Source organism: Schistocerca cancellata, chromosome 9 (assembly GCF_023864275.1).
Source record: "Schistocerca cancellata isolate TAMUIC-IGC-003103 chromosome 9, iqSchCanc2.1, whole genome shotgun sequence".
NCBI classification, from domain to species: domain Eukaryota; kingdom Metazoa; phylum Arthropoda; class Insecta; order Orthoptera; family Acrididae; genus Schistocerca; species Schistocerca cancellata.
In genome coordinates, this window is record NC_064634.1 from 398,230,246 (window position 1) to 398,374,424 (window position 144,179).

Below are 144,179 nucleotides of genomic sequence, written 5' to 3' on the forward strand. Positions count from 1 at the left end.
CTGTCAGAAAAAACTTGAAATTTCATTAAATTCTTATTTATCAAGTCCATCAAGGGAAGAATTTTGAAACGTTTATACCTTTCGTCAGCTGAGAGTCTCTTCAGATGTGCGTTTTCATTGAAGTGAAGGTGGCACATGATTTCCAGATATCTGTTGTGGCTCGTGCACTGTCGTATGCACTTTATATCAAATTCATTCTTCATTCCAACATAATTGGTCCTGTGGAAGAACATGGTACCCATTGAAGAGCAGAACACCTTAGAATTTTTTGTGATGCGTTGGATCAGAAATGATTATTGGTCTGTGTAGGATAGTGGACACTTTCACTGGCAGTCAAGTTCAGGGTTCTTTCATTGAAAAATACCCCAAAGAAATCAGCTGCAGACTTTCCTTTTACTACTGCTACCAATGGCATTGGCTATATTCAGTTTTTGCTAGGTAGGCGTAAGTTTTACTTTAAGTGGCATTTTTAGTTCTTCAATTAGAAGCGATTATATTATATTTTTCTTGCTATGGCCTCCATTATCTTTGCCCTCTCTGTTTTCATTAGTATGAAGTTCTAAGGTACCTGGAACATCAGCTGTAAGAGTATATTCCAGTATATTTTTGTGGATACCATAAGTCAGATACCTCATCAACGCAATCTGGAAGAAGCTCCACTAAGTCAATGGTCTCACTCACTTCACTGTCCTCACCAGAAGAAGCCAAGAAATTGGGGTTATTTACGATGTCTTCAATTTACCTTACAGAAGTGCTTTACAGCGACTCAGTATTCGTTGGGAGGAAAGAAAAACAAAATCTTGTTTTACGCAGAAATTGCCATGAGCCCCAAATGCGGATCGAAATTCAGAGAGCCATCATGCGAAAATAAAATAAGCCTTCGAAACAAACAATCGATAAACATCGTCTAAAACCATGAAAGAATACACCAGAACATATTTACTGGAAGTTATTTACATAGTAATATAACTTTTGTTGTTTTGAAGGTGTTCAAGTCTTTTAACTCTGAGAAACGTTACTTCTTCACGCAAATAATTCTCTATAGTTCACTCTTTTACAACAACTAACAATCAATTCACAAGCTTGACAAAGGTCTATACAAAATGCGAAATAGTGACAATTGCTGTCGACGTAATTACAAATATAAAATTTTCGTTACAAGGTCAAAACCCCAAATGTGGATCGTGGCAGTTGGTGGGTTAATCCTTGTCTTCCAATGATGCTGCGGAAAACAGTCCTAAAGATTTTGTCGTGCGGTGTTTGACGTGCTTAAGATGTAGTGAGTGAAGTGACCGGTTAGTTAGTTATAGCTATTTTCGCTGTATTTTAGAGATACTTTCTAATGCACTTGCAAATCTTCTCTTATGGATATCATTTGAGTTGATGTCTTAGCCAGCCGAAGTGGCCGTGCGGTTAAAGGCGCTGCAGTCTGGAACCGCAAGGCCGCTACGGTCGCAGGTTCGAATCCTGCCTCTGGCATGGATGTTTGTGATGTCCTTAGGTTAGTTAGGCTTAACTAGTTCTAAGTTCTAGGGGACTAATGACCTCAGCAGTTGAGTCCCATAGTGCTCAGAGCCATTTGAACCATTTTTTTTTTTTTTTTTTGATGTCTTAATTGCCGTCGCCAATTTGTTCTGAGGCCAGTTTCACATCCGAAACGATTCTTTATTAAGAACAGATGAGCAATGGAAATTTCACTTTGCAGTGTGAGCCCTGTGCTAGTTGTAATTTGTGTGGCAATTTTTCCAAGGTCACTGCCGTGTCTATCACCGCACCATACCAAGACGGTCTGACAGAAAATGAGTTTGTGGGTTTTTCCACAGGTGGCTGACCCACTTTTCTACGAGAATTTAAAGTGTTAGTTCAGAGTCACATAAACAGTCGAAGACAGTGTTTCTTCGAATACATCTTTCGCTAATGAAGGATGTTTGACATTTGAATAAATTTTTTCTGATCGTGTGAGCGCGTCGTGTTACGATAAAACTACCGACTTTTCATATAATATTGGAGACAGACTTTGTCAGATTGTTGTTTGAAAATATCGTGGTCACACACCTGGAAGAATTTTATGCAAGTGAACTCGGCCACGGCAGTCAATGCTCATAAACGTTTGAGTGTTTAATTAAAGTCATTATGCTACTTTGTGAAACGCCCATCAGTGGTAAATGGTTCCTGTAGTGGATCAGCCATATTACATCAAGCAAACTTCGAAAAAACACCATAGAAGTCGTTCATTTAAGCTGTTTAACATCGTACCCTGTGTTCATCACCATTTTTAGTCTTTTCATGGGAGGCATTGGTCGCCTTTGATGCTCTTTTCGAAACACGATACATGTTCCGAGACAATGCTGCAATATTAAGCGCCGATCAACTAAACTGAATTAAAAAAAAATCTTCAATGGTTTGTCACCATTTTATATGGTTTATATGGGCGTTCTGTATTTTACTTAACAGGCTTAGACACAAGACAGGAAACAGGGAATCGTGATAGCTCGAAATCCCATTCAAAAGTGCAACATCATGAACTAGTATCTGAATGTCGGTTCTATGGGGATTCTAGTACATGTTATTACTGTGAGAAGTAATACTTGTGTCAGATCAGGGGGATGCTATAAATTGGTTATCAGCTAAATGAAACACATCATTAAACAATGACGGCTATAGTGCAGGCCTCTTATGCAGAGTATCATTTGATTGCGAAAGTTGGCAGCGAGAAGAAACAACGTGGTAGCAGCTACAATTCCAACGATCTCTACATATTCTTTACTAGGGACACGAGAAGTCAAGGAAATGTGGGCGCACTGTACTGGAATTGAGGATTCAAGCTGCTTTCATATAAACAGAAAATGTGTTATACATAAGCAGAAAGAACAATTTCATTCCGTTTGTAAGATCTCTATAATTTAAAAGACAAATTAATTTTCTAACAAAAACACAGCCTAATTTTTCAAATTCGTCTGTAATCTTTACATAGTCCTACAAAAATTTACAATTTCTTGTGATACGCTCACGGAAAATTTTTATATCAAGGCTTTACGTTGACAGGTTCCGAAAAATTTCGATGCGAGTGAATACAGAGATCATTTGGCACGGAAATGTAGAATTTTTAGTATTTCGATTTTCCTGTAATGACAAGCTTATAAAATTCATGCTTTTTCAAAACAAAGTGCCTCAAACGAACCTTAATAAACATTCTGGGTGAATGGCCCGCGCCGTCAAATTATCTTGAATGTAAAAGGACTGTCGAAAATCTCTATGTTCATTAAATAAACACGCTTGTAAGAATTTCATATGCGTCTGCAGAAAGGTGCAGTCGATTTGACACCTGTGTTTTGAGTACCAGCGACCGTAGCGGTCACGCGGTTCCAGACTGAAGCGCCTAAAACCGCTCGGCCACTCTGGACGGCTAAGGGAATTATTCAGCTGGGCGTAACTCGACTGGGATGACCGGGGCACTGCTCCTGAAAAGAAAAATAGGGAAAAAATAGCGAAAAATCAAAGTAGTCGGGCAAAGTAGAAAAATTAGTAAAATCGATCAGTCAAGAGAGGTCTTTCGATATGTTAAAATACTCAGATATTGTTCTGGAAATTATTTTGACGTACGCATCATTTAGCTCTTTTATACAGGTCAAGAATCAGTTTTCATTAGGATATGGACATCAGTGGACAGAAGATACGGAACGAAAGAGACTAGGTGCGAACAAGTGATTCAGGCAAGGCTATGACGAAATATCCGCCGTGAGCCGCGGACACAATAATGCCCAGAAAAGAATCAAGTGACAATTTAAATTTAGTTCTTAAAGGTGCTGTAGAAGCTAAGAGTGTAATCAAGAAACAGCCCTGCATTTTGAAAGTTGAGAACATCTACAAATTTTTTGGTCACAATAACCTTCAAAAATGGTTCAAATGGCTCTGAGCACTATGGGATTTAACATCTATGGTCATCAGTCCCCTAGAACTTAGAACTACTTAAACCTAACTAACCTAAGGACATCACACAACACCCAGTCATCACGAGGCAGAGAAAATCTCTGACCCCGCCGGGAATCGAACCCGGGAACCCCGGCTCGGGAAGCGAGAACGCTGCCGCACGACCACGAGCTGCGGACAATAAGCTTCAGTGGTAGGATTTTAAACTCGGTGCACGAGTACTGCAAAGGTAACGCTAAAGAAACCACATTCAACACGTTGAGCTGACAGACAAGAAACCATCTATACACTAAGACAGTCACTGACGTCCCTCAGACTCTGACAAACCATAATCGTAAGAGTAAGAAATGCACTGAGCGAAGTGAATCAGCAGCTCTTAAAAATATAATCTCACAACATTCAGTTTCAGAAGAAACCTCTAAAAACGATTGATACACGACGTAACGCCTTGAAGTCTCAGAGTGTGGACGTTGCAGCTGCAACGGCGCTGTCAGAAATAAAATAAAGACGTCCCGTCGACGAGGAGATCATAAGAGATGAAGCGCAAACTCAGGTAGGGAAACGATGAGTGTGGAAACTGGTCTTAGCGAATGAACAACTCCGGCATATGTCTCAAGGGGTTAGGCGGGAAACCATGGAAAACCTCAGTTTTGACGTCTGGGTGGGGATTTGAAACGCCTACGTCGCATATGCAAGAGTTCAGTGTCTTACCACTGCGCCACAACGCTCGGCTGCTGTGAGAAATAGGTAGCATCAAAGGATCATGCAACAACTACTTGACTAAAATTTCAGCATCTGTGAAAGATGAAATAGGCGTTACAAATTACCTAACAAACGATTTCAAGCAGCAAAGATGCACTTCGATTATCTTTTCGGGGACAAGAGACTGATAGAGGCCGTAACTAAACTTAACTTGTTCCGCTAAAAGACTAAAAGTAACATTTTTTTATCCAGTGATAGCCTACATTTATTCGCAACTGAATACCAGGTTTTAAAGATTATTGTGTGTTTTAGACGTATTCGTAGCAGTGCAGCCTTTCTTCATATCCACTTACTTTCGTCGGAAGAACGAGATCTCATGTCAAAGTTGGTACATCACGACGTAACCACAAGTAAAGACAGTCGCTGCCTGATGAAGGTCCATACTGCGCCGCTGCCGGAAGAGTGCGTAGGTTAGAGCGCAGCGCCGGTCAGCCCACTCCCTGATCATCACCTACGAGCACAGAATCGTCATCCAGCGGCATGAGTTGTGCTAGAAGTCAGGACTTTATAGCGAACTATGTAGTCAAATGTACACCGAGAAGAGATCTCATACTGTAGTATATCAAGTGATAAAAGATATAGTGTACAGCGACTGTAACCCACACAGTGACATTCCTGTGCACATGAATTGTTTCCAAGCTAAGTTTTTCAGATTGTTCGAGTTTTAAGAAAGTAATCTAATATTTTATGTGTTGTTGCATCTGCTCGACCTCCTCCAGAAGTGAATCTAGCTTGCTAGGACTCATTATGGTTCCGACGCGAATGTCTCAAGCGTTTTTCGCCCGGCGCTACAATGGCAATATGGATAGTTGCTAGTGTACTCCAGTATGTTGTTTAGTCCTTCATAATACTTACAAGGGAAACGACAATGTGAGTACCTTATTCCAAAGCATATGCTACCGCCCTGATCTGCCTTGTGGTTATTTTCAGTCTTCTCCTAGTCACGGCAGTCAAAACAGTATTACCATATTCTTGTGTCTATTATGAAGTATTTCATCATGCTTGAGACCCAACGAGAAATATCTCTGGTCGAAGTTGTTCAGTTTCAGGACACAGCAGATTGAACGAGTTCTGCTCAATGTATGGAGTATGATAGTTTTACTGTCGGAGCAAGCAGTTCCACCACCGGTTGCTGTTACCAAGTTTCGCTAGTTTAACAGTAAAGAAGAGAATTGGTCGAAATGCTGTGCCCAGCTCGAAACATACGTGGTAAAGTATACAACACTAAGGGTGTGATGTACCTTGCATTTTTGTTATCGGCTGTCGGTGGCGACATGAACTGCCTATGGTTTCCCTGACTCTCGTCCGGAAGATATTGCTTATGAGAAACTCGTTCATAAACTAGACGAACGTCACGAATCACAGATCCATGTCACGGCGACAAGAATTAAGTTTTTTTCGTCTTAAGAATCACCCTCCACAGTCATTAAAACAGTGGATTGCTGAAGTTAAAGGGCTAGCAAAACATTGAGATTCAAATTTATTGTTGGCTAAGCTGTAGTTATGTTTTGCTACGTGATGAAATCACACAAAATGTGATTCTAAAATTGCCAGATCCGGATCTGAATACAGTTTTGTCAGTTGTAGAGTCTCAAAGTATAATGGACACAACCAAGTTGATATTGAGATTCCGTCTGTTTCTCTTGCTCATAGAGCATAAGGCACTCGTTCTAAAGTTAATGTTAAAAACCAACAAAAACATGGCTCAGATTAACAATGGACATAAATATAAAACCTTTCAGTCACGTCATGCAACAGGTGTAATTCAGAATAAGGTGAGGAAGTTTTGTCCTCAGTGATTTTCAAATTTTAACAGAAAAGCTTGTCCTCCTGATGATGCACAGTGTTTCCAGTGTGGTAAACAAGCTCCTATCCAGACAATCTGTTTACAAGGCAGCTAGCGCAAGCGCAATCTAGCGTGCAGCTACAGTGCAGCTTTCAGGAAGCGAATGTTGTGTCATTACCACCAGCGTGAACGAAGGCTCGCATTTGTGCATCGCGGAAACCTTCTGCTGTAGTCCACAGACAGAAGACCAAAGTTTAAGTCATTAAGAGTGGCTCCAAAAACAAATTTCAGTTAGACACAGATGCCAGTGTTTCCGCCATCAGTAAAGACACCTATGAAACAATCGGCATCCCAAGGCTAGAGAAGCGTACTTCTGTTTTGTGTGCTTATAACGGACGTGTTGACGCTTGAAGTTTGCCATCAGTTTTTCGTGGCATTCTAAAGAGTGTTTCATTTCATGTTATATGTTCTAAAAATAGTGCAAATCTTTTTGCTTTAGACTTGTTTGATTCGTTCAACCCGTGCTTAAAAGACTGTGTCTTACAAATTAGTGTCCCAGTCCCTCATACTAATGTTTCTGACTTGAGCAATAAGTATAGTGAACTTTTTGAACCAGGATTAGGAAGGACTGAAGATTTCGAGGCGCACATTATAGATGAAGACAATGTGCAACTACAATTCTATCATGCTCGAACTGTCCCCCTTACTATACGTGAGCAGGTTGCTCAGGAAATGCAACGATGGAAACACAAAGGAATAATACAACCCGTTTATGAAAGTCAGTGGGCATCATATGGAGGTTTATGTCTCTGTGCTGATATCAAAGCAACAGTAAACACGCATATTCCATGTAGTCATTTCCTCTCCCACAACCAGAGAAGTTGGTAAACAAATTAGGATAGGACAGATTCTTTTCCAACACTGCATTGTGGGAGGCATACTTACAGTTGCCACTGGGTGAGTAGTTAAAGCAGTATTTTGTAATTAACACCCATCTGGCTTTGTTCCATTTTCAAAGACTACCGTTCGGAAATACAGGGTGATTCAAAAAGAATACCACAACTTTAAAAATGTGTATTTAATGAAAGAAACATAATATAACCTTCTGTTATACATCATTACAAAGAGTATTTAAAAAGGTTTTTTTCACTCAAAAACGAGTTCAGAGATGTTTAATATGGCTCCCTACAGACACTCGAGCAATATCAACCCGATACTCCAACTCGTTCCACACTCTCTGTAGCATATCAGGCGTAACAGTTTGGATAGCTGCTGTTATTTCTCGTTTCAAATCATCAATGGTGGCTGGGAGAGGTGGCCGAAACACCATATCCTTAACATACCCCCATAAGAAAAAATCGCTGGGGGTAAGATCAGGGCTTCTTGGAGGCCAGTGATGAAGTGCTCTGTCACGGGCTGCCTGGCGGCCGATCCATCGCCTCGGGTAGTTGACGTTCAGGTTTCATAACTAACCTTTTTCGTAGGACTCTCCATACAGTTGATTGTGGAATTTGCAGCTCTCTGCTAGCTCTGCGAGTCGATTTTCCTGGGCTGCAAACAAATGCTTGCGGGATGCGTGCTACATTTTCATCACTCGTTCTCGGCCGTCCAGAACTTTTCCCTTTGCACAAACACCCATTCTCTGTAAACTGTTCATACCAACGTTTAATACACCACCTATCAGGAGGTTTAACACCATACTTCGTTCGAAATGCACGCTGAACAACTGTCGTCGATTCACTTCTGCCGTACTCAATAACACAAAAAGCTTTCTGTTGAGCGGTCGCCACTTAGCATCAACTGACGCTGACGCCTAGTCAACAGCGCCTCAAGCGAACAAATGTACAACTACTCCCTTTATTCGCTGACAGATAGTGCTTAGCTCTGCCTTTTGTCGTTGCAGAGTTTTAAATTCCTAAAGTTGTGGTATTCTTTTTGAATCACCCTGTACTTCAGCGCCTGCTGGTTTACATTGTTTCCTGGAACAAGTAACTGCACATGTCCCTTCATGTAAAACATATATTGGCGATATTGTCGTCATGGGTCCGACGCCTGATCGTTCTTCAACAAAGAACTGGATTGTTTAATATATGTAATGCTGTTTTTTCACAGTTGTCTGTGATTAAAGAACTGCCGGTACCCTGTAATGTAGAGGAGCCACAAGCCGTCATGAACAAACTCACAAATTACATTAACTTTATTGCAAACAGTGCACAAATTACTGTTCGGCTGTACCTGCTGTCACGGAAAGATGTTTTTTTTCTTGTGGCTTAAAGAATGTCTGGACGTATTTCAGCTAGTAGAGGACAGCTTGTTAAGTTGTCGTCGTCTAATTCATTTCGACCGAGCTAGGCCTGTTGTGTTAGCCACTGTGGATACAGCTTGTTATGGGATTGGAGTTGCAGTCTTCCATAGAATTGGTTCACCTGGTCGACCTATTGCTTTCTCCTCGACAACTCTCAACAATCTATAGTGCACTTACAGTCAACTTAGAACAGAGGCGCTCGTCATTATCTACGGTGTTACCAAGTTCCAGTAATATTTGTATGCTCCAAGTTCTATTTGATTAAAGATCACCAGCCTTTAATAGCTTTGTTGAATTCTTCCAAGCCTGTCCCACAGTGAACAGCTCAAAAATTGCAACGTTGGGCTCTGGTGATGTCTAAACTCTGTATACAGAAGGCAATGTCCTGACTGACTGACTGAATCATCATCGCCCAACCCAAACCACTAGCGATAGAAACTTGAAATTTGGAGAAGGCGTGAATATTATGCTGTAGTGGTCGTTTAAGAAGAGATTTTTCGAAATGCCACCCCTAAGGGGGTGAAATAATGGATTTTTTTAAGTGTCGCTATTACGGCAATTTTGAAGATAGACTGACGGAAATTGGTATTTGGTTCTCAGTCAGAAATACAGAAATACGTGTTCCAACATATTTGGAAATTTAGCACTTGTAATGTTGCAACTCTAATTTGCTATGCTGAGACCGGTGCTAATAGACAATGAAAGTGGGTTAAAAGCCGTGATTTGTCTGGGGACGTTAACCGTGGATTACTGGGCAACTGTTTCATCAGATATTTAGTCTAGGTTTACCAAGCAGACTAACATGAATGCTAATCTTTTAATAGTCATACAAAACCGGTAATATATATATATATATAAAAGAAGGAGAATTTAAATAAAAGGAAAGAAATCAGTTTATATTTGGAAATTTATTTTAAGATTGTTCATTGAAATTTCAGCATATTATACGTGAGTTATAACTGAGCTGGTGCCTTATTTACGATTAAAAAAAAAAAGAGATTGTAATTTTACGGAACACATAAAATATGGACCCAAGATTGGGAGACTGGATACAACACTGAATTCATAAAATAACACACGAAGAACATTGAAACATAAGCAAGAAGAAATTAACCACAACCAACAGATTCAGTTTTTACCCAAAGAAATTACGTTCATACCACAATCCTGTCCGTCATGTAATTACCACACACTGGTATACTAAATTCATATTAACTCTTTGTGAAGTCTTCGCAAAAAGAATAGCTGAGGGCTACTTTGATGATTACACCACATGCTTCACGTGGTCAACTTGGTTTACACAAAGCGTACAACTCCACAATAATTTTGATAATTAAAATACATTAGATCGAAAAGCAATTGACAAAAGAAAAACCTTGAACTGGTTACTAACGTCTTACTATTAACCTGATGGGTCAAACAGTTATATAAGCACGTGGTAGTGGTCTCGCAAAGTACACCCCACGTGAGCTGAACATAAAGAAAAGTTGCTATATTGAAAATATAGTCAAGACGAGACGTTATAATCACACAAACATTCGCATTTAAGATTGATGAACTTAGTTAGAGTTACTGATCAACACGTGGTTCCACTTTACTCACAAAGTAGTAACAAAGCAACTACCGCAAAATAATCTGAATTTAACACGAGAATTACACTCCGCTGCACTTTAAGATAGCATTAGATATTTTAGAGCTAAACCTGAAATCAAGGTGATTAAATTTTCAGTTAGGCTGAACTTAAGAAATCCATTGTCCTACGGACTTAACAGACACGCGCTTAGCCGGAGATCTTACCACTTCAGACGCTCGCCACGGCCACACAGCAACTGCCCTACTGCCGAGCGTGCTTCCTGAGGGAGGCTCACAAAGACCAACGGAAGTGGCCAGAGGGGCAGCTTCCTATACCAACATGACAACGGACGGACAGGACCATACTAAGGATAGAAACCTCTTTGCTTTTAGGAAGCGTAGCTACCTGTTCCGACGTTGGTCCTACTGTTCTCTAGCAGACAGCCTTGTCTGCTACCCTCAAGCATGCAACTAGAAATACATATGCTCATTCATCCTCTCACACAAAAGGGAAGGGGGATGACAGTATCTTATCATATACAGTATATAAAAGAAAGCGGATGTAGGTTCCGTATGAGACTGTGTGACATGAATTACATATAAGAATTACATATAAACTGTGCTTTAAAGTGTAGTAGTGTGACAGATCGTTCTTGTTTATGTGTAAAAGTAACACGTTCCACTGCTCAGTCTCCTCCCAGATAGTCAGAAATGCCACAGTACATTTAGAAGAGGAATTTATTCCATAAATGGCAACAGATTTCAGAAATTAAACATGAAAGGAATCCAACAGAGACCTTTCACACTGTGGGGGTAAAATAGTGGGTGAAAGCATATTTTCGAAAATATATCATTATTAAAGAACTACTAAAGTATTTTTATATCTGCGCTATGAACATTGGCTTATCAGTTCCAAATACAAAAATAAATGTTTCAGTGTTTTTAGAAACTGAACACCGGAGGCGATGAAACAGGGCGTGAGATTTTTATGGAAATATTTTATGGTGAAAGCATTTTTAAAGCTAAATCTATGAAAATTTGTATTTGGCTTCTCTGTTAGAAATAAAACTAACACATGCCACCGTTTTTGGAAGCCGGCCGGGGTGGCCGAGCTGTTCTAGGCGCTACAGTCTGGAACCGCGCGACCGCTACTGTCCTGCCTCGGGCATGGGTGTGTGTGATATCCTTAGGTGAGTTAGGTTTAAGTAGTTCTAAGTCCTAGGGGACTGATGACCTCAGAAGTTAAGTCCCATAGTGCTCAGTGCCATTTGAACCATTTTTTGTTTTGTTTTTGGAACTTCAACCCCTAAGGTGGTGAAATAGGGGGTGAAACGTTTTATGAAAATATTTCATTGTGAAAGCATTTTTAAAGCTAAATTTTGGATATTGGTATTTGGCTTCTCAGTTAGACATGAAGAAATACCGCCGGCCGGAGTGGCCGTGCGGTTCTAGGCGCTACAGTCTGGAACCGCGTGACCGCTACGGTCGCAGGTTCGAATCCTGCCTCGGGCATGGGTGTGTGTGATGTCCTTAGGTTAGTTAGGTTTAAGTAGTTCTAAGTTCTAGGGGACTGATGACCACAGCAGTTAAGTCCCATAGCGCTCAGAGCCATTTTTTTTTTTTGAAGAAATACCTGTTCACTGTTTTTGGGAATTGAATTCCTAAGGGAGTGAAAGAGGGTCAGACTGATTCACTGACTCATCATTACACAGCCCAAACTGACAACGATAGAAACTTTAAGTTTGGAGAGAGTGTGGATCTTATACTGCAGCCATCGTTTAAGAAATGATCGTCCGAAATTCCGCTCCTAAGGTGGTTAAATGGGGGCTGATAGGCTTTTTGAATGAATGTCGTCAAAAAGGAAATTTTGAAGCTAGAACTACGAAAACTAGTATTTGATTTCCAATCAGAAAATAAAAATACGTGTTTCAGTATTTTCGGAAATTCAAACACTACAGTGGTAAAATAATGGGTGAAAGCTTTCTTTGAAAATAAATAATTACTAAAGAACTACTAAAGAATTTATAAGGCTACATCTACGGCAACTGTTCTCGGTTAGAAATGTTTCGCCGGCCTCGGTGGCCGTGCGGTTCTAGGCGCTTCAGTCCGGAACCACGTGACTGCTACGGTCGCAGGTTCGAATGGTTCAAATGGCTCTGAGCACTATGGGACTCAACCGCTGTGGTCATAAGTCCCCTAGAACTTAGAACTACTTAAACCTAACTAACCTAAGGACATCACACACATCCATGCCCGAGGCAGGATTCGAACCTGCGACCGTAGCGGTCGTGCGGTTCCAGACTGTAGCGCCTTTAACCGCTCGGCCACTTCGGCCGGCCGCGCAGGTTCGAATCCTGCCTCAGGCATGGATGTGTGTGATGTCCTTAGGTTAGTTAGGTTTAAGTAGTTCTAAGTTCTAGGGGACTGATGACCTAAGATGTTAAGTCCCATAGTGCTCAGAGCCATTTGAACTATTTTTAGAAATGTTTCAGTGTTTCTGGAAATTCAACTCCTAACGGAGTTACTGCCACGGATGCCCAGAGTCAGCAAGTGAGCTCTCGTGATGCGTGTGTGGAGCATCAATCGATACCGCCGCGTTTTTTTTGCAGTGGGCGCATTCGTCTGGACTGTGACAATGCATATACACTGATGTCGCGGATCCATTCTGGAGCATATGTCGGTTGTTGTTGGAAGACACGTACAGCAAACTTCTATTTGAAGTCTCCACGACATCTACCACTATAGGCTTTGTCTTCTATTTCTTGTCTTGAAGGTCCGTCCTGAGGTCCTTGTCTCGGACAATGGATCACAATTCACGCCAATCAGTTTTCAACAATTTTGTGCCAACAACGGCATACACAGCATAACTACTGCTTTTTTCACTCTCAGTCTGATGGTGAAGCTGAACGGTTCGAACGACCATTAAAAAGTTCTATTCCTCCCACACAAGGGTGCAAGCGTAAAGAAATTTCTTGCTTCCTACTGTTTGCTCCTTGCCACATGACAGGAAGCTGCTGGTAGAATTATTTTGTTCAGTCGGGCCAGACAAGGTTTCAGCCACAGGATGAAATTTTCTTTAAAGTTTTTGGCAAGAAACGGCGTTAGGAACTTGGTGTCAACTCACAGCTGTTCCATCGTTCCTCTGGACTGCATCGGCGACACCAGAGCCAGCTGCGGTGCTCTCAAGCCAGTTGTTCTGTCCCAGAATATTTGCTCACAGACCTAACAAACCGCTGGGATGTGCAACAGTAGTCATCTCTGCCTCTCCACCTGTTGCGGTTGGCGCTACCCAAAGCGGTGTCAGTCGAGACCGACGTCCCGCGGCCGCTGTCGCCGACGCCAGTGGCTGAGCCGATGTTCGTGAAGGTGCCGTCCCCAGACAGCCATCACGATGCCCCCGGAACTCCGCTTGTAGTCAACCCGACCACTGCATCTGCGTTACTGTGGCCGGGTTTTTGGCAGGTGTTTCCGGTCGCTCACAACGTGGATACCGGGGTGCGGACAGGAAGTTGCCATCCTCTGTCGCTAGACTCCCTATCTCCTCATCTACGTCCTCATTCAAGCCTCCCCCCTGTCGTCGCCACGTGACACAGCACTGCTCGACATCGGTTGTAAAGTCTGAGATCAGGTATGCAGAGTCGTCCGAGGAACAAGATCCCATGTCAAAGTTGGCACAACGGAACCACAAATAAAGACATTTACTGCCTGATGCAGCAACGAATTAGAAACATCGTCGTAGATACACCCCCAATAAGTTTGTCGTACGTCCGACCTTTGCATCTGCACAGTGAGTGCACTAATGTGTGCAAACTTAGCTTACCACTTACCGTGCAAATGGACAAAACATATGAACTGTCTTCTCAAGCTCAGGGTGTCAAACAGACATTCTAAATAAATATGACCCTGGCCCTGTAAGGCACCTAATATCAGGTGCGGATCATAACAAAAATGATTAGAAATGCTGCTGCCACATACCTAGAATGCATGAACTAATAAAATTGAAAGTTTGGGGTCTATCCTAGAAAGACAAACCAGCTATTCCCTACATTTAGTTTATCAACTGTTGCTTCAGGAGTCAAGTGATAAATAACAATTATGTTCAATTACTTTCGACACTCAATAACAAAATATTTAAGTCTTGTACATATTGAAATGGCGATTATATATATCGTTATCTTTATACATGAAAATTTTTTATCACAGGAAAGAATGATTATTAAGAATCCACATCAGCTGATTTAAATCTATGTTGTCGTAGCTGGTCAATGCACTGAGTTGATGGAGAACAAATTTACTTTTTGAACCAATGAAAAACCTCTCATGTACTCAATGTGAGGTTAGGTCAGTATCCTAGCTTTTGATATTCAATGCTCAAAATACACGCAAGTTGGAGTGAGCAAAATCTAGACTCAACATTTACTGTGGCCTAATGTGCGATAGTACTTTACCTAGCAGCATCTGCAACGGCGTCGTCTCCGTGCTGGATCTGAAACGCTAATTCCCTACTCTGGCCTTGACTGAATTCATTCAGTCACAACTTTCCTACGCTCCGTAGAACATTAATCTTTCTCTAGTCGAAATAATGGCTATTGCACACTCACTATGGGTTGGAGTGACATGCACAAGTTCTTTGCCCGCAAAAATTCACGCATCTGTCGCCACGATATGTGAAGCGTATCGTCCTCATTTCTCAGAAAGCAAAGTCCTCAACTACCTCGCTTATTTCCACACACTTGTGCGGTCCGCCACGAAACGAGAGTGAGAGATAGAGCCTTATGTCTCAAAATGCTATTATATAATGGGGATCTCCCCACCGTGTCGTGTCTGCATCGCCAAATATGACTTCAGCCAATTACCGTCTCGTTTCTTGCTGGGCCGCAGTCTAGCCCTGTTAATGACGTGCAGCCACTTACCCTCTGTCCCTGCCATATTTACGTTAAAATGAATAATGTATTGTTCTGGTCTTATCCCTTTCTGCGCTGTACCTCGCCATTCTCTTGCTAAATGGGAGTTTTACGATATCATTAACCACCTGCTCGGTTCGTCTCCAAAATGGGTTTCGGTTTAACTTCTTTGCTCCATGCCATTATCCATATTAATAGAGATTGTTTTGGTAGTTTTCGGTGCACGAGATTAATTGCAATTGCCTTTTGTTGATTAACATAATTATTATTTTCTGAGGACCTCATACTGTATCATCCTGTCGTTATGAATCAATCTCATGTAAAGTCCATAAAATCCGGATGCTTCACAAGTTCCAAACGCCTACACTGCCAGAAGAGCACTCACGTAAGGTTGCAGTGCCGTTCTGCCCACTCTCTAATCATCACCTACATCTACATTTACATCATACTCCAGAAGCCACCCAATGGTGTGTGGCGGAAGGTACTTTCGGTACCACTATCTGATCCCTCCAACCCTGTCCCAGTCGCGAATAGTGCATGGGGAGAATGATTGTCGGTAAGCCTCTGTGTTGGCTCTAATTTTTAGAATTTTCTCCTCGTGGTCAATACGCGAGATGTATGTGGGGGGAAGTAATATATTGTCTGACTCCTCTTGAAAAGTGTTGTCCCGAAATTTCTATAGTAACTCTCTCCATGATGCTACGAGGACAGCACCGTCTTACTTCAGATACAGCAGCGCGAGTTATATTAGTAGTCAGAACTATAGCGAACTTTATAGTCAGATATATATTGAGAAGAGGCTCTCATTCAGTAACATATCAAGTGATAAAAGTTATACTGTGCAGCGACTCTAACCAACACAGTGAAATTCCTGTAGACATGGACTGTCTGCAGGTTAAGTATTTCAGATTGTTCAAGTTTTAATAAAGAGAGTGAATATTTTCAATATGTTGTACACTGTGCAACACAATTAATGGATCACTTATTCGAAATCCCGTAGTTATAGCCCACTGCAACTTATAAGTTTGAAATTTTGGATAAAAGTTGCCTACAACCTTCCTCTGTAATGATGCAAAAGCGTGGCATCCTGCGACTTTACCCTTGGGCTAAAACGACAGGATGTCGACACATGCGAAGAAACGGTAGAGCTCCGAATGTCAAGTGAGGTCTAAAATTAGTTAAAGATGTCAGAGTCGCTGCCGTGATCACAACACAGGAGAGCGCAAAACGGGAGGGCTGAAAAAACACAAACGCCCTTTCTGCTTCGGTTCTGGTTCAAATTCCGTCTAATGGTTTTGAACGGTCCCTTGTGGTTTCATACCAGAACAAAATTTGGGATCGCACTGCTCTCCAAAGACGTGCGATAATGTTCAGTGGAGTTACTGGGCCATGATGTCTTTAGAGAATCACAAACGTGGAGCCTCATACGAAAGTGTCCCGTAGAGACCGTGCAGAGGCGCAGGTGTCATTCTTCACTCACTCCATCTACGAATGGAACAGAAACAGACTTTAATGTATGGAGCAATAAAAAATATTCTCTGCCACACAGTTTACAGTGAGTCACAAAATAAGGATGAAGACTTCGATGTGTTAACTGATGTAGGAGATAAAGAAGTCGAAATAATAATTTTTATAAAATAAATGACCATTTTGCACATTTAAACGCCACCGTGGAGAAAAAATTCATTTAAGTATTCTGTGTTTTATGAGCAGTAGGCCGTGATCCAAAGCATGTTATGTGCTTAACATTTCGTCCCCTACTGCTGGAGACATAATCAGAAGCGATAAAGAATCACACAGCAGTTTGAAACTTAGACGAACTCAGCACGCCGAACCGCTTAAGCTCGTACAGTCTCGCTGACGTATTTACGGACCCTGTTGTGGGGAATAGTTGATGCTGTTTGCTATATTTAACGCAAAGGCTCACAATTTGCCTAATTTCAGTCCTTCAAACGCGCAAAAATAGCTTGAACAGAAAGCAATCCTTTAACAGGAGGCCGCCCGGGGTAGCCGTGCGGTCTCGGGCGCCTTGTCATGGTTCGTGCGGCTCCCCCCGTCGGAGGTTCGAGTCCTCCCTCGGGCATGGGTCTGTGTGTTGTCCTTAGCGTAAGTTAGTTCAGATTAGATTAAGTAGTGTGTAAGCCTAGGGACCTCAGCAGTTTGGTCCCATAGTCCTTACCACGAATGTCCATTTAACAGGAAAGAACCCTTCACAAGCACGAAAACAACCTTAACAGGAAAGGAGGATTGAAATGAGACAATTGTAGTTCTTATTGCTAAATAAAGCAAGCAGTGTTAACTATTCCTCGCCACATGCTCCATAACAGACGTCGGCGCAAATCCGCGATTTTAGGCAGCGACGGTTCAAGGCACTTCAGTCTGGAACCGCGCGACCGCTCCGGTCGCGGGTTCGAATCCTGCCTCGGGCATGGATGTGTGTGATGTTCTTAGGTTAGTTAGGTTTAAGTAGTTCTAAGTTCTTGGGGACTGATGACCTCAGATGTTAATTCCCCTAGTGTTCAGAGTCATTTGAACCATTTAGGCAGCGATCTGATGGCGCCACGATCCGACCGTTACTTGGACACGGATTAACAGTTCAGCTTGCTGAACTTGCGTAAGTTTGGACCTGGTATCGAAGTCATTAGAGCATCTGATAACGTGTCGAGCATTAAGAAATGGAACGTTGGGCGCAGAAACTTACTTTCAACCAATGGCTTAATGTCCATGAAACAGAAATCGCCAAGGACACAACACATTCATATACACTGATCAGCCAGAACGTTATGACCACCTACCTAATTACTGGTATTCCAACTTTGGCATAGATAACAGCGATGACACGTCGTGGCATGGAAGCAGTGAGGTCGCGGTAGGTCGCTGGAGGGAGTTCGCATCCCATCTGCACACACATTGTGTCTTCACACACACTTGTTGTACTCTGCCTACCATTAAAGTCTGATGTTAGTTCTACCACAGTAATCCTGTTTTACCAGTCTGCCCAGCTTATTCAGCAAAATCGAAGGAAATCTGTCTGAAGAATTTCAGCAGAGGCTGGTTTGAAGCGTTCCGGCGTGTAGGCAATACCGAGACAGAACCTACGCGTGTTTCCATTCAAAATCCAGAGCCATCAGGATGTACCTGTTCGAGCTGTGCGACAGAGGGCTGACTTTGTGAACCAGATTCTCCCAGTGATTTATAATGAAGTATTTCATGTTGGCTGCATTTGATTCAGAGTTGAAACATACTTCCATCTGAATGGGGACATGAATAAACAAAATAGGTGATTTTGTGGTTCCAAAAATCCCCATTGGTGTGAAGTGAAACAACTCTCTTCTCCTAAAGTTACTGTTGGGGCTGTGGTATATAGCAGGGGCATTATTGGTCATTTTTTATGCGAGAAACTATCACTAGTGAATGTTATGTTGCAATTTGAAACAATTTGTGGTCCTACCTCAGCATTGGAGGACTGACCAGGCATCGAGTGGTTCATACAAGATGGGGCCAGACCACACCCCACCAAAGAGGTGTTTTGCTTTCTTCATGGATATTTCGGGTTGCAATGTGACTCCTTGTGACTACTTTTGGTGGGGCACATTGGACACATTCTACCAAATCCATCCCACCATGTTATAAGAGATTGAACTGGTGAATTGTGTGGCATCTGAATCCGTTTCCATTGGGACGTTACAGGATATAATGGCAAATATCATTGTTCATTTGCGTCATCTCCATACAGCGAGTGATAGAAATTTTGAAAAGACTGGAATGTGCTTGCAAAGAACGCTTGCGTCAGTTTAATTGTACTCACCAATACTGTACAAGTGCCATATGTTAGCAGCATTTCAGACTATTTCAAAACTTTTGTATAAACTTCTTACAACTTTGACAATAAACATACCTTTCGTTGCACTCCTCTATCAATCTTAGTTTTTAAGATGTTTCATTTTGAAATTGGGGATTCCATCGCTGGACAACCTGTAGATATATGTACTGAAGTGAATAAGACAATTTCAAGACAATTTTAGTTAAGCATTATCAAAAGGAAACAGTTTTCAGTACTTCCTGAGACGAATTACGTTAGTGTTGCGAGGAGGTGGAGTATCGGGTATTACGTAGAACTTTTGTTTTAACAAAATATACACTGAAGAGCCAAAGAAACTGGTACACCTGCCTAATATAGTAAGAGCCCTCACGAGCATGCGGAAGTGCCGCAACACGACGTGGCGTGGACTCTACTAATGTCTGAAGTAGTTCTGGAGGGAACTGACACCATGAATCCTGCAGGACTGTCCATAAATCCAAGAGGGTGGAGATCTTTTCTGAAGAGCACATTGCAAGGCGTCCCAGATATTCTCAATAATGATCATGTCTGTGGAGTTTGGTGGTCAGTGGAAGTGTTTAACCTCAAAAGAGTATTCCTGGAGCCACTCTGTAGCAATTCTGGATGTGTCGGTGTCACATTGTCCTGCTGGAATTCCCAAGTCTGTTGGAATGCGTTTAATGGATGCAGGTGATGAGACAGGATGCTTACATACATGTCATCAGTCAGAGTCATGTCATTCCAATTGCACATGCCCCACACCATTATGTCTGTAATGAGGGGTGGCTTCCCACCTCTACGACGTCTGGACGCGGTTTCACCTTGGTTTCGTCAAGTGTTTAAGACACGCATGCCTTTCCCATTCTACGCACTGGCAGCACGCTCACTGATACTATTTGAGCCAGCAGTCTTCCCTTGCCAGGTGACGCTGCTATCGACTGGACGGGCTTACACTGATAGTAGGTCGGTGGTCATAATGTTTTGCTGATCAGCGTATAACTGATCCGCCTCGACGGGCAATGAGTCCACTATTCACAGTGCAGATGTACAGTTACGTTCGACCTCCAGTAGGAATCTAAAAATTAGCGAGCATGGAAGACGTGGACGGGGACAGTGGATAGATGGCGCTAGGTATGAGTGCGTGTCGGCCGAGAGCATCCCGGAATAGTTCGCGCATTTGCGATAAAGAAATGTGTCCGGATGATGCAGTGGTTAACGCAACTGCCTAATAAGCAGGCGATCCTGGGTTCGAGTCCCGGTCCGCCACACATTTCCACACGTCACCGTTGATTGTGTAAAAGTCCCCATTGAGCTGATATTCTTTCCTTCCCTTTCCTTTCCTTTCCTTTCTTCTCTCGCCTGTCCACCTTCAATTTGCATAAAACTGCATTGCTGGTTAAAAACAGATTCTCACAAATACAGTCTGATTTTGGATTTAACTAGCAAATCCAGTAACGCTTCGCAATTGCTGTATATGTGTTGGAATTGGATAAAATTCCTCATTTCCTTCTCTTTCCTCTCTCTGTCCATCTCCTCTTTCCCCTTTCTCTGATCTTGTCCTTGTTTGTTTTTATTGCCAAGCCGCGCGGAGTGGCCGCGTGGTTTGAGGCACCACGCCACCGATTGTGCGGCCTCTCCCGCCGGAGGTTCGAGTCCTCCCTCAGGCATGGGTGTGTGTGTATAAGTTAGTTTAAGTAGTGTGTAAGTTTAGGGACCGATGACCTCAGCGGTTTGGTCCCTTAGGTATTCACACACATTTTTTTTTATTGCCAACGAAATATTGATTGGGAATTGAAGTCACTTAAAAAAGAATACATAAATGGGTTGGGATCATTGGTATACAGGGTATGAGAGACCTCTCATGCTGCTAGATCTGTGAGGATAGCAGTTAAAGTACTTCGCTTAGTTTTAATGTGTGAACGGGTAGGATTACAAAGTATCGGACGATTCATATTCTGTAGTAGTAATTATAAGCTGATAAGCTATAAATATAACATTGCGATTTGCTGTCCACCTGTTTAGCTGAGTGGTAACGTGCTTGCTTAGATGCAGCGGGCCAGGTTTCGATTCACGGACGGGTTGGAGATTTTCTCCGCCCGTGGACTGGGTGTTGTGTTGTCCTCCTCCTCCTCATCATCTCACCATCACCGACGCGCAAATCGCCCAATGTTGCGTCACCTGAAGATTTTCACTCGGTGGCCGACTTTCCCCAGACGGGATCTCCCGGCCAATAATTCTACATGATAATTTCATTTTTTCCCCTATTTCATGTTAAAACCGAGTGCGAGGAAAAACAGTATATATGGAGAAAAAATTTGTCTAATAGTTTAAACGACCTACTATTATTGTTAAAAGTGACTGCGAGAAAGAAATTGAAATCGCTCATTTATTACAACACAGAATTTTTCTTTTCGCAGTCGGCTTTAACAGAAAAATATCTATATTGTTGTTTAAAAAATTTATGGTCTATGTCAGTCTGAATTTTTACTAGACTATCATGTAAAAATTTGAAGTAAGTCGGTCAAGAACTTTCTTAGTTTTTTTGGTGACAATGTTGAGCAACGACTTGTCTTTCGTAGTGCAGATTAAAACGTAATTTGGGTAGCGCGCAATATTTGTTATGTGCAGTGATACAGACAATTTTTCACTTAAAATAAATTATTCTTTTTGAGTTGTTACCATAATAATTACATTTTTTGTCTCGTTTGGAAGGAGAACAGCCCGGGTATGATGTCTCGTTTCCCACTTGACTGTGCTTACGCCTCTTTTCATTAGTTATCTGAAATAGGCGTATAATCATCAGCATTTCTGCATTTGAAAAACTTACATTTTCTTCTTGTGCGGGTTGTTTTTCGTCAACATTTCGGTTCCATATAAAGTTACACTCTAAACAAATGCTTTCAGAAATTAAATTCAAATGGCTCTAAGCACTATGGGATATAACATCTGAGGTCATCAGTCCCCTAGACTTAAAACTACTTGAACCTAATTAACCTAAGGACTCACACACATCCATGCCCGAGGCAGGATTCGAACCTGCGACCGTAGCAGCAATGCGGTTCCGGATTGAAGCGCCTAGAAACGCTCGGCCAAAGCGGCCCAACATTTAAATTTATAATGTATGTTAACATATTTCTCCTATTCACGTCTTCTTATTGCTAGTCTGCGGATTATATAGTCTTAGCGTCTGCCGTCGTCAATTATTTTGCTGTCCAAAGTGCAAAGTTCGTCTACTACTTCTAGCGTCTCCTTTCCTAACCTATTATCCTTAGCATTACCCGACTTAATTCGACTACACTTCATCATCTTGTCTTTCTTTTCTTTATTTTTATCTTATGCCTCTTTTCTACGCACTATCCATTTAGTTTGCCTCGTCTTCGACGCCTAAAAACTGACAAAAATGTAATGTCATCAGCAGACTTCATAAAGTTTTTATTTATTCTCCGTGAACTTCAATTTGCATGCCATAGCTCTCGTTTGTCTGTTTTGCTGCTTGCTCAGTGTAGAAATTACACAGGTTACAACCGTGTCCCATTCGCTTCTGAAGTACGGCACTGCTTCACTTTCATAGCCTTGTAAGTAGGCTGTTTATGTTTTCTTATTGGCAACGTTACGTAGCGCTCTGTATGAAAATCACTGGCTGTGCAGTGAGCAGTCTGTGGCTAGTTTGCATTGTTGTCTGCCATTGTAGTGTTGGGCAGCGGCAGCTGGATGTGAACAGCGCGTAGCGTTGCGCAGTTGGAGGTGAGCCGCCAGCAGTGGTGGATGTGGGGAGAGAGATGGCGGAGTTTTGAAATTTGTAATACTGGATGGCATGAACTGCTATATATATTATGATTATTAAGGTAAAGTCATTGTTTGTTCTCTACTAAAATCTTTCATTTGCTAACTATGCCTATCAGTAGTTAGTGCCTTCAGTAGTTTGAATCTTTTATTTAGCTGGCAGTAGTGGCGCTCGCTGTATTGCAGTAGTTCGAGTAACGAAGATTTTTGTGAGGTAAGTGATTTGTGAAAGGTATAGGTTAATGTTAGACAGGGCCATTGTTTTGTAGGGGTTATTGAAAGTCAGATTGCGTTGCGCTATAAAAATATTGTGTGTCAGTTTAAGCACAGTCATGTATAATTTTTCTAAGGGGACGTTTCAGCCTTCGACGCTTATAACCACCGTATGGTTTATATACAGGTTACGGATAACTTCTTGCTCCCTACATTTTATCTCTTCTATCTTAATAATTGCAGTACTCTATGGAATCACTATTCTCAAAAGCTTCCTCTAAATCAATGGTCGTCAACCTGGTCCATACCGCTCACTCGTGGCTGTTACAACTTTCATGGTGGGCGGTAGGCGGCACGAATTTTAAAAACATTTTCATTAGGTTTTCATAAAATTTTGACATCACGTGTGTAGTACGCAGTTATTATTATGTATATGCTTTAACTTGTTGTAATTCTGCTTTATAAATTATAAGGTAAAGTTACTTCCCTACTTTATAGGTAACTGGTACTGTGGAAACGGTGGACGGTTAGAAAATTTTCTATTAACAGATGTACAAAAATGGCCGTTAGGTAAGAAAGGTTGACTACCCCTGCGGTAAGTCTACGAGGGCATGCTGAAAAATAATGCCTCTGCATTTTTTATTCTGTTCTCAGTATCGATTGGGGTATTATATGTCACAAATACTTTATTACTCGGTCGACTTTCCCGCTTTGTTGACGCAAGTAACAACCCTCTCCCACTAGAGGGTTCCCAAATCTAGCGTGTAATATGGATGGTGTGTAACGTAACTACGTTGATGAGCCAAAACATTTTGATCACCTGCTTAATAGCTTGTTTGCCCCTCTTTGACACGAAATACATCACTGATTCTGCGTATCAGGGATCCGACAATTTGTTGGTAGGTTTGTCGAGGTATGCGACATTAAATGTCAACGCACAGGTCATGCAATTTGCGTAAATAACGGGCCGCTGATTTGCGTACGCGGTGATGGCACCCTATAGCGAGCCTGATGGGTTTCATAGGATTTACATCAGGTGAATTTGGTCGCGGAGACATCAACAGTTCACTATAATGGTCCTCAAACCACTGTAGCACTATTATGACTCCCAGACACGGACAGTTAAACTGCTGAAATACGACATCGCCGTCGGCGAAGACGTCAAGAATGATGGGATGCAAGTGTTAGCATGATTACTACCACTGATCCCATGCAAGCGCAGGAGAACGCCTTCCATAGCATAAGACTGCTCCCACCAGCTTGCGCCCGTGGCGCACTTCACGTTTTGAGCCGTCGTTCACCTCGATGACGGCGTTCGTGAAGGCGACCAGCGACCTAGAGTAGCAAAAATGTGATTCACCCGAAGACCCGACACGTTTCCATTGGTCGGCAGTCGAATGCCGATGATCCTGTGCCCACTGCAATCTTAACTGACGGCGTCTTTGGATTAACATATGGTCTGCTTCGTGTTCAACAATGAACAGCGAACGGTGTGCTCCGAAACACGTGTGCGTGCACCAGCATAGTGCTCTTTCGGCAGAAATTCCACAGTTCACCATCTATAGTACTTTACAGAGCAGACAAGTCTCCGATCCCCACGTTCTGTGAAGAGTCGTGGACGTCCAACAATTTAGCGCCTGTTGGTAGTTTCACTGTCCTTCCACCTCTTTCTGTAGATACTTACGACGATAGCAAGTGAACATTTGACACATTCGAACGTGTTTTCCAGATAGTCGTTCACTGGCTCTAGGTAATAATAATCTGCCCTTTGTCAAAGCCGCTTATCTCAGTGGATTTCCCCATTTGCAGCCCATACCTTCGCTAGGGTGATACCCTGTCCGTGTCTGCTCCGCTTACATAATTTTGCTATCGCATCATGTTCCCGCTATGCCACCAGGCGGCATCCAACGTCACGATTGCAGTGTTCATAATGTTTTGGCTTATCAGTGTATACCGATGCGTAAGAAACAGAGTGCTGTAATCGAGTTTTGAAGTCGAAGATTTCGTCCATCCTATGCTTCAACATGACAGTGCCGGCCCTCACACGAGCACTGCGGCCTCTGTAACAATCCGATGCCTCGAGTCTACTGCCATCAATCATCCTCCGTATAGTCCCCACTTGACACTCAGATTTTCATGTTTCCAGAACTTAAGGGACACTTTCGAAGATTTCACTTTGAAAACGTCGAAGCGGTGCAAAAGGAGGAGGTGAGCTTGTGGCTTCGTCACGAAAGTCAAACAACTTACGCTATCAACAAACTGCTCTCTCGTTGGTAGAAATGTGTTCGTAGCCAGGGCGACTATGTTGATAAATAAATGTGTGGACATTTAGAATAAAGACACACTATATACGAGGGTCACTCCAAATCTATCTTTTATTCTACATGTTTGAAAGTTTTACAGTGTGTAGATACATCCTTTAGGAACAATATTTTCATTTCTCCACATAATTTCCTTTCTTCTCAACTGCCTTACGCCATCTTGCAACCAGCTCCTGTATACCCACACGGTAAAATTCTGGACCAACCTGTTGGAGCCACTTTTTGGTAGCGTGCACAAGGGAGTCATCATCTTCAAATCTTGTTCCACGAAGAGAGTCTTTCAGTTTCCCAAAGACATGATAGTCACATGGAGCCAGGTCAGGACTGTAAGGCGGGTGTTTCAGTGTTGTCCATCCGAGTTTTGTGATCGCTTCTATGGTTTTTTGACTGACATGTGGCCGTGCATTGTCTTGCAACAGCAAAACGTCCTGCTTTTGCCGATGTGGTCGAACACGACTCAGTCGAGCTTAAAGCTTCTTCAGTGTCGTCACATATGCATCAGAATTTATGGTAGTTCCACTTGCCATGATGTTCACAAGCAAGAGTCCTTCGGAATCGAAAAACGCCGTAGCCATAACTTTTCCAGCAGAAAGTGTGGTTTTGATTTTTTTTTTCTTGGGTGAATTTGCATGATGCCACTCCATTGATTGCGTCTTCGTCTCTGGTGAAAAATGATGGAGCCATGTTTCATCACCAGTCACAATTCCTCCAAGAAATTCATCTCCACCATTCTCACACTGTTCCAAAAGTTCATACCTTTTTCTTGTTTCTTTGCGAGCCACTGTCAACATCCTGGGAACCCACCTGGCACAAATCTTTTTTAACGCCAACACTTTCAGTATTCTGCAAACACTTCTTCCCCTATCCCAACGTAGCATCACAATTCGTTCACTATGATGCGTCTGTCAGCATTCACCAGTTCGTTAAGTCTCTGCACATTATCTGGAGTGTGTGCAGTACGAGGCCTGCCACTGCGAGGAAAATCCTCAATATTGCCGTGCCCACTTTCGTCACATAACCTGCTTGCCCACCGACTAATTGTACTGCGATCGACAGCAGCATCTCCATACACCTTTTTCAACCACTTGTGGACGTTTCCCACTGTCTCGTTTTCACAGCACAGGAATTCTATGGCAGCACGTTGCTTCTGACGAACGTTAAGTGTAGCAGCCATCTTGAAGACAGGCTGTGACGGCGCCACTCACGTGAACAGGTGGAACTAAGTTTGAAAACAAGCGGGAAGGATGTATCCACACACTGTAAAACTTTCACACATGAAGAATGAAAACTGTATTTTTACAAAAATAGTGTGCATTTTTTTTGGAGTAACCATTGTAATAAAGTTTGTTGTACTTTTAAAAGCTTTAAGAGTTTTCAAATAAAAAAAATCGGAGACAATACTTTTCAGTACGCTCTCGTACAGTTCTGTAAATGTGTGTTTTGTTGTTCTTCAATCTACCGTCTAAAATAAATCGTAGAATCAGTACTGCCGCTGGTGCTGATACAGTTCTCTGGAACTGAAACTTATTTCCACCAGTCACTGTATGTCTTAAAAAAATGATAGATTAGAATGAAAAAAAAAAAAAATGTGTACGTCTGAGGCCACTGAAGGTGCTGGTAAATAAACTGAACGAAACACGAATATCGAAATGTATTTATTCAACATGTATACTCAGAACAGTTTGTGTCTTGAGTTCGTTTTGTGCTCAGCTCTTTACATTGTTTTTCGAAATGCAGATTCTAATCGGAAATGAGTTTACGTCACGGGTTGTCGCTCGCGACCAGTGTTGTGGGACTACTGCCGGTGTGACGGAGAGCAGTGGTGACTACGATACGTGTAAAGTGAAGCGGTCAAGCGGTCAATGGAGCGGCTGAATGAGGAGGGGGAGAGCTCGCGTCCCGCCCGGCAACAGCTGGTCGCACAGCTATCGATTCCTGCGCGCCGCAGCCGCGGCCGCGGCCGCCGCCGTCCAATCAAGGCCATCCCTCTGCCTCTTCCTCCACGCCTCTGACGCTGTGCGAAACTCTTTGTCAGTTCCGCCAAGAGGTTCAAGGCAGAAACCCAGCGGGCATTATGAAGAAAAACTTGACTTTGAACCGCTGGAGAACCTATTTATAGGCCGCTGCAGTCGTCCAAATTCTTGTTTCCACTCTCTCTGTTTCTTCCCCAGTTCTTACGAAATGTATTATCGATTTTCTTTCTTAATAGCTAAACGTTCTGTCCCCATCGAGAATCAGAATTTGCTCAGTCGGAAATAGACGGGAAGCAAGTGGCCACTGTCCGTAAACTACGTGTTAAACAAGAAAAGAGAAGGTAGCTTTAACCATACAGAAGATGTCTTTTAAATATTCCTGCTGAAGAAAAGAATACTCTACCAATGAGCTATTGAGGATGTGATGTTAATAGCTAAACGTTCTGTCCCCATCGAGAATCAGAATTAGCTCAGTCGGAAACTAACGGGAAGCAAGTGGCCACTGTCCATTCAATGGAACTATTCCGACATTGGCCAGAAGGGATTTAAAGAAATCGTGGAACAGTTACGTCTAGATGCTTAGACGACAATTTAAATCCGAATCCTTGCGAATAAAAGGGTATAAATTAGTAAAATACAGTGGGAAGTGAGTTCATTCTGTGACGACATCCCAGTGACGTATCTAATGACCAGGACACAACTAAATTTAAAAACCTCATTCGACCAATATCTTCTAACCAAACGCTCCTTCTGGAATCTTCAGATTTCTCAGAAAAATCTTCTTCACACCAAGCTGACATATGCAAGGTTTGGAGTGATCAGATACCTAAATTTTCTATCTGAAGAGCATGACGAGATTTTACATTGATAATATTGTTTTACGGTTTCTTTCGAATTAGTCACTCAGTCAGAACGTCCAAAGTGTAATGTTTCATTCAGAAGAAGCAATTCATAATGACAACAAAATATTCTTACTGAGTATGTAATTTCTGTATGGTGACATTTTAATCTGTGTGAATGTCTGTCTGGTGTGGCTTTATGCTTACTGGTGGCTTCATGTAAACGTTAGCTGTAACTATGCAAAACTTTCGAAGACTGGAGATCCTATATACTTAGTGGTGTAAGCTACTTGCTTTCTTTGTCAAGCCCACATATCAGATCTTCTAAATGTGATTCCTGTTTAAACTTCATGCGTATTCTTTAGCTTTGCACTTATGATGCAAAACATTTTTTAATATTTTGGGAATAATAAATCGCAATTCATATCACGCTGGAATTACAGAGATATCAACTGTTGTGAACATTTTTACTGAAGTCACTGCAATATTTCGAAAGCTGCACATCGGATCAAAAAAGTTGTAATTCCAGTTTGGTTGTCAAGGAGGGGGGCATCCAAGGATATCACACTCGGCCAGCTACCCCATTTCTTGCATGGGTGCTGGGGGAGGGGTGGGTGGCAACTTCGAAATCTTCAATGGCAACACCCCTTTTTTATTGCAGATTACGATCCTAAGGCAAAATCTACATACGTTTTGCCTGTAGCATTTTCTTCGTTTCGCCACAGATGACGCTGTAAGCGGAGCAATAGAAATGGGTACACAATCGCAATTTACTCACTAGCCCTTGAATATCCAGTGGCACGTGGGACTCCACCTCCATGCTGCGATGGTAAAACAGCCTAGCATCTCATAACTTCCAATTGGAAACCCCATTCGCAACGTTGTATTCCTCCGACATATCGAACAGGGGACTACTCGAAGCGCGACAGTGGCCGTGTAGCGAACTACGATGTATCACAAAAGGCAATACACGACGACTGGAGTCCAAGTGTCGTACACGCTTAGAACAGATAGCGGCTCTAAACATTACAATACTTCCACACTTTTATTGCCTGTACAACTACCTATCATTTGTAGAACAGACGTGCAAGTGGGCGATGAATGTTGCAACCACAGAAGAAAAAATTTAAATGATCGTGATTGATGGAGAATGTAGGAGAAATGTTCAGACTACTGTTGACTTGTACGCCAAGCGTTTTCCAGAGAAAGCTTGCTCTCATTCGTTCCATTACCAGGTTGTGAACGTCTTTATGTCTGATGGCAACGTACAGACCTGCGAAAGGAAACGAAGCAAACGTGCTACAGGAGAAGTTAATGAAATAGCTGTACTAGCGGAAATGCACCACAACCCACGGATAGGCGGCCGGCAATTGCACCGCGGTTCGGGTATGGCTGTTGGCGGTATTGTCACAATACTGCAGCGTCATAAGTATCACCCGTACCACGTGTCACTGCATCAAGTACTTCATGGTGTCGATTTCCAAAACCGGCTAGTGTTTTGTGAATGAGTCCGTCAACAAATCTTACGTATGAAATTTAACAGTAACCTATGCATTTCGGTGAAGTTAGTGAAATAAAGACATTCAGAGAACACCGTTATTTTGCAGATAAGAAAGCTGCTCTTTCCGTCAACAAATCTTGTTGTAATCTTATGTATGAAATTTAACAGTAACCTATGGATTTCGGTGAAGTTAGTGCAATAAAGACGTTCAGAGAATACTGTTATTTTGCAGATAAGAAGGCTGTTCTTGTACTTTTGAAATATGATGTTATACAATTACTTTACTATACTTGTGGCAGACATGATTTACTCATTATTTTATTCTGTGCTGTTTCCATTGAATTTAAATAAAGCCTGAAATTTGACAAAACCTAGTGTTCTTGCGCTTAACTATTTCGTTAAAAATATGATGAGGCATTAAACTTCCAAGTCTCCTGTAACGTTAGCTCCCGTCCATTGTCCGCCATTTTTTCCACCTTTTGACAAGACAGCCAGTCCACAGTGACGGGTAACCGAAATGCACGCGTACACACACGCCGGCTGGCGTGAGTTCTGGAACAGGATACGTATTGAATGCTATAGAGAAAAGTACGTAGCTGATGTTATACTTAACTTTAATTCATCCTTGTGGTACATCGCTATTGTTAATACAAGTGAGACTCTCTCCAGATATGGTTAATGGCGCCTTGCTAGGTCGTAGTCATGGACTTAGCTGAAGGCTATTCTAACTGTCTCTCGGCAAATGAGAGAAAGGCTTCGTCAGTGTATTCGCTAGCAAAGTCGTCGTACAACTGGGGCGAGTGCTAGTACGTCTCTCTAGACCTGCCGTGTGGTGGCGCTTGGTCTGCAATTACTGACAGTGGCGACACGCGGGTCCGACATGTACTAATGGACCGCGGCCGATTTAAAGCTACCACCTAGCAAGTGTGGTGTCTGGCGGTGACACCACAGTAATAGATGTAAAATTTATTACATGCATGACTGCTGATATCTTGTTGTTATTAAAACAAAAACAGTCTTAAGTGTACATCGAAGCATATTTCATACTTATAATGATCAGCCTTTTGGAATGTATTATCAATCCTAACATGTTACACTGCGTGAAATAAAATTATGATTAACAGTAAAGTTCTTAATTTCACACTTGACTCATATGAGATCAGGTTAGCGGGTATGGGAGAGTAATTATTATTGTTGGGCTTTCCTTAGATAATGCAGATTGTATATAGAGTAGAGCAACTTTAAGTATTCCATAAAGAGAGTATCTCTGAAGATTTGTAAATTGCTAGTTGAATATTAGCTGTTAATAGAATTTTAGCACTCTGTTTCTATGAATTATGTTTACCTTAATTCTGTGTCGTTATTTAAAGTCTTTAGACTGGTATCATGTTGACATGTTGTTGTTGTTGTGGTCTTGAGACTGGTTTGATGCAGCTCTCCATGCTACTCTATGCTGTGCAAGCTTCTTCATCTCCCAGTACTTACTGCAACCTACATCCTTCTGAATCTGCCTTGTGTATTCATCTCTTGGTCTTCCTCTACGATTTTTACCCTCCAAGCTGCCCTCCAATGCTAAATTTGTGATCCCTTGATGCCTCAGAACATGTCCTACCAACCGGTCCCTTCTTATCGTCAGGTTGTGCCGTAAACTCCTCTTCTCCCCGATTATATTCAATACCTCCTCATTAGTTATGTGATCTACCCATGTAATCTTCAGCATTCTTCTGTAGCACCACATTTCGAAACCTTCTATTCTCTTCTTGTCCAAACTATTTATCGTCCATGTTTCACTTCCATATATGGCTAAACTCCATAAAAATACTTTCAGAAACTACTTCTTGAGTTAACAAATTTCTCTTCTTCAGAAATGCTTTCCTTGCCATTGCCAGTCTACATTTTATATCCTCTCTACTTCGACCATCATCAGTTATTTTGCTCCCCAAATAGCAAAACTCCTTTCCTACTTTAAGTGTCTCATTTCCTAATCTAATTCCCTCAGCATCACCCGACTTAATTCAACTACATTCCATTATCCTCGTTTTGCTTTTGTTGATGTTCATCTTATATCCTCCTTTCAAGACACTGTCTATTCCGTTCAACTGCTCTTCCAAGTCCTTTGCTGTCTCTGACAGAATTACAATGTCATCGGTGAACCTCAACGTTTTTATTTCTTCTCCATGGACTTTAATACTAACTCCGAATTTTTCTTTTGTTTCCTTTACTGCTTGCTCAATATACAGATTGAATAACATCGGGGAGAGGCTACAACCCTGTCTCACTCCCTTCCCAACCGCTGCTTCCCTTTCATGCCCCTCGATTCTTATAACTGCCATCTGGTTTCTGTACAAATTGTAAATAGCCTTTCGCTCCCTGTATTTTACCCCTGCCACCTTTAGAATTTGAAAGAGAGTATTCCAGTCAACATTGTCAAAAGCTTTCTCTAAGTCTACAAATGCTAGAAACATAGGTTTGCCTTTCCTTAATCTTTCTTCTAAGATAAGTCGTAAGGTCAGTATTGCCTCACGTGTTCCGATATTTCTACGGAATCCAAACTGATCTTCCCCAAGGTCGGCTTCTACTAGTTTTTCCATTCGTCTGTAAAAAATTCGCGGTAGTATTTTGCAGCTCTGATTGTTTGGTAATTTTCACATCTGTCAACACCTACTTTCTTTGGGATTGGAATTATTATATTCTTCTTGAAGTCTGAGGCTATTTCGCCTGTCTCATACATCTTGCTCACCAGATGGTAGAGTTCTGTCAGGACTGGCTCTTCCAAGGCCGTCAGTAGTTCTAATGGAATGTTGTCTACTCCCGGGGGCCTTGTTTCGACTCAGGTCTTTCAGTGCTCTGTCAAACTCTTCACACAGCATCATATCTCCCATTCCATCTTCATCTATATTTTCTTCCATTTCCAGAATATTGTCCTCAAGTACGTCGCCCTTGTATAGACCCTCTATATACTCCTTCAACCTTTCTGCTTTCCCTTCTTTGCTTAGAACTGGGTTTCCATCTGAGCTCTTGATAATCATACAAATGGTTCTCTTTTCTCCAAAGGTCTCTTTAATTTTCCTGTAGGCAGTATCTATCTTACTCCTAGTGAGATGAGCCTCTACATCCTTACATTTGTCCTCTAGCCATCCCTGCTTAGCCATTTTGCACTTCCTGTCGATCTCATTTTTGAGACGTTTGTATTCCTTTTTGCCTGCTTCATTTACTGCATTTTTATATTTTCTCCTTTCATCAATTAAATTCAATATTTCTTCTGTTATCCAAGGATTTCTACTAGCCCTCGTCTTTTTACCTACTTGATCCTCTGCTGCCTTCACTACGTCATCCCTCAGAGCTACCCATTCTTCTCCTACTGTATTTCTTTCCCCCCATTTGTGACAATTGTTCTCTTATGCTCTCCCTGAAACTCTGTACAACCTCTAGTTTAATCAGTTTGTCCAGGCCCCGTCTGCTTTAATTCCCACCTTTCTTCAGTTTCTTCAGTTTTAATCTACAGTTCATAACCAATAGATTGTGGTCAGAGTCCACATCTGCCCCTGGAAATGTCTTACAATTTAATACCTGGTTCCTAAATCTCTGTCTTACCATTATATAATCTATCTGATACCTTCTAGTATTTCCAGGAGTCTTCCATGTGTACAACCTTCTTTTATGATTCTTGAACCAAGTGTTAGCTATGATTAAGTAAGGCTCTGTGCAAAATTCTACCAGACGACTTCCTCTTTCATTTCTTTCCCCCAAACCATATTCACCTACTCTGTTTCCTTCTCTCCCTTTTCCTACTCTCTGCTAACCCATGACTATTAAATTTTCGTCTCCCTTCACAACCTGAATAATTTCTTTTATCTCATCATACATTTTATCAATTTCTTCATCATCTGGCATATAAACTTGTACTACTGTAGTAGGTGTGGGCTTCGTGTCTATCTTGGCCACAATAATGCGTTCACTATGCTGTTTGTAGTAGCTTACCCGCACTCCTATTTTTTTGTTCATTATTAAACCTACTCCTGCATTACCCCTATTTGATTTTGTATTTATAACCCTGTATTCACCTGACCAAAAGTCTTGTTCCTCCTGCCACCGAACTCACTAATTCCCATTGTATCTAACTTCAACCTGTCCATTTCCCTTTTTAAATTTTCTAACCTACCTGCCCGATTAAGGGATCTGACGTTCCATGCTCCGATCCGTAGAATGCCAGTTTTCTTTCTACTGGTAACTACGTCCTCTTGAGTAGTCCCCGCCCGGAGCTCCGAATGGGGGACTATTTTACCTCCGGAATATTGTACACAAGAGGACGCCATCATCATTCAACCATACAGTAAAGCTGCATACCCTCGGGAAAAATTACGGCTAGTTTCCCCTCGCTTTCAGCCGTCCGCAGTACCAGCACAGCAGGGCCGTTTTGGTTAGTGTTACAAGGCCAGATCAGTCAATCATCCAGACTGTTGCCCCTGCAACTACTGAAAAGGTTGCTGCCCCTCTTCAGGAACCACACGTTTGTCTGGCCTCTCAACAGATACCCCTCCGTCGTGGTTGCACCTACGGTACGGCCATCTGTATCGCTGAGGCACGCAAGCCTCCCTACCAACGGCAAGGTCCATGGTTCATGGGGGGGGGGGGGGAGGTATACTGTACTGTACATATATTTCTAACTTCTGCTAATATCTTTATCTATAAATAAATATTACGCCTGTAGCCAGCATCTCACAAAGTTCGGCAACATCACCGACTCCTGCTAACTTGTTTGAGATCAAGTCGTTCAGTGCTCTTTGGAACTGTGGGAACATTACTGTTCTGCAGAGGTCGGGTGAGGTGGATCTCTAGTGTCATTGGAGTAGCTGGGTTGTCAGAGATCACACTGGGCGGGGCAACGGTGGATCAGCGAGTGAATCCCTGTTTGTCGTCCAATGTTTCATCATGAAAATAACATTGTTAAAACATTCAGCTATCGTTCGGCAAACTACAACAGTCGTGACAATGCTCTGCGAACCCAACCCCCTCCCAAGGGGTAGCCCGCACACGGTCTGTATGCGGTCTGCGAGCGACTTGTCGCAAGCCGCATGCGCCATCACTCGGCCGGTGAAATGATGACGGCACGGACTCGGCAAGGACGCTGAATCCAGCAGCAGGCGGCAGTCCACTACATCAGACACAGACTAGAGGCAGCCCCGCAACCCAGGGCGAGGCGCTCCGCAGCGCACAGAAACACGCCACGGGCCCATGGCTTTCAGCAGCAGTGCCTGCCCACGCATCTAGGGGCAGACAGCAAGCGGCTGAGTGACTGCACGGCCTTGGGCTCGAAATGTAGACCACTAGGATGGGAGGCCGACGGCGATTGAAGTATGCCCGAAGATGGCGCACGCGCTGGAAGGCGGTAGGTCAGCAGCATTAGACTCAGCGTGAAGAGAACAGCAAGGCCGCACCTAACAGCGACAGAGTCCGATGGTGGCAACTTTTAGATTCACGTTGACTCGAAGAACGTCGTGGAACGTCCCTTCAAGCTGATGGCCATCAGAGTGCATACTTCCGTTTAGAAACGAGTGGTATTTATACGGACTTGGCCTTTCCTTTTTTTTTTTTTTTTTTTTTTTTTTTTTTTTTTTTTTTTTGCCAAGGAATCAATTCCCGTTGTATAAGCCACAACAGAGTCACTATTTGAAGGTGAAGCAATAAGATCACGCACGACACAGTGGCTCCGCATTTCTGCTGTGTGAACATTGTTACGACCCTGGCCACACTGCTACTCGGCGTTCTGTGACAAATGCTTCATGCTGTACTTGTGTCAGCAGGTCGCTCCACATGTGAGCGCCCGACCAATCACAGTCTGATCTACTTCCATGATGCTCTTGCATTGATCTGGCGATTTCTTCATTTTATTCGCCTTGTCAGCTAAAGCGCAACATGCCTCACTTTTTTCAGCAGGTCCAGTCCACCTGACTGAGTTCATGGCAATTCTGCAAAGTCTCGACACTTATCTTACAAGTTGAGAGTTAGGTACGGAACATTCAGTTTTTTCTTTAGAGTAGTTCAGCTTAAACCAGAAGAAACTTCCTGGCAGATTAAAACTGTGTGCCCGACCGAGACTCGAACTCGGGACCTTTGCCTTTCGCGGGCAAGTGCTCTACCAACTGAGCTACCGAAGCACGACTGACGCCCGGTACTCACAGCTTTACTTCTGCCAGTACCTCGTCTCCTACCTCCGCTGCAGAGTGAAAATCTCATTCTGGAAACATCCCCCAGGCTGTGGCTAAGCCATGTCTCCGCAATATCCTTTCTTTCAGGAGTGCTAGTTCTGCAAGGTTCGCAGGAGAGCTTCTGTAAAGTTTGGAAGGTAGGAGACGAGGTACTGGCAGAAGTAAAGCTGTGAGTACCGGGCGTCAGTCGTGCTTCGGTAGCTCAGTTGGTAGAGCACTTGCCCGCGAAAGGCAAAGGTCCCGAGTTCGAGTCTCGGTCGGGCACACAGTTTTAATCTGCCAGGAAGTTTCATATCAGCGCACACTCCGCTGCAGAGTGAAAATCTCATTCTGGTTAAACCAGAAGGTTCATTGATGGTTCCTTAATCAAAACGGTACTTTCTATAATTAGCCTGCTGAACTTTCCTTGCCTTTTCACAGGAACATGATTCCATTGGCTTATCAATTACAATCTAGTACAATAACATTACCAAATTTTCTCTCCGGGACAAATTCTTCAACTATAACTTACATAAAATAGTTCCACTCAATTATTTCTTAACCTTGATATTTCTCCTTGTTTATCAGGTGGTGTCTAACGCCCTGTTTCTTTTAGATTATGGGAATGTTGTCTATGGAACAAATGACTTGATTGCGTTTTATCAGAAAACACCTTCTGAAAACTATGCTCATACAAAACCTACGTACATTGCTATCGCTCACAGCCCACTGGTCGGTAGCTATAATTCTTCTCTTTACTGTAATGCTAATTACAGATGCTATGGTTTCTGGTACCTTTGCTCTCCAGAACCAACTTCCTTCTGCCCTTTGGCACTTTATCGTATGAACTCAGTCTCGATAATTTCGTTCTTAGTTCGGTTGATCTCACCCCCACGCCAATAGAATCTTGTGTCGGTCTATCAGTTGAAACAGTCTTCTTCGGCTAAAACAGTATCTACCCGAGTTCGCCGGTGCAGTGCCGTAGAACAGTTAAAGATGTATGAGAATGCAGGCTTTCTCGGCGAATCTCGATGATAAAATCTTCTCGGGTTGACAGCCGAGTCAATGCGTTGTTATCCAGCACCGTTTCAGCAAGTTTCGTGCTTGCCATCTTCAGGCGAAGTGGCAAGTAGGAATCTTGCTGAAACGTCGCTGGAGAACAACGCATTGACTCGGCTTTCAACCTGAGAAGATTTAATTACGGTTAACGATGTGTCTTCTTACCCTCAGTATTTATAGCATTGCCAGTATCATCAATTTTACGAATCTCCTGATCCTTATGTACACACACCTGGACGGATTCATTCTTGACGGCCTAATCACTAGCCATCTAAGCAGTTTACCTTTCTCTTCCCCCTTCCCTCCATCACAGATGTCGACGAGTGTGTGATCTTCGTAAATAAATGCGTCTGAGCTACTAAATGAACCACAGCGTTAGCAATGTAACTAACATCATCAGTAGCTTGCTCTGCATCCTACACGCTGTCTAAAATCAAATTACCGTCTGCAGTTACACGCTGCGTGACACAGACAGTGGCCCAATTCTTTTCTGTGCACCTCACCTAGACTTCATGGCCTCCGAACATCACTTATTATCACACAGTGACGTAGTATTACTGCACCCAATCCAACATCACTCCTGTTGCTACCCACACACTCATTTACGTCAGTGCAGCACACACTAAGTGTGGTACTATAGCTTACTCAGACTCCATATTTTCACAAGATATTGGAGCTGCTGATTCTACCGTCCTCTCATAACTTCCACCACGCTGGCACTTTGCGCATCAATTCAACTTACACCATTAACTTCTTTCTCTTTATTTCCTGCTTCCAATTAAATACTACTCTTCGCCTCCTGTAAAGACTAATGCTCTTTATCACTGGAGAAACATACTGATTGTAGTGAATCCACTAATCTTACCATTGGTGCTACTTCTTCTCTGCCCCTTCTGGAGTAATTGGACTTCAGCAATTTCGGTTCCTTTCCTTCTCACCTTGTACTTTCTCTGCTTTGACTGCCTTGCTTCCACAACCATTATTTTTCACACTCATTTGCATTGCTTCCTTGAAGCTCAGCCAATTCATCTGCTAAAATTCGCAACGTTTCGTCCATGGTAGCTCCTTGTGGTATCGAAATCAACATAGCTGACCCTTTAGCAACTACACAAAAAAAGGACAAGAGAACAACACAGAACGGCGATGAGAACTCTGAAATATACTGTTAACGTAACACTTCTTATTATAATCTTCCATGTGAATCGTTACTCATGACTGCAACTTACATACTTAAACACATCATTTGATAAAATACTTTGGTCATTCAAAATGGCGCAATCTAACACACATATTGCCTGCGTTCTCTTTCCTCATAGTGTACACACAATTACCTGCCCAGTTACATTAACATGAACACCTTTCAAAAGCCTGAATAACGATCTGTTGCAGCACGGAATGCTACGAGACGAGGAGGAAAAGTGTCAGGGAGATCCTGGAAGGAACCACCGGGGATATGGAGCCACACCGACCACAGTGGCCAGCTGCGCTAGGTTTCTCGATTTGGGATCCATTGCGCAAACAGTCCGATCGAAGTGGTCCCATAGATTCTCAATTGAGTTTAAATCTAGGGAACTTGGCGGCCAGGGGAGTATGGTAAACTCATGCTGATGCTCTTCGAACCATGCATGTACACTGCGAACTGTGTGGACACGTTGCATTGTCCTGCTCATAAATGCCATCGTGCCGAGGAAAAAACAAACTATATGCAGAAGCGGAGATGGTCCCCAAGGAGATGTGCTTAGTTGTGTTGATCCATCGTGCCTTTCAGAATGACGACATCACCCAAGGAATGCCACGAAAACCGTTTCAGATTACAAGGTGACTGGTTTCAGACATTTCATGCCGTACACGCCAACGGCACCTGTACCATGTAGCATAAAATGTTATTTATCTGAAAAGACCATCTGCCACCCCTTAGTGGACATCTAGTTGCAGCATTGGCGAGCAAATTCCAGCCCTCGTCGCCGATGTGTGTATGAATCAGGTGTCTGCTGCGAAGGCCCCTAAGCAGCAGGGTTCAATGAACGGTCATTGAGGAGATATTGTCAGTCGCCCATTGGTTTATCTGGGCAGTCTGTTGCTCAACAGTTGCACGTCTCTTCGCCCGTACGCAGTTCTGCAGCCGTCATTCACCACTGTCATAATACATGTATGGCCCGTGGTGGACAACTGTTGCCCTATCGCCGGTTTTGTCTAGCGCCATTTTGTACTACAGTGGCATGAAAATATTCTTCAAACCTTTGCTAATTTAGGAAATAGCCGGAAAACCAATGTTCATGCCCTTGTGGGCCTCAGATAAATCGCCCCGTTTCCTCATTATGGCAACGACTACATTTTTTTCCGCGTCCCCCCGCCCCCCTCTCCCGAATGCGTTATATGTCCTCCACTGCTAGTGCAGCCACCTGCGTTTAAGAGTGGTTATTGCATGCTGACGTCGAACAAGGCTGTCGTACCATTAATGTGACTGGAGCGGTATAATAAACATCCGGCGAAAAGACCACTGCCTCGCCATGACCCTCGCAGTCAAACAAAACACAATAAATCGCACAGCTGCCGCTTCTGTCACGTAAAAGTGACAGACCCTTCTGCCACCAAATATAGAGACCAGAGGTGGTTGGCCTTTACAATGGGCGATGGAACTGTGTTGGTTGAGGTCAGGAAACCATTAGTTCAGCACTTGCAGAGTATTGGTTTTGTGGCGAGTGGATGGCGGGTTGTCGTTCGAAGTTTCGACATGAAAACACCATCGTTAAAGCATTTATTTATTGATCAAACTACAACAGACGTGACGATCCTTGGAGAAGCCAAAGCTTAACAGGCTTTAAGTGTACACAATCTGTGAGAATGTGCTGAGGTCAGCAAGAGATTCGTTATAGCAGGCCGCATGCGGCGTCGGTCGGCGAGTGAAATGATGACGGCAGCTGCTCGGCAAGAACAGCAGCCACACAGACCAGAGGCAGCCCCACTGCTCGAGGCAGGGCACACCGGGGCGCGCATGTTCGACCTGTGGACCCAGCGTGGAGGCCGGCTCTTGGTAACTGTGCCTGCTCCTGCAACCGAAGAGGACAGCACGGAGTCTGCTCTCACAGTGGTGGCTGAGTGACTGTTCGACCCTGGGCTCGAACTATAGACCACCATGACAGGAGACTAGTTGCGGCTGAAGTAGGTTTTCAGATGACCCACCAGACGGAGGGCGCTAAGTCAGCAGTATTACACACTCTGAAAACAGCAACGTGCAGACTCATGTTGACTCGAAGTTCGGCGTGGAATACCATACAAAGCTGGTGGCTGTCAGACTAGAAATGAGTAGTTTTTGTAACGCTCGTCCTTGTTTTATCAAGGTACTGATTCCCATAACATAAGCCACAACAGAATCATGGCTCGGACGTGAAGTAATCAGGTCACCCACGCTACAGGGGATCCGTTTTTCTTGATGTGTCACTGGTATTACGGGTGTACCGCCTCTGATGAGCCGAGTTGTGTGGTAGCTGCTTGATGCCCGTGGTGACAGTACTTGCTGTATCAGCAGATGCCTTCTGGTGCAAACGCCTGACCGGCGCCAGTGTGATCCACTTCGCTTTAGCAGTAAATGTAGCGGCGTCCTTACTTTATTCAGCCGTGTGAAGTAAAATAGTTGCAGCACAACAGTTCTGCTCGCCCTCCATAACTTCTACCATGTTTTGGGGCAGTTTTTCTTCTTCATACAGGCGTTTGATGTACTCATCTGCCTCTCCTTTTAGCTCTGTTTAACAAATACTTCTGCACCTTTGGGTGTTGATACCCTTACTTTATACAGCTAAGCAGCTTCATTTTTTTAACTATATCTTTCTCATTTCTTTATATGTCTCTGTGATTGACTGTAATTTATCTTGTTTTCACTTAATTTCACTCCTAAGCTGGTTCTGCCTCAGATTTAGCCTACTTATATTTTATTCTTTCATCTGTAAGATGGGCTGTTGTGCTATCGTTGTCTGTAGTTATTGAAAGAGGTTAGTGTCGCTGGCTCTAAATCACGGGGTCCCGGCTTCGATTCCCGCTAAGGTCGGAAGTTATTCTAATCATTTCATCTCATCAACGTGCACGTCGCCGAAGTGGCGTCAGATAGGAAGACTTGCACCAGGCAGCCGAACAATGCTAGTTGGGTTCAAAAAATGGCTCTGAGCACTATGGGACCCAACATCCGAGGTCATCAGTCCCCTAGAACTTAGAACTACCTAAACCTTACTAACCTAAGGACGTCACATACATCCATGCCCGAGGCAGGCTTCGAACCTGCGGCCGTAACGGTCGCGTGGTTCCAGAGTGAAGCGCCTAGAACCGCTCGGCCACCCTAGTTGGGGTCTACTAGCCAATAATGACATTGAACATTTCATTTCTGCTGTTTTTGAACGAGTGGTGTCCTGTCCGGTCTTAACAATGTCCATTAAAATTGGGACACATGAAGATGGCATGCGATAAACGTCAAATAAAATGTACAACACCCTTTGATACGTAAATTATTAGCTTTTCCGCGAAACCGCACAAAATAAGTAGGAGTAAGACCTAAGGCTATCTACAACCTGTAAAAAGAAAAGATTACACAGTGGAGTTTTCACTTAAAATATAGAATTTCAGTGTTAATTTGTGAGAAGATCATATAACCCCTCGTTTAAGAAGTATAGACGACTGCCAGCACATGTCAGAATTGGAAGGCGGCAAGATCGTGGACTACTGACAGCATTTATGTTTTTATATCGCTGTTCACATTGGTTTGGGATCCCGTGACTGACAACCGAATATGGAAGTTATGTGCTCAGGAGGACCGTACTTAACGCCTCACAAGATCCCAATGGTGCCACAAGATTAGAGCACGAGAGGACAGACATACATTTCTCTCGGCCGCGATGGATCGTACGGCGGTGTAATTTACCTTGAGTCAAGAAATGGGATGATTTTCAGCAGAACAAGTGTCCATACGAGTAGTGAGACCCCGTCTGGTTACCACGGATTGTCAGTACGGCAACCATTATTGCAGTTTTCCCTGACGCTGCAGCAGAGGGAGGCGCCTATTTGCGCGCCGCTGTCGGCACGCCTACAAAATGACGATATTATGCCGCCCTTGTGTCCAGTGATGTCGGTGGCTGCAGCGCTGCCGGCTCGCTTCTTCTTGCTGTTGACAGTCCGTAGTGTTTCACTGTACTGTCCGTGGTGATACTTGCCTTGCTGTAACAAACTTGTTTTCTCGCTCAAGGTACCTGATGGAGTTGTATTAGGACTAGTCCTAAAGTTTTAATTATCACCACGAAAATATACACTGAAGGGACAAAAGTCATTCGATACCTCCTTATATCATGTTGGACCTCCTTTTGCCTATCCTAGTACAGCAGATCGACGGGCAGCTGACTCAAGAAGTCATCGGGAGTCCCCTGCAGAAATAATGAGCAATGCTGCTACTATGGCCGACCATAATTGCGAAAGTATTGCAGATGCGGGATTTAGTTCACGACCTCTTGATTATATCTCATAAATATTCGATGGGATTCATGTGGACGATCTGGGTGGCCAAATCATCCGCTCAAATTTTGCAGAATGTTCTGTGGTCCCGTGACATGACACACTGTCGTCCATAAAACTTCATCGTTGTTGGGGAACATGATGTCTATGAATGGCTGCAAGTGGTCTCCAAGTAGCCGAACGTAACCGTTTCCAGTCAATGATCGGTTCAGTTGGACCAGAAGATCCAATCCATTCCAACACAGTACACAGCATTATGGAGCCACTAGCAGCTTACACAGTGCCTTGTCGACAGCTTGGGTCCACGGCTTCGTGGGGTCTGCGCCACACTCGAGCCCTACCATCAGCTCTTACCAACTGAAATCGGGACTCGTCTTACCGAGCCACGGTAAGGGTCCAACCGAGAGGGCCACGAGTCCAGCACAGGCGCTATAGGCGATGTCACGCTGTTAGCAAAGGTACTCTCGTCGGTCGTCTGTTGTCGTAGCCCCTTAAACGCCAAATTTCGCCCTGTCTTAACGGATATGTTCGTCATACTTCCCACATTGATTTCTGTGGTTACTTCGTGTAGTGTTGCTTGTGTGTTAGCACTGTCAACTCTACGCAAACGTCTCTGTTCTCGGTCGTTAAGTGAAGAACGCCGGCCACAACGTTGTCCTTGATGAGAGTTAATGCCTGAAATTTTGTATTTTCGGCACACTCTTGACATTGTGGATCTCGTAATACTGAATTCTCTAACTATTTCCGAAATGGAATGTCACGTGTATCTAGCTCAAGCTGCCATTCTGCGTTCAAAGTCTGTTAATTCCCGTCGAGTGGTCATGATCACGTCGGAGAGCTATTCACATAAACCACCCGAATACAAATGACTGTACCGTCGATGCACAGCTCTTTTATTTTCTGCGCGATACTGCCGCCATCTGTGTGTGTGCATCTCGCTATACCATGACTTTCATCACTTCAGTGCAAAGTTACGTCATTAATTTTCGTTTGTTTGCAGGTGCATGTCTGCTGTCCTAGAACATACTAAGATCACCACGCCAGAGTCCGTAGCGCGTCACTAAAGGGAGCGAAAGCAAACGGCACAGCCCATTAATAAAATGGATTACGGTGCAGTAGTACGTTTTCTGTATTTGTTAAGGAACGATGCTGCAACAATCCACGCTCAATTAGTGTAAGAGTACAACAATAGTGCGTCATCATATGAAATGATTACTGGTTTTTAGGTGGCGCAAGAAGGAAGTAGCGTGCGACCTCTATTTAAAGAATAGGGAACTGTAGGAGACCTGGAGGCCCCATTGTTTGAAGAGCAATGTATGACAATAGAGGCAATAGGAGAAAAAGTGAAAGTCGGTTATGGGTAAGTCTCAACATCTCGCACGACATTTTGATCCAGACAAAAATCGCCGCCCGCTGGGTTCCACGACTGCTTACACCCGTTCAAGGAGCTCGCCGTACAGATGCAGCAGCAGAAATGGTTCAGCTGTGGCATCCGAATCAAGATGACTTCAGTAGCAGCTAGATCACCGTGGGCGAATACTGTGTTTGCCACTGCGACCCCAAGGTAAAGCAGCAAAGCAAGCAATGGACTCATCACCGTCGAAAATAGCGACAATCATCTGGCACTATGTTGCGACTGCTATGGTATGGTCGTATTATTCCCTCTAGGAACAAGTAATACCTCCTGAGAAGTCGTGAAAGCTTGACTAAAAGGAGAGTTTTTGGTCAGTGAGAATGCCCCAGCACACTTTGTACAGGACGCAGTGACATGTGCTGCTTCATTGGCCATCGATATTACCTCTTACCCCACTCCCCTACCCCCCATATTCTCCTGACATGACACCCACTGCCTTCCATAGTGAAATTCTAGCACGGCAAAGCAATAAAATCAATATCCGTAGCGGAACGTTTCTTGAACGGCCGAAAGCAGACTTCCACAAGCAGGGTCTACACCGGTCGTTTGTCGTTTGGAACAATGTGTCGCACTGAAGGGTGAATATGTAGATGAAGAGTAACACCATAATCCTTGTTCATGGTCCCAGGATGTTTTTTTTTTTGGGGGGGGGGGCTATATTTAAAACTGCCCCTTCTGCCCTGCTAGGCGAAAATATGTTTGTCCTATCACACATTGTCGCACGTGGGTTCAATATCAGTTCCGATAATGGGTTCTTGATTTGTTTCGTTTAAAATTTCTAAGTAATTTATGTACAGTCTTTTTTCTTGTAGGTGTTATTTTATTGCTTTTGTCTGTGTAAGATAAAATGAGTAAGGAATTATTGGAAATGTCGTACAAGTGAACATTTCCTAGTGTCAATTGACAATCTTGAAGAAAAATGGCGGTTTTTTAGGGGGAGGGGGGGGAATAGTGGAATACGTATATTTTGTTTGTGGCCAATTCACTTTTAAGGGGTGAAACACACGGCAGAAGATAATTGGGCATTTTAGGTTTTAAGACAATATCCTCGAAACAATGATATATGATAAATGGTTTTAATGTAACAGTTGATATGTTGTTAATGTTCTGTACACTGAGATGGCAAAAGTCATGGGATACCTGCTAATATCGTGTCGTGTCGTGGCATGGACTCAGTAAGTCGTAAGTTTCCTGCAGAAATAGTGTGCCATGCTCCCTCTATAGTCGTCCATGATTACAAAAGTGTTGCCGATGCAGGACTGTGTGCTCGAACTGACCTCTCGATTATGTCCCACAAATGTTCGATGGGATTCATGTCGGGCAATCTGTGTGGCCAAATGGTTCAAAAATGGTTCAGTTCGCTCTGAGCACTATGGGACTTAACTTCTGAGGTCATCAGTCCCCTAGAACTTAGAACTACTTAAACCTAACTAAGGAAATCACACACATCCATGCCCGAGGCAGGATTCGAACCTGCGACCGTAGCGGTCGCGCGGTTCCAGACTGTAGCGCCTAGAACCGCTCGGCCACAACGACAGGTGGCCAAATCATGCTCTCGAATTGTGCAGAGTATTCTTCAATCCAGCCGCGAACAAATGTGGACCGGTGACGCGGCGCATTGTCATCCATAAAAATGCCATCGTTGTTTGTTGCAAAATATTTTGTTCGGATACTTGGAGTCCATTTGCAGCAAACAACGATGGTCTCCAGGTATCCGAACATAACTATGTACAGTCAGTAATCCGTTCAGTTGGACAAGATTACCCAATCCATTCCCTGTAAACACAGCCCACACAATTCTGGAGCTACCACCAGCTTGCATGGTGCCTTGTTGATGTCGTGGATCCACAGCTTCCTGGAATAGGCACGACATTCGACCTCTACCATCAGCTCTTACCAACTGAAATCGCGACTCATCTGACCAGGCTACTGTTTTCCACTCGTCTACGCTCCAGCTGCTCCAACCGATACGGTCACGAGCCCACTAGAGTCGCTGCAGGCAATGTGCTGATAGCACAGGCACTCGCGTCGGTCGCCTGCTGCCATAGCCCATTAACGCCAGTTTTCGCTGCAGTGTCCTAGCGGATAAATTCGTCGTAATTCTCACATTGATTTTTGCTGTTATTTCACACACTTTTGCTTGTCTGTTAGCACTGACAACTCTACGCAAAGGACGTTGCTGTCGGTCGTTAAGTGAAATCCGTCGGCTACTGCGTTGTCCATGGTAAAGGTAATTACTGAAATTTGGTTTTCTCGGCACACTTTTTCCATTGACGATTTCAGAATATTGAATTCCCCAACGATTTCCGAAATGGAACATCCAAGGCCCCTATCTCCAACTACACATTAAAACCTGCACCCTAAGAGGACAACGGTAGAGAAAACAGAGGGACAAAGGACATGTGCTAAAACTTAGATCAAATGATAAAACCCATCCTCACGAATAAAACGTAAAACTAAAGCTGCTGTTGAGGCATTGTCGCCCAACGTCGAAGATAGGGTGCTGAGAAAATTAAAAGTCCGCCGCAGAGCAGCTAAAAGTGGATAGTCCATCAAGAGGTGGACGACCGTCATTTGTGAGCCACAGCGACACCAAGGTGGGTCCTCGTGACAAACATGGTTCAAATGGCTCTGAGCACTATGGGTCTTAACAACTGAGGTCTCAGTCGCCTAGAACTTAGAACTACTTAAACCTAACTAACCTAAGGACATCACACACATTTATGCCCTAGGCAGGATTCGAACCTACGACCGTAGCGGTCACGCGGTTCCAGACTGTAGCGCCTAGAACCGCTCGGCCACACCGGCCGGCTTACTCGTGACAGACGAGGTAACCATGCATTAGCCACGTATGGCCAATGCGGAGCCGGCAGAGGACAACTGATTCCCTGAGAGAGAACCGCATGGAAGACTTCCACACATTTTTAGTCTCCTTAATGACACGCAGTTTGTTGTCTGTCTCCAAAAGCTGAAAAACCCTGTGGCGTAAGACAGAACGCAGGTCAGTTTCGGAGATTCCCATCTCCAGAAGCGGTTTCTGCGTAGGCTGTTTGGTCTGCCTGTCGGCAAGTTCATTCCTTGGGATTTCCACGTGTCCTGGGGCCCACACTAACACCGCTGAACGATGGGACCGTTCCAGGGCAGAGATGGACTCCTGAATGGGCGCTACCAAAGGATGGCGAAGGTAGCATTGGTCGATAGCTTGTAGGCTGCTCAAGGAGTCAGTACACAGGAGAAATGACTCACCAGGGGATGAGCGGATGTGCTCAATAGCACGAGATATGGCCGCCAGCTATGCAGTGAAAATACTGCAGCCATCTGGCAAGGACTGCTGTTCAATATGTCTTCCATGAACATATGCAAAGCCTACATGACTATCAGCCATCTAACCATCGGTGTGAACCACTTCATGGGCTCAGTACATGTCGAGAATCGAGAGGAAGTGATAGCGGAGAGCCACAGGGTTAACGAAGTCCTTTGGACCATGTGAAAGGTCCAGAAGAATCTGCGGCCTAGGAGTACACCATGGAGTTGTATGTGAATGGACCTCGCGGAGAGGTGATAATGGGAGGACTCCAGTTCAGAGAGTAGGGACCAGATGCGAACCGCAATCGTAAGCCCTGACCTGGGCCGCCGATGCGGGAGATGAACCACCTTGGTTGGGAAAAGGAGATATTAATTCGGATGCGTAACTGGTCAGCAGTTGTGCACACCTAACCTTCAATGGGTGGACTCCAGCCTCGACCAGGACACTGGTCATCGGACTCGTTCTAAAAGCTCCCATCGCTAGTCAAACGCCACAGTGGTGCACTGTGTCGAGTAAATGCAAGGCTGAGTGCGCTGCCGAACCGTAAACCAGACTCCCATATAAGGTGGGATTGAACAAGAGCTCTCTAGAGCTGCAGCAGCGAAGAGCGGTCTGCACCCTAGTTGGTGTTGCTCATGCTGCAGAGGGCATTGAGATGCTGCTAGCACTTCCGCTTAAGCTGACGAAGGTGAGGTAGCCAAGTCAATCGGGGGTCGCAAACCAGTCCCAAGAATCGATATGTCTCCACTACAGTTAGTGGATAGTCATTAAGGTAAAGTTCTGGTTCTGTATGAATGGTACGACGCCGAAAGAACTGCATGACACACGACTTCACGGCTGAAAACTTGAAGCTGTGGGCTAGAGCCCATGATTGCATCTTGTGAATGGCTCCCTTTAGGCGCCGCTCGACAACACCAGTACTGGAGGAGCAGTACGAAATTCAGAAGTCATCTGCATATAGAGAAGGTGAGACCAGTGGCCCTACAGCTGCTGCTAGACCCTTAATAGCCACTAAAAATACAGAGACAATCAATATGGTGCCCCGCAGAATGCCATTTCCTGAATATGGGAGGAACCATGGGAGGCATAAACTTGGACACAGAGAGTATGGAGCGACAGGAAGTTTTGCATAAAAATCGTGAGCAGGCCCCACAGGCCCTACTCATTCAACGTGCCATGGATATGATGTCTCCAGGTCGTGTCGTATGCTTTACGTAAATCAAAAAAGATAGCAACCAGATGTTGGCGCCTGGAAAAGGCTGTTTGGATGGCAGGCTCGAAGGACACAAGATTATCAGTGGCAGAGCGACCCTGGCGGAAGCCGCCCTGACATGGAGTCAGGAAGGCCACGTGACTCCAGGACCCAACCCAACCACCAACACATAATATACTCCAGCAGCTTACAAAGAAAGTTGGTGAGGCTGGTGGGCTAGTAGCTATCCACATCAAGGGGTTTTTGTCCGGGTTTGAGCACTGGAATGATAGTGCTCTCCCGCCATTTCGATGGAAAGACGCCATGGCACCAGATCCAGTTGAAAATGACGAGGAGATGTCACTTGTAGTCAGACAAGAGATGTTTAATCGTTTGACTGTTGATCCGATACGGCCCAGGAGCTGTTTCAGGGTAATGTGCAAGGGCGCTGAGGAGCTCCCATTCTGTAAATGGAGCATTGTAGGGTTCACTGTGGCGTGTAGTGAACGAGAGGACTCTCCTTTCCATCCGCACTTTGAGCGTGTGTGAAAGGCTGGGGCGTAGTTCTCTGACACAGAGGCTCGAGCATCGTGCTCAGCAAAGTGCTCGCCAATCCTGTTTGCGTCGGTAGATAACACGCCATTGATGTTAATGCCAGGGACACCTGTTGGGGTCTGGTACCCAAAGGACGTCTGATCTTCGTCCAGACTTGGGAAGGTGACGCTTGACACCCAATAATCGACACGTACCTCTCCCAACACTCCTGTTTCCGTCGTTTTATAAGCTGGCGAACGCGGGCACGGAGCCTCTTAAAGGCTATTAGGTGGTCTAGGAAAGTGTGCCGCTTATGTCGCTGTAGAGCTCGCTGACGCTCTTTAATTACCTCAGCGACCTACGGCGACCACCAAGGGATTGTCTTTCCCTGGGGGCACCCTAAATCGCGTTTTCCGCCGCAGAAACGATCGTTGTAGTGACCTGCTCAACGACAACATCGATGGAACCGTGTGGTGAAGATTCAGCGGTGACAGCAAAGGTGAAGGCTTCCCAGTCTGCCTTGTTTAAAGCCCAGCTGGGTAGGCGTCCATAGGCATGACGCCAGGAGAGTGACACGAAGATGGGGAAGTGATTACTCCACACAGGTCGTCATGTTCTCTCCAGTGGATAGATGGGAGAAGGCCAGGACTTCAAACACAGAGATCAATGGCCGAATATGTGCCATGTGCCACACTGAAATATGTAGGGGCACCTGTATTTAAGAGGCAGAGGTCGAGTTGAGGTCGAATTGTGACAGTAAATTTTCGACCTTCCTACCTCGGCCAGTAACCATGGCGCCACCCCACAAAGGGTTATGCATGGTAAAATCTCCCAAAAGCAGGAAATGTTTTGGGAGTTGATCAATCAGTGCAGCCAATACGTTCAGAGGTACTGCACCATCTGGAGGAAGATATACATTGCAGACAGTTATTTCTTGCATTGTCCTTATCCTAACAGCCACAGCTTCAAGAGGGGTTTGAAGGGGCACAGGTTCACTACATACTGAGTTCAGGACATAGGCACTCTATTATATTCGCTATGGTTACTGCAATATCCCTTATAGCCAAGGAGGGCAGGGGTCTGCATTGCTGGGAACCAGGTCTCCTGGAGGGCAATGCAGAAACCAGGTGTAAAGCTAAACAGTTGCTGTAGCTCAGTCAGGTGGTGGAAAAAGCCGCCGCAGTTCCACTGGAGGATTACGTGATCGTGAGACTGGGAAGGCACGAAACACTGAATGAGGCAGTCTATGCCTCAGGGTCACCTGCTGCCACCAGATGAGTACCTGTGCAACTGATATCCACTGTGTCTGAGGGCTAAGAGAGGTCTAGGTCCTCAAAGCACGCCAGAACCCCCTCCCTCGTCCTCTGACACAGAGCTTTGAGATAGTGGTGGTGTGGATGCCACCACAATGCCTTCGTTCTTGGGTGTCTTTTTCTTTTTAGGTTTCTCTCACTGCTCCTTAGGCTTGTCCAGTTGGGAAGGCTTCACTGATTCAGTTTCAGGGACTTAGGGGGAATGTGAAGCACTACGATCGGCTACCTGTGGTTGCTTCAGCCACTGGCTGCTGACAGCTTTGCCACTGCTAGGAACCTGGGAAGGGAGTGACCCAAGGGATCCCTTCCTGGCGAGAGAAGCCAAAGAAGACTTACGCCTCTCCAGCTGAGAAATGGGGACTGTCGTCCCTAATGGTTGTGGGTTGTTGCTCCTGAAGTAGGTTGTGCAGGAGAAAGAGGGAGGGAAGTGCCCCCCCCCCCCATCATCAAGGGGGCGTGTGGAGCCAACTGTACGTGGCGGAATGGAAAATGGTAGAACCATTGTCGTAGCGGCGGCGTAGGTTGGCGTCATATGCGCAGGATGTAGCCTCTCATATTTTCTCTTAGCTTCAGTGTAGATCAGTCGGTCCATTATTTTTCTTTTTTTCTGGAGAATCCTGCAGTCTCGCGAACAACACGGATGGTGCTCTCCACAGTTGACAGAGGTGGGAGGCGGGTCACAGGGAGTATTGGGATGTGGAGGACATGCAGAATCCCGACAGCTGACTCTGGAAGTACAGCTAGAAGACATATGGCCGAACTTCGAACTTCCAGCACTTAAAGCACTGCGTCAGGGGAGGCATGTATGGCAAAGCACTGCTTCAGGGGAGGGATATATGGCGTTACGTCACATCTTGAAGGCCAAGATGAAGGCACCAGTGGCAACCTGTGGACGCGCCAGACTAAATGGACATCTCGCCGCTCTAAATGTGCGCGCATCTCATCGTCAGACTTCAAAAGAAGGTCCCTGTGAAATATGATACCCTGGACGATATTGAAGCTCTTATGTGGCGTGATGGAAACAGAAACATCCCCCATTGTGTCACAGGCAAGTAGTGCCCGTGACTGGGCAGAGAATGCTGTTCTGATCAAGACTGACCCTGACCGCATTTTGGACAAGCCCTCCACCGCCCAAATCTTGTCCTCTAAATGCTCCAGAAAAAACGAAGGTTTCATTGACAAGAAAGATTTCCCATGTACATGCGAGGTAGCGGGGTGAATAAGCTTCGCTGCCATCCTTAGGCTGCTGTTCCTCCCACGTTGTGGCTGGGGGGAGGGGGAGGGGAGACGAACTGGGGTCGTATTTCTTAGCATTGAAATTAGACCTTGACCTCTTAGAGAGTCCTGGTGTTTGACCACCAGCAAGAGATGATGTACTACACTTCATGGCGTTTCATCTGCCCTGATGCCACCCACTCCGACCAGGGTCCCTCCCCATGGGCGCCACCCAGTCTCAGCAAAGGTCATCTGGCAGGATGGCCATTGCCATGAATCTCGATGCCCCAGGGTGACGGGCATCTACTCCTTATATACATGGGGAATTAACGGCGCAGGTATCAGCAGAGTGATCCCTGTGTGGTCAGTGGGCTACAACGAACAGGGTACATGGCAGCCCCACCACAACGGACTGGCTACCGTGCTGGTATCAGGCGCAAACGAGCTTAGAAGTCCGTTATCGTCGACAGCGCAGAAAGTGATAGCGCACACAGAAAGGAGGGAAACGCACCCAGGAAGGTGACATCGACCAACAGCTGGAGAATGAGCGGAAGTGCAGATCCACATCGACGAAGGATGCGAGAGGTCTCAGCGCATGATGGACACTGTGCGCCCTGTAAGGTGCCCTTTGCCAATTATGTCGCTCTTCGGGAAAATTTTTAAAAATGGAGATCAAATCCTACAGGGGACTATCACATAAAGGCCGAAACGTGTGAGACTCCTTGTAGTCGCCTCTTGTGGCAGGCACAAATACCTCGGGCCTGTTCTAACCCCTGGACCAGCAGGGGGGAGTATGAAGAGTTTGTGTAAAGTGCGATATCGTTTTTATTTTGTTGATGACAAAAAGAGAGAAGAGTTGGAGTGAGATACAGTGCTGGTTCATTGCTTGCTCCTTTAGAATAGTAACAATGGGATCGCCCAGCTTAACATTTCCATTTGACGAACGCCGCCTCACCATCAACAGTCACATGCCCGCACTCCACGAGACACTGTGGATATTTTTGGAATGTAATTAGGCCAATGGTGCAAGGTATGATGTTCAGAAACTTACACTCCTCCCTCCCCCTCCCTACCTCTCTTATCAACCATGTACTGGCAGTGAAAATTTCTTTCACCCTCAAGAGTCGCTCCAGACAGCTCTGAGTCGAGCGCTACTGCGCAACCTCGCATTAGCGATCTCTACTTCTTAGAACGATAAACTGAATTGTCACGAACCCCACGTTTGCTGTAAAGCGTTGCTCACTCTTTTGATCAGTAGTTAAGAATATGTCAGGACTATAATGATCGTTTCTGCACCTTATTTTACTGTATGACTTCTGCTATTCATTTTAAATAGGTTCATGCAGTCAATTCTTTGCACTGCGATGCCTGTGAAGGAATTCGCAGCCGTTTAAATCGAGGCCCACTTGAACTTCACGAATTACCATTATGTATATCTCGTACCAATCGCTTTTAGACTAAAAATTTTGATGCCCGAAAATGTTATCCTATATGCCGTCAAAGTATGAGAATATGCGGAGTCAACAAGTTTCATTGTACCATTGGTGCTGACTGCAAATAAGACTCCAGTCGTTAAAGGAGGCTACATCCAGCTTCTGTAGCAGTTGCGAAGTACGTCTTCCGCAAGAGTTTATCAACTACAAGTATTTCCAGAAACGTTGTACAGTTTTTGTAAAAGAGTACAGCTGTTATAATCCGAATGTTGGTTTGAACATAACAATGTTTCATTGGGCAGGCTCCTTTTGGATGTGCTATGTCCTTTCCCTCAATCTTTAAACTTTCTTACCCACTCTGTAGTTTATCCTGAACACTGAACGACGAGACACAATTTCTCACATTAATACACGTTGCCCGTTGTCAAAGAAGTAACAAGAGACAAATAAAAAGCCCAAGAACTTTCGATTTGTCGTTTGGCGCTCAGCCACTTAGGCACATTATTTTCAAGGGCCTCGCGCCTACGTTAACCTACGATCTTGCAATGTTAATCACTCAAACATTTTACCTAGACAAAAGTATTCCGGAAATTTCGCTATTCTGCATTAATTATTTTTCGGGTTGCGAATTTATTTCGGTCAGTGTAATTTTACACCTCAGACCGAATTTAGGTGCAAAAACATTTTGCGAGTGCTTCAGTACTACAACATAGGAGTCCCAGATAATAACGGAGACACTTCACGACTTATTTCTCCGTGGTACGTCACTTTATAAACCACGTTTTCGCCTCACACCGGATTTTACATGTGTATTTTATGTGTACAATTAGGGTAACTTTGAATCTCTGTATCTCGGAAACGGATAAAGATACCTTGGTGCTGCTGCAAGTACATCGTTCTAATCACTGGCTTTATACAAGTAGTGTGAGAGTGTATATAAATTATCTATATTGCTCTGGCGCCATGACATTGGGAACCACCTCCAGCATCTCCTCATGCCAGCACAGATCCATCTCCATCTCCTCCACCCATTGTGGCATGTCATCATTCTCACACGAACCATTGTGGATCCACTGATCCAGCTCCCCTAAATCATATCAACATAATGATTTAATAAAATAAAAACGTATACGCACACAAAACTAAGATTTTTTTATTATACACTTACAAGAGAGCTGTGATAGGGTATGCATCACAACCTCCACCTCGCCCTGCTCCTCTTCCTCAAAATCCCCTACAACAACAAAGAATGTGTCGTGTCAGTGCAACGACAAAATTTTGTAAGGAAAGAATTTTTTTTAAGAATGTATCCCAGTGACATATATATATTCACAGCACTTCCAAGAAGAGAAATATATGTACTTACAGTGCTGCTGCTGCTGTCACTGCTGCCTCCCAGCTTTCTACTGATCCGTCATTAGGTGGATATATATACTGAAACAATAAGAGGAGGATACGTATTCAATACTACGAAATTCTTAGTGACTGAATTGTGAAAAAAAGTTATAGTTATCGAATTGAACATGTACTTATCCGGTAATACCCATTCCTCTGATTACCTAAGGCATTTGCCACTGGCACTGCTGCTGTTTGCTGCTGCTGACTAGCTTCGTAGTAGATACACTATCGAAAACTCTACGCACTAACGAGGACCACTGAATGTAACAAGAGCAGAATGAGGACGACTGGGGGTAAGGATAGGCTTTGCATACCTTCACAGATTCAGCATTAAGCAATAGGAATACAGCTTTTTGAGGAGGGATGAAAACATTCATCTGCGCGTTTGGACGCGTTGTTCATGCATGAGTTCACATAAACAGGAAGTAACCATTTGAGAGAGAAAGAAAGAGATAGGAGGCGAGATTTCCCTATCAAAAAATGTTACCACCTGATGCTTTGTTCCGGCAAATCCTTGGGCAGGCAGGCACGTGCATCTGCATGGACCAGTATGGGCCAGCTGACACAGGCATGGCCGGCCACGGTGGCCGAGCGGTTCTAGGCGCTTCAGTCTGGAACCGCGCGACTGCTGCGGTCGCAGGTTCGAATCCTGCTTCGGGCATGGATGTGTGTAATGTCCTTAGGTTAGTTAGCTTTAAGTAGTTCTAAGTTCTAGGGGACTGATGACCTCAGATGTTAAGTCCCATAGTGCTCAGAGCCATTTGAACCAATATACAACATGGACAGCAAAGGTCCAGTGACACTTCCCTGAGGCACTACCGAACTTACACCTGGCGATGACTCTCCGTTCTTTATAACTTTTAGTCACAAGTTTCGTTCGGTATCCCATACGATTGTACTTTTGGTAATAAGTGTAGATGTGATACTGAGTCAGACGCTTTTCGGAAATCGAGGAATGCTGCATTTACCTGTTGGCTTCGATCCATGACTTTCAGTATGTAATGTCAAAAATGTGCGAGTGGGGTTTCACATGATCTACACTTTCGGAACCCATGCCATTTGGTCATTCTGTTCAAGGTATTTCATATGTTTAAGCCCAGAATATATTCAAAGATTGTACAAAAAATGAAGGATATTGGATGGTAGTTTTGTGGATCACTTTTGTTACTGTGCTTGTAGCCGTGTAGGAGCTGGGTTTTTTCCTTCCAAGTGCTAGACACAGTTTTTGTTCAAGGGATCTACGGCAGAATTGAAAGAGGGGCTAACTCAACCATAAATTCAGCATAAAAGAATGCTGTATACATGGAAGAAGCTTGGAGATACTGACAGGTTTCAGATAGATTATATAATGGCAAGACAGAGATTTAGGAACCAGGTTTTAAATTGTAAGACTTTCCAGGGGCAGATGTGGACTCTGACCACAATCTATTGGTTATGACCTGTAGATTAAAACTGAAGAAACCGCAAACAGGTGGGAATTTAAGGAGCTGGGACCTGGACAAACTGATTAAACCAGAGGTTGTACAGAGTTTCAGGGAGAGCATAAGGGAACAATTGACAGGAATGGGGGAAAGAAATACAGTAGAAGAAGAATGGGTAGCTTTGAGGGATGAAGTAGTGAAGGCAGCAGAGGATCAAGTAGGTAAAAAGACGAGGGCTAGTACAAATCCTTGGGTAACAGAAGAAATATTGAATTTAATTGATGAAAGGAGAAAATATAAAAATGCAGTAAATGAAGCAGGCAAAAAGGAATACAAACGTCTCAAAAACGAGATCGACAGGAAGTGCAAAATGGCTAGGCAGAGATGGCTAGAGGACAAATGTAAGAATGAAGAGGCTTATCTCACTAGGGGTAAGATAGATACTGCATACAGGAAAATTAAAGAGACCTTTGGAGATAAGAGAACCACTTGTATGAACATCAAGAGCTCAGATGGAAACCCAGTTCTAAGCAAAGAAGGGAAAGCAGAAAGGTGAAAGGACTATATAGAGGGTCTATACAAGGGCGATGTACTTGAGGACAATATTATGGAAATGGAAGAGGATGTAGATCAAGATGAAATGGGAGATATGAAGCTGCGTGAAGAGTTTGACAGAGCACTGAAAAACCTGAGTCGAAACAAGGCCCCCGGAGTAGACAACATTCCATTGGAACTACGAGGTGCATTCAAGTTCTAACCTCCGATTTTTTTTCTAATTGACTACTCACCCGAAATCGATGAAACTGGCGTTACTTCTCGACGTAATCGCCCTGCAGACGTACACATTTTTCACATCGCTGACGCCATGATTCCATGGCAGCGGCGAAGGCTTCTTTAGGAGTTGTTTTGACCACTGGAAAATCGCTGAGGCAATAGCAGCACGGTTGGTGAATGTGCGGCCACGGAGAGTGTCTTTCATTGTTGGAAAAAGCCAAAAGTCACTAGGAGCCATGTCAGGTGAGTAGGGAGCATGAGGAATCACTTCAAAGTTGTTATCACGAAGAAACTGTTGCGGAACGTTAGCTCGATGTGCGGGTGCGTTGTCTTGGTGAAACAGCACACGCGCAGCCCTTCCTGGACGTTTTTGTTGCAGTGCAGGAAGGAATTTGTTCTTTAAAACATTTTCGTAGGATGCACCTGTTACCGTAGTGCCCTTTGGAATGCAATGGGTAAGGATTACGCCCTCGCTGTCCCAGAACATGGTCACCATCATTTTTTCACCACTGGCGGTTACCCGAAATTTTTTTGGTGGCGGTGAATCTGTGTGCTTCCATTGAGTTGACTGGCGCTTTGTTTCTGGATTGAATAATGGCATCCACGTCTCTTCCATTGTCACAAGCGCCGAAAAGAAAGTCCCATTCATGCTGTCGTTGCGCGTCAACATTGCTTTGCAACATGCCACACGGGCAGCCGTGTGGTCGTCCGTCAGCATTCGTGGCACCCACCTGGATGACACTTTTCGCATTTTCAGGTCGTCATGCAGGATTGTGTGCACAGAACTCACAGAAATGCCAGCTCTGGAGGCGATCCCCCAAAACAATTCTCTCCACTTTCTTGATCATGTCGTCAGACCGGCTTGTGCGAGCCCGAGGTTGTTTTGGTTTGCTGCCACACAACGTTCTGCCTTCATTAAACTGTCGCACCCACGAATGCACTTTCGACACATCCATAACTCCATCACCATGTCTCCTTCAACTGTCGATGAATTTCAATTGGTTTCACACCACGCAAATTCAGAAAACGAATGATTACACGCTGTTCAAGTAAGGAAAAAGCCGCCATTTTAAGTATTTAAAACAGTTCTCATTCTCGCCGCTGGCGGTAAAATTCCATCTGCCGTACGGTGCTGCCATCTCTGGGATGTATTAACAATGAACGCGGTCTCATTTTAAAACAATGCGCATGTTACTATCTCTTTCCAGTCTGGAGAAAAAAAATCGGAGGCCTTAGAACTTGAATGCACCTCATACTGACAGCCTTGGGAGAGCCAGTCCTGACAAAACTCTACCATCTGGTGGGCAAGATGTATGAGACAGGCGAAATACCCTCAGACTTCAAGAAGAATATAATAATTCCAATCCCAAAGAAAGCAGGTGTTGACAGATGTGAAAATTACCGAACTATCAGTTTAATAAGTCACAGCTGCAAAATACTAACACGAATACTTTACAGACGATTGGGAAAACTAGTAGAAGCCGACCTCGGGGAAGATCAGTTTGGATTCCATAGAAATGTTGAAACACGTCAGGCAATACTGACCCTACGACTTATCTTAGATGCTAGATTAACGAAGGGCGAACCTACGTTTCTAGCATTTGTAGACTTAGAGAAAGCTTTTGACAATGTTGACTGGAATACTCTCTTTCAAATTCTAAAGGTGGCAGGGGTAAAATACAGGGAGCGAAAGACTATTTACAATTTGTACAGAAACCAGATGGCAGTTATAAGAGTCGAGGGGCATGAAAGGGAGCAGCGGTTGGGAAAGGAGTGAGACAGGGTTGTAGCTTCTCCCCGATGTTATTCAATCTGTATATTGAGCAAGCAGTGAAGGAAACAAAATAAAAATTCGGAGTAGGTATTAAAATCCATGGAGAAGAAATAAAAACTTTGAGGTTTGCCGATGACATTGTAATTCTGTCAGAGACAGCAAAGGACTTGGAAGAGCAGTTGAACGGAATGGATAATGTCTTGAAGGGAGGATATAAGATGAACATCTCAAAAGCAAAACAAGGATAATGGAATGTAGTGAAATTAAGTCGGGTGATGCTGAGGGAACTAGATTAGGAAATGAGACACTTAAAGTAGTAAAGGAGTTTCGCTATTTGGGGAGCAAAATAACTGATGATGGTCGAAGTAGAGAGGATATAAAATGTAGACTGGCAATGGGAAGGAAAGCGTTTCTGAAGAAGAGAAATTTTTTAACATCGAGTATAGATTTAAATGTCAGGAAGTCGTTTCTGAAAGTATTTGTATGGAGTGTAGCCATGTATGGAAGTGAAACATGGACGATAAATAGTTTGGACAAGAAGAGAATAGAAGCTTTCGAAATGTGGTGCTACAGAAGAATGCTGAAGATTAGATGGGTAGATCACATAACTAATGAGGAAGTATTGAATAGGATTGGGGAGAAGTTTGTGGCACAACTTGACCAGAAGAAGGGATCGGTTGGTAGGACATGTTCTGAGGCATCAATGAATCGCCAATTTAGTATTGGAGGGCAGCGTGGAGGGTAAAAATCGTAGAGGGAGACCAAGAGATGAATACTCGAAGCAGATTCAGAAGGATGTAGGTTGCAGTAGGCACTAGGAGATGAAGAAGCTTGCACAAGATAGAGTAGAATGGAGAGCTGCATCAAACCAGTCTCAGGACTGAAGACCACAACAACAACAAGAATCTGTTGCGGGTTGTATCGGGCTATGGAGGTTCGTTCAATTTTAGCGATTTCAAATGTTTGTCAATGCCACTGAAACTAATATGTACTAAAACTCACCCTTGCAGTGGTGCGAGAATTAAACTGAGGAAATATTCCCGGATTTTCCTTTGTAAAGGAACATTCGAAAACAGAGTTAAACACTTTTGCTTTTCCTTTCCTACCTTCAATTTCAGTTCCTCCCAAATAGCTGGAGTGGCGGGATATTAGAGTATACAGACAAGCTTGGACAGTAGGAGAGAGGTACTAGTGGAACTGACTCTGTGAGACTCGGTCGCGACTAGAAAAGCATTGGCCGTGTATGTCAAGGTTCCTGGTTCGAGTCCCATTTCTGCGCACAGCGTCAATGTAGAAAGTCTCGGGATTTACTCTGTTTTATTCAAAGTAACAGCGCGTTAGATGTGACCCGAGAGCGTTTCTCTGTCCTGAAGATGATTTTCTGTATTTGTCTGTAACAGCCCTTAACTTGTATCCGTAATCCTTGTACCATTTGGAAACAAAAGAATTGTCGAGAGCATGTTGTGGCTTTGTTTTGGGGTCTCTCTTAGACAGTCGTTACTCAATAAGTAATTTGGTCATTAATAAGTCTTTTGCGACTGTAACATGCCTTATTTGGACCAGACGTATTTCATGTTATTTTAATCTCCGATGTGCATTAAACAAAGCGAAACGCGTCTGGTCCAAGTAATGCGTTTTGCAGACGGAGTAACTGCCATAGTACTTGTAACTTGCGAGAGGCTCGCTGCAGTGGAAGGTAAGTCATTAACGTTAATCAGGAAAAGAAATGACGAACATACACGTCCCATGTTGCAGGTATCCCAAGTCGCATTCTCACTAGCGAATTTCGTGTAATGGCCGTCAGCGTTGTACTGCTCAGGCACGACTTGAAACCAATTGAATGTTGCGTAATGTCGTAATAAATGTCGTGCACGCATTACCCGCTGCGTTGCGGGAAGCGCAACGCCGGCCGGCGGCTGACCGGTGACCGAGTTTATCTCGACTCGACAGCTGTATCCTCGATTTCTGTCTCGTCTGGCGCTCGTGGCCTCCAGACGGTGTGACGCAACGCCGCCGCCGCCGCCGCCGCCGCCGCCGCCGCCCGCTGCACGGGCCGCTGCAGCTCGGCTGGCTCCGCGTGCCTCCGCTAATGGGCACGTCCACTCAGCTGGCCTGTCCCACACACACCTCACCATCTTGTCGTACTCAACTCTTACTCACAAAGCTCTCCCACAATATTCACCAAGATTACTAATATTTGCCGTGGTGTTACGAAACGACCCCGAATAGTAAGAATACAGTATGTAGTACGCGGTCTTGCGTGGGCCTTATAACTTGTGAGTGACTTGTTTCAGACAGCAATTATCCATTATCAAACTCGCATCCTGCAGGGCAACACAGACCGACCTATCAATTCAGTATTAGTTCGAAGATCGTACTTCATGTCCTTGTGACTCTGTCCTGCTTATGCTCAGGGTCGGTACGGTTATTAACACCTTTGGCATATTTAAAGTAAGGAATGGCCAGATGTCCTTCCTGTCACTACCCCACTACCCAACGGCGTGAAAAATGTATACCATAACTGTCTGTATTTAATGTTGTTCGTGTCAAAGTAATTGTAATTCTGTCAGAGACAGCAAAGGATGCCCGCATCTCGTGGTCGTGCGGTAGCGTTCTCGCTTCCCACGCCCGGGTTCCCGGGTTCGATTCCCGACGGGGTCAGGGATTTTCTCTGCCTCGTGATGGCTGGGTGTTGTGTGCTGTCCTTAGGTTAGTTGGGTTTAAGTAGTTCTAAGTTCTAGGGGACTTATGACCATAGATGTTAAGTCCCATAGTGCTCAGAGCCATTTGAACGATTTTGAACAGAACGGAATGGACAGTGTCTTGAAAGGAGGATATAAGATGAACATCAACACAAGCAAAACGAGGATAATGGAATGTAGTCAAATTAAGTCAGGTGATGCTGCGGGTATTAGATTAGGAAATGAGGCACTTAAAGTAGTAAAGTAGTTTTGCTATTTGGGGAGCAAAATAACTGATGATGGTCGAAGTAGAGAGGATATAAAATGTAGACTGGCAATGGCAAGGAAAGCGTTTCTAAAGAAGAGAACTTTGTTAACATCGAGTATAGACTTAAGTGTCAGGAAGTCGTTTCTGAAAGTATATGTATAGAGTGTAGCAATGTATGGAAGTGAAACATGGACGATAAATAGTTTGGACAACAAGAGAATAAAAGCTATCGAAATGTGATGCTACAGAAGAATGCTGAAGATTAGATGGGTAGATCACATAACTAATGAGGAGGTATTGAATAGAATTGGGGAGAAGAGGAGTTTGTGGTACAACTAGACAAGAAGAAGGGATCGGTTGGTAGGACATGTTCTGAGGCAACAAGGGATCACCAGTTTAGTATTGGAGGGCAGCATGGAGGGTAAAAATCGGAGAGGGAGACCAAGAGATGAATACACGAAGCAGATTCAGAAGGATGTAGGTTGCAGTAGGTACTGGGAGATGAAGAAGCTTGCACAGGATAGAGTAGCATGGAGAGCTGCAGCAAACCAGTCTCAGGACTGAAGACGACAACAACAACAACGTGTCAAAGTGAACGAAAGTTTTTGAAATGTTTGCGAATCGTCTGCTGCGGGACTTGGGTACCAGCTCCGTATTCACCCAACGGGTTGTGGGAAGCCGCGTAAAAACCACATCCAGCTAGATGTAAGAGAAGTTGAATCGTTATTGGCTGCTCTCGAAGTCCATATACTTAGTATTTACTGTAAATAGTTCGAACATCCCTCTCTGCAATGCCACAAAGTAGTTATGAAATGTCTTTTAACTCTTACACATTGACTGCAGATCATCTATAAGAATTCTTAATTATCTGCACTCATTGTTTACATCCCTAATAATTTTCATAACCTAATCTTAAAATTAGAAAAAAAAATAGTTCGTGGTTCAGGAGAGTTGTACCTGTTCACATTTTACTTATTTCGGTGTCACTTCATTTGTTATTTGCTTCTTTTCAACTTCCGTTTGTACAAAAACACATTTTTGTTTTGTATGTGCCTTTAACAACATAGTAACACTTAGGTTTGTCAGCTTTACGGAGTACAGGAAACCGAGCGACATTATGGAGAAGTAAGACAGTGCACCCGTATGCTGGAGGATAGCGGCTCAAATCCCAATAAGATTTAAGTTTTCGGTGATTTCCTTAAGCTGCTTAAGGCAAATGCCCGGTTGATTCCTTTGAAATGGATTACCCATCCTTCTCCAGTTCGAAATTGAACTTCGTCTCTAATGATCTCGTCCTTAACAGCACTTTGTGCCATGATTTCCGTTTCTGAATCTCGAAGTTCTGCTACTCAGAACTGACCCAAGTTCATGGCGAAAAATAGCGATTGTATTAGGTTGGTACATAAGTTCGTAGCGTTTTCGTTTTGTATGTTGGTATGCCAGATGCTATGGTTTGTTTATCGATTGCCATTTTTTTATTTATGGTTCATTGTTGCCGTTGCAGTTTACATAGCGTCGTATTGCCATTTGGAGATAGTGAGCGCAGCTGTGGACGCTAGAAAATGGTGTGACAGCGGCGGAGGCAGCCAGAGAAATATAGCGCCGTGTTTGAGGATAATGCCATTGGACAGAGCACGGCAAGAAAATCGTTTTCTCGTTTTGAGGATGATCGATTTGACTATAGTGAAACTCCACGTTCAGGAAGATTTTCGGGGTTTGATGAATATTATTGAAACGTATTATTCCACAATAATCCATGGAAATGTACTCTAGAACTGCAAATGTGATGAAATATGATCGTTCCGCCAACGTGCTACATTTGCATGCACTGCATGTGGTTCAAAAATCTGGTGTATGGGTACTGCATGCACTAAGCAAAAATCATAAAAATCGATAGGTGGCTATATGTGCATCTCGGCCGCTGTATCGTTACTGGTGACGAACAATGGTGTGTTTATCCTAATACAAGGGAAAGAAAGGAATGGTTGAGACCAAACAAAGCAACAACTCCTCCCGTACAAAGACCTGCCAGCACCCGCAAAGATAATGTTACGTGATTGGTGGAAGAGCGACGATGTGATGTACCACGAATTGCTTTCCAGAGGTGTAATCATCACTGCTAACATTTACTGTCAATAATTGTGACGTCTTGTAGACGCAGTCCAAGAACAACTACCAGGAAGACCGCGTGAAGTTACGCTATCCCGCGATAACGGACGCCCGCATTCCGTTATACTGACAAGAAACACTATACAGGAGTTTGATTGGGAACTCATTCCGTACCCACCTTATCCACCTGATCTTGTGCCCTCGGATTTTCATCTTTTCCTCTCTCTGTCGAACAACCTTCAGCGAACTTCCTTGCCTGGTGAAAATGTGCTCCGAACATGGCTTGACGAGTTCTTCGCCCCAAAACTACGTGATTTCTACAGTCGCGAAATGGAAGCGTTACGCCAGCGTTGGCAGGCTATTGTAAACAGTGAAGGGGAATATTTTATTGATGACTCAAGTGTCTGTTACGTATACTTGTTGTGTTAAATAAACTTGTTGAAAACGCTACGAGATTATGCACCAATTCAATACTGTTCAGATTTCATAAATGGGTAAGTGCCATACTAGAAATCCGAACATTCACTACCAATCGATCATAGAACTTTTTTTGTATCACTCATGGCTTCTTTTACTTGTGGCAGTGCTCTGTTAATGTGGAACATGCGACGCTATCCGAGGCTCAGAGTTCAGGCCAGCCAGTCGATAGGCCACAAAAAGGCTAAGGTATATAACGTCGAATAGGACCATGGCTAGAGATGCATTGCAGCGTTTATACCAAGCTTCTACATCTACGTCTACATCCATACTCCGCAAGCCACCTGACGGTGTGTGGTGGAGGGCACCTTGAGTACCTCTATCGGTTCTCCCTTCTATTCCAGTCCCGTATTGTTCGTGGAAAGAAAGATTGTCGGTGTGCCTCTCTGTGGGCTCTAATATCTCTGATTTTATCCTCATGGTCTCTTCGCGAGATATACGTAGGAGGGAGCAATATACTGCTTGACTCCTCGGTGAAGGTATGTTCTCGAAACTTTAACAAAAGCACGTACCGAGCTACTGAGCATCTCTCCTGCAGAGTCTTCCACTGGAGTTTATCTATCATCTCCGTAACGCTTTCGCTATTACTAAATGATCATGTAACGAAGCGCGCTGCTCTCCGTTTGATCTTCTGTATCTCTTCTATCAACCCTATCTGGTACGGATCCCACGCTGGTGAGCAGTATTCAAGCAGTGGGCGAACACGTGTACTGTAACGTACTTCCTTTGTTTTCGGACTGCATTTCCTTAGGATTCTTCCACTGAATCCCAGTCAGGCGTCTGCTTTACCGACGATTAATTTTATGTGGTCATTCCATTTTAAGTCACTCCCAATGCGTACTCCCAGAAAATTTACGGAATTAACTGCTTCCAGTTGCTGACCTGCTATACTGTAGCTAAATGATAAAGGATCTTTCTTTCTATGTATTCGCAGCACATTACACTTGTCTACATTGAGATTCAATTGCCATTCCCTGTACCATGCGTCAATTCGTTGCAGATCCTCGTGCATTTCAGTACAATTTTCCATTGTTACAACCTCTCGATATGCTACAGCATCATCCGCAAAAAGCCTCAGTGAACTTCCTATGTTATCCACAAGATGGTCCCTTCCCTTCCTGCATCAGCGCGATTGACGACTGCTCGTATGGTTGTTGATGCGTGTGGATATGCTGTGATACTCTCCAGAATGCATCCCACACTTCCGCCGTGGGATTTAAGTCGGGAAACGGGGAAGCCAGTCCATTCGACGAATATCCTCTCATTCCAGAAGCTCGTCCACCTGCTCTGTTCGATGCGGTCGCGCATTGTCGTCCATTAATGTGAAGTCAGGAGCGAATGCACAGCGAAAAATAAGCACATGGGGAAGGACTGCTGTGCCGCAATAACGTTGACCGGTGAGTGGACCATGCTCAAAGATCTGGAGATTAGTACGCCCATGCAACGCTATCCCTCCCCACACGATAACACCTGGATCACCAAACTGATTATGTTCAACAATGCTTCTATTGCATTACGTGTTTCCACCTCTTCTCGTACGACGATACTACATGCATTATCACAAATCGTTATCATAATAGCAGACACTGATTCAACGTACACTACTGGCCATTAAAATTGCTACACCACGAAGATGACGTGCTACAGACACGAAATTTAACCGACAGGAAGAGGATGCTGTGATATGCAAATTACTAGCTTTTCAGAGCATTCACACAAGGTTGGCACCGGTGGAGACACCTACAACGTGCTGACATGAGGGAAGTTTCCAACCGATTTCTCATACACAAACAGCAGTTGACCGGCGTTGCCTCGTGAAACGTTGTTGTGATGCCTCGTGTAAGGAGGAGAAATGCGTACCATCACGTTTCCGACTTTGATAAAGGTCGGATTGTAGCCTATCGCGATTGCGGTTTATCTTATCGCGACGTTGCTGCTCGCGTTGGTCGAGATCCAATGACTTTTAGCAGAATATGGAATCGGTGGGTTCAGGAGGGTAATACGGAACGCCGTGCTGGATCCCAACGGCCTCGTATCACTAGCAGTCGAGATGACAGGCATCTTATCAGCATTGTTGTAATGGATCGTGCAGCCACGTCTCGATCTCTGAGTCAACAGATGGGGACGTTTGCAAGACAACAACCATCTGCACGTACAGTTCGACGACGTTTGCAGCAGCATGGACTATCAGCGATGGGCATTTTCATTCTGTTGGCATCCTGCTGGATCGTTAGTGGATTGGGTTTCCGTGCTAGACAGCCTCTGAGAGCTAGTGCAAGGATTCTTGAAGTATTATCAATCTGGACAGGATGATCATAAATTAAGTAAAAATTATTTATATGATAACTATGCTTGGTTCATCATATGACTATTTCACGAAAGGATTTACCTTGAGGTAATACTGATTGCATCACTAGGTAAACTGGTTGAGATAGAGCTAGAGAAACATTTGGGATGTCTGAAGGGTAGAGCAGAGGGCTTGGAAGGCAGTATCATCAGCTCACTAGAGGTGGTGAACGGATGAGGTGTAGAAGATCCATAACAGTGGTGAGCGGATAGGTACGGAAAACGGAGGTGTATTTGATGACGAGGTAGGCGTTGGGATAGAAAGAATGTAACAGCGTGGATACTGTTGACTGTAAATTCATGCACCTGAAGTTTTAAGATGAGACGAGAATATTGAAAATAACCTATCTTTTTCGAGATCGAGAGACCAAGACTGGCGGATTTTTGTGTAACTGAGTGATTAGGATATGTGATGGGTGAGGTACAGGAGTTGGTCATCAGAAGGAAAACAGCGTCAAAAACTATACTAGGTGCTGGTTGAGTGCGTTGGGGATACCGCTTCGAACACCCTGCTAAACACTGAAGTAACTGCTATAGGGCGGTAGGTGGTGGTTCTACGCAGAGGCTTATTTGAACAAGTTAGGATTTAAGAGGTTGAAACTTCCTGATAGATTAAATCTGTGTGCCGGGCCGAGACTCGAACTCGAAACCTTCTGCGAAGTTTGGAAGGTAAGAGACGAGGTACTGGCGGAAGGAGAGCTGTGAGAATGGGTCGTCAGTCGTGTTGAAACTTCTTTATTTATGTGTTTTCTTATTTGGACTAAAATAACTCAGAAGGCGAAACTTCTAAATTTAATTCTGAAACTGCTGAGTGAAACTGAAGTACTGGTCTCTTTGCTTGTCTTTATCATTTCATATCTGTTCTACAGAATTATTCCTGACAAATACGACTCAAACGCAATCTGACTGCTCAAATAATTAACACAAAAGAATGGCTCTGAATTAGAAGAAATCCTAACAATAACCTACACATTTCATAAGACACCTACCTCATAAAAAATCTTCATTACATGAACTACAGCGATACAGCAAGCACCAATACAGCCAGCTAAATAAAGATTCTAACTAATGTAGGCTCTAACTACTAATAGACACGTGGTTAGCAAATGAAAGATTTTGTTACAGGGCAAACAATGTATTTAGTAAGTTTTACCTTAATAATGTGACATCCAATTCAGAAAATTATATAATCGTCCGTGACATCCAGTTCCAAAAGATTAATAATCGTCAATAGTTTTTAAATCTCTGTGACGGACACGTCCAGACCGTCCGCATGCGCTAACACTTCAGACCTTTAACCTCCATATCTGCTAACTATAAACTTCTAATCTCCATCACTGCACCGGCCGGAGTGGCAGAGCGGTTCTAGGCGCTACTGTCTGACCCGCGCGACCGCTACGGTCGCAGGTTCGAATCCTGCCTCGGGCACGGATGTGTGTGATGTCATAAGGTTAGTTAGGTTTCAGTAGTTCTAAGTTCTAGGGGACTGATGACCTCAGAAGTTAAGTCCCATAGTGTTCAGAGCCATTTGAACCAATCCATCACTGCTGGCTTTTCAACTCCAACTGCCAGTCCGACTAGCCACAGAGTCTCTTACACACGGCGCTGTCAGAGTTATTAATGCAGTCTATCGCGCTGCTAACTTATAAACATAAAAACAGGCTAATTACAGTGTTTGAGTAGCTCAGTCGGTAGAGCACTTGCCCGCGAAAGGCAGAGGTGCCGAATCCAAGTCTCGGCCAGGCACAAAGTTTTAATTTGCCTGGAAGTTTCATATCAGTGCATATTCCATTGCAGAGTGAAAATTTCATTCTAGATCAAGAGGTTTTTCGCTACTCAGGATAGTAATATGTATAGAGAACAAAACTATAAATGGTTGAAAGGATTAGTACAAAGGTGGGGAGGGTGCACTGTTTAAGGTGTTTGTAGGTAATACAGTTGTGGCCGAGAGCACAATTGCTAATTTTTATGTACAAATAGATGGGGTATACTCAGTTTTGGCAGTATGCTGTTGCCCTTTTAGTGAGGAATAGGGATTAGGTGAGGTGGAGATAGTCATGAATTCTGAAGTTATCGGAGAAAGAGCACGTAAAGCGATTAGATTTGTTCATATTATCAGACATGGAGAAGCTTACGCGGATGACTGGTTTGGAAGGTGTGGAATCGCCGTCAGTGAGATGGTAGAAAGTTCCGTAGTACTTGAAAAATTATGGGGAGTGTATAATTATGTCTAATGTTATGTATGGTGCAACTATCAGCGGATTTTACAGCTTAGTAAGTTTATGATGTGTCTTTGTCTGTGCCTCTAGCGTGTAAATGCTTCCTAGTCACGAGTCCGTATGCAGAAACTGTATAATCTACAAGCTTTGAAGAGAAAGAGTAGAACGTTGGAAGGAGAATGGGCTGTTTATGATAACTACGTTAGGTAGGATGGAGCTTGGGAGGATGTTATGTCTGATAAGATTTTGAGGGAGGAGATGGCATCAGAGGTATGATGAAGTTGCAGAAAGGTAAGTGAGTGGCTTCATGAACGAGTATTGCTGGATTTTCAGTAGGACATCCAGGTGAAGGAGTAGTCTTGGATAGCTTTCTGACGAACGTTGGGATTTTACATGTAAGGTTAGCGCTGTCATTATATTTTACGGGATTAGACTGTAAATACATACATTTTGGGCGAGATCGATAAAAGAGTCAATTTTATATAGATTCAGTAATTACCACAAGCCTATAGTACTGCTATATACAAACAAGAAAATTAGAGTGGGAATGTAAAAATGTCTATTTTTCTGTCTGCAAAAGATGGACAAAACAAAATATTTCTATTAAGTGCATAAGTTAAGGAATATTGGAGATCCATGGAAAAACTACGTTATCATGGAAATACGATTTGCATCCAACTGTAATGAGACAATACGAACCGAGTGACGTGAATAGCAACCCAGTACGAGATCGTGCGACACTGCCTGTTGCTTCGAAAAATCGAAGACTAGAACGTAGTAGAATGGCTGCTACTTTCTGCATGACCAGAATCTGGAGAGACCCAAGCCCATGAAAAACTCTACAAACTTAGTCAAGCTTGTGGTCGTAGAGCTAAATTACTGCAAAGATACAAGGTTTGAATGAAACACAGAGACAAATTAAGGAGAGGTTAAGCTAACGAGATCGAGAGCTTCGGTGAGAAATGGAATTGAGGAAACTGGTCTGTAGGTATCCATAGTTGACTCGGGATTCTGATGGCTTTTTTGCTTCGAATGATCGTGCCTCTCATAATGCTAATTATTGGCCATTCCTTTTGGGACACCCTGTATAGTCTTAGCGACCCCCGTATACAGTTAACCTGGAGGAATAGAAATGCAATGAGGGTCTGAGATACAAACCGCCCTTTGATCTTAGGGTTGCCTACATGATGTAGCATGGGTAAATGCTTGACATCTCAAACGGCCTTTGGCCTTGAGCGCATGACATCATCAATGACCTTAAACATGTGACGTCATCACGCCTGTCTGCTCCCCTTCCTTTTAATCCAGGCCACTCTCTTCCTCTCCTCTCCCCTCTCCTCTCATCCATTCAGAGCTCAGGATTTTATTCGTTATTAAAACGAAACAGCCATATATAGTGCAGTGTTTTATCGGCAGCTAAAACGAACTGGGCCAACAGTATGCAGCAAGCATCTTGGCCATATTAAGAAGTATCACAACAAGCTGAGTTTCACACCATGTTCAAAACGGTTGGATTAACTATTAGAAATATTTAAAGATATTAACAATACTTTTCACATCTCTCTCCATTTTATACTTGACAAAAATGGTCATATCAAATATTGTCCCTATAATTCTGTCTCAATTGTAAACTTCAAGTTGTATGAGTGCATGAAGAATAAAAAAAAAAAGTAAAGGGTGCAACTTCCAGTATTTCCACATCAAAAATAGGGAAACACTTAAAATTCTACATCATTAATAAATATCATAATGCACACACACACACACACACACACACACACACACACACACACACACACACAGTAGCTGTGGTATTAACTTTACCTTGCAGTACAAAATACAAGATATGGCACCATATCAGTCCTTTCAAAATAACCTTGTTTAGCGAAACATTTAAACATCATACCTTGTTTTTATTGTTAATTGTTGCATATTTTATAATTTTATTAAAATTGTAGACTTTGAATTTAGCATTTTATGGCTCTGTCATCTTCATGTTATTATACACAGTAGAGAGTGTACTATGTTATTGTGACTGTACTGATAAACTAAATCTTGCAGTGTATCACTCCATTCGAGAGAACTTGTGCAGTGAAGTCATTAAACATCTTACCCTTAAGAGTTCTATTGATTTGGCCTGCAACTGAGGCTTTCAGAATAAAAGACAATAAATAGTAATTTTGTAATAGCTTCATGAAATTATCCTTCCCTAAGTCCCTTTGTAAATGATCCAGAATCCAACTAATACTTTTTCAGTATATTTTTGTAAGTGCATCTGCAACTCAGTACCAATTTTAGTCTTGAGACCAGTGTCAGATTTATTTCTGAAGTATGCATCAATTACTGTTCAGTTACTCAGCTGCACCAACTTACATACTGAATACAAAAGCAAGATCTCATCAGAATGAGGCATTTAAAATAAAATATTTCTTCACACAATATATTACAGAAGGGAAGGGAAGGAACAGATAAAAATATTCTAGATATAGATTTATTATTATTTATTATAAAACATTACATTTCTTTCCTTTTTTATCACATAATTAAATGTATGAATTTAACTCACATTCTTATTCACCTTGAACAGTTCGAATCTCATACATGTGGTATTTATAAAAATTCCTCCAATATTCTAAAGGTTCTCCCAAAATATATTTTGTATGATCATTAAGATCATCATCACCCCGATCATAATCATTATCATCTTCCTAATTTGTGAGATCAATAAATGTTAAAGAAAGGAACAAAATCATGGAATGGTGTATTTACAAACATGATGTTAATTTTAATATAATTATAACAAACTCTGAACTCTTAATAGTCAGTAAAGAAGAACATGTGATCAATATTCATCCTTCTCTCGTCATTCAGCATGCAGGACCCTAAACGACTGTCACTATTATATAGACTACCAATAAGAAGGAATATAGAAGATGTACCTGTGGTCTAGGGGTAGCGTCTTTGAATGAAAACACCTTCGGTCCTGGGTTCGATCTCCGTCACTGCCTAAATTTTGATAAATAATCAGCATTGGCGGCCGAAGACTTCCGGCATAAGAAGTCAGCCTCGTTCTGCCAACGGCCTTGTCAAAGAGGGCGGAGGAGCGGATAGAGGTTCAGGGCACTCTCTTGTCCTAGGGGTGGGTAATTGCCCCTAAAGGCGGAAGAATCAGCAATGATCAACGACATGAGGATGCAGAAGGCAATGGAAACCACTGCATTAAAGACACGTAACGTGTATCCATAGGACATGTGGCCTGTAATTGAAGAAGTGTCATGATGATCTCTCCATTGGCAAAAGATTCCGGAATAGTCCCCCATTCGGATCTCCGGAAGGGGACTGCCAATGGGGAGGTTACCATGAGAAAAAGATTGAATAATCAACGAAAGGATAACGTTCTACGAGTTGGGGCGTGGAATGTCAGAAGCTTGAATGTGGTAGGGAAACTAGAAAATCTGAAAAGGGAAATGCAAAGGCTCAATCTAGATATAGTAGGGATCAGTGAAGTGAAGTGGAAGGAAGACAAGGATTTCTGGTCAGATGAGTATCGGGTAATATCAACAGCAGCAGAAAATGGTATAACAGGTGTAGGATTCGTTATGGTTCAGTTGATTGATGAAAGGAGGAAGTACAAACATGTTCCGGGAAAATCAGGAATACAGAAATACAAGTCGCTGAGGAATGAAATAAATAGGAAGTGCAGGGAAGCTAAGACGAAATGGCTGCAGGAAAAATGTGAAGACATCGAAAAAGATATGATTGTCGGAAGGACAGACTCAGCATACAGGAAAGTCAAAACAACCTTTGGTGACATTAAAAGCAATGGTGATAACATTAAGAGTGCAACGGGAATTACACTGTTAAATGCAGAGGAGAGAGCAGATAGGTGGAAAGAATACATTGAAAGCCTCTATGAAGGTGAAGATTTGTCTGATGTGATAGAAGAAGAAACAGGAGTCGATTTAGAAGAGATAGGCGATCCAGTATTAGAATCTGAATTTAAAAGGGCTTTGGAGGACTTACGGTCAAATAAGGCAGAAGGGATAGATAACATTCCATCAGAATTTCTAAAATCATTGGGGGAAGTGGCAACAAAACGACTATTCACGTTGGTGTGTAGAATATATGAGTCTGGCGATATACCATCTGACTTTCGGAAAAGCATCATCCACACTTTTCCGAAGACGGCAAGAGCTGACAAGTGCGAGAATTATGGCACAATCAGCTTAACAGCTCATGCATCGAAGCTGCTTAGAAGAATAATATACAGAAGAATGGAAAAGAAAATTGAGAATGCGCTAGGTGACGATCAGTTTGGCTTTAGGAAAAGTAAAGGGACGAGAGAGGCAATTCTGACGTTACGGCTAATAATGGAAGCAAGGCTAAAGAAAAATCAAGACACTTTCATAGGATTTGTCGACCTGGAAAAAGCGTTCGACAATATAAAATGGTGCAAGCTGTTCGAGATTCTGAAAAAAAGTAGGGGTAAGCTATAGGGAGAGACGGATCATATACAATATGTACAACAACCAAGAGGGAATAATAAGAGTGGACGATCAAGAACGAAGTGCTCGTATTAAGAAGGGTGTAAGACAAGGCTGTAGCCTTTCGCCCCTACTCTTCAATCTGTACATCGAGGAAGAAATGATGGAAATAAAAGAAAGGTTCAGGAGTGGAATTAAAATACAAGGTGAAAGGAAATCAGTGATACGATTCGCTGATGACATTGCTATCCTGAGTGAAAGTGAAGAAGAATTAAATGATCTGCTGAACGGAATGAACAGTCTAATGAGTACACAGTATGGTTTGAGAGTAAATCGGAGAAAGACGAAGGTAATGAGAAGTAGTAGAAATGAGAACAGCGAGAAACTTAACATCAGGATTGATGGTCACGAAGTCAATGAAGTTAAGGAATTCTGCTACCTAGGCAATAAAATAACCAATGACGGACGGAGTAAGGAGGATATCAAAAGCAGACTCGCTATGGCAAAAAAGGCATTTCTGACCAAGAGAAGTCTACTAATATCAAATACCGGCCTTAATTTGAGGAAGAAATTTCTGAGGATGTACGTCTGGAGTACAGCATTGTATGGTAGTGAAACATGGACTGTGGGAAAACCGGAACAGAAGAGAATCGAAGCATTTGAGATGTGGTGCTATAGACGAATGTTGAAAATTAGGTGGACTAATAAGGTAAGGAATGAGGAGGCTCTACGCAGAATCGGAGAGGAAAGGAATATGTAGAAAACACTGATAAGGAGAAGGGACAGGATGATAGGAGATCTGCTAAGACATGAGGGAATGACTTCCATGGTACTAGAGGGAGCTGTAGAGGGCAAAAACTGTAGAGGAAGACAGAGATTGGAATACGTCAAGCAAATAATTGAGGACGTAGGTTGCAAGTGCTACTCTGAGATGAAGAGGTTAGCACAGGAAAGGAATTCGTGGCGGGCCGCATCAAACCAGTCAGTAGACTGATGAAAAAAAAAAAAAAAAAAGAAAGGAATATGAACTCTCATGTGTTTTCTTTATCTCGCAGTGTTTTCCGCTACCTAGCCCACAACAACAAACCTATCTTGCAGAAATTGAAGTAGACATGTGTTAAAAAGCTATCTCATGTAGATGTAATCCCATCCTGATCTTCCTAGTTGCCTGAAAACTTCTACTCTGTTAAAGATATTATGCACCCATCTCCTATATTTGCAGATGTGAATGCAGCTGGAGGCTGCATGAATCATCTCGAACTATGGACCTAGCGAGATGGTGCAGTGGCTGCGTTGGACTCACATTTGGGAGAACGACATTTCAAATTTCCGTCTGGCCATTCAGATTTAGGTGCTCTGTGATTTTCCTAAATCCCTTACAACAAATGCCGAAATGATTCCTTTGAAAGAGTACAGCTAATTTCCTTAACCATCCTCCACAAATCGGAGCTTGTGCTCCACCTTTAATGACATCATTGTTTACAGGACGTTAAAAGCTAATCGTCCTTCCTTCTTGTTCTGAACAAGAAAAAGTGTCTGTGAATGTCTTGCTACCTAAGAATTAGACAGAATATCTGTTTTGTTAATTGAACAACAACCTGAGTGTTTTTGTTTTATGCTATCTGCAAGTGATGCGTTGAGTGGGGGGTGGGGGTGAGGGTGCGGGGAGAAAATGACGTTGCATCAGAAGACCGCAGCCTGCAGAGAAGACATCTGAATATTGAAATCGCATTCAATGATGACCTATCATTTTCATTATACAGAGTTGTGCTCAGGATACATAAAAGCTTCCGAAAGTCGAACTTTTAGGGACTTGAAAACCCATTGTTTCGGGAGTTATTAGGTATGTTTAATTGAAACTGAGATGAGTAAATAAGACTACAAATATTAAAGCTACAGTATGATTTTGTATGGTCGCTATGCTTTCAACTACCCACTTTCAGCAACGTTTCGATGTCAACCAAATGTTTTAGCATCTCTGCACTAGGTTAAAAATATTATCCTGCCATACAAAAGTCTGTCATCCTCTGATGACGATGCTAACTTATGCTATCCTACAATGGAGGCTACATAACACTTCACTGAAATAATGTACTGAACAGTAGATGGTGTCTGATATTAACCCTCTGTTGTGGTGATTACAGTTACCCAAACACATTCAACGCTTAACAAAATAAGTGCTGATGGTGGGTGCCAGCTAATTGAGCTTAAAAACCGTATTGTACACCAGAAGTGGACAGTCTCTATGCCATACCTGATTTAAGGAAACCAAAAATTGTCTGTGTTATTTATCAAAATCTAACTTCAAGGAAACTGTAAGAAATTGCTCCCTTATGCATCATTGCCTTGTTACAGAAAAACTGCAGTGAAGTTACTGCTGGAAAACTGAAACAAAATAACAAAAAATATCCTAAGCAGACAAGACGGTGACAGTTGACACAAACAAATAGGCGTTCAAATTTCAAGTAGTCCTCAGACATCAGAAGCTGAGAGTGTAGATGACCATAACATGATAGTGGATGTCAGCTACTGGAGATCTCCCTCATCCCACAATCAGTTACAGCCAGCACCAAACAAACTGTCCCATTTTATATTCAAATCATTTTTCTTCAACTGTCCCACACACAGCCACATTCTCGAAAACAACTCCTTATCTCCAAAATGTTGCTGCTGTCTTATATATGATAATCACATTCTATCATAATTTGTGTATAACTTTACACTGAATGCCTGTTAAATCTACAATTTTAAACTCTGATCATGATACCCAGCTAGTTACAATATATGATATAACTCCATACAGTAATGCAAAATAGTCCTTCAAAGTAGTGTGTTCAATTAAAAATTTAACAGTTCAGAATTTTAGGGAAAGCTTAGAACAGTTAGACTGGGATGAGATGTACAGGGATCATGATGCTAATTTAAACTTTAACTTGTTTCATGATACCTCTGTGAGTATATCTGAAAACAATTTCCCTAAAAAAACAGTGAAATATAATTGCAAGAAACCATGTAAAAAACCATAGCTTACTAAAGATGTAGAAAGGGACAGAAATACCTTGTAAACTGAAAAGAGAAATGTATCTTATAGCTGAGTGGATTAATAATCCCAAAACAGTGAAACATTATAAAAACTAGTGCACTATGAAAATGTCTAGAAGTATGTGGATTATGTCTGAGATTAACAGATCTGATAATAAAATTAAAACAATTTGGAATATTGTTAAAAGGGAAACCTAGAGCACAGGAAGGCTGTATTTCTATTAAACACAATGAAAAGTTTGTTAACAAGAAGTCAGAAGTAGAAAACATTTTTAATAATCGTTTTTTAAGCGTTGTAGAGAAAATAGGATCCAGTTATTCAATGAAAAATGCAAGGCACTATATGGAAGAGGCACCACCTATACAATGTAATAAAAATGAAATACAGCCCACCTCTCCTATTGAAAACAGGAAAATAATAAAGTCACTCAAATGTAAAAGCTCACATGGAATTGATGGCATTTCCAATAGAGTACTAAAAGCTTGTTCCCAACAAATAACTGGGATTCTCAGCCGTATATGTAGTAGCTCACTGAAACAGGGCATTTTTCCAGATAGACTAAAATACACTATTGCTAAACCATAGCATAAAAAAAGAGGATAATTCTGTCGCTAACTTCTACTGCCCAACCTCGCTTCTGACAGCTTTATTCAAAATTTTTGGAAAAAGAATGAACTCAAAGTAGCCTCAGATATTTGTAAAAATGAAGTATTAACAAAATGTCAATTTGGTTTTCAGAAAGACTTTTCAACAGAAAATGCTATATATGCTTTTATTGATCAAATATTAAATGCGCCGAATATCCAAACATCACTCATTGGGATATTTTGTGATCTCTCGAAAGCTTTTGATTGTGTGAATCATGAAATTCTGTACGTTAAGCTACGTTTTATGGTATGAGTGGGACAGTGCACAAATGTTTTAATTCATATTTAACTTGGAGAAAGCAGAAAGTTGAAATTAACACTACAAGTAGTCTGCAAAAATCAGGAGAGTCCTCTAAATGGGGAGGTATCAAGAATGGTGTTCCACAGGGTTCACTCTTGGATCCTTTTTGTTATTAATATATATTAATCACTTCCCACTCTGTATTTATGAAGATGCAAACCTAGTTATTTTTGCTGATGATACAAGTATGGTAATCACACCCAATAAACAAGAAACAGCTGAGGAAATTGTAAATCATGTCTTACAGAAAATTAGTAAGTGGTTCTCTGCAAATGGGATGTCACTAAATTTTGAGAAAACACAGTTTATACAATTGTGTACAGTATATGGCATAACACCATTGACAAATATAGACTATGATCAGAAATCTGTTGCTAAGGCTGCATATTCAAAATTTCTGGGTGTGTGTATTGATGAGGAATTGAATTGGAAGAAACACATCAGTGATCTGCTGAAACAGTTATTGCAAATTTTGGTGATAAACATACCCGTAAATTAGCGTAATATGCCTATTTTCATTCACTGCTTTCATTTTGGGGCAATTGGTCATTAAGAGATAAAGAATTCATTGCACAAAAGCGCGTAATCAGAATAATAGCTGGTGCTCGCCCAAGATCACCTTGCACACATTTATTTAAGGAATTCGAGTTATTCACAGCACCCTCGCAATGCATAATTTCACTTATGAAATTTGTTATTAATAACCTATCCCAATTCAAAAGTAACAGCGAAATGCATAGCAACAACAGTAGAAGAAAGGATGATCTTCACTATTGTGGATTAATTCTCACTTTGACACAGAAAAGGGTGAATTATGCTGCCACAAAAATCTTTGATCATTTGCCAAATAGCATTAAAAGTCTCACAGATAGCCAATTAACATTTAAAAACAAATTAAAAGAATTTCGGAATGAGAACTCCATCTACTCAATAGATGAATTTTTAGATATGAAGTAGCTGGCCGGAGTGGCCAAGCAGTTCTAGGAGCTTCAATCTGGAACTGCGTGACCGCTACTGTCGCAGGTTCGAATCCTGCCTTGGGAATGGATGTGTGTGATGTCCTTAGGTTAGTCAGGTTTAAGTAGTTCTAAGTTATAGGGGACTGATGACCTCAGATGTTAGGTCCCATAGTGCTCAGAGCCATTTTTGGATACGAAGTAGTAAGAGCAAAAAAATTAACTAATTATATTGTGTAAAGAAAACTTATTTTAAAGTGATACATTCCTCATCATTACGAAATGTCATACTCATGATCTATAGAACAAGTATTAATGTATGTATACTGTATTTGTATGTATGGCTTAGATATGCATTATTGAGATCATGTGTTAACCTTGCAGGTTTCGCATACAAACGTGTTTTTCGTTCTTTGGGGCCTGCGTTGCGAAATATATTTAGTAATGACATAATTATTATGAATAACAGCCAGCTACACTGCTAGATAAATTGTTTGTATTTTATATAATTAATAATGAGCCCATTTCAGCATATTACCATCGTCAGACGCTCTGTAAATACGTAAGTAAACGCTGATCTTAATATAATAGTCTTGTAACTATGACCTGAAAAGCTATAATACATCATCAGGTGTTTTTACCACATACATCGTTGCTGTCATGTCTTGTCTTTTTTGGAATTATTCCTTTCGCCTAGGCGTACACTGGAGATGTATACTGGATTTTACTTGGTTTCCATTTATGCTACTTTTCTCACAGCTTGGATGACAATGGATCAGCGATATTTCATGTTTACGTAGCTACCATTACAAATAAGCGATGTGTGAAATTCAGCTGTTTTTTATTTTTATAGTTTTGGTTCTAGTTGTGTTCTTACCTAGAGTTTCTTTTAGTTTTGTTTGAGATTTTTATTTTAAATTTTTAATTTTTTCGCAATAATTTTGTTATTGTTTTACGTTGGTGTTGTCTCTGTTTTATACTCTTCATGTTGTTATCGCTGTTACCATGGATATGTGTTATTTAATCTCCGATTTATTACTTTACCCGTTTTCTTGATTTATAATGTGAATAATGCTCTTTACGTACTTTTTGTGCTTTAGATCGGTTTGTAGGTTCAGTAAATTTGTTGGGTTGCTGTATGCATGTGTTCCTCGAGGATGTTCATGAATGTTGCCTTGTGCGTAATATGGATGATTTCTAGTGCATCGTTTATAGGGTTTTACGTCGTGTTTTTCTTTTTGTAAACGTTGATAAACTGTGGATGGGTTGTTTTCACTTTCTCTGGTGTGCTGTTTATATGTAAGGTTGAAGTTTCTACCCGTTTGCCCTATATAGAATTTGTGGCATGCGTTACACGAAATTTTGTATATGCCGGAATTGTTGTGTATGGGAATGTTCGGCCTGCCTTTGTGAGTGTTGTGTTCGAGGGAGTGTCTGTTTTGAAATGCAAATGCGATGTCGGTTTTGTTGCATAATTTGTTGATTTTGTACGAGATGTTTGCTAGATAAGTTCTGGTTGCGTATTTTGTTTTCTTCTTCTTCGTTATGCGTGTGTTTAGTGTTATTTCTTTATGTATATTGTGCCTTACAGGTTGTGTTTTACTGTAGTACAATTGGGTCACAATTTTGGGGTCCTAATAGTTTTGCTTGGCAATGTATTCCAAGATTTTTATTTCCTTCTGAATTGCTTCGTTTCCTAGTGGTAAATTTATTAATCTGCTCAGAATTGCGTGGAAGTATGCGAGTTTGTGGGTTTTTCGGATGACATGAGTGTGCACTGATAATACAGTCTGTCATGGGAGGCTTTCCGTAAATTTCGGACCAATGTTTGTTGTTAGTGTTCTTAATAGTTAGGTCGAGAAAGTTAATTGTTTTGTTATTTTCGTGTTCTATTGTAAATTTCATTTTTGGATGTAATTGATTCAGTGCTTTATGTATTTCGTCTATGTCAGTAAGGTTATCTTCTATAAGCATTGAAGTGTCATCTGCATACCTGGAATAGTATATGCTATTTTGATTAGTTGTGGTTTTTGTTTGAATAAATGTTTCTTCTAAGCTGTTAAGTAATATGTCAGCAATGATTCAGCAATGCTACATCCCATCGCGACTCCATCTTTTGTGTATACATTTTATCATCAAACTTGGAGTAATTTTGCTGTAAGACAAGTTTTGTTAGTTGGAATATTAATGTAGTGCATTGTACTGAGATTTTTCTGTATTTGAGTAGATTTTGTTCTATGGTCTTTATTGCTTCATGGATTGGGATGTTCGTGTATAAAATGGTTCAAAATGGCTCTGAGCACTATGGGACTTAACTTCTAAGGTCATCAGTCCCCTAGAACTTAGAACTACTTAAACCTAACTAACCTAAGGACATCACACACATCCATGCCTGAGGCAGGATTCGAAACTGCGACCGTAGCGGTCGCGCGGTTCCAGACTGAAGCGCCTAGAACCGCTCGGCCACACCGGCCGGCGTTCGTGTATAGGTTAGTACGGTCGAATGATACAAATCTTGTACTTGGGGGTATTTTTATGGCTTTGATTTTTTCAGCTAACGTTCGAGAATTCCTTATTGTATATTTTCTGTTTTATGTGTAAAATTTGTTAAGGAAGTAGTTTAATTACTTCCTTATATAATATGTGGGACTATTAACATTGTCTACTGCAGGATGTATAAGAATAGATTGTTTATGTATCTTAGGGTGTCCACGGAGATTTGGTGTTCTCAGGTTCATGGGTATACATGTCCTTTTTTCATATTATGTAAGTATTGCTTTTATGGTTTCCTTGGTTTGGGTTACAAATTTGTTTGTGGGGTTCGTATTGGTTTGTGTGATACCATTGCTACCAAAGAAATCGTTAACTTTTTGTATGTAGTAATTTTTGTTTATGGTAATTAAACTATTGCCCTTATCTGATTTAATTGCTAGGACAATGAAATTCGTTAATTTTTCATTAATTTGGCGTAGTGTTTTGTTATCTGAATAGGTGTTATAGCTTTTCCTGATTCTGAGCTCTCTTCTGTTGCGTTTGCTATTTTGATAGTAATTTCATTCTGCTGTTTTATCGGTAAGTTTCCGATGTCTAGCGCTACTTTTGCAAATGCTATTCGCTGTTTTAGTACAGTATTGTGGAATCTAGGTTCGATTGTATACTTCAATCCTTTATCTAGTAGTTTTTGCTCTTGGTCATTGAAAGTAATTTCAGTCATGTTAATGGTTTTTTTTATGAAAATTGAAGGGAGAAATTATGTTTTTAGTTTTGGCAGTGGGATATTGTTTTTCTGTGAGGCGTTTCATTTTACTTTTGTCAATGGATCTGATCTGGGTGCTGATGTTATGCACACACATATTTTTAAAATGTGGCATGGTGTTAAGAATTAATGGAGCAGTATTGTTACTTAATTTTAGGTGAGCCGTACACATATCTCGACTTAGGTGTTCCTTATAAGATAGTTTACAGTTAATTTCTCGTTGGACCTATAATTTTACTCCATATTGTCTGATGTGAGGTACCAATGTCGCCTGAGTGGCTTGGAGGGCTTGCTCCGAGCCAAGCGGCTCTTTGCAACTGCTCCCACGGAACATTCTCTCGCGCATTCGCAGTTCCACGGCGGCTTTAGTTCTTAGGACACTGGTTCCTGTTTCTCTACATTGCCTCGTAGTCATGACGAGTGCAGGCTGGTGGCCGCGGTCTAGTCGATCTTCCTTCGTATATCACATAATGATGCCCACAGCAGTGAGTTTAGTCTTAGCTGACATGTGGTCGATAATGGCACTTTCTCCAATTTTTCTCGCTTTCCTGACGTCACTACCTGACACTTCGACGCTATATCTGTGTTATACCGAACGCTTGATGTTACGTAGTTGTATCACACTGAACTCGCATTCGGGAAGACGACGCTTCAAATCCCCTTCCAACCATCCGGATTTAGGTTTTCCTACATCGCTTGAGGCAAGTGTGTTACTTTTCTTAAAAGCTAGAAAAAATTCACGCTATCCTTGTGTCACATTGAAGGTACTTTACCTATTTATTCCTCTGCTGCCCAAAGATATTCACTCGTCTTCTACTATAATCCCTTCCCCTACTTCAGTCAAACATTGTGTAATGCATACTCTGAATCTATTAATGATCTCTGGTTTCTTTTTATCAAGATCGTATTATATACGTCCTAACTTCTCGGAGTTTCTTCAGTTTTATTTTCAGTTCATAACCAGTAAATAATGTGCAGGTGCCACATTTGTCACTGGAAATGTCTTAAAGTTTACAATCTAGTCCCTAAATCTCCACCTTAACATTATATAATCTATGTGAAGCCTCCCATTATCTTCAGATTTCTTTCACGTATGCAGCCTTCTCACATGATTCTTAAACCAAGTGTTAGCGACGATTAAATTACTCGTATACTTTGTCCAAAATTCTACCAAGGATCTTACTACTTTTTTCCTTCTTCTCCTTATTCTACTATCGACTTCCCGTCCTCCATCACAAGTTAATTTTTGTATTAGTGACGTATGAAAAATGGTGCCGGACTGGGACTTGAACCCAAATTTTCCGCTTATCGCAAGCGATCGCATTTTCCACTTCGCCAATCTGTGGACGCTCTCCGGACCGACCCAAAATTCCATGTGTCACTTTGTCTACATCCTTGTGCCGTAGCCCACGATAGTCATCACTTAATGCTTGCCAACATTATTAACTGGATCCCCGCACCAGATACTATGAGACTACGAGAAATCGAACTATGTTGTTACTGTCATAGCCTTTTTAATACTTAATTGCATGTCTGAAAGAACAGACTTTGTTGACGATTTGCATTTCACGAGTGCATCGTGAATATCAGGAATCCGGGAGAACATCTGATCTCCAACATAGCTGCAGCCGGAAAAAGATGCTGCAAGAACGGGACCAACGACGACTGAAGGGAATCGTTCAGCGTGACGGAAATGCAACGCTTCCGCAAACTGCTGCAGATTTCAATGCTGGGTCATCAAAAGTGTCAGCGTGTGAACAATTCAACGAAACATTAGCTATATGGGCTTTCAGAGTTGAAGACCCCCTCGTGTACCCTTGATGATTGCACGACACAAAGCCTTACGCCTCGCCTGGGCAGTCAACACCATTGGACTGTTGGTGACCAGGAACATGTTGCCTGGTCGGACGAGTCTCGTGTCAAGTTGTATCGATCGGATGGACGTGTACGGGTATGAGTCCATTGACCCTGCATTTCAGCTGGATACTGTTCAAGCTGCTGGAGGCTCCGTAATACAGTGGAGCGTGTGCAGCTGGATATGGGACCCCTGACACCTCTAGGTACGACTCTGACAGGTGACACGTACATAAGCATCCTGTCTGATCACTTGCTTCCATTCGTGTCCATTGTGCATTCCGACTGGCGTGAGCAGTTCCAGCAGGACAACGCGACACTCCGTACGTCCAGAATTACTACAGGGTGGCTCCAGGAACACTCTTCAGAATTTAAACACTTCCGGTGGTTACCAAGCTCCTCAGACCTGAACATTATTGAACATATCTGGTATAACTTGCAACGAGCTGTTCAGAGGAGATCTCCACTCCCCTCGTACTCTTGCAGATTTATGGACAGCCTTGCAGAATTCATGGTGTCAATTCCCTCCAGCAATACTTCAGACATTAGTCGCGTCCACGTCGTGTTGCGGCACTTCTGCGTGCTCGCGGGAGCCCTACACGATATGAGGCAGGTGTACCACTTTCTTTGGCTCTTCAGTGTACTACGCGTTCAGGATGTTGCCCTGATCATCATCATAATATATCAAGGGTTCTATAACGATAAGTCTGCTTTTGTCGATGATTTAGTGGGGGCGGAAGGAGGAGGCAGAAAATGGGCCCGGGTTAGTCGTTCACATAATCTTCTTTTCGAATAGAGTCTTCTTCTACGTAGCGTCTACAAGTCAGTCTTATCAGTCTGTGCGAGTTATAGGGCGTCGTATATTCCAAAAAGCTGCTTTCGTGGATGCCCGTGTCTTTTTTTATCATTACATTATTATTGTTGAACCGAGCAATACAGCACATTATCATAATATTCTTCCTTGTATTATATCACGTCATGGTTGAAATCGTGGATACATTGCACATGCTGTGTCACTGTGTGTGTGTACTTGGACAACTTTTTTTAACATACGCTGGACTGTATCGGTTTTCAACTACCGCAATCGATCACCAACACACATACACATACACATACAAAAGCGCGCACGCGTGGGCGTAAACCATGTGACACCTGAATAACAAAACAATGATTTGGTCCTCACCTAAAATACGCATGTCAGACTCTTTAAGTTCCTGATAAAAATGAACGGTTGCTGACAGTTTGAAGCTTTGAGAGGAGACATGGGGCGCGCATGCATTGTTCACTCCGCAAGAGCATTTCCCGAAAAAGTCAATGGACTAATTTCGAAACGCAGCTCGCTACACAACTTTTATCTGTCGATAAAAGAGACAGAACATCGACCGAGTCATATCGCATCATATCCTCCCCCTATAGGTGCCAGCTCGGCCGCGTAGGCAGGAGAGCTCTCAGTCTGGAAAGCTGGAGACAACTGTTCGTAAATTTAAACTGAAGTGTGCTTCGATAACTGGGTCAATGTTTCAGAAATGCCCGCAGAGGGCATTCTTCTGGATTGGAGTCCCAGCGTAAACTGCACTACAGAGAAAAGAAAAAGGTTATTTCTAACAAGAAATACTTATAACCATTTTTTCTAAGCGACTTCAGGCCAGATTCATATCGAACTAGAGAAAATATTAAAGTTCGACGACCTTCTTGTCTACCGTGTCTGTGCACTACTCCAGTGCAATAGCTGATACCAGTGGTACCATTGTAGTAGACTGTCTATATATTGGCTGTATGATGAAGTCATTGTTCAAAAGGTACGCATTGTCAGACTCTCCGTCTACAACGAGAGTCTGAAATTTTTAGCGGCGAACCGGGACAGCTGTTCATGTGAGAAAGCGTAACTGTGAGAATTTCCCGGGACTGCCAACTGGCGAACCGGAGAGAAGACGAGCGGAAGCAGGTTGGTAACGTCGGGATGCTATTGACCCAGGGAGGCGCGACCCGCGCATTCGGCAGAGCCGTGTTTATACAGCGCGCTCTGTGGCGAGACACGTTAAGTCTCCCAGATCTAGGCCGCGGCTTTTCATTGACCACGCAACGGATTCCATTTTGTCAGAACTGCCCGCTAAGGGCACGCTTCTGGATTGGAGTCCCAGCGTAAACTTCATTACAGAGAAAAGAAAAAGGTTATTTCTGACAAGAAATACTTATAACCAATTTACAAGACTCACGGTCAGTCGTACGTCATCTCATCGATTACACAAATTTTCTAAGGTGGACCACATACGAGTGACGGATCGCAGCCATTCGTTGACAGGTCATGTGATCTGTCCGCAGATCGTAGCGTGAGGAAAATCAATCATGATAGCGATTGTTCGCTGATTGCAGTGATCGATGGCTGATCGCTATAAATTCCTATACAATTTAACAACCGCATGTTACGTGTGACAATATGGCTGCCTGGCTGCGACTTGTTTGCGTAATTAACAGGTGGGGTTGTGTAGTTTTGTTTTGTTTCACTTTGTCCGCGTTGAGTAACAACTTTACGTTGAAATTTATAATTCTCCAAGCAGCAACAATCGCTCTCCAAAGTTGAAGCCGTAGTCGTTATTTACGTTAAGAAGTACTGCAAATATAAAAATACTGATACCCTCAGAATGTGCAGTGGCTTGGATTTTGAAGTTTGTTCTGTAGAAGTAGAATTAATAGGAGATTCATAGTAATAACGACATACTGGCCTTCATCAGGTGATTCTGAGTTATTTGTTAAACAACTACATGTATTAAGCTATTAAAGTTTTTAATTTCCAAACTGACTGACTTACAGTATGCTAATATTCAACTGGACATCTTCATTTAAATGTTTAGGGAAATCCTATTCTAAAGCTATAAACAGGTACCTCGTCTTTTCATATAACCTAACTCTCCCTCATACAGCTTACAGCAAGTGTAGTGGTAATGAACAGTGCTGCTGTTGACAACGTGTTTGTAGATACGACAAGAAAGCAAAATACTTACAGTTAAAGTGCCAGAATAATGCACGAAAAAGGAATTCAGAAGAAATAAACGAAAAACAAATTGTATTACAACAGTGAAAACCGTATGTAAGCAAATTTCCTTCCATGAAAAATGAAAGGGAGAGTAAAAACCTGTTAACAAGAAGAGCATTTCAAGACAAGTTTACTAAATGTCAACTCATTTTTTCGCAAATATTCGTCTAGATTCGAAAATCAGTTGCCATTGTTGCTAAACATAGCAGTAAATTTTCCATAGCAACACATGCTAATATAGAGGCGTTCGTGTTACTGGTTGAAATTTCTTGGTAAATCCCTTGTGTGCTGAGAGTCGAAATGACTGGCCGATTGACCTGTCGCCGTGTGTGGGTCCTCTAAGACACCTAGATAGATACTCAATATTGGAAAATTTGAAGGAAGAGAGAGGTACTGTCCAACTTCCAATCAACCATGATGACATGAAACACAGAGCACAATTTCCTAGAACATATGTGGGCATTCCATATCATCACCAGTTCTTACATCCAGGAATTTGTATAAATTCATTGATTTCAATTGTGACTCATTGATATTACAGTCAAATGTTATTATTTTTCTTCATTTTGTTAGGTAGACAATCTGACATTTTTTAACATTTAAGAGAACTGGTTCGTGAACCGAAGGAGAAATCAAGAAAAAATTGTTAGTTTTCTAAATAGTGTAGCTCAGAGAATAAGAGTTTTAATCCCATGTAACGGTTACCATCTTTTAACAGATTATTTGGAAACAATTTGATATATGAACTACAGCTTTTGGTCTTGTAATTTTTTCTGAATTGTATTTTAGTTGCAAGCAAAATAAAGCACGTTAATTATTTATGCAGAACACAGGTACACATATCTCAAAATAAAAACAAACCAGGAGCCTAATTTTTTTCTGGAAGTTTCTTGCGCTGTTATGTTTAAAGCAGACTGTTAAAAAGATGTTCCTGTCGTAAATTATGTTACAAAAATTTTTTAAAGATCATTATCAAAAACTACAGTAATTAACTCATAGTTTTTCTTAAAAATCTTCAATTTTATAATTTAAGTCATAAGAATAGTCATCTACTTTTTACTTAAGTATGTATTAAGACAGTATACAAAACTGCAGCCCTCTGTCTCCAATAGTTTTAACCAGTGTGAACCAGAACATTAAAAAAATGAACTTCTGGGAAATTCAAGTTAAACCTTGTTCCTCAACCTATCCTGCATAATACTAACGCATCCTAGATCCGTATTCATATTGTTTCTGGTGTTGTTCCCCTTTAAGTTCCTTTTTCAGACTTCCTCTTTTTGTTTCTGCTTCATTGGTGGCTTCCAACAATGATATCTCTGCTTCAAAGAGTCTCCTGCAGCAATATTACAGTCACTGACATAATAAGAGAATTCCTCATGGAAAAACCAAACGAAACACTCAGCTGCTCAAGAGCAATTAATTGCAATATGTGAGTAGCACATCTATAGACTGTATAACAAAATTTCTATTAACGAATATTGATTCTCTCTTGAAGTAATATAAACACACAAAGATACTTTCAAACAGAATTTCATCAGCATGCTGTACCCTTAGAGTCCTGTCATCAGTGAGGCACAGTCAGTGCCTTTTAGTTTTATATTATTCATATACACACTCATTTCTTAACCATAGCAGTCTTTTCTGGGGAACAAATGCACAAAATATAAATGCAGTTTTCAAACTACAGAAAAAGGCCATCAGAATAATAATCAAAAATAGTAGTCGAGCTCATTGATAACATTTGCTCAAAACACTTGGGATTTGAAATGCTCTGTGTGAGTTCGTTTACCTATCAGTTAGACACATCAAAAATAACATTGATAATTACTGCACAAATAGCTCTGTCTGTGACCATGGGACAAGTTCTAGACCGAATTAACATATATGAGAATACACTAAACATAAAACTCAAAACAGTATTTTCTACCAAGGAATAAAACAGTGCAATAAATTATGCAATTTGTCCAAAACTGAGCACAATAAACTGAAAAAGGACTCTGAAGAAATTGCCAAAGGAGGATTGTAAAAAATTGAGCACAAATAAGTAATAATAACTGTAATACAACATCTAACATCCACATAACGCTTTTACACTATTTTTTTTCTTTTTTACTTTTCTGTAAAAAACTTTCTCCTAAAGCTGTGCAGTGTATAACACTAACACCTTATCCTCTTTCTGGACTCAGCACCTCACTCATTATAGAGTGGTGCTGACTCAGTTTTTCAGATTGCAAATGGGAAGATGTGGTACACAGAATGGTCGTGAGTGTTATGCAGTAGCGTCTGTATAGGATGAGAATGATGGGAATGAGAAATGAATAAACAGTGTATTATCAGCCTATCACATGAATAAATGTCTGTTTTGTCAACCAAAAGAGGTAGCGCCACTTTAAACAGAGTAGCCCTGTATTCAGATGCATGGAGGCTCTAAACTCCATCCAGGCATCCTGATTTAAATTTTCTATGGTTTCCCTAAATTATTTCGGGCAAATGGTTCCTACTATAAGGTAACAGATGTCTACATGTCCCATCCTTGACATATTAGAGCTGCAAGTACGTAAATGTCTGTAAATGTCAATTACTTTATTTTTGTTGTTCTGAAATTTTAATGCCAAGACATGTCCAATATCCTTGTAAAAGAAATCTATGGATCAATAAAACTGCTGCTACTTCTACTAATGCTACCTTAAATACACTTTACAGAAAAACCTGGATATGAGTGTGGTATACATATTATAAGCATTTATTGTAAATAATAATGGAAACTGGTCGTATGTTGGAGAGATCACATAAATCTTTGGATCAATTGAAGTTAGCAATATTAAAGGATGCATTAATTTTCTTAAACATCACTCCCATTTCAATCAGTTTAAGAAGGATAGTTACATTGTATCTAAATGTGGCGGATCGGACGTTATGCAGCAGAAGAATTTCTTGCAGAATTAAAAACTTATGGAGTAACTACATTTAATGGACATTTGTTTGCAAACTTAAATTTTTATATGGAAATTTTCGAGGAATGTGGGCTGGAAGAGCTGCCAACATACACCAGTGTAATGCAAGAAATAAGAGACAAAATTTAAATTTGCGATTGCTCTTGGCCAGGAGAATTGCGAGAAGGGCCCGAGTTAATTTTTAACGTCATAAAAAGAAATACTTTACTGGAGAAAAATTACATATTTATCGGAATTCGAGAATAAACATGATTTTATTTGTCAAATTATTGCTTGGAGAAAGAGTTGGACGATTTAGATACGAATTTAAATTACAGGTCAATAATTAAGCCTGACATTGTTAAAACTACATCATGCATACATAAAAACAGAGTGATTTTCTATGTGTAAATGTACATGCAGACATGAAAGGGATAGTGTGTGTGAGAGAGACAGAAGAAACTAAGTCATAACTGAATATTCATCAGTAAGGCTTACCTGATCATTGCTCTGTAGAACAGTTAATCTGCTTCCTCCCATATTTTCGTAATCAGAAACTGTTGTTTTCGAAGTAAATGTGCTTCTATTTTTGTGAATGTTACATCACAATTTCGTCATAGTCTAATGGTGCACTATCCTGTTAATGGCAGAGGATTCTTAACACCTCAAAACTCCACACTGCATGCCAGCAGACAAAACATCCAAGTAATTACAAGAATGTAATCTATTTAAAAAATACGTGGAGCGTTGTAAGATACTATACTGAGAAATGAAAAGGTTGTAAACGAGGAATACGTCTAAGTAGATGCTATTTAAGGAGGGCCGAACTGGTAATCTAACATGGAAAGATTAGCACTTTGCTATGTTGGAGTGCTGGCTATTCTATGTGTTTTTTTAATGTCCCTGTAAATATATACCAATTAATGAATACGTAAAATACAACGAATAACCGCATAGAATTCTACTTTAAAATCATTTTGTTCATGACAGTACATAAACGTAAACTCTAGCTACAAGTTGCAAATATATACAGAAATGACTGAGAAAATCCATGTGACAGCTCTCATGAGGGACACGCCAGATCTATAGATGATGCTAGATGTTTGGATACTTCCAATCACATGTTGTATGTCGTCAGCTGACGTAAAAATGGTCACTGAAGAGGAGAACTTTGCTAATGATAATAGTGAGTCAGGGGGATAGAATGTTAATACTGATTCATTACCGGAAATAGCCCCAGGTATTAGATAGCTAATAAAAAATATTAGATTGTGTAATACATGCAGTGTCTGCAATCTGCGGTCTAGGTCATGAGTTAAATTTTTTGATTGTTAGTGCCTGGCTAGCGGAGGGCAGCCAAGAGGCCACTCTCCATCTCAACCGCTCTCTCTGGTAACATTATCTATCGTGTATGGGTTGCGAAAAAAATCCCCAAGAGGCCATCTCACTCGCAGTCATTTATCTGGTATGAGGGCTATTTTGCCTGCGTGACAGAAAGTGGCCCTTCACCACAACATATGCATTGCAGTATAGTAACTTGCATTGATCGGGTCGGTGCTGGAAGTGCGGAGGCCTCGCGCAATTTGAAGAGGGTTCCGGAAGATATGCTTCTGTTCTACCAGTTTTACCAATCTTGAGCAGTTCCGATGGCGGCAATAACAGCAGAGGTGGGAAAAATTCGTTATAGTTGACTGCAGCTTATTTAATGTAAAATACTTGTCTGTAGAAACACCTCTTCTCAGATTTTCGAACCGATATTTACAAGTTTATTGTAATCCTGTAGTGCCATACTGCTCTGAGACAGTGTTATAGTGATGTTGTTGTTTATAACCATTAAGTTCCTTGAAGTGTTTTATATAGTAAGAGCATATTTGTTGCAATGTACTAATTGTTTCACAAGACATTTCAATTCATTTGTTAAAATATGATACTGCGCAAATTGTTTAACATTTATGTCTAATATTTAATGTACATGTGTCTTAGGCTGGCGATCTTAAAAACTGGGAGGCAATCGGTTTAAATAAGTAAAAAATTTCTCCAAAATTATAAACAGCAATGGGAGGTGGTCATATATTTTAGTGCTTACAGAAAATGTCATGGCTTTTAACAAACTATGACGTCATACATAAATTATGCAGGCACAAGTTCCTCATGGACTAGGTAGAGAACAATAATTTATATATTTCAATAGTGCACTGTGGTAATTGCTAAACATTACATGTCTCATATTTGTGTGTGTGTGTGGTCGGGGGAATTAGGCAAATAATTACCTAAACATTGTAGATAACAATAGGAGGTGGTCGTAAGTTAGGATGCTGTTTTTAACACACTATAATGCTAATGAGAGAAAGAGGTTAATAATGCTTTTTCTTTCTATTATCCCTGAGAGCAGTTGCTGGGCTCTCTGATGATCCTGTCACTATAGTTCACTTAACTCAACTGACAATGCTCACATAATTGGATTACAGAGAAAATGGAGAGGGGGAATTTGTTTTCCCACCATTTTTAAATCATCCTATTGGCCTAGATAAACAAGGGAAGGGGGTGGTCTCTATTTTCATGCCATTTTTTAATCAGACAATTGCCCATGAGGTGAAAAGTGGAGTTTCCTTGAGATGTGATTGATATTAGGTTACTGCCTGACTTTGGATATGTCACATGAAAGTCTCCAAGAGGCGTGGGCGATAACTTTGAGATGAGATCGTTATTTAAGCTGCTATTGGTACTGTTTTACTACTCAAGACCCCCCTCCCCCTCCATGATGGCCTTCTACCCACCCCCCTCCTTCCTTTGGGTTAGTGGGCGTAGCTGTAAGAAAGCAGTGGTCATTCCCATCTACAAGAAAGTTAACAAATGCTATCCACAAAACAACTATGCAGTCTTCTTGACATTCTTCTGTTGCAGAATTTTAGAAGATATTCTGTGTTTCAACATAATGAGGTATCCCAATAGGATGGTCTCCTCCACACCATTCTGGAAATATTCGTCAGTATTGCTTGACTTCCGAAAACTATTTGACCCAGTACCAAACTTACGCTTATTATTTGATTGCGGGGTCTCTGTAGGATGCACACAAAATGTTGTCTCGGATGGTGAGTCATCGACATATGAGATGTAACTTCCGGTTTGCCCCAGCGAAGTGTGCTGGGAATCTTACTGTTCATTTTGTGTATTACTGTGATGAGCTTGCACACAAGATTAAGAGTTACCTCAGACTTTTTGCACATGATGCAGGGTAACGGAATGGATAATGAAGTATAATGTAATACCGTCTGGAGAAAGCCTCACATATATCCATTTAGATCTTAATAAAATTTCAAATTGGCACGAAGATTTCCAACTTGCTTTCATTGTTCAGAAAAGTAAAACTGAGCTTTTCTCAAAATGAGAAAGTAAACGTGTTATCCAGTGACTACAATGTCAGTGAGTCACAATTGGAATTAGTTAACTAACACAAGTACTAAGTGTAGCGATTTATGTGGATGTGAACTGGAATGATCACATAGGCTCAGCTGTAGGCGAAGCGAGTGGCAGACTGCGGTTCATTCATAGAATACACGAAAATGGATTATTCTGCAGAAAATTGTTTACAAGATGGCACGATTGGTGACAGGCTGCTCCGACTCATGGAAGAGCCTCACGTAAATCCTGAAAAACTGAACAGACACATGCATGAAGACAGATGTCAACTATTCCATGAACGCCTGGCCACAAAGCTTCAACATCCAGTGTGAGTGAGAAATCTAAGAATTACTACAGCCTCCTACGTACCAAAGACAAGATCAGACTTACTACTACTCGTACAGAGGCCTTTAACCATTCTTCTCGTGCTAGTAAATGGTACGAGGTGACATACTCTTTTGCCCTGCACTGCATCTAAGCTTGCAGAGTATGGATGTAGGTGTGTTTCAAGCGCATCAGGTGGGCTGGGATGTGTAGTTAGGCGAATGGTAGGCAGGTGGATTAAAAATATGTTGCCTGCTACATTCCAAGAGATAAGACAAGACCGAGACGAAGGTGTGTACTTGACATAAGAAAACATGCAAGAGCGGCATCTGCATACGGCTGCACATCGTAAGATACTAGCTCTGGAGGGAATCGATATGCAACAGTTTAGTTTTATGACTGTGGTGTTGTTGTGCTCTTCAGTCCAGAGACTGGTTTGATGCTTTCCATGCTACTCTATCCTGTGCAAGCTTCTTCATCTCTCAGTACCTACTGCAACCTACATCCTTCTGAATCTGCTTAATGTACTTCTCTCTTGGTCTCCCTCTACGATTTTTATCCTCGACGCTGCCCTCCAATACTAAATTGGCGATCCCTTGATGTTCCAGAACACATGTCCCACCAACAGATCCCTTATTCTAGTCAAGTTGTGTCACAAATTTCTCTGCTCCACAATTCTGTTGAATACCTCCTCATTATTTATGTGATTTACCTATCTAATCTTCAGCATTCTTCTGTAGCGCCACATTTCGAAAGCTTCTATTCCCTTCTTGTCCAAACTATTTATCGTCCACGTTTCACTTCCAAACATGGCTACATTCCATACAAATACTTCCATCAATCTCTTCGTCATCTGCGGAGCTAGTTGGCATATAAACTTGTGCTACTGTGGTACGTGTGGGCTTCATATCTATCTTGGCCACAATAATGCGTTCACTATGCTGTTTGTAGCAGCTGACCCGCACTCCTAGCCGGCCGCGGTGGTCTCGCGGTTCTAGGCGCGCAGTCCGGAACCGTGCGACTGCTACGGTCGCAGGTTCGAATCCTGCCTCGGGCATGGATGAGTGTGATGTCTTTAGGTTAGTTAGGTTTAAGTAGTTCTAAGTTCTAGGGGACTGATGACCACAGCTGTTAAGTCCCATAGTGTTCAGAGCCGCACTCCTATTTATTTATTCATTATTAAACCTACTCCTTCATTACCCCTATTTGATTTTGTATTTATAACCCTGTATTTACCTGATCATAAGCCCTGTTCCTCTGGCCACTGAACTTCACTAACTCCCACCATATCTAACTTTAACCTATCCATTCCCCTTTTAAAATTTTCTAACCTACCTGCTCGTTTAAGGGATCTGACATTCCACGCTCCGATCCGTAGAATGCCAGTTTTCTTTCTCCTGATTGTATAAACTGCATATTCATCAAACAAGGACACACCATACAACCAAAACTATTCTCGGCCGTCCTAAAGGAAAAAGAAGTTCCTGCCAGTGACTAAAAAGCTCGTTAGACTTCATTATTTCCACATGTTATGGGTTCCAGGTAACATATTCCAGATTTCCCCCCTGTCAGAGTGACTGTATTGTCAGCGAAATAATTAGCATTTCCTTTTCAGGAATTAATTGTAAATATCCAGAAGGTTCCATCCTACAAAATATGAAGGATGTGGTATAGTGCTTAATTAGATGGGGCCTTCACCTGAAAAAAAGAGGACTTTATATCTGCTACCTGACATCGTGCTTCTGGGTTCCCGAAGTGACAGCGTGACGGCCGATTTACTTCCCAATCAGTTTGTTCCATCTGTAATGACCTCTACATCGACGAGGCGTTAAATTTTGTACACTCAGTTCCTCTTCGTCAGTCCACAAACTAGTCATAGAGCGTATGCTCGTGATGTATCACTCCTCCTGCCCTCCTAAAGCAGTATATTTGTGTTTTCACGGTACCATTTCGACTGCTTACTGAGTATCAGTGATCTATTCGACAGTTTCGCTCTGGGTACGTTCGTCACGCCCCGTGTGCAGACACACAGCTTACGGCTACGCTAGCGCAAATGCAGCCACGCAAACGGTACAATTATCCGTCAAGGACGAACGAGCGCAGACTGATTTCGCCATGGCCTGGATGTCGTAAGCAGGACAGTCACGCACGCGGCGTCTGGCCGTGACGGAGCGGCGCGGCCAGCCACAACAGGTACGCGCCTGTGCTAGTACCTGGTGACGAGTGGAGTGTCTGCGCGGCTGGCGCTCGCTGCCTTATCGCATGTCTGCGCCGCTCCGGAGTTCGTTGCCCTCCCCTCCCCTCGTCGCTCCCCCCACCAGGCCGTTTCGCGAAGCGGAGGCGGCGCCGCTACGTACCGGAGGCAGCAGCCGCTCGCAGAGTCCAGCCGCTGCCAGACATCCGTATCAGTTCTGCCACGACACCGTTTGCGTTTCCCAGTTTACAATTTACTCACGGCTCACCGTTTAGCTTAGTTAGACTGTGCTTGTTTCCTGTGCCGGTGCCGTTTTGTGAGCACGCGACGTCGCCCAAGTGTTTGCTTGTGTTCACGCGCCAACGTTTGCCCGTTTCTGCTCCGTCGTGTATCCTCGACAGCGACGGGGACGAGAAACGTATATATCTCGCTTTGAGGGAAAACTTATCGAAATTGCGCTTTGTGAACCATCAGTTCTACTGCATAAAGTGACGCAAACATTGTAAGTTCAGTTGCCTAAGTGACGGTTGAATTCTGTCGCCGCGGTTTTTGGTTCAGACTGTATCTCAGATGCTGCTTGTGGCCAATGCGCGAAAGTCGTCTACAACGAAAGAGCAGTGCGTTGTATCTCAGTCTCTTTTCTTTCCAACGATGGATATAATTTTATATTTCACTCAAAAAATAATAGAACTGTGTGTGCTTCTTTATCAGAAATAATTTTATTTTGCAGCAAAGAACGAAAATGCGATGAAACGTAGAGATATCCATAGATCATTTTCTGTGAAGCTGAGCGTGACAATGTTTATTGTGGCTTCTTATGAAATTCAGATTTCACACGTACCTTATGTCACTAAACACATTTGTGCAACAACCTATGCAGTTTGACACTGAGTAATCTTCTGGTAGCTCTCCTACAAGTTACGGGGATTTCCTTATTAGCCCATTGCACAATTTGTTGAAGCGGCAGTTACTCTTCTAATGGCACCAGCAAATCGCGTAATTGCATTAACCAATGTTGATCACATTATGCTATCTCGCCATGAGCGTATTAGGCTGTACCGTGAGAAAACATCCAAGTAATTCCGAAATAATCAAGTCCTAGAAGCGTGTTGGATTACAGCGATCTGCCCTATGCACGATTAGACGCTATAATAGATGACGTGCCAGTAACTGAAACTTGTTCTCAAGTTGGCAAGCTTGTAAACATTTTTCTCTCGTTCACCGCACTCACATGAACGTAATAGGTTGAGTGGAAAGATGCTAGTGTGTTTGGTAGTGTGGTTTTATTTATTAACTGTAATAATGACATAGACTTAAAACTCACATCATATGCGGCAGCATACTGTTAATAGTTTTCACTCGTTACTATACATACCACGTTTTACTACTATTTTTAGAAAGTGCCACATTTCGTCAGCTTCCTTCAGCTTCAACGAGAAGTGACCAGAGATACTTGTTTTAATGATTATAATACACTTTCTCGGTGTCTCTGTTTACCTTGTGTGAGAGTTCTACAAGTTTGTCACGTATTCTTGTGCGTACGACATGAAAGCTCAGTATCGTTTTTTTTTTTTTTTTTTTTTTTTTTTGTAATAATGCTGCTCAGTAAACATATCAGCATACTTGTTGTTCGAAGTGTTTTATGTTTCTCTGAACTTCATTGGAAATGCATCACTCTTTTAGCCGTGTAACTGATATTTTCCTGTCCTTTTTTACTTCCACTATAATAGGTAGATTCAACGTCTAAATTATGGTTTCTTTTAAAATAAAAAATAAGTAAGCATGCACTTTCTTCCCTATTTAATTAGCGGAAAGGCAACAAATTTTCTTTTTTTGTTTCGATAGATTAATATATTGCGGCATCATGAGAACTTATTTCTTAATGTCGTCTAACTGAAACGCAAACGCAATGTAGCCACTGATGTATTGTATAGCGGTTTATCTATATCTTCATGTTCCAGTATTCATTATCTGAAGGACGTTGCACAATACTTCTTTTCTTTTGGACATTTTCTGCTTCACATTTTCACGATTAACGTCTTCATCCCCTTTAACGTCTTATGTATTATAGTGCGTCGCAAATGCGATTTTGTGTAATATTGTCATGTTTTAACTTTTTAAAATGATATTCGTCATCCTATTCTGTCAGATAGCTCACTCAAGTAGCGGGCTTTCGTACAGTGTGGCGAAAAATGTCACCTGACAAATTTCATCGTAATAGCATTCAGTAGTTCGTATGATTTTGTTAGGATCTGCAGCTATTATATTCCTCTTCAGTTGCTACTTAATTTATGTTCATCATTGACAGAAAAAAATATTAAACGTCTTTTGGAACTGAATGTTACTTTGTTTGGTTAAAGGCAAAATAAACAGTCTCTTAGAAAAAACGTATACTTGTTCCTATCTATATACTAAACATAATCCTGTTATTTTGTTCAGACGGTGCCCTATAGCTTGTAAATGTTTGGAGAAAGGCACATTTAACATTTAGCAAGAGTCGCTGCCGAAATAAACCATTATTCATTATCAGTTATGATAAAGAATCATCAGCGAGTAACATAACATGATTTGCATCAATCTGCCAGTAAGGCGTCGTTCTTAAGGTGACATCAAAAAATAAAATTCCAAGCATGCTATATCACTGAAACCGCCATAAATAATGAAATGCATTAAAATAGTTAGCAATAAAATGCACCGATGTAGTTAAATAATCCTACTACACCGCCTGTATTCAGGAACCTGAATAGAAACACTGTAGTGTAAATAACGGTTTATTTCATTAGCAACACTTGGTAATTCTTAAATGACTTTCTTGAATCTACTATTTCTCCACTTTTTAACTGACAGGGTCGAGTATATATGCTGACCAGCTTTGGAATTAAACGTTGCGGCGCTGATTTCCAGCATTTCTTATTCATTCTGCAAATCTACTTTTCCAAAAGTTGCCTAAAACAACGATCCGTTGTGATTAATGATTTAAGCTGCATACTGAAGGCTACAGAAGTAAACAAATACCTTTATAGCGGTTGTGGTCTTGATAACTTTGCTAACTCCCAAGAACAATATCTTTATCGCACTGAAAACGTTTAGTCGTGAACTCAGACCGTTTCAAAACTTGTAATCCTGATGAGCAACAGCAGATTTTTTTTTTCAATGTGTCGTACATACTATGCATCATCAAATGCTTGTTACTTGCTAGTTTTGTTGAATGTTGCTGCTGACTGAAGAAATAATTGTATTTAGATTACATGAATGTCACAAGGAAATAGTTTTGAGAGCTATTGAAATGTACGTTTTCAGAAGATATATCATGGAATTTAGTCATAGGATGAGAATAGGTATAGCGAACACGAAATACTGCTAGGCCTAAAACTCTACCGTCTGTACGGCTGCTGCGATGACTACCCAGGATTCGTTTTAAAAGTATAAGGGAAAGCGACAATTCGTACTCTCTAACATCTAGGTCATAAAGATCAGGGCTTGGGTTCACTCGGACAAACAGAGTGTCAGCTGTGATCTTCTTGATTTAACATACAATCGCTCTCCTGTTTCACTTGCTTGTCTGTAGAGATTACAAGTTTTTTCGGCCATATTTCAGCAAGGAAAGAGAAAGGTAATAGCTATTCCCATTTGCGAATAAAGGGAAAAGATCAGGAAATCAACCACTATTCTTACATTCCGAAAATCTTAATCGAGATTAGAAGATGGGATCTCAGACGAAATTTGCAGTGAGTACGCGTAATAAGTGAAGCGTTTTTCGGACGTTTCCCAGACGTAACTCAGGGTCGTACTGAAGAAGGCGAGGCAGAAAAAAAAGTGTGAAATGAGTCACTGTCAAAATAGTGACTTCTTTCGCTCGAAAATGCCCGGCCACGCAATTATTGAAGTTCTGAAGTAGGCTGCAGTTTGAGAGTTCTGCAGATTTTTATTACATTACCATTTTGATAATGAAATAGTGCTGATATCTCACGGGCTAATCGCCAGTGACTCTCATTTACACACAGTTTGTCTGTTATCTTTGTTTGTTGAAACATAAACAAATATTTTATGTTCAAAAGTCTCCTTTTTAAAATTTATAACATTTCATCAGTAGTCTTGTTGTAACATTAAATTATTTTTATATTACAAATTACAGTGCTTTAGACTAAATGCAGTGATATAGCTTCGGATTGTCTACATGATGAAATAGGTTCTACTACTAATTTTATAAGCGTTCGTAGTAACCTGTTATGTTGAAGTAGTACTGCCTTTCGACGAAACATGTGCCATACTTCCATTCTGCTGTCCACATATTTGTAATACGGCAAATGGGAAGATTTGGCTCATGTAAGGACATTACATTTCGTCAACCTCCTTCCATCTACAGCTCTGATTTTGATATTATCGTACAATTTTGTCTCCTTCAAGAGACGAATATTCAAGTATGGAATCAACCAGGCAGAAATGAAAATGAAATCTTTCGACCACATTGCAACGCTTGAAAATTACAACTTCTTAGTAGTTCTTTGAGCTAGTCTAGGAGAGTGCATATTTGAATTCAGAATGCACAAGCGTACATATCTTACTTAGAAGACCTACACAGAGTATAGCATCATTTTCTGACCTTTAACTGTATCTTCTCTATTTGGTATACGTGTAAACTGAGGTGGTAGGTGCGAACATAGCAAGCAACCCACTGTTACAATAGTAAGATCGTATAAAATATCGTGAATGCTTTAAGTGCGTTCGATCATTCCAAATCTGCGAGTATGTGCGTTTCTGTAGACATTATCAAGTTAAAATTAGTGCGTGAAATCAGAGAAGTAATACTATCTCCTCCACACATTTATTTTTAACAATTTTGCATTTTTTGCGGAAACTAATCCTAGATAACAACTCAGTGAGTCATCATATTTCCTTCACTTACAGGTTTAGATAACAATTACCTATTGTATTTTTGCATGGTCTCCATTCACGTCATCCTTCTGAGACTTTCTTTTCAATGTATTGCAAATCACTTCAACGAAAGGTACGTGATATGCATTATACGAGGTGCATTTTGAATAGAGTAACTTCCTTGTGCTTCCCAGAATGTTGGGCTTCTGAAGTTCCCACATATTATGTTCCTACGAGGCATTCTGCTGACAATCGAAAAGTTGTGATTATCAGAAACGAGACACGCTCTTATATTAGCAAATGAGTCGTCATTCATTTAATGTTAAATATCATTCACTTGGAAGGCTAATCTTTATGTTCATACTTATCGGTTGCAGATTAAAAATCCTTATTGGTTATAGCTGTTGATTCACGCAATATCCATCGCAAAAATTGTCTCTGGGATTATTGAACTGTAGTGTGAGACTTCTTATGGCGCATTCAATCCTTCATTTACTGTTCAAGTAAAGTAGGGGATGGTTCGCACTAAATCCTAGGAAACTAAGGGGTGGGGGAAATATTATAGTGTCACTAAAACAACGTAAACTTTACTACTCCATATTTTAGTCAAAAGAAGTCATAGTTATACAAAAGTTAATTGCGACTATACTGTTTCCAGAGGTATGTCACGTACAAAATAAGTAAAAAAGCCTATTTTACCCCCTATACTGGCAGTAACAGATGGGCGGGAACCGCGAATTGTTGCCAACTGCAATCGTAAATTATACGAAGGTTTAGTAATTTTGGGTTAAGCAAAAATTAATATTTTGACTCATTCGTAATAAGTAATCTAAAATCCACTTAACGTAAGATTTATGTGGTTTCTCTACGTTTTCTACACTAAATCAATTTAAATGTAAAAAAACCTGTAGAATGAAACTTAACTGCAAACTGCAAATAGCACAAAGATGTGATTGCGCACGATTCCCCACCCCCATGAGAAAATTACGCACATTGGTTGGGGGATTGTTCGCTTGAGAAGCAACTGCCCAACTTACCTGCACAGTAAAATGTATCTCTGTTTTATTTTCTACATTTTTTTAAATTTCTATGGCTTCCAGTTACCAGTTATGATTTTTGTTCACACAATGTACAATAAAGTACTTATTAGTAAATTATTCGCACCCTGAAATGAGTTCCATTTTAAATGTTGTGTGTCGCGCACTGAGATTTTAGTCATTCTTTTCCAACTATTTACTGTAATTATAAAAAGTCTTGTTTATTTTAACCCGGCTCTGTTATTCAGCTTTTGTGTGTGTTCTTATTGTGTTTGAACTATAACGATTTGAAATATTTTGGCAAGAATATGAAGTAGTTTCGAAAAGAACATGCAACTACAAAGAACTTTAAGCTATGAAGCAGCCAATAAAGTAACAACTTTTATGCCCCTCTACAGCAGACCAGATTTAACATCCAGTACAGAGAATAATTGTACTCTTCCATACTCTTCCGTACCATAGTTTAAAATTTTCGGAGAAATGGTGGTGGCACAATTTTGACAAATGTTCTGTCAAAGTCTTTTCCTTGTGATTCCTACTGGAACGCGGTTGAAATACGCTTGCTCTCACCCAATCAGATAATTGACGTATTTTACTGTGTAATCTGGCAATCACTTTGAATGAAAACTAGTATATTTTGTTCCTTTTTGTTAAGCCGCATAGTAGAACTACATCAGTTTTCTTCTTCACTGTCTTACCGAAGCTGTGAAGTAAATCTGCACATAATCAGTGTTAAGCGTTCAAACCCCGTGTTTAGGAAAACTGTTTTTTGGTTGTTTTACATCTGATATTTATTGTCTATGCTGGTGTCCCATTATAACAGCTATTAAAGACCACTGTTTTTGCAACGAAAAATGTTAGATAAAGGTATATTTGGCAAAGAAAACAAAGATTTTGTTTCACAAACAGCATTGACGCTGAAGATGAATTTCAAAATCTTGTAGGTACACTTTCCATAAGTACCACAGATGTGTGGTTAGTCTATTACTTGCAGGAAGAGATGAAGTAGGAAACATTTATTTCCTCCCTGCATGGTTGAGTTATGATTCTTTTTTCCTTACACGTTACGGACGATGAACTCATTTTTTGCTTGACTGTTGTCCTAGTTCATAGACAAATGTGATTTTTCTCCGGATCTATGGAGTGTGTAATATTGCCATATGACGATTTGTAATTGCGAATTATGTTTACATTTATTATTTAGTGTTACAGTACTTGATTTTGTAAGGAGTTGGGAGAAGTACTGTGAGGCAGCTAAGAAACTGGGTATATTGTTACTGCAGACTGACCTTATGTTGGGGCTCTATTTCCCGCTTTTAAAGCCGTCTGATATTAACGGAATGCCTAGGTAGCTAATTAATGGATTTGATCTTTCTCTTCTCTTTCTTTCGTCGTAAAATTTATGCAGAATACTTTTATTTCTAGTGACTCACTGCAAATAACTGGAATAAGAAGCTCAGAGAATTAAAGCATCAAATTGCAAACGTAAAAATCAGCATGAGAAAAACTGTAAGTTTAACAATATCGTATAGAATGCTCAAAACTTCTGTCAAAAATGCTCGCATAGCTGTCCCCTAAGTTTATTATTCATAATGTATGAACTACCTTCGCCGCTGTGAAACACATCTCTTCTACTGAAGGGCTGCTCACAGGTATGCATTTTAGAGCCCGCATTTACAAGACTTGCTTCGAATGATTATTCCTGTAATATCCTTGAATACTGACCATTGACAATCCATCTTACTAAACGGCTAATCCGAGGCGCGATCTCCCACTACTTTGCAATTTGCCTATGTAACGGCATCCGGGAGCAACAGAAATTTTACTTTCGACATTTCATATAATTACTGACTGAACTTAAAATAATAAAATGCCGTCGTAATCTACTCATCAAGAGGTGTAATCTTTGTTAAATGTACAACTCAGTAAGACAAGTTACAAACTATTTGCCTTGTAGGAGCGTAACTCACGACCCACAAATTACCCGTAGTGAGAGTGAGATTACTTAGCGAATGCCAACAAACTTTACACATAATTTCAAGCGTTTAAGAAAATTTATCTCCCTGGGACTTTCGAAAAAATGATGAAAGAAAAAAAGATTCCTACATTTTCGTGGTTCACGTATTAAAACCTCTGCATCAAGCACGACGTCTTTATTTATTACTTCGTTACTACTAAACTTATTCGTAACACATTTTTCAGACAGCATCTACATATACCACTGAATGTACCTCCAAAATTATGTCATTGTACAATACGTAGTTCAGAAGATATGATGTCATAAACATTGACATGCGTCAAAAACTAGGTTTTGCTAAAAAGGGGGCGCAAGTTACCCGGACCATACTCATACATTATTTGATAATGCGAGTACTTAATGACTTCGAGAAAACTTTAAGCATAATTTTAGACCTTTACTAAACTTTTTCTCGGGAGTTTACTGGTCTTCTACTATTGTCACTGTCGATGCTTCATTGCCCGATTCCATAACAATGCTTATATCACCCGCAAACAGGATTAATTATGTTTCCTGGTTCGAATAAAATTTCAGATTATTAACATAAATCTTGAACACATGTGGGCGAGTGATCTAGCCTTGTGAGGCTGTCACTGTAATTTCTCCTCATTCAGATAATGTGGCCTTCCTCTTTGTATTAATCGAGCAGCCTGGGATAATTTTCTGAATTCTCTTTCTTAAATTAAACCAGTAATGTGCTGAACTATGTGTTTCATTAAGTCCAATAATAGAATATTGAGATCGATCGCTTTACTCGATGATTCCTTCGATAAGTCACAGAAGGTACCAAATGGTGATATTTCATCATTCAAAGATTTTATTAAGAGCTTAATAAATTTATAAATAGCTCTCTCGTTACAGCAGTATTTTGAAACCAAAATTGTGGTTCGCTAAATACACTCCTGGAAATTGAAATAAGAACACCGTGAATTCATTGTCCCAGGAAGGGGAAACTTTATTGACACATTCCTGGGGTCAGATACATCACATGATCACACTGACAGAACCACAGGCAACAGAGCATGCACAATGTCGGCACTAGTACAGTGTATATCCACCTTTCGCAGCAATGCAGGCTGCTATTCTCCCATGGAGACGATCGTAGAGATGCTGGATGTAGTCCTGTGGAACGGCTTGCCATGCCATTTCCACCTGGCGCCTCAGTTGGACCAGCGTTCGTGCTGGACGTGCAGACCGCGTGAGACGACGCTTCATCCAGTCCCAAACATGCTCAATGGGGGACAGATCAGGAGATCTTGCTGGCCAGGGTAGTTGACTTACACCTTCTAGAGCACGTTGGGTGGCACGGGATACATGCGGACGTGCATTGTCCTGTTGGAACAGCAAGTTCCCTTGCCGGTCTAGGAATGGTAGAACGATGGGTTCGATGACGGTTTGGATGTACCGTGCACTATTCAGTGTCCCCTCGACGATCACCAGTGGTGTACGGCCAGTGTAGGAGATCGCTCCCCACACCATGATGCCGGGTGTTGGCCCTGTGTGCCTCGGTCGTATGCAGTCCTGATTGTGGCGCTCACCTGCACGGCGCCAAACACGCATACGACCATTATTGGCACCAAGGCAGAAGCGACTCTCATCGCTGAAGACGACACGTCTCCATTCGTCCCTCCATTCACGCCTGTCGCGACACCACTGGAGGCGGGCTGCACGATGTTGGGGCGTGAGCGGAAGACGGCCTAACGGTGTGCGGGACCGTAGCCCAGCTTCATGGAGACGGTTGCGAATGGTCCTCGCCGATACCCCAGGAGCAACAGTGTCCCTAATTTGCTGGGAAGTGGCGGTGCGGTCCCCTACGGCACTGCGTAGGATCCTACGGTCTTGGCGTGCATCCGTGCGTCGCTGCGGTCCGGTCCCAGGTCGACGGGCACGTGCACCTTCCGCCGACCACTGGCGACAACATCGATGTACTGTGGAGACCTCACGCCCCACGTGTTGAGCAATTCGGCGGTACGTCCACCCGGCCTCCCGCATGCCCACTATACGCCCTCGCTCAAAGTCCGTCAACTGCACATACGGTTCACGTCCACGCTGTCGCGGCATGCTACCAGTGTTAAAGACTGCGATGGAGCTCCGTATGCCACGGCAAACTGGCTGACACTGACGGCGGCGGTGCACAAATGCTGCGCAGCTAGCGCCATTCGACGGCCAACACCGCGGTTCCTGGTGTGTCCGCTGTGCCGTGCGTGTGATCATTGCTTGTACAGCCCTCTCGCAGTGTCCGGAGCAAGTATGGTGGGTCTGACACACCGGTGTCGATGTGTTCTTTTTTCTATTTCCAGGAGTGTATCTCATTACTGCTCAGGTAGGTGACTAAACAAGAGTACTTTACCGTCTCAATAGGTTTGAGGTGATATAGGGAGTGATATTGGGCCTTAGTTATCAACGTTTGTGGAGTGCGCAAAAGCAGATATATATACTGCAAAATCACACAAAGGATAATCTTGGATGAATTTCAGATGCCTCTTAATTTATTCTTTAACCGCTTTCGTTCAAAATAATAGATTACGAGCAACGATATTACAAAAAGAGAAAACATTATCAAAGTAGACTTTTTGTCCTTGTTTATAGATGTGAGTGACGTCACGTCATGGTATAAAAAGTTTTAACATGCCCTGAGTTGTTGTCTGCAAATGAATTGGTAGTCACTGATATTTAAAAAACGGGATCTAACAATTCTGATTGTAGATTTTCGGATCGGTGTGTCAGTTTTCATTTTAAATGTAGGTTTGATACATAGGTAACTTTTCTTCGTACTAGCAGCTAAACACATATCTTTACATGTATTTGTAATATAATAGTAAGCAAATAGTAACTATGTAGCTACAAAGGCGATAAATGTGTTTTATTTAATATGATACATGTTACAGGCTGTAGCTGCGCATTGAAATTTACGTCAAACTTCAGAAATTACGATAAGTACTGAATTTGTTTCGTGGTTTTATTATACAAGACAATAATTAGTTCAGTCTGCAGTGACACCTATCTGTAGATGCGGATTTAAACTCATTATTACTGTAACACTGTAGTGATAAAGGTTTTATTGTTTCCATGTACGTAACTAAAATTAAACTTCAAAACATAGAAGCGTCGGTGGAAGAAGGTGGTACTTCAAAAGGACATATTTTGAGTTATTGTATGCTACATGTTTGCTTAAATTCTACGACAAGAACATAAATACGAAAAGGTATATAGTAGATAGTACTTCATAGTGGTACATTTGAAACTTGTTAGCAGCATGTGGCGCATTAATTTGGAAATGCAACGGATAACATGGTCATGCTAATCCTTACTAAATTGACAGAATTTTTTTCCGCCGAACACTTAAAATATTTCCATGTGCCCTCTCCAAGTTGTGGAGCCACATGATGATCGTCATGTGGCTTCTTAAGTATGCGGAGAAAGATACCTAAATATGTTAAATGAAACAACAACTTTGCAGTTACCAGTCCCTGTTTTTAATGCGAACATTTTTGGTTAGGCTTTACCGTGACTTATTAACATTAAATGAAACAACAAGTTCACTGTTACCAACCACTGTTAAATGAAACAATAGTGACTGGTAACAGTAATTTGTTGTTTTACTTAATGTCAATAACAGACACGGTAAAGATTAACGTAAAATGTTCGTATTTAAAAGTACCTAAATACATGTTTACTCATTCATAGTTTTCAACACATCGTTATTTAGTTTCTAGTGTCATGTTGTGAACATATCTTCAAATGTTGGATTAACTCCATTGGCCATTCTTTAGTATCTTACAGAGATAGAAAATACAGAATATTAAATCCTCTAATTTTCGTCGTAGCAAAAAATAAAACACAACCAACTGGCTTGTATGAATTTAATAAATAAATACTTCACAAAAATATGTTTCTGTAACAGGTATACAGATATGAATTTAGAAATAATAATTTGTGCAACGTGGCCATTATGAAAGTTGTCACGATATTACTGTTCAATAACCTTGAAGAAAGTTGCTGATTAATTATTTGTGTTCATTGTCTACTGTCAGGCTGATACCAGGCAACTTTGTTTATAGTAATCAATGTCCACCTCCCATCTAGGACCAATACATAATATTTTCTCCTTGTACGTCTTACAGAAACTACATTGAAAGTACTTACAGAGATTCACTGAACACACATTGTTTATTCTTGACTAAGTATGGAAATATCTAATGAAAGAATCCACTCACATTTATCGAAGAATATCCATGTTACATTGTCACTCTAACATTCAATAAAACTGTAATGTGTGATTGTTACAATGTCTGCTACTACATAATGACATAGCCACGTATCGGCAGACATATATCTTCAGTACTATTCAACAAAACTATGGCGTTTTTCTCAGAAATTAAGTTCTAGCTAGGACTCCTTTAACTTTTCGGTTCTGTACACGTGAGGTATAAAACAGCTACCGACAATATGATGAATTACATGCAATCTACCATTTTTCTCGTAAAGAACTATGCGACGAACGAGATTTACCATTAACTGCGCCCAAAAAATTTTAGCCAGCATTAAAACGCCACAAAAGCAAATATCCTTAATATATCCATTATTCTGTAATCTATAATGTCTATATAAATTTCGAAAGCGCAGTTGATGTATGCGTTCTGAAAATATGATAATGATAATAGAAATAGAATAATAATAATGGTTATGATATACTTTTGAATGACCATTTTGTTAACGTATGTGAGCAGTTGGCTATCTTGACGGTTATGGTGTTTTAGAGAATATGTACATTTGTAACAGCTTATCAGAAGTGTTGAGCGTACTAAGTCATTGTCTTGACTGTCAAAACACGAATCTATTATCGCAACCAAAACAAGAATACCATCCGGTAAAACCACAGATTCTGTTAGATATGTCTTGGTTTGGTATCCTCCGTGAAGTCTGAAATGCAACAGCCCTATATCTTTAGCAGAAAGTCTTCCTAGGGAATGACTCAGAGGGCGAGATCAGTGGAATTCTCACTGGTCCCCTTACTGCGAGGAACCTGTACGATATCATTATGACGTTAATATGGACACCTGTTACATAAAGAACATCAATCTCGTATTAAGTGGCAAATAGGAGTCAATGGTGTGGTTTTTCCTTATTCTGCTGGTTGTTGTTTCCATTTTGTTCATGAAATGGAAACGAAAACTTGGCGGTACACATGTAAGCATACCATTAACCAGTCACACCGAGAAAACCTGCGACATTAAAACAAGATTTACACGTACAGTCGCTAATGTTTGTTGTTGTAAATTGTTGAAAAACACTGACAAATATACTGCCGAAATACCATGGAATTTTATAACACGCCGTTGAGTACGCTTTGTTTCGCTTCCATCGAATCATTAACGCGTCAGATTGTTAACTTGTGAATGCGTCGTACTTGTCATACAACACAGTCCACTGCCACGAACCGCATGTCAGTGAAATGGACAGTAGGAAAAGTTATACGGAACTCTCAGAATCGGCACATCAACTGTTACGTGTTACCAGGGAATAGAAACATCCGATTGTATAATTTTTATATTACTATGACGACATGACCCTGCTCTTCGCTAATCTATTCACTACCTAACAGTTGTTTATAATGCACATGTGTCACGCGCTAAAGTCATACTACTGAACTAAAGCATAGTTTGGGGGCCAGAAATGCATAATCACGCCAATCTACGCAGCGTCGCAAGCTAGTACTGTAAAAGGTCAGATAATTTTCAGGGCTGAGCTACTTCAAGTGCTGACTGCAAATTACGTCAAAACTTCTACGCCTAGTGGAAAGAACCGTGGTGGCAGATTAACACTGGTCCTGGGCGGGGCTCAAAATCGATCGCTGGCATTTATGGTGAACGACGATTTGTCTAATCGGAACTTATTCCACTCCTAGTTAAAATCTCATAAAACATGACAATGTGTAGATATCGATATGCAGCGTACGTTACTTTAAAAAAATGTCAGTGTACCGTTACTTCTTGTTACAACATCCGTGTTGCACGTGATCGGGAAGTTCAGCAATATAACTACCCACTCTTTAAGCCACTATTCAAAATGAAAAAGAACATGTTGTTTGCTGATCTTTTTGTGTCAGACTCCAAATGTGTTAGAAACATTTGTAATTGCAATTGAAGAAACATTCTGTAGAACCAGTTACACAGCGCTGATGGTGGAAGCATCCTGCGAATGTTTCACTGCTTTTTACGGAGTTCTATAAAGCTTTCTACATGAACACACTAGATTGTCGAACACGTGAACTGTCAAAGGAACATTAAAGTAACCCAGACACGAGCTTGCGAGCGACTGAAGCAGTCGATATTAAAGGCTTCGGATCTACCGACAGGAACGAAACTGAATGCAGCTTTATTCTTCAAGAATCAGAAAGTGATAATAGAAATGTAGTTAACAAGCATGTCCTAATGAAAAGTGACAATGCTAAAATTAACTTGGTCAGTTAAAAATGGTTTCTTTATTTACTCACTGACGCTGCGTCCCTTGGTAACGGCTTTTACCGCAGAATTCTTTCAAAGTAGAAGCATGAGGAAAGCCTTAAAAGAATGCCTTCTAAAAAAAAGATTGTTCAAGAAATGTTCGAAATCTGGTTATCCATTTGTACACTTTAGGTGAAGAATAAAGTTGAAAAACGACACAATAATCGCTTGGATGCGGCAACGGCGTCAATTGCTCGATTCTGAGCCAGACAGAAGGCATTTAGTGTCGGCGGTGTTATAAACCTCGGCTAGGTTTTAGATATTGCCAGATATTACAGAAAAGGAATATCTGCGTTTCAAAATCGAATTCATCGCTTCAAGGACTCGCGCATGTTTAAAAAGATACAAAACCGTTATCGAGGAAAACCTCGGAAGCAAACTGAAAAAAAAATCGAAGTTCGTAACAAGTGCAAAGAATAAGATCCCTAGGTTTAGTGAGTCTGTGTAATAAAGATTATTCTAATTACTTGAAAGGTCCATTAAAAAAGCAGTCAAATCAGTGAGTCGTTTGCTTCATTTGTGACTGACCAGCACATTGCACATTGGTACTCTATAATGACCGTGAACAATCTGCCTGATTTGTTGTTACCTGTATTATTGTCTTCAAGAAATAATCGTAAACGTTCGACCACGTATTTGAAAGTCTATAAAGAAAATTGTGGGGTACGCTTAACAAAGTTTGGGAAAATGGAGAAGTGAAAATTTGTCATTTCTGGAAACCAAAAATCTCTTCTATTCTAGATTGTTGGAATGGTCATAAATCTTCTGAACCATTATCAGCCACGTTTAACACCCACTCTGACAAGGCGACAGAGATTTCATGTGGTACGAGTAATGTAGAAGCCTTAAGGACGTTATAATACACTTAATTTGTAGTCATTAGTACAGTAACAGTTTTCCTTCCCCAGTTTAAAAATCTGTTGAAATACACTTTTTATTATCCAAAATATCTATACATATATCAGGCAGGAAAACTCGGTCAAGTTTTGTGAAAAATCGTTGTCTTCAGCTAACAAGACTGTCAAATCTCGTCCTTAGTCGTGTACGATAATGAAATTAAGGGAATATTTGTATCATTCACATTCGTGAAATTACAGAAAATAAGTATTGACGTGTTAAAATAAAGTATCTGTCGTGCATACTCCTTACTGTTGTGGATAGAACGTTAAGGGGAAAATAATAATCATATTTTATTCTGAAAATTTTGTTTTTTCGGGTGTTTTCGTCCGGGGATGCAACAGGTTTCCTGGCAAAAACATGGAAGTAATGATGACAGATCACAGCGTCACACAGTAGGCCAATTGGGGGTTTAAAGAAGACAGTTTGAAGTGCAGAGAACATCATCTCATGCACCGTGATACATGCTTCCTGGAATCGCCTCCTAGGGCTTTTGAGCGAAGTATGCGGGGAGAAATTCCGTGGAGCTTGGTAAAATAGCACAAATGAACACACAGACATAAAAATTGCATTAGCTGCTGTGCTGTGTGTGACTGCCTCCGTTGGCAAATGATACCTACGCCAAAACATTTGATTTCGATTATCAGTACGGTGAGATATTTTGGGGATTCGTTTCACATAATCAACAACAGATTAGCTATCAAACTGATATCTGTGAAGGAACAGAAAACTGATTGTCTCAGGAAAACAGCTGCACACACTTCAAGTGCCATTAACGCAGCTGTCATAATTAGAAGAAATTAAGTGCTAACAAACACGCTATTGAGCGCACTAAACCCAAACAAACAATTAATACTGCAAAAGAGTCTGCGTTAAGGGGCGTGTAGTATCAGGAGTATGCTGGAATGCCTTGAATTCGTCTCGCTAGTAGTTTAGTAGAAAAAGAAATAAAATTAATAACTATTTTTCCGGTTGGAGATCCAGACGAGGAAATTTACTTCATATCGTTCCATTAATTTCATTCATAGAGTTGAGAAAAATCTGTTAGGGAGATTGTAAATTCTCTTGTACGTCTTGCATAAAGGAGATCTATTTTATACAGAACACTAAGTTTTGCATGGTATAGCTAAATTTAGAATGAAAATTAAAAGCCCTCTCACTCTCTGAAATCATGAATTGTGACTCAAACGAGAGGTAGTCGTCTACATTATAAGTCGTACGTCTGTAGGTAATTTTCATTATTTTGTCTGTATATTTTTTATTGTGGTTGAACATCAATAGCGTACAAAAGCGCTGTGGACTACATTAAGAGCCGCTGCGTGCCGCGTATCAACCATACGGCCAATAGCCGTTTAGTTTGTTGTTTCTACATCAACTATTCCGTTTCACATAATCTGCATTTGTGTTTGCTACTTTATAATTATGTAATTCAGAGTGTAACTCAGCTACAATTATTGCTTTCTACTTTTGTTGCAGGGATGAGAAAGCCGTCGCTGCCAACATAGCTCTCCATGTAAGTAGCTAACTTGAGTAGCTTCTTAACGTTCTAGGAGACAGTACGACCTTAGAAACCACGTGCTTCACATTTTATAAGAGTCCAGTCTTTTGAGAAGGAAACATAGAGACTTTCAGACTGCTGAGCTGACACTTGAGACGCTAAGAACAAAAGAAAAAAAAAGAAAAGAAAAAAAACATATACCGTTATTGCAAACTAGATATTCAGAAACAGTGCCATTACGTGGTACCACCAGTTTTCACCTGCTACAGAGTAAAGGCGCGCAGGGTGACTCTTGGACAAGCTGTGACAGTACGATGTATTTTCGATCTCTGCTTTTCCTGAAAATTTTTTCTCTGATTCTTCTTGTGTATAATTCCTCAACAATATTAGTTATTCAAGACGACCACTCTTCATTTCTAGTTGTTTATTCTTTTTTCTTATTTGTTTCATTTTACTTCAGGCAATATATGCAAAGATTTTTCTTGAGTTGCGTACACATCATCGTTAGTTTTGTATTTATTAGGTGAAACAATCGAATATATCACATCTATTCTTTTGAAAAAAGTGGCATCTAAGTGCAAAATATCAAACAAAAGATATTTATCTCGGTTATCGACGCACCTGAATGTGCAATGCATGTTTTATAAGCTTTAAAGAAAACTGTTCTTTTGCGATTTCTTAGGAGAGTAAAACTATTTGACACGGAGTGAAACGATTCACTATTACATCAGCAGTGCTTTCTGGTCGCGTTTCTTCAAGGCATTACCAAACAAAGCCAGAAGATTCATGATTTTTTCAGTGTGGAAGTGCATGTACTTTCCTCATATTTGCCGGTTTTGTGAATAACTTAGAAATTATAAAAGTCCGATTAGTACCAAGGACGCTTGTTAAACATTCTCTTTCAGCGAAATACAGTAACTGAACTCAGAACCAACTATCCTAGCGCATTTTTAAATGAACACAATCCGATTTTTCAGGCCCACAATATGAGCTTTAGATACTTCATACAATTTCATAGTACAGTTTCAGTTATCTATGTAGTATTCAGACCTGTCATCTAATGTACAGAAGTCAACGTTTAGATTAATAACGTTTGAAGTTATAGTTGTCGTGGCTAAGTACATTTTAGAAACATTAAGCGGCCTGCTATCGATGTACAGAATTCTGTGAGAAACAGAAAATACATAATCATCAATATTAAGAGCTATTTAAATCGCATGTTTTGTAGATTTATAAGGATAATTAGAAACAAATTTTAATACAATGTTACAGTATTTTGCGTTGCAAACTGGTACAGATATAAATAACCAGTAAATATAATGAACTCTGCTTATTCAGTAAATGTCGTACGGAATGAACTGAAATATCGAAGAACTTATTGGAAATATGGCTTAAAATATTTTACATTCTTGTTTGCATTAAATAACAAAGAAAAAGTTCTTATTTCAAACAGAGACAGTTAGGCATGAAAGAAGTTCTTTTAAAATGGAATCGTGATTTCTTCGAAAGTTTGATTGCTGTTAGACACAAAACTGCCCTCTAGCACTGATAATAACCTTAGGCCCGTAATAAATCCTTGTGTGTCAAATTCCTTGATGTCAACAGGGATAATCTGATTCGTCACATTTGTAGATTTCGTAATATCAACTTGCATAATAACGACAAGCTTCCTGATTAAATTAATAAGCACAGATTGATGATTCCAGAAATCGGTCTTTTATTTGGGTTTTGAATAATATATCCAAAATTAATATTTTTTTACTCGTAATGAGCAATGAAAACATTACGTAGGATACGTTAAAAATATCTTGCAATGGATCTTTCAATAGATTTATAATTTATAATGCTTATGAAACAACTTTTTTGTTCATTGTTCGCAGCTAACAATGAAACTCAATCTCACACACAATCTAAAGTAGGAATGCGTGGGAGAACACACAAAAGTAGTTTGTACAGGTTGCTTAACTTCCATTTCGGAGTTCCAAAAAGAAATCCAGTAGCCTTGCGCAAAAACTTTTTAGTAAAGTTCCGGCACACAGAACAGTGATGGAATCTCTCATTAATTGAAAAATGAAGTGTTGAAGAGTAGTTTATCTGCCGCACTTTGTAGATTATCTGGATTACCGGCAAATGAAGTAGGGGTGATGCTCTTTGCAAGAACATGTACATCCTTTTGCTAAAATGAGTGTTTACGCTAACCTGAAGTGTGTTCCTGTCATTAGTGTCTGCAGATCATCATGTATGCATCTAACATTTACAATAACTTTTAGAGAAAGCGAATCAAATGACTGGATTTTTAGCTAGTAACCGTACTTGCGAAAGAAGATCGCATACAAGATTCTGGGTTTTTCTATTCCTGAATGCTGCCTGAGTGTTTTAAATCTACACCAAGGTGAACTCAGGGAAGGAATCGAATTAAATTTAGCGAGATGCTGCTCGTGCTGTTAACAGGCCCTATAAAAGCGTTATAGAGATATTCAGATATCTTACCTGGAAATCGTTGTAAGACGGCGCTATTCTTGCTGAATTCTGTTGGGGAACTGTATAGCTAAGAACAGTACAGAGTAAGGAAGACTATGGGGGTAATCAGACGTATCAAAAGCTATATTTCAACGGTATATACTTTAAAGAAACAGAAACGGGGCTAATTAATAGCGGTAAGATGAATGCACTGCCAGGCACTGAACAGTACCGAGCACAATACATAGTACTTAAAGAAGTACCACCTACTACCAATATATGTTACGTTTCAGTTGACATAATCCATTTACATCTTCAACATTATTGGTATATCATATATTTACGAGATAATTTATCTATTCATTATTACATCTAACAATGAAACTAAATTTTACGCAAATACGAAACAAACGAAGAATAATGGAAGAATACACGAAAATAATCATTACTATACCACTTGGAAATAAGTACAACTCAAACACTTCTTGCCATAAATAAGAATTTATAAAAAATATCTGGCTGCTGTATTTCTTCTAGTAACTTAATCCACAGACAGTGAGCTCAGTCACCAGTATCATGGGTAAATGAGTTATTATATTATTATAAGATTAAAATGATACAGTCGACACATCGAAAAGAAAATAGTGTTCATTGGAAATAAGTCACAAATTAACTGTTGAATATTGTACCTATTACAGATAAAGACAATGAGTGGATGAAAGGCAAAAAAAAAGAACAGAATACAAATGACCTTGAGTTATTCTGATAAACTAACAGTTCTGTAAAACCAAGTTTCTGCTGTGTCTGAAGCTGAGAATTAACAAACAGTATATTTTACCAGTTATGACTTACTGCAGTGAGACAGTGACTTTCAGTGCGAAAACCGTTTTAAAGTTGAAGATTGCTCAACGAGCAGTAGAGGGAAGAACGTTAGAATTTACTTAATCAAATAAATGGATGAGAGAACAGACTGAAGCAGAAGAGGATAATGTAAATGAGCTGGAAGTGTTGTACAGGATGGACGAAGAAAGTTCTGTGCTGAATTACGAGATATGAGAGAAAACGACACGAAGATGAATTGATAATATTAGAAATCATGCAAGAGCAGCATATTAGGCATTTACACGCTGCCTGTTAAGTCAAAAGATACATAAGTACGTGCAAACTCATGACTAAGCTTTCGCAATAGTGACATGGTTTGAAGAAGAGACTGACTTATTGAAATCTTTATTCTAGAGTTGTATATGCCGACCAACACTGGGCAAAAGGTATTATAGACACAAATTGACTGATATTACTGCTGGAACTGGGTTTGTCTCAGATGTGCGGTGTGTTCAATAGTGTATAGCTGGGAAATGCAGGAAGATCTGCATATGAAAGACTGACAGCTTACTGTCAACGTAAACAAGTGGAATTCAATGATCGTAAATGAACCGCAAGAACTTATAGTATTTTATTTTATCATTTCCAGTGTAACACTGGAATCTGTCATGCCCTTCAGTTATGTTCGAGAATCGATCCAGAACGCTTAAGGTGGAAGGACCACAGGAATCTGCGAGGAAAGCATATGTTGTCCTAGAGTTCATTAGAAGAATTTGTGGAGGCCCTATTCTCCTGCCAAGGATGTGCCTTCGAAAATTATCGCCTGACCGATTCTTCAACATGCACCTGTGTTTACAAGCTGCTCTACAGTGTCTGGCGGACGGTATTTCTATTTCTGCTAGCAGCACGTTTTTCCTCCTTCCCCATTCAATTCCCGAGTTGCGTGTAGAAAAAACAATAATCGGTAAACCTCCGTATTAGCTGTAATTTCCTCATTCTGTTCATTTAGTAGGATGTATGAAGTAGGAGGTAATATGTTGCTCGAATCTTCCCAGGACGTACTCTCTCAGAATTTCAACAGTAAGCCATGCAGTGATGCATATCGCCTCTCTTGTAGCGTCTGCAACGGAAGTCCGCTGAGCATTCCGTTAAGGCTCTCGCGCCCATTAAGCGGTCACGTGACAAAACACTCCGCTATTCGTTAGATCTTCTCTACTCCATCTATGTGCTGCGGGTCCCAGACTGATGGTCAGTCTCAAAACCTTGTCGAAGAAGTGTTTTGTAAGCCACTTCCGTCCTGGATGAATTACATTTCCTTAAGAATCGTTGAATGTATGTCAACCTCATATCGGTCTCTCCTACAGGTTGTTTCATAAGGTCATGACACTGTAGGTCGCTCCGGATTCTACCATAGTTCTGTTTTCAGTGGTTTGTCGCTAATAATGTAGTCGAGCTGCACTGAATCCTTCCACATATTTATGTGCAATTCCTTAAATTTATTTGCGTTCAGGGTCAAAAGGCAGTCCTTGTACCAATAATCGATACTCTGCAGGACTCGCTTCAAATCTGTACAGTGTTGTGAGCTGCTTCCGTATAAACAGTCGCAAGCATCCGCAAACAGTCACGTAGAGCTTTCGACGGTATCCGCTAAATCACTGTGTTTTATCACACTTCCTTGGGGTATTCCTCAAATTACTCTTATAACTGTCGATTCCGTTAAGAGCGACGTATTGAGTTTTACCTATAAGGAATTCCTGAGTCGAATCACAAATTTTGTTCTTTAGCCTGAGACATGACCATATCTCACAACAGTGAGGTGAACTCTGCTACCATGTGAATTTACTGTCTACAGCCGCATGTGTGTTTCAATTTCCATGAGAATTACCGCCAGTGTTTTGATTACGTTACTTATTAATCACAGTTGTTGCCACCACTGTAAATACTCTCTCCGCTTTTGTAATAACGGCCTCCGTGCTCATACCCAATTTGAATTTGTAACGGAAAAATTCGAAATATCTGAAGGCTTGTTTCTACTACTGAAAGATGATTATTCATTTTCACGCCACTCGCGTAAGAGTGACGCTAGTAGCACCACTGAGGATATAAATCAGATTTGCTTTAAAAACACGCTGTAACGGTCATGAGCGTTAGTTACCTTTGAGACTGGACGTCGTGAGTTGATGTTAGTCAAGAATGCCTTTAAGACGACAAAGACGTCATTATCAACACATCACCGAGTTTGAATGGGGTCGCGTACTAGGGCTACGAGAAGCTGTATGTCCCTTCTGCGATGTTGCAGGAAGACTTGCAGGAATGTAGACACTGTACATGATTGCTGCCTGCGATTGTCATGAGAATGTGCGGTCGCAAGAAGACCAAGTTCCGGATAGCCACCTGACGACGTGGGGCTTTGGCGCATCGTACTGCATCCGAAGCAGCAATGAGAGATGCAGTTGGCATCAGTGACACAACGAACTGTTACAAATCACTTACTTCGAGGACAGCTCCGATCCAGACTTTCTGTAGCGTGCATTCCACTGACCCCAAACCAACGCCATTTGCGACTTCAGTCGTGTCAAGCGAGAGCTCTTTGGAAGCAGGGTCGAGATGTGTTGCGTTTTTTTGATGAGAAAGCCGTTTCGGCCCAGGTACCAGTGATGGTCGTGTGTTGGTTAGAAGGAGGCAAATTGGCTCCAACCAACATGCCTGCGTGCTAGACACACTGCACATACACTTGTAAGTATGTAAGTATGGTCTGGTGTGTGACGTCGTATGACGGCGGGAGCACTTTCGTGGTTATCCCAAGCACCCTGACAGCAAATTTGCGCGTCAATCTGGTGATTCGACCACTTATGCTGCCATTCATGAATAGCATTCCAGGGACTGTTTTCCAGCAGAATAACGCTCGCCCACATACCACTATTGTAACCCAACAGAGTGTCGAAATGTTGCTTTGGCCTGCTCGATCACCAGATCTGTCTCCAATCGTGCACATATGAGACACCTTGGAACGACAACTCCAGCGTCATCCCACAACCTGTATTAACCGTCCCTGTATTGGCCCTTCAGGTGCAACAGACATCGAACTCCATCCCACAAACTGACATTCGGCACCTGTAAAACACAAAGCATGCACGTTTGCATGCTTGCATTCAACATTCTGGCGGTTACAACGGCATTTCACATTTGCAATGGGTCATCTGGCGCTTACATCAACCTGTAATCTTGCAGTGTTACTTAAGTATGTTACCTAGACAAATATTTTCCATGAAAGTCATTTTCTCTATATTAACTATTTTTTGGTGTTGGAATTTTTTTCTCCGAGTATACAAGGTCGTCCATTGACGAAATAAGCGTCAAACGAAAAGACTACAAAGAACGGAACTTGTCTAGCTTGAAGGGGAAAACCAGATGGCGCTATGGTCGGCCAGCTAGATGGCGCTGCCATAGGTCAAACGGATATCAACTGCGTTTTTTTTTTAAATAGGAACCCCAAGTTTTTATTACATATTCGTGTAGTACGTAAAGAAATATGAATGTTTTAGTTGGACCACTTTTTTCTCTTATTGATAGATGGTGCAGTAATAGTCACAAAGTACGTGGTATCACGTAACATTCCGCCAGCGCGGACGGTATTTCCTTCGTGATACATTACCCTTGTTAAAATGGATCGTTTACCAATTGCGGAAAAGGTCGATATCGTGTTGATGTGTGGCTATTGAGATCAAAATGCCCAACGGGTGTGTGCTATGTGTGCTGCTCGGTATCCCTGACGACATCATCCAAGTGTCCGGACCGTTCGCCGAATAGTTACGTTATTTAAGGAAACAGGAGGTCTTCAGCCACATGTGAAACGTCAGCCACGACCTGCAACAAATGATGATGCCCAAGTAGGTGTTCTAGCTGCTATCGCCGCTAATCCGCACATCAGCAGCAGACAAATTGCGCGAGAATCGGGAATCTCAAAAACGTCGGTGTTGAGAATGCTACATCAACATCGATTGCACTCGTACCATTTTTCTATACACCAGGAATTGCATTGCGACGACTTTGAACGTCGTGTTCAGTTGTGCCACTGGGCACAAGAGAAATTACGGGACGATGACAGATTTTTTGCACGCGTTCTATTTAGCGACGAAGCGTCATTCAGCAACAGCGGTAACGTAAACCGGCATAATATGCACTATTGGGCAACGGAAAATCCACGATGGCTGCGATAAGTGGAACATCAGCGACCTTGGCGGGTAAATGTATGGTGCGGCATTATGAGAGGAAGGATAATTGGCCCCCATTTTATCGATGGCAATCTAAACAGTGCAGTGGATGCTGATTTCCTACGTAGTGTTCTACCGATGTTACTACAAGATGTTTCACTGCATGACAGAATGGCGATGTACTAACATGATAGATGTCCGGCACGTAGCTCGCGTGAGGTTGAAGCGGTATTGAATAGCATGAAATATGGATTGGTCGTCGAAGCACCATGCCATGGCCCACACGTTCACCGGATTTGACGTCCCCGTATTTCTTTCTGTGGGGAAAGTTGGATATTTGCTGTCGTGATACACCGACAACGCCTGACAACATGCGTCAGCGCATTGTCAGTGCATGTGCGAACATTACGGAAGGCGAACTACTCGCTATTGAGAGGAATGACTTTACACGTATTGCCAAATGCATTGAGGTTGACGGACATCATTTTGAGCATTTATTGCATTAATGTGGTATTTACAGGTAATCACGCTGTAACAGCATGCGTTCTCAGAAATGATAAGTTCACAAAGGTACATGTATCACATTGGAACAACCGAAATAAAATGTTCAAACGAACCTACGTACCGTATTTTAGTTGAAGAAACCTACCTGTTACCAACTGTTGTTCTAAAATTGTGAGCTATATGTTTGTGACTATTACAGCGCCATCTATCACAAAGCGAAGAAGGTGGTGTAACTAAAACATTCACATTTCTTTACGTACTACTCGAATATGAAGTAAAAATGGGGGTTCATATTTTAAAAAACGCAGTTGATGTCCGTTTGACCTATGGCAATGCCATCTAGCGGGTCAACCATAGTGCCATCTGGTTTTCCCCTTCAAGCTAGACAAGTTTCGTTCTTTGTAGTTTGTTCGTTTGACGCTTATTTCGTGAGATATTTGGCCCGGTCACGATCAATGGACCACCCTCTTTATCAAGTTTTGTACTTGTGTTTTCTTAACAGGTTTTAAAGTAGGACGTAATTCAACAGGACTTCATTAGTTAGAACGTCTATCTGTGCACAATTACTCTGGTGTGCAACTCTTAAGGACGGTAGTAACTTTCACATGATGTGTCACCGCCAAGTGAAATAGCTCCATGGAACTTGGACCATACGTAGAAAGAACTGCTCAGTATAGTAAGATGATAACTGAAAAAAATATGCAGTGGGACAAGCAGTAATATTGCTTTTATTCAAAGATAATAATAAGTTCAACGTGATTCATAATTATCCCCTGGATATTACAAAAGACGGGTATTATCAACATAGCCAGCAGTGCATGCTCCGCAACGTGTTCCCATGGTGGACACAAGCCTGACAAGTTCTTGTGGTTCCATTCCTCCACCAGACAACTGCTAGATTCTCGTTAGTGCATCTGGACACGTGCTGTAGTACGTCCTCCCCCCCTCCCCCCCCCCCCCCCCAACACGTCCCACACGCGCTCTATGGGATTATTTAAGACAGTGAAACTGTCAGACCATTCCATTCGCCAAATGTCCTCTCATTCCAAGGGCTCCTCCCTGAAAAGACGCACATGGGGAAGGACTGCCGTCTCACAATAACGCTGATCGGTGAACTCACCGAGTTCAAAGATTTGGAGTTCGGGACGCCCACGCAACAATATGCCTCTCCACCTCACAGCACCTGGACCTCGAAATCCCACCTCACACTCATGTGATGGTACGTCCAGTTGTTACGGTATGGGGGGGGGGTATAATGTTGCATGTGGGTACTGAGCTCCAAATCTTTGTAGACGGTACACTCACTGGGCAGAATTATTGTGACACTGAACTACTTACCCAAGTGCGTCTTTCCAGGGGTGCATTCGATCCTGTCTTCATATGTGTGGATAATAATGCGCGAGCGCGTCGAACAGCGCAGGTTAGTTAGTTAGTTAGTTAGTGAGTTAGTTACGTGCTTCATTGATCAATAGCACGGAAAACCGTTATGATGTGGAACGTGTCGAAACACAAGAAATGCGCACAGGAAACAAGTTCTATTTTTTTCTTTATTTTTTTGTTTACATTATAGAGTTATATCTAAATATTTCTATTATCTATCCCATTCCCTTAAATGACACAAAATGCATATATTATATCTCTTGATTTATTTATTCATATTCAAGCATTCATCTATGGTATAGAAGGAGTTGTCAAGGAGGTATGATTTCAATTTGTATTTGAAACTATTACTGCTGTCTGTCACACATTTTATTTCATCTGGTAATTTATCAAAAGTTTTATAGCAGCTTAATTTACCCCTTTCTGTGCCAAAGATAGGTTAAGTAAAGGATAGTGTAAGTCTTTCTTTTTTCTGGTATTGTAATCATGAATTTGATTTTAAACTGGTCCATGTTGTTGAGAAAAAATTTCATTACTGAGCAAATTTACTGTGAATCAGTTGTAAGAATTCCTAAACTTTTAAACAGATGCCTACAAGATGTGCGACTATGAACCCCACACATTATTCTAACTACTTTCTTTTGAGCAGTGAATACCTTTTGCCTAAGTGTTGAGTTGCCCCAGAATATTATCCCGTATGACATCAGAGAGTGGAAGTATGCAAAGTATGTTAGCTTACTAATTTCTACATCCTCAAAACTTGCAATTATTCTGATTGCAAAAGTTGCTGAACCTAGTAGTTTTAGGAGGTCCAAAATATGAATTTTCCAATTAAGATTCTCATCTGTATGTACACCGAAAAACGTAGTATGCTCTACCCTGGCTACTGACTTCTTTTGATGTGTTATGTTTATTGAAGGAATTATACTTTTTGCCGCAGAAAATTGGATGTACTGTGTTTTTTCAAAGTTCAGTGTAAGCCCATTCGCAGAAAACCAATTAATAACTTTTCCAAACACCTTATTTGTAATATTTTCTATCGGACTTTCTTTTATGCATTAATAATTATGCTTGTATCATCAGCGAACAGTGTCAGTTCAGCATCTTGTTTCACATAAGAATGGAGGTCGTTCATATGTATCAAGAACAGGAGGGGACCCATGATCGACCCTTGTGGAACACCTAATGTAATTTCACCCCAGTTAGATGAAGTGGCAAACTCCTTTGAATCACTTGAAGCATATAAAGAGACTTTTTGCTTCCTGTTCTGTAGATATGACTTAAACCACTCATATGCTGTTCCATTTATACCATAGAATTGTAATTTATCTAACATAATGTCGTTCTGGGAACGAGAGGATACTCGGTGAAAGGTCTGGCTTGCCCGTTCCTCCTGCTTAATCCCGTCGAGCACGTGTGGGATGCGTCGACGAGACGCATTGCAGCACATACGACCATCCTGTAGTAGTAGTTAATAGCACGGAAACGGCCCGCCACAGGGTCTCCTGACCAACTTTGCGGCCAGTATGGGAGCACGTTGTAGAGCATGCATTGTCGTTCCAGATGATCACACACCCTGTTAGGTACCGTTCGTAATGTCTAGGGAATCATCATGAATCGCGGTGGCGCCAATGTAATTAAAAACTTCGAATAAAAGTGTAATGTCTGTTCGTTACATCGCTCATTTCTTTCAGCTACTCTCCATGCTAGTACTATAGCAGTTTTTTTCACTTTACTCGTGTGGTCCAAGTTTCATCGGGCTATGTCTCTTCGACAGTGACATATCATGCGAAAGGTAGTTTTGTCCACAACTTTTGCACGCCACTGCATTTGTAAGTTCGTGCGTGTTTACTATTCAGACTATTTTCTCTCCATTATGTGTTCCTGATACTTCTGCATCGTATGTTTATAAATACTTGATAGTAGCATAACGTAAAACTTGTAATAACAAAAGTACATTTTTACTCCCGTAAGCGAATAAAATTGGACAAGTGCGAGTAGAGCTCGTGATCTGAGGGTACAGAACTAATACTATATGTTGTTGTTGTTGTGGTCTTCAGTCCAGAGACTGGTTTGATGCAGCTCTCCATGATACTCAATCCTCCGCAAGCTTCTTCATCTCCCAGTACCTACTGCAACCTACATCCTTCGCAATCTGCTTAGTGTATTCATCTCTTGGCCTCCCTCTACGATTTTTATCCTCCACGCTGCCCTCCCATACTAAATTGGTGATCCCTTGATGCCTCAGAATATGCCCTACCAACCGATCCCTTCTTCTAATCAAGTTGTGCCACAAAGTTCTCTTCTCTCCAATTCTATTCAATACCTCCTCATTAGCTATGTGATCTGCCCATATAATCTTCAGCATTCTTCCGCAGCACCACATTTCGAAAGTTTCTATTCTTTTCTTGTCTAAACTATTTATTGTCCACGTTTCACTTCCATACATGGCTACACTCCATATAATTACTTTCAGAAACGACTTCTTGACACTTAAATCTGTACTCGATGTTAACAAATTTCTCTTCATCAGGTACTCTTTCCTTGCCATTGCCAGTCTACATTTTATATCCTCTCTACTTCGACCATCATCAGTTATTTTGCTCCCAAATAGCAAAACTCATCTACTACTTTTAGTGTCTCATTTACTAATCTAATTCCCTCAGCATCACCGACTTAATTCGACTACATTCCATTATCTTCATTTTGCTTTTGTTGACGTTCATCTTTTATCCTCCTTTCAAGACAATGTCCATTCCGTTCAGTTGCTCTTCCAGGTCGTTTGCTGTCTCTAACAGAATTACAATGTCATCAAAGAACCTCAAAGTTTTTATTTCTTCTCCATAGATTTTAATTCCTACTCCGAATTTTTGTTTTGTTTCCTTTACTGCTTGCTCAATATACAGGTTGAATAACATCTGGGACAGGCTACAACCCTGTTTCACTCCCTTCCCAACCCCTGCTTCCCTTTCATGCCCCTCGACTCTTATAACTGCCATGTGGTTTCTGTACAAGTTGTAAATACCCTTTCGCTCCCTGTATTTTACCCCTATCACCTTCAGAATTTGAAAGAGAGTATTCTAGTCAACATTGTCAAAAGCTTTCTCTAAGTCTACAAATGCTAGGAACGTAGGTTTGCCTTTGCTTAATCTATTTTCTAAGATAAATCGTAGGTTCAGTTTTGCCTCACGTGTTCCAACATTTCTACGGAATCCAAACTGGTCATCCCCGAGGTAGGCTTCTGCCAGTTTTCCAATTCGTCTGTAAAGATTTCGTGTTAGTATTTTGCAGCAGTGGCTTATTAAACTGATAATTCGGTAATATTCACATCTGTCAACACCTGCTTTCTTTGGGATTGGAATTCTATATATAGATAGTTTATCTGTAGTTTCTGATGAGTGAGTTTGCGGGTTTCAAAGTGTGTGACATAAATGGCCGTATCTTTTGATGGCATTGACTTAGCTTATTTTTTTCTCCTCCGAGGGATCGGAACACCTTTGTTTTTCTTATATATTTGGACTTCATACGTCTACCCGCTCCTGAGAAAAAGGGACGGACACACAGGCGGACAACGGAGTGATCGTATATAAAGGTTCCGGTTTTACTAATTGAGGTACTGAACCCTAAAAAGTGAGCAACTTTCCACAATTCATGGACGCTCTGGAAACAAGCTGAAAATAAGAGATTGTAGCACACATTCAATGTTATAACCACGAGATTCACGAGATCGGTTATAGACGCCTCGTTTGAGGTCTCCGGTTAGAGGCATCCTCGAAATAAGACTCTTGTCTTGCGGGGACTTTTGAGCTGCAAACAGCCTGCTGCATGTTCCTAATACGATGTTATCAGTACCCTCCGTTGTATTGAACGCAGCAAATAACTGTTGCTCCTGAGTCGGTCGTATGCTTATGTGCTGCATCGTTATTCCACGCAGGATACTTGAAATAGAAAACATACTACTACTGAAAGCCATAGTGGCTGTTTCTGTGGCAACACACCCTGCAGTAATCTACCTTGTCTGACTAACGGATATTTTTAAAGAATGTGACATGATTTTTTCATCTCTGCCTTCTCTGCACCGTAGAGAATATCTTCACGATATACCCCAAGTGCCGACGATTAAGAGCTACATCTGATGTTGCGGTATTGGCTAGACTCCCACTTCGAGCGATAGGTGATCGATGCAACGTCGTTGCTGTTGCTCATTCAATCATAGCTCAAATTTCGTTGATGGATCACTTGATGTTTTCACTGCCGTCATCTCTGCCACTGTCACTTTCTTTCGTGTACATCCGCTATGCCCTACAGCTAATCACACGGCACCGTAACTGGATGCGTAGAAGCAAAGTAAACCACATCATCTCATGGAGACATGATCTAGACTCTCGTTCTACAATACACTCCATTGATTTTTAAAACGGCCATTCTGTGCAGATTTTATTCCTAAAATGAGCAAATAGATCTTTAGAGTAACTTGATTGTCGTATGGAAGTTAACGAAACAACGAAAAATGGAAAGACGTTCATGTTGTGACACTTAAGTGATCTAGGCATTGTTGGAGTGCCCGTTACCTCAGAATTTGTGATATTATTTTCGTCTAACAATGGAAGTCGTTGAGAAAGCGTTTCACTGGAAAAGTCGTTGTCATAAATACAACGGTAGATCCATCGAAGCCAGCCACTGTGGTGGAACGGTTCTTGGCGCTTCAGTTCTAAGTCTAGGGGAGTGATGACCTCAGATGTTAAGTCCCATAGTGCTTAGAGCCATTTGAACCCTTTGATCCATAGAAAAAAAATCACACGAGCATCAGATAAGAAAACGAGTAGTTTAAAATCAAATTATGTTTTCCTAGTTGCGAAAGTCCGAATGTAATCCATACATATTATAAAATTGGATGTAGCCTATGTATGCATGTACGAGTATGTCCCATATTTCGTACTAAACCACTCGACTGGTTGCAACTAAACTTAGTGTACATATCACTTACTGTCGGAAAAGAAACGCTGTGGAGGTAAGTAGGATATACCTAACAAAGGAGTAGGAGTGGGTAAGAAAAATAAATGTAGCCCAGGACGCGCGAATACCCAGATTGATTCATCCAGTATTTCAGAAAGAGAGCACTTAGTCACTTGCAACAAATTTTGCACATAATTTCATACCTTTACGAAATATTTTCTCGCTGACAATCGCCACAATATAATGAAAGGATAAAAGTTTACTGTTTACTACATATTCTCTATTCATGCAACAAAACTACTGCGTGAGGCACGATGTTTTAATTTTTTACTTCTGTACAACCAATTCTACTGGTGACACGTTTTGTAGACAATATTCATATACTACTGAATATAACTGCAAAATTATATTATTGTACGACACATTGTTCAGGACGTATGACGTAGTAAAACACCGAGATAAGTGAAAACTGGCGCATCATACTTGATGTCTAAATTTGTTACTACTTTGCTTCTAAATCCATTCACAACATATTTCGCAGACAGTATCCACATAAGCCGCTGAATGTACCTTCAAAATTATACAATTTTGGACACGTAGTTCAGGAGTATGACGTCATATACAGTGAGCTGCGTGAAAACGATACTGTAGGGTGAAATTCGCTAGCGATACGGGTAAATTTGTGTGCAAATATTTAACAAATATTTTAAATACATGTGAAATATACGTGACGTTTGAGTACGCGGGCAGGGCCCTGGTAATAAATTCTCCCTGAACCCGAGGATCGACTTTAACCAAACGTGGTACACGTAATACTTACTGTCTGGAAAGAAATACTATGGAAATAAGAAGCAGCAGCCTTCTTCAGGGTGACAATTATTGAACTATATGAAAAAAAAATTAATTAGTTACAAACCAACGCGTGCACACACTTTATTCAACACGTAAACGTCACTACAGATATTCGGATTTAAGCTGTGACATGTTCGATATGCCTGTCATCATTGGCGATGATGTGATGCAGACGAATAGCGAAATTCTGCATTACCTGCTGAATTATCGGAACATCTGTGACCTCCTGAATGGCTGTTTTCAGTTCAGCAATGGTTTTGGGATTATTGCTGTACACATTGTCTTTAATATAGCCCCACAGAAAGGAGTCGCATGTATTCAGATCCGGAGAATATGGCGGCCAATCGAGGGCCATGCCAATGGCCTCTGGGTTCCCCAGAGCCAGAATGCGGTCCCGAAAGTGCTCTCCAGGACATGAAACACTCTCGTGCCTCGATGGGGTCGCACTACGTCTTGCGTAAACCACATCTTGTCAAAATCAGAGTCACTTTGGATAATGAGGATGAAATCATCCTCGTTCCCTTCACGTACCGTTCGTAGTTACCGCGCCATCAAGGAATATCGCACCGATTATCCCGTTATTGTACATTGCACACCACATAGTCACCCGTTTAAGCTGAAGATACTTCTCGATCGCGAAATGCGGATTCTCAGTCTCCCAAATGCGCCAATTTTGCTTATTGACGAACCCATCCAAATGAAAGTGGGCCGGTTGTCATCAACTTGAACTCGGTAGCAAACTTTCTTCGAGCCCCATCTGGGCTATTATTGCTCGCATAGTAGGCCTTCACGAACGCTATACGCTCAGGCACGCTGTACCGTGACATTTTCAGTGTAAATGGCCGACAGCAAGGCGCGTGCGCATGCGCATACTAATTCCCATTATGCCCCGCGGCCAGCCGTTCTGTTTGAACGTCCTAACGTAAACCGTTCAGACGTTATGACGATTTTATTTCATGTAGTTCAATAGCTGTCACCCTGTATTTGGCTACAGGTGATAACATGGAGAGAGACGGGGGTAGGAGGAGATGATGATGATGATTTATGGCGGAGGGCGCTAGACAGCTAGGTCATCAGCGCCCTTGCATTAATGTTATACCGAAGAAGATTTTCACAATCTATGAAGGACATCAATAAACTGGAAAACTACGTTTGACCCAACCACCGGAAACGTAAAGCAAACCCAAAAAAGTGAGGTTCAGGAAAGCCCATAATAAAACCAGAGAGACATAACGGGATAACTAAATAAAATCATGGAGAAAATACCGGTAAGGATGCTGTTAAAAAAGGGACAAATAACAGTGGCTGGGTGACGATTTAGAAATAATGCGTGACCCAGTCACTCTGTGACACATTAAGATCTCACACCAAGTATTCTGGGAAGAATTCCGGACACCACACAAAACTTTAAGACACTAAAAACACTCGCCTTGTTATTAGTTAATAATAAAGATCCTGTGGGAGATCCAGTACAACCCTCAGATCGTCATATAAAACACACTCAGTTAAAAGATGTCGTACTGACAGCTGTGTCCCGCGTCTCTGACATACTGGGGGCTCCTTACGACTTAAGAGGAAGCAATATGTCAATGGACGCAGATCGCAGACGGGGTGAGGAGGGGGGAGGAGATGGACAGATAGGGGAAGCATAATGGACAGAGATGGAAGAGGAGAAGATGTGCGGAGAGAGGAGGAGATGGACAGAGAAAGATAGAGGAGGAGCTGTACAGAGACTGGTGCGAGGACGAGATGGACAATGAGAGGGGAAGAGAGGAGATAGGCTAACAGAAGATTGGAGTAAACACGTATGCCGACAACGTCGCCGTTTTGATTTATATTCAAAAAGATGTTTGGAATTCTGTTATTGTTCATTCTGTCAATACGTTCTTCCCATTTTTTAATGTGCGGAATTCTACATAAAAGTGTAGAAAATGTTCAGTCCTTCTACATATTATTTCCTTTTTTATCCAAGAGTATTTACTGCCAGAGATCTTAAAAGGCTTACCATGACAGCTTCTAAGTTCATCTTGCCTAATACATTAAATGTCGAGTCCTCGCTGCCATATTTTCTTTCATGGACTGTCGCCGCCTTATAGAACGTAATTTGTGATTTCTAGTTTTCCCCCTTGAGATAACGATCATTGTACCATATTTTTCTTTTAAATTTGTTTACGTTATTGTCCCTATTGTCTCGCGGTAAGATAGATTCTACTCTTAGCTGAAATTGGTTCCTTGTCATAGAAACGTTATTTTGTGTAACTATCTTAGTCCTCAAATGTTGTCTGCTTTGAAGCCAAAGGTCTTTCTTTTTCCAATAGGTATCTTCAGGTTTAAATCTTAATCTATATTTACGAACTTATTTAGTACGGAGAACGAAGCCTTTCGCGACAACACTGTTGTATAAAACATTCTCGGACTTCTTGCCGCGTCAGTTGAGGGTAAAATCTCGATCTTTCGATGATTACCTCCGCCGCCTTCGTCAGGGGCCACTGACTGTCAACGCTGCTGCTATGGTGGCCTTATGTAGCCCATAGACGGCTTCTGATTGGTCGATAACTATGGAAGGGTGTCGCAGGTGGTGTCAACGTCTCCACAGGTCGCTTATTCAGTACTAATTATATGTTATTTCTGAACATCTAAAAATAATCACGACATCATCAAATAAATGGATATTTAAAATCATATTGACTATATTAAAATTATATGTCAGATTGCTTTGCCACTCCTCAACGATTTCGTCTATCTGTGGATTTGTCTGTTTCCAACTCTTACTTACATATTATTTTACTTACATGTTTGAGATATCTGTCGTAGCTTTACCTAAAATGTATATCTTCGTAAATCTGAAAATTCGCTACGCATATGTCTGCGAGTTTGAATCCGATTTTCTCAAGACTTTCATGATGCACTGAAACATTTTGACGTCCGCTTGAGAGACACCAGGAATACAGCATAATGTATTCTTGTAAGATTTATAAACTGAAACAGCCGCCAACAACAAGTATGGTTTTAAAAAGTTTATTTAAACTATTATCGGTTTGGGAATAGTTACAAATCCATAAATTCAGATGGCTCTTACACGTTTTTTTGGCTTGGGCCTCGTTTTGTAGTCGTTATTGGTTCTGTGCTGGGGTGTATATGTCTTTGCGACGCATTCTCCGTGCATTACTCTTTACGTTTTAAAATTTTCGCATTTCGATATGTGCACTCTGTGAGTGCTGTTAAATTTTCGAAACGCTGACTATACATCATCTTTGGTTTTAAGGTAGCACATGTGCCTGGTATCTCCAAAACGTGGCCTAGCTTCACAAAGTAACGATAGCATTAGTTTCTAAATGCTAAACTAGTAAGGACGTTAAGTTACAGATGTAATGTAAAGTATATGTTCACAGTGAAATATGACTTTGCTAAAGACATGTATTTAATTTAAAAATGCTTCTGGTACAGGTCTCATAATGTCTACTTTGGGCAGAATAGCGATAATGTATTATATTTAATCAAGTCACACGAAGATGAAAAAGTTTTGGTTAAGTGAGCTAACCGAGTTGTGACATCTCAAAGAATTGTCTCTTCGGCAGAATAAATGGCTTTCATTTCTCAGTAGTTGGAAAATACCAATGTCTAAAGGGATGTATCTCTGTGAAGAAGACCATTAAATGAAAACAATACACATTTTCCATTTTGATGCAATCATTCCGGCTACAGCATTATAGTGTGAGGAGGACAGTTCTGTGTCATTTTGTGACAGTGCACGGGGGTCAACATTTGCAAACACGGAAGTGGTGATCCTTAATCCCGTCGATGACGGCATCCATTGTACGACAGGGGGCGACGCTGTAACCTAAACGTAGTAGCAAATAAATATGGTTCAAATGGCTCTGAACACTATGGGACTTAACTTCTGAGGTCATCAGTCCCCTAGAACTTAGAACTACTTAAACCTAACTAACCTAAGGACATCACACACATCCATGCCCGAGGCAGGATTCGGAGCGTAACGGTCGCGAGATTCCAGACTGTAGCGCCTAGAACCGCTCGGCCACTCCGGCCGGCAGTAGCAAATACCAGTGGTTCTTAGTCATTACGGTACTTCAGCAGGTAGCAGGCAAAAGTCAGCTCCGTCATGTCGATAACTGTTTCTTTCTTTAAATCCTCCAGTATTTTAAGCCGTTGTATATTCACTTTTCTTTCTTCCATTTGTGCACGTTTACCCTAAATTTCTTGAGTGCGCTATGCTGAATTGAGAATATTTGGATTTCTCACACATATTCTTCTCATGCTGACTAGTCCTGGAATTTTTTGCACATGAGCAACTAAACTGGCCGTCCTTCTGATGAAGATTTTCTGTGGAATTCCTTCCGCATCCACTCGTTTAATATATTTGAATGTAGTATTTTATTTGCGCGCTTAATCTGAGTATCATTCTATAACTTCTAATTCAGAAAACTCCAGTTATTTCTTTCCGTTTTTCCATCGTTGAAGTTTCACCTACACTTAGTTTGTTCATTATAAAGCAATCTTTGGGGCGGTACATTTCTTTTGGTGACGAAAATATTCTTTTCCCTCGGATGTCTGCTCCGTGTATCTAATTCGCGTTGTCGATCGTGTGCAATCCAGTGTGCGTGTTGCGACAATTATTTCACTAGTTCTACACAATTTTTTACAATCTTGGCCTTCAGCAGTGAGCTGTACACGTTGGCTGTTTCCCTTGCTTCAGCGAGACCAATGTTAAAGCGCTTTGATGGTTGTTAAAACCTTTTGATGTTATTTTATTATGCGAGTTTGTAATGTAAATTAATCATCTGTTTTAGTGCTTTTTCTCCGTTCTCTGCAGAATCACAAACATCTTAATGCGTACGTGAAATCATCGGAAGCTTTCCTAAAACAACATGCATCCCGAAAGTACCCTCATTTCTCTTATTTTGCATTTCATTACTAAACGTTTCATTTCGCGTTTTTTGTTTACCTGTGATAATTATCATCTACATACATTCAATTTCTCTTTCTACTCTTTGTTGAGAATTCTGGTCAGGTCTTATAGAAATATAGTAGAAGCTCGGATAGTAAAACATTCGGAAGCGAATCAGTATCGACTTTGTGGACAGAACTATCCCAGCAATCGCCTGAATTAATTTAGGCGAACAATGGACTTCGGGCTGACGAACGACGATTTGCACTCTGCTCGCGGGTAAAAGTCCAGCGTTTCAAAAACCGTGTTATAGCGCGTTTTTTTTTTTTTTTTTTTTTTTTTTAAATACTGTGAGGAGTATACTTCTGTGCTCTTTTAGGTCCATAGATTCTGAACACTGTGGTGAGGAATCAGCTCCCTTTCCTTACTAAGGCCCCAAAAAATGTTTTACTAACTACGAATGCGTGACATGATTACTGTGTGTGCTGCTATGCAGGGTGTGAGGCACTACAGTTTTCCATCACTGTCAGATAAGCATTTTGAGCCCTGGGTGCCGTGGGTAGCGAGCAATTAAAAGAAAGAAAGAAAAAAAAATATGTCGCTGTCTCTATCCTCTTGAGTTGCATTATGCTATATTTTTGTGCTCCCATCACTGGCATTACGTGTCACGCACCTGAATAAGGATTCAGTGAAAGTGCGGAACTCGAAACGAGCTGGCGAACATTCCCGCGAGGCTTTAGGAGTGACGTGGGAACCGGCGGGGAGAGGAAAGCCGCCGCTGTAGCAGTGCGCCAGCTGGTTGCGATGTTGCAAGCTTCTGCTGGACATGTCGCTGGCGCGCCGCCTAACCTGTTGCCGCCCCACTCCGTCTTCTTACGTATCCCCTTTCCTATCCGCGAGTGCGTTCACATCACCGAGGTGTCATCTACGCTGGCGAGGCGCGAAGCGAAACAAGATTAGACGACGAGGCTATTATGTAGCCTGTGAGTTGTGTCCGGCTAGTTCGTAATGCCCATCTGGTTAGTTGTAGAAACAAACGACGGCTTACGACAGTAAGACTATGTTATACAAATTTATCTTTCTAATGTAAGTAAATTGCAGTTTTACTTACAACATGTAGTCTCGAATAATCGTCTTGACTTTCTCATAAAAACGATGGGAAAATAAGTCACTACGGCAGAACCGAATGCAGGAAACGTGGTTTGGTTCCTGTTAACTGCTCTAATAACATCCTCTCTCACAAACTCTGCATTAAGAACCTTCATCATCTGACTTGTATACTAGTCGATTACCATATTCTGGAACATTTTCACCTGCTCATTTGTTAATTCAGTCTCTAAACCTCGAGTAACTCCACTGTTGTTAATACATCCCTGATATGGCTTTTCACATTATCGCACGCTCAAAGTATTAACGACGTACTGACAGTGTCATTAAATTTTCTAGAACATGATGGTTCCCTTTGGCTTACACCACCCATGTTCAGATCAACACGCACGTAAAGGGGCCATTCCATTTTGCTTATCTATTTTAATTTTGATCCTCATTCTATTCATATTTTAGCGACACAGAAAATGGATCGAGATACAGCAACATGAGAAATTTTATAAGCAATGATAGATAAATATTTTATTTTATTGTCATTTTATCTATGCTTGATCTTCTTGAATTCCACTGTTATTCAATTAAGAATTGTTGATGGGAAACGCAACCAGCCAAAAATACTTCTATAAAACTTTATTTTACTGCCACGACTAGTTTCCGCCTTGTTTTATTACGGAATTGGATTAGTCACCAGCATGTCGTTTGCTGCTGTGATGCATAAGTATATATGAGCAGTTGGCATCACTTGTAAGCTTTGTGGATAAATATGCTGACCTGTATGCAGTTGATAACATATAAAGTGATTCAGTTACATGTACTTACAATTGTTCTGGTGAACGGCTTTTTGTCTACTTTTTCTGTGAGGCCGTACTAAGTGTTTAAGCATAAAGAATGTGTTTGGGAGGTGCAACAAATTAATGACATACAAATACTCTATCATAAGAGACAACGTATTATTTAGTGAATACAGGACAAATTACTATCTTACAAAGGATATTTTTTTTTAAGTTTGATAAAACATGATTGGGCCATCAGTGTGCATAATATAAATTATATATATCATTAGACTGTCCTTAGTTAGTAGGTTGTTACAGTTTATCTAAAAGGACGGGGAGGGGAGTGCTGGGTGCTGCACTACATTTCCTCATTTTGACTATTTAGAATTAATTAACTGAAGGCTGATGTCAAATACAGGTTCCCCATATATAGTGTATGATAAGAAACATGAAACTTAAAAATATTTGTCATTAGGTTACTCGTAGAGTCAATGGTTAGTTTCTTGATTTTGATGGTTCAAAAAATGGTTCAAATGGCTCTGAGCACTATGGGACTCAACTGCTGAGGTCATTAGTCCCCTAGAACTTAGAACTAGTTAAACCTAACTAACCTAAGGACATCACAAACATCCATGCCCGAGGCAGGATTCGAACCTGCGACCGTAGCGGTCTTGCGGTTCCAGACTGCAGCGCCTTTAACCGCACGGCCACTTCGGCCGGCTTGGTTTTGATCTCTCCTTATTTTCTTCCATAGTAGTTGATAAGATATTAAGTAATGCAGTTCGTACACTGGTCACTTTTTTAAATTAAAGTAACAGTTTGCTTGATGAGCGTTCTTATTGTTGGGAGTCCCTGTTGCATTTAATTTATGTGAATAACACAAGGAAAATCTGCAGAGGTTGTTTGTCAGTTACTCAATGAGGTGAAGTGAGGGTATAAATGTATAGATCTCCATTTTTTCCCTTTGATAGCTACATGTAATTCAGTAAATTACCTTTCATGTTCGAAACACAGTGCCGATGTTGAGCCATATGATATTTTTAATACAGATTTATTTAAGTTTTTTACTCTAATAGCATGCATGTGTTCACAGTATCTCATAGTACAGTTTCTACCTGTTTCTGAAAGATAAAACTGGAACAAATATTGCAAATTAATATTCCTGATTTTATTTCTGATGTTTCAAGACATACATTGGGGTTTTCACTACTTTTTTTACTGTGGTATGCTAAACAGTGTTATTGGCGTTGAAAATTATCTGGACTCCTGTCCTTCTGCAAAGATTTGCAGCTTGGTATGAATTGTGCCTAAAAACGAATCCACACAAATATTTTCTTTCCCTCGGGTTACCTTCCATTAAGAACGTGGGTGCACTCAACGACTGTGATATGACTTTCAAATGATAGAGCACAGCAGTCAGTCGTCCTTTTCTTGCAGGTTTTATTCGGCAAATCTAGACTTCGGTTAGTGCCTAGCCATTGTCAGTCCACCATTTGATCGTATCAGTGCAAGTTCTAGTATGTCAGTTCCCTGTTGTTTGGGCGTTTGTCAGAGTCCTTTCAAGGTTAATAATCTTCATCAAAATTTTGAATCAAGTAGCCAAAGCAACAACAAGAATTTACTGACACCATAATTCTTCCTCAATAGTAGCCAAATGCAAGAGACAATAGCGAGTAATTTAATTTGATTGTGACTGCACAATCCCAACGAATAAAAGCAGCAATACTCAAAAATTTTAAAACCAGATAATGAATGTACACTAAAACAAGAAAGCTATACACAGCTGCAGTGTATAAAATGTGCAATGTCCAGTAATCATTAAAATATTGAAAGCACAAAATAAACGTAGACTATTATATTGAATGCAAATAAAGCAGAGAACCAAATAAAATTAGTCAATAGAATAGATGGGAAGTTCCGTATCAGTCAACAGAGCCCACAACTCTGATGAATTATACACTGTGAATGAATCAGAATTACCACTGCGCCTGAGATATGTCTAATAGGCTGGTACTCAGATACCTATGCAGTGGAAAGACAAAGCCAATTTAATCAGTGAGCGTCGTCAAGTAAATCTACAATCATACTTATAGCTTCTGCTCAAAGTAAGACCCATAAACATGTAACAACAGGGTAAATTAATGAGGTCAAAGTCACACAGAGCCATTGCCTATATTCACTGTACAATTCTGCGGTCCACTTGCCATAAGCACAGCACAGTCCGAGCCACAGACAGACTTACAGCATACCGCGGAGCCTGGACATTGTTGCACGCTAAACGGGTACATACACACATCTCAAGCCTAACCTGAGTTCTCACACACTAGTAAGCGCACAGCACTAGTTTGTTGAAACCACGCCGGATGTGTCGTACTTGCTTCTGTCACACAGCACGTTCATCTTTCCAGCTGTCTGCCCAAGTGTATCTATGAATGCTTGTTGTTCTACTATTCCGCTATGGGTTCTGGTGGTCAACGAAGTTTCTCTCTGTGATACTCGACATTCTGTACGTAGTGCATAGCGGCCTCCCACCCCGCCCCTGGACGGCGCTGACGTAGCAGCGCCCTCGTGTAGCAGCAGGTCTGTTCGCGCAGCGCTTCAAACTGCCAAGGAGTGTGAAGTCTAGTGACAGCACAATTACTAAATTGATGATTCCTCGACGTCTCTGATTTTTCTTATCAAACGTTCCCTTCTTTAATCAAGTTGTACTACAAATTTCCTTTTCTCCGGTTCTATTCAGTACCTCCTCGTTAATTACGCAACATATCTATCTAAGCTTCAGCATTCTTTCTACAGAACCACATTTCAAAAGCTTCTATTCTCTTTTTGTCTGAAATGCTTATCGTCCACGTTTCAGTTTCGTACAAGGCTACACTCCGGACAAACACATTCAGAAAAGATTTGCTAACACTTAAATTTGTATTAGTATTTAACAGAATATTCTTTACCTGACATGCTTTCATTGCTTCGTTTTATATCCTCTCTACTTCGGTTATCATCACGTATTATAGTGCCCAAATAGCAAAACCCATCTACCACTTTTAGTGTCTCATTAGCTTATCTGATTTCCTGAGCACTGCCTGACTTAATTCAACTATATTACATCACCCTCGTTTTCCTCTTGTTGATTACATCTTATATCATCCTTTCAATACCTTCACTGTCTATGACAGAATTACTAAGTCATCGGCAAGCTTGAAATCTTGTTTTTCTTCCCCTGAACTTTAATTCCTTCTCCAAATTTTTCTTTGGTTACCCTTGCTGCTTGCTCATTGTACAGATTGACTAACATCGGGGATACGCTATACCTCTGCCTCACTCCCTTTTTAACTGCTACTACCTTTTCATGCGCTGTGCTTCATGTGACTGCTATCTCTTTTCAGTACAGTTTGTATATAACACTTCATTCCCCGCATTTTACCGCTGTTACCTTCAGAATTTCAGAGAATGTATTCTAACCAACCAACACTGTCAAGAGCTTTCTCTAAGTCTACAAATGCTATAAATATAGGTTTGCCTTTCCTTAGCCTATCTTCTAAGTAGTAGGACCAGTATAGCCTCACATGTTCCTACATTTCTCGGGAACACAAACTCATCTTCTCCGACATCGACTTCTACTAGTTTTTCCATTCTCGGTAAATAATTCGTATCAATATTTTGCAACCATGACTTATTAAACTGATAGTTCGGTAACATTCACATATGTCAGCACCTTCTTTCTTTGGTATTGCAATTATTACATTTGTCTTGAGGTCTGAGGGTATTTCTCGTATTAAACATAACTTTTGCACCAGGTGCAGTAATTTTGTCATGGCTGTCTCTCTCAAGGATCTCAATAATTCTGAGCGAATGTCGTCTAGACCAGGGGTCTGTTTCGATTTAGGTCTTCCAGTGCTGTGTCAAAGCCTTTTCGCAGTATCATCTCGTATTCATCTATTTCCTCTTTCCTGTACATAACATTGTCTTCAAATTCATTTTCCTTCTGTACCCCCACTAAATATTCCTTCACCGTTTCAGTTTTCCCTTCTTTGCATAGTAGTGTTTTTCTGTCTGAGCTCTTGATATTCATTCAGCTGCTTCTCTTTTCTTCAATGTTCTTTAAGTTACTTGTAGGTCATATCTATGTTTCCCCTAGCTACAAATGCTTCTGTATTCAAGGATTTCGAATTGGACTAGCATTTTTACCTATGTGATGCTCTGCTGTCCTCACTGTTTCCCCTCTGAAAACTACCCCTTCGTCTTTTATTGTATTCCTTTCCACTGCCTCCGTCAGTCGTTTCCTAATGTTTTATTTGAAACTCCTTTGGTTCTTTCAACTTATACACATACCATCTCTGTAATTTCATAGCTTTTTGCAATTCTTCATTTTTAATCTACAGTTCATAGCCAAAAAAGTATGGTTAAAGACCACATGTGCCTTTGGAATGTATTACAGTTTAAAATTTGGTTCTGAAATCTGTCTTATCATTATATATTCAGTGTAAAACCTGTCAGTGTCTTCAGGTCTCTTCCATGTATACAACGTTCTCTCAGGCATCTTAAACTATGAGCTAGTTGTATTCCTGTCCTGGGTGTGTCTATTTTGGCTACGATAATGAGTTCACTATGCTGTTCACAGTAACTTAGCCGCATTCCTATTTTCTTGTTCATTATTATTCTTACTGCTGCCTTACCCAGTAAGTTCAGCCTAACCATTTCCTTTCCCATATTCTCTAACCTGCCTACTCGATTATGGGATCTAACATTAAGTGCCATGCCCCGTAAAATGCAAGTTTCGTTTTTTCCTGATAACGATATCCTCATGAGTAGTCCCCACCGGGAGGTCTGAACGGGAGACTATTTTACTGAGGAAATATTTTATCCAGGAGGATGCCATAATGATTTAACCATGCTGCAGCGCTGTAGTTTTCCCATGCTTTCAGCCGTTCATAGTACCAGAGCAGCCAGACTTTCACAATACCAGAACAGCCTTTCCACACTCTTGATACAATTTGCTACAGTTAAATATCATTTAACGACACATCATAGGTAAAAAACCTTTTAGCAGATCCTAAGATAAACGATATTAATACTAAGCGTTGTCTGTGATCGCTGTGTTCTTGTGGTTAGATACGTGAGCTTGTGGAGTCGAAGGAAATAGGTTTGCGTCCTGCTACATGCTAATATTTTCCCGCCTTCACATTAGTAACAGATTCTGGTTCTTTCTTATCCATGTGATACAAGTATGTTCTGCAATATTCGCTGTTATTTGAATATAAGAGAGTGCTCTCTCACGAATGAGTCTCTTCAATTTTGTGACTTTAGTCTGATTAAAAAACAAAAGTTGAAACTTCTACAAGTGAAACGACCAGCAATAATATTTATGTTCTCGATTGTAACAAACTTCTGGCCGTTTTTTCCGAAAATGTTGCAATTTCCGAGGGCGTTATTAGGCATGGAATCGAAGAGGATTGCTTAAAAAAATGTTCAAATGTGTGTGAAATCTTAATGGGACTTAACTGCTAAGGCCATCAGTCCCTAAGCTTACACACAACTTAAATTATCCTAAGGACAAACACACACCTCCATGCCCGAAGGAGGACTCGAACCTCCTCGTCCATGACTACAGAGCCGTTGACCGCTCGGCTAATCCCGCGCGGCGGGATAGCTTAAATTCCTACTAGTAAACTAAGAACAGTGACATTTATATTCTTGCTTGTCTCTAATATTTAGCTGCAATCGAATCGTTAAGAACGCTTCTTTAAATCTGGTGCTCAAGACAAAGTTCACAGCACACAGTCAGAGAGAGACATCACATTACACGAATTCCAGCCAAACGCTGAACGCCTGCTGCAGCTTCTAAATTTTAGTCACTTGCGCGGAATATTGATACTTTCAAATACTTTATAGTTCAGTAGCAATTTGATGTTTCATCACAGCACAAATCCAACCATATCAACGTACCTATGGCACTGAGGTGCATTTATTAAGACTTCAATATTATTATTATCACCAGAACTACAGAAGTTAGGTGATATTATTATCATCAGAACTACAGAAATTACGTTATTACAGTAAATGAATGCTCTCCAAAAAATCACTGAAAATGATTAACCGTTGAACAGTTCATATGATCATGACAGATGGGTTGTTGGATGATAGCCTAGCACTACAGCTATCATTATAGAAAGCTATATATTTGTACATTATGTGGTCAGAAGTATCCTAACACCCCCAAAATCATACGTTTTTCGTATTAGGAGCATTATGCTGCCATCTACTGCCAGGTACTCCATATTAGCGATTTCAGTAGTCATTAGACATCGTGAGACAGCAGAATAGGGCGCTCCGTGGAACTCACGGACTTCGAACGTGGTCAGGTGATTGGGTGTCACTTGTGTCATACGTCTGTACGCGAGATTTCTGCGCTCCTAAACATCCCACGGTTCACTGTTTCCAATATGACAGTAAAGTGGAAACGTTAAGAGACATCTCGTCTGTTGACTGACAGAGACTGCCGACAGTTGAAGAGAGTCGTAATGTGTAACAGGCAGACATCTATCCAGACCATCACACAGGAATTCCAGACTGCATCAGGATCCACCGCACGTACTATAACGGTTAGGCGGGAGGCGAGAAAACTTGGATTTCATGGTCGAGCGGCTGCTCATAAACCACACATCACATCAGTAAATGCCAAACGACGCCTCGCTTGGTGTAAGAAGAGTAAACATTTGGCGATTGAACAGTTGAAAAATGTTTGACGAATCACGGTACACAATGTGACGACTCGATGGCAGGGTGTAGGTAAGGCGAATACCCGGTGAACGTCATCTGCCAGCGTGTGTAGTGCCAACAGTAAAATTCTGAGGCGGTGGTGTTATGGTGTGGTCGTGTTTTTCATGGAGGGGGCTTTCACCCCTTGTTGTATTGCGTGGTACTATCACATCACAGGTCTACACTGATGTCTTAAATACCTTCTTGCTTCCACTGTTGAAGAGCAACTCAATCGAGCACCTGTTGGTAATGCACGGTCTGTGGCGGAATGGTTACACGGCAATAACATACTTGTATTGGACTGGCTTGCACAGAGTCCTGACCTGAATCGTACAGATGGGATGTTTTGGAACGTCGACTTTGTGCCAGGCCTCACCGATCGACATCGATACAACACTCCGTGAAGAATAGACTGACATTCCCCAAGAAACCTTCCAGCACCTGATTGAACGTAAGCCTGCGAGAGTGGAAGCTGTCATCGAGGCTAAGAGTGAGCCAACACCATATTGAATTCCAGCATTACCGATTGAGAGTGGCACGAACTTGTAAGTCATTTTCAGCCAGGTGTGCGGATACTTTTGATCACATAGTGATATACTTTCTTTATAACATTATTCAGTAGTTTGGATATTTTAATAATTTAACTGTGTCACTTATATTCTCCACAGTCACACAACAAATTAATGCAATATGGCATTTCTCGTATATCTCCATATGCTACCACATTACATTTGTCTAGATTATTAATTTATTCTCAATAATTTAACTTCTAGCCTTTTCACCACAACTTCACTTGCATATAAAATTGCATCTTCACCTCTGTTGTCTCTTTATCTGTTACCTCCTCACCCTCACTATGTATCCTCTTCTTCCTCTCCCTTTCTCACTGCCCACCTCATCCTCCCAGTTCTATGTGTCCATATCCTCTTCTCCCTTCTCACTGTCTCTACATTTCCTTCTACTTCTTCTGTTCATCCATCCATCTACTCCACTCCTATCTTCGACCATATCCTCCTCCCCAGTTCTTTATCCACATATTCCTCCCCTTTCTCTGTCTTTTTCATCCACCCACCTCTCTTTCCTCCCCTCTCTGACCATCTGTTTATCCTCGCTCATCTCTCTCTGTCCATCTCATCCTACCCCTTCTTTTTTATCCATCTTATTCTTCCCCTCTCCTTGTGCAGTCCCTCCTATCCTCTCTCTCTCTCTCTCTCTCTCTCTCTCTCTCTCTCTCTCTCTCTCTCCTCCTGCCCTTATGTCTATCTTCTGCCCCTTATACCTGTCCCTCTCTGCCTTTCCCCTCCCCCCATCGATCTCCTCCTCCTTACCAGTGTCCTCCACCTCATTTGTCTTCCTTCCTGTCTTCCTTCCTTCACCCCTATTTCTGTCCATCAGCTCCTGTCCACTCTCTCTGTCCATCCTTTCCTGTCCCCCTTTTCCCTGTCTATCATAACATGCCCCCTATTTCTGTTTTTCCCCCAGCTCTATCTATCTCAAATTCCTCAAACCATAGCAACATGCACATACATCCCCAGCAAAACCGGTTGATGAAGCAGTCTGATACTACTGTCAAAATGCACTTGTTGTTGTGGATGAGCTACTCATCTGATGCTTTAAAAACCATTTTTTCCCTGATGCGGAGGCTGCCTTGCAAAGCAAATTATTAATATGTGCCCTTACTATTACAACATACCTGCCATCCGGGGCAGTCCACATGTAGGGGCTGTAAAACTCTTTGTTGCCCCTGACACATAGGCTGACATGCAAAGTAGATCTACAAGTCAGACCAATACTGTTTGTGTACAACACACTTGTCATGCAGAGCAGCCTATATGACAGGGCCATAAAAAATATCACATTTGCCCTTTTCTCCGCTCCTATTGGAGCTAGAAGGTTATAAACTCCACAGTGCTTTTACTTGTGAAGTTTTCTGTTTAGGTGCCAAATTTTGCTGAAATCGGTGCAGGCGTTTGGGAGGAGGTGCTGGACTTGTATTAGCAATAATTACTGTCTGCCTTACATGCACAAGCTCCTTATTTTCTTTATATATGTCTAAGCTTTTGATATAGAATACTGCATTTGGCCTTATTGAAACCATAAGAGAAAGAGCTGTATTTAGAGTCAAATTTGTAATTTTAATATTATTCAGAGGGTGGCCTTTTTCTGTAATTTTAGGTAAGTTATGCACCAGTGAGAGGAAAAATGAGATCTCATTGGCAGGAGAAGACAGTCGCCTGGGCATTATGGCTCATGTAGTCACTCTTGGGAAGATCAGTTCATACAACAGTCGATTTGTGATGGCGAATTCAAGCAGAGCAGTCTTCAGGCAACATCTCAGGGAGCTGACAGTGCATTAAAGTCTTGGTTTTTGAGCGGTAAGCAGCGACACTAATACCCTAAAATTCGCTTTTACCTATATCAGTTTTGAGTGAAGTGGGACTGTGATTCTGGGAGATAGCAGCAACTTTAATAGTTCACGATCTTCGCAGAATTTTAACTTTATTTACCTACTGTTTTGGATTTCCATAGTGGACATATACTTTTATGAGTGGACGATTATTTTGTGCCAAGTTCAAATGTATGATACTCTTTTCATTTTGTAGACCAGTGATGATTCAGTTATCTCTGGGAAATCTGTTACAATTCTTATTACTTATTCATGCAAGCTTTATTGCCATTGAATATTTTGTTATTTTATTTCTTGTTTAAACTGAATTGTTGTAGGACCACTATTTCTGTGTTTTTCTTTGAAATACACTCCTGGAAATTGAAATAAGAACACCGTGAATTCATTGTCCCAGGAAGGGGAAACTTTATTGACACATTCCTGGGGTCAGATACATCACATGATCACACTGACAGAACCACAGGCACATAGACACAGGCAACAGAGCATGCACAATGTCGGCACTAGTACAGTGTATATCCACCTTTCGCAGCAATGCAGGCTGCTATTCTCCCATTGAGACGATCGTAGAGATACTGGATGTAGTCCTGTGGAACGGCTTGCCATGCCATTTCCACCTGGCGCCTCAGTTGGACCAGCGTTCGTGCTGGACGTGCAGACCGCGTGAGACGACGCTTCATCCAGTCCCAAACATGCTCAATGGGGGACAGATCCGGAGATCTTGCTGGCCAGGGTAGTTGACTTACACCTTCTAGAGCACGTTGGGTGGCACGGGATACATGCGGACGTGCATTGTCCTGTTGGAACAGCAAGTTCCCTTGCCGGTCTAGGAATGGTAGAACGATGGGTTCGATGACGGTTTGGATGTACCGTGCACTATTCAGTGTCCCCCCGACGATCACCAGTGGTGTACGGCCAGTGTAGGAGATCGCTCCCCACACCATGATGCCGGGTGTTGGCCCTGTGTGCCTCGGTCGTATGCAGTCCTGATTGTGGCGCTCAGCTGCACGGCGCCAAACACACATACGACCATTATTGGCACCAAGGCAGAAGCGACTCTCATCGCTGAAGACGACACGTCTCCATTCGTCCCTCCATTCACGCCTGTCGCGACACCACTGGAGGCGGGCTGCACGATGTTGGGGCGTGAGCGGAAGACGGCCTAACGGTGTGCGGGACCGTAGCCCAGCTTCATGGAGACGGTTGCGAATGGTCCTCGCCGATACCCCAGGAGCAACAGTGTCCCTAATTTGTTGGGAAGTGGCGGTTCGGTCCCCTACGGCACTGCGTATGATCCTACGGTCTTGGCGTGCATCCGTGCATCGCTGGGGTCCGGTCCCAGGTCGACGGGCACGTGCACCTTCCGCCGACCACTGGCGACAACATCGATGTACTGTGGAGACCTCACGCCCCACGTGTTGAGCAATTCGGCAGTACGTCCACCCGGCCTCCCGCAT